Source organism: Sebastes umbrosus, chromosome 7 (assembly GCF_015220745.1).
Source record: "Sebastes umbrosus isolate fSebUmb1 chromosome 7, fSebUmb1.pri, whole genome shotgun sequence".
In the NCBI taxonomy this organism is placed as follows: Eukaryota; Metazoa; Chordata; class Actinopteri; order Perciformes; family Sebastidae; genus Sebastes; species Sebastes umbrosus.
Window position 1 is genome coordinate 3,163,307 of NC_051275.1, and position 103,639 is coordinate 3,266,945.

General features: G+C 40.4%; 2 protein-coding genes and 2 long non-coding RNA genes across 4 annotated transcripts; 2 read left to right on the top strand and 2 right to left on the bottom strand.

The window, feature by feature from the left end:
- Positions 1–35,449: 35,449 nt before the first annotated feature.
- Positions 35,450–53,063, bottom strand: LOC119491023. The gene is made up of 4 exons (XR_005207522.1): positions 53,054–53,063; positions 47,984–47,988; positions 47,038–47,043; positions 35,450–35,602 (listed from the first exon to the last, which is right to left on the bottom strand). It is a non-coding gene; the product is annotated as an uncharacterized LOC119491023 (long non-coding RNA).
- Positions 53,064–62,318: 9,255 nt separating this feature from the next.
- On the top strand, positions 62,319–64,925 carry ttc36 (tetratricopeptide repeat domain 36). Its single transcript, XM_037774594.1, has 3 exons — positions 62,319–62,480; positions 62,713–62,901; positions 64,588–64,925. The coding sequence occupies exons 1-3, from the start codon at positions 62,375–62,377 to the stop codon at positions 64,854–64,856; spliced, it is 564 nt and encodes a 187-aa protein (XP_037630522.1). The 5' UTR covers positions 62,319–62,374; the 3' UTR covers positions 64,857–64,925.
- Positions 64,926–65,888: 963 nt separating this feature from the next.
- Positions 65,889–72,495, bottom strand: LOC119491033 (F-box only protein 40). The gene is made up of 4 exons (XM_037774601.1): positions 72,461–72,495; positions 71,435–71,483; positions 69,445–71,301; positions 65,889–66,483 (listed from the first exon to the last, which is right to left on the bottom strand). Exons 2-4 carry the CDS (start codon positions 71,435–71,437, stop codon positions 66,298–66,300), a joined length of 2,046 nt encoding a protein of 681 aa, XP_037630529.1. The 5' UTR covers positions 71,438–71,483; positions 72,461–72,495; the 3' UTR covers positions 65,889–66,297.
- Positions 72,496–77,021: 4,526 nt separating this feature from the next.
- On the top strand, positions 77,022–80,358 carry LOC119491772. Its single transcript, XR_005207654.1, has 2 exons — positions 77,022–77,245; positions 79,983–80,358. It is a non-coding gene; the product is annotated as an uncharacterized LOC119491772 (long non-coding RNA).
- Positions 80,359–103,639: the final 23,281 nt, after the last annotated feature.

Sequence of the window (103,639 nt, forward strand, 5' to 3'; positions counted from 1 at the left end):
TTAACATACATCCACTGACTTGGTTTAGTATTGTCTCTGATGAATGACACTCTGTTTGCTACAAATGTTTTGTACCTGACATTTTCATTGGTAATGTACCTTAACACAGTAGTACTATCAGACCAAAGCACTGATTCTTCCAGCGGCATTTGCAGCTCCTTTCTCATGAGCCGGTCCATTTTTACAGCAACTGCAGCTGCTGTTAATTCCAGCCTCGGAATCGTTGTTTGTTTCAGCGGTGACACTCTCGACTTGCTGATGATGAATGAACAGTGAGTTTCTCCTTTTCCATTTGTTATGCGAAGGTAGGTAACAACTCCGTAGCCTTTTTCACTCGCATCAGCGAAGTGATGCAACTGTGCTGATGTGATTTTTCCAAATCCAGTTGGTTTCAGGCATCTATCCACAGTGAAACCATGAAGCTTTGTGAGGTCAGAAAGCCACCTTTGTGACCTTTGAGCCAATTCAGCAGGGATATCCTCATCCCAGGAGACTTTCCTGCCACATAGCTCCTGCAAGATCATTTTTGCTGGAAGGATGACTGGTGACAGAAATCCTAATGGATCATATATAGCACTCACAAATGAGAGGATACCACGTCTTGTCTGTGGCGTATGTTTTGCATTTATCCTGATCTTGAATACATCTGACTCTGTGCACCAGTTTACTCCTAAGACTCTTTCATCAGGTAACACATCATGACTGAGATCCAAATCCTTAACCTCCTTTGCCCTTTCTGTTTCAGGTATAGTGGCAAGGACGGCTCTGCTATTGCTCATCCACTTTGTTAAATGGAATCCTCCACTCTCACACAGTGCTGTTAAGTCCTTGACCATAGCACACGCTTGGGTTTCATCTGATACTGACTGTAGACAATCATCTACATAAAAATTGTTCAGAACTGCTTTAACTGCAGCAGGTGTCATTTTGTCTTTAGCATCTTCAGCTGTCCTCCTCAGTGCAAAGTTGGCACAGCTGGGGGAGGAAGTCGCCCCAAACAAGTGCACAACCATCTTGTATTCTTGCAGAGGTTCGTTCAAGTCTCCATTCGGCCACCATAGGAAACGCAGAAGGTCACTGTCCTCTGGTGGTACTCTCACTTGGTGATACATAGCCTCTATGTCTGACATTAAGGCAATGTGGTCATGTCTGAATCGTGTCAACACTCCAACAACTGAGTTTGTTAAATCTGGACCTTGCAAAAGTTCTCCATTTAATGACTTTCCTTGATATGTTACTGCACAGTCAAAAACTACACGGAGCTTCCCTTTTTGGGGGTGGTACACCCCATGATGAGGTATGTACCAAACTCTCTCATCTTCAGACACAGTCTCTTCATTTGGTACTGGAACTGCGTAACCTTTAATCAACAGGTCAGACATGAAGCTTTGATATTCTCTGTGAAACTCCTTGTTTTTGGTAAGTTTCCTTTTCAGGTTTTCTGTTCTCTGCACAACTACACTGCGGTTGTTAGGCATTTTGACAGCCTTGTTTCTTAAAGGAAGACGTATACTGTAGTGTCCATCAACCACTTTAACTGTTTCATTAACAGAGTCCATAAACTGAATGTCTTCTTGTGACATTTCCTGTTTTTCTTCACTTGCCTTTTCTGGAAAATCGTGGTTGAATTGTTGCATCAGCATGTCTTCTACCCTTGCAATAGAGATGTGATTTACAGAAACACTTAGTCCACTTTCAGGTGGCGTAGTACAATCATCTCTCCTGAGAGGACCGTTGATGACCCATCCTAGGATTGTGCAAACTGCATATGGACCGTCATCCTCACTGTGAATGACCTCCCATGGCTCCATAGCCTTGTAAGCATCACATCCTATCAACAGTCCAATGTCTGCATCTATGTGTGGCAGCTCGATTCTCTGAAGGTGAGGCCACTGTTCCAAATCTTCCTTCATTGGAATGTTGTCTTTGGACACTGGAATGTCTTTGTGGGTGTAAATGTCAGGTAAGTCAACATAAATGTTCTCTTTCAAACCACACACCTCTAATCCTGAAAGATGGTAGCTTGACTCTAACTTTTCCTGACCCATAGTGCGAAGCAGAATTTGAGTTTTCTTGCCTTCAGTCTCAAGCTGTCTCATCAGCCTCTCAGAGCAGAATGTGGCTTGGCTTCCATTATCCATGAATGCATAGGTCTCAATTATCTTGTTGCTTTTCTTTAACTTGACACACACTGGCACAATTGACAGAACACGACTGTCCTTTCCGGCCCCGGTGGCTCCACAAGTTCCACCTGAAATGTGTGTTGATTCATTAGTCGTAGTACTTTCAGTGGTGCTTTTCTGTCTGCTCTCAAATGCTTCCTTATCTTCCCTTGTGAAATGAAGCATGCTTGGTGTCTCTTAGAGCAGTGCTCACCTGTAGCTCTTTTCTTACAGTCTTTACTCAAATGTCCTGGTGTCAAACATGCAAAGCATAGACCCTTTACTTTAAGAAACTGTAGTCTTTCCTTGTAAGGCTGGTTTCTGATTTTGTGGCATTCTGCCAAGGCATGTTGTTTTTCACAGTATACACATGGCTTCTGGAAGGCATTACTGGTGTAACATGAGAAATCTTTACTGTTTTCAGATGAACTTTCATTTGATGCTGGTGCTACACTTGTGGCAAATGCAGTCCCCTTTGGCCTAGGTGCTTGATTCATTCTTACATTTGCATAAGGTTTTCCCTTGTCTTCAGCACTCTTTATGTCCCCAAACACAGGATCTGCAGCTATTTTAGCTTGCCTGTTTATGAATCTGATCAAATCTGGAAACTTTGCTCTTTTTCCACTTTTCTCTTGAATGTCGAAGGCAGAAACTCTCCACATTTCTCTCATTTTGTATGGTAGCTTAGAGACAATGACTCTGATGTTAGTAGGATTCTCCATGTCTTGAAGCTGGTCAATGTCTTTCATTGCATTGTTACAACCCGTGAGGAACAGGGAGTAACTATGAAGAGCCTTAGCGTCATCTGGTTTAATTTGCGGCCAGTTGAGGGCCCTGTTTATGTATGCAGATGCAATTTTCAGTTCGTTACCATAGTGATATGTCAGCAATTTCCTTGCCTCAATGTAGCCTTGATGAGGACTCATGTGCTGACAACTTCTGACCAAGTCTCTGGGTTCACCTCTAGTAAACTGTTCAAGGTAATATAACCTGTCACCATCACTATCAGCTTTGTCATGAATAGTATGGTCAAAAGCCCTTAAGAATGATCTAAACTCAAGTGGATCACCACTGAAAACTGGAACATCTCTTTGGGGCAGATGTGACAGTCTCTGTTGTTTGACTAACATCTCAGTGATGTAATTTTGTTTCAACATCACTTCACATAGGTTGATTGCATTTCCATTGTAATCATTTTGCTGTATGTCATCTTCTTGTTTCACTTGATAGTCATTTGCCTTTGACTGCTCGTTATGTTCATAACGTATTTCTGGCTCTTGGCTGCTTAGCTGCTGATTGACCACGAAGCTTGCGTCACGGTGAACAATTACATCACCGTTACAGCTCTCATACTCACAATTTTCCAATGCCTTTATTTTGGCTGTAGAGGCAGCAATAGCTGTGTCGATGTCAAGCTGTTCCCTTTTTGCCTTTAACTTGCATTCTTCATGTTCCCTTTTTGGCTTTAACTTGCATTCTTCGATGTCTAATGCTTGTCTCTGTTTCAGGGATGCTGCACGTGCAAGTAAAGCGGCACGTTCTGCTTCTTCCTTGTGTCGTACAGATGATATGGAGGAGACTCTGGATGATCTTGATGAGCTGCTGGTAACTGTGCTTCGTGCAACATATGAACCAGATTTCTTTTTTGCTGGTGTATCAGTTACAGATACACTATCATCTGGATTCACATCCTCTTGATGTTGCTCCCTCGTTGTAGAAATCCATTTTTCAATTTCATTCATGAAATCACTGACTTGTTCTTCTTTTGGCTTGTACCAAAACCTTTGGTCAGCATCCTTTTCTTCTTCAGGTAACAGCAACAGTACATCCTCATTTGCATCAATAAACTCCTTTAGTAGTTTTGAGCATTCATACAAATGTTCATCAACAATTTCTGGACTCTCATTATCTTTCATTAGTCCATTAATCTTATTTGTTTTTGATGTTAACTGTGACAGTTTAGATCTTGCATTTATATGCCTGGTCAGTCGATCTTCCAAACCTCTTTCGGTGTATCTTGGTGCCCTCTTGTGGCCAGACCTGCCGCTGCAGCTCTGGGCTCTCGACGTCGAATTCTGCCTGTCGTCGTCCGCCATCTTAGCTGTTTACACAACTTCTAGCTCAACAAGTGTTCATGAGAAATGGTCTATGACACAAAGCACAGCAGGCTTTCTTCACAAATGTCATCTTCTTAAGACCAAAACGTCCTTGCTGTCTCATTTTCTTTAGAAGTTGAGTATCATATGTTTATTCATTTTCGGGACATTTCTGCAGCATATCTTTGTCCATGCTGTCTTCAGATAGTTTCCTTATGTCTTCTTATAACTTTGGGCACTTATCTGAAACCGTAGTTTTATTCCGTTCTGTTCAGTTCTTTTGTCGTCATGGCGACGCAGCAGTAGGCCTGCTCCTCGTGAGCCAAGTTGTTTTACTTAATGTAGTGGCTATCTTTAGTCTTCATACTTCTATCTTCGTCTTAACTTACTTTCTGTCATTAACCACACTTCAAGGACGACATCACAATGTTTTACGCGTTGAGTCGGCCCGGTAGCAACGCCAACGGCAACGGTAAAACAACCGTGTTGCTCCGCCGGTAACTCATTTATTTACAACTGAACCTTTTCACAATAAAAGTCATTTCACAATAAAAGTTCACTTCCTGTCCCTAAGTCACGTGTGTACGGAAGCCTCACAGGACTAAACTCAAATTCACAGTGGTAAACATACAGGAAGGAATCACCATATATAGTCATAATATTCTCTCACATTTAACTGAAATATATTTCTCACTGAATTTCAGCAAATAATATTATCAAAACAATAAACATAAACTTGGCACTAGTAAATGGCGCTTACAATACATTAGTGAAAACATAGTTATGAATATTATATTCCATTTCTGCTGATAGATCCCCTGAAATGTTACACACTGGCCCTTTAAAATGTGTCTTTCAAATAGACAAGCAGATGAACAGTAACTGCTCTTTGTGTTGGAGTGAAGATCATATGCAAAACCGTTCTGGCGTTTCTTCACACAATTCTTATGAGGGATGATGGCGGAGGGGACATTCTTTACTGTGATTATGGGTATGACAGTGATGCTGCGAGGTATGATGTACTCATTCTGACTGCATCAGCAACACTACAGGACGTCCACATAGATATGTTTTTTCATGCAAAGCAATGCATGGTTACTTGCTGAAAAGTTTTTTTCCAATGCTCCTTCAGAAAAATGAAGTGAGACAAACAGAAAACCTACAGAAAGGCAGCTAACTAAGCGCTTAGCATTTTACCCTGGCAATGATCTCACAAACTAGAGCAGTAATAGCTCAACTGGTGGTACTCCCCGCTGCAGAGGGCTATTACCTTCTTTATTTGAAATAGGACATTTTCATGTTTTGCAGGGAAAAAAATGAATGAGGGACTGTGTGTTAAGTATTCTACAGAGGCAGGTGATTTCCCTCTGTAAAATGCATTTAGAATGCACACCACCCCCCATTCAAACAGATTGTAGATGATGTCTGCAGCCAGGCGTAGCCGCAAGAGCCGTCCCTTCATGCTTAAACGGGCAGTCAGGATGCACGATCCTCCGTGTGATGTCGGGGAAGTAACCCCGTAACAGGTACAGTGTGCCCAAAACTGCATTGATGATGCTCGCGCATATTTGATGTTGAATATTTGATGGGAAATGTGGGGGCAGGACGGCGAGGATGAAAAGCCACGTCTATGCCTGGAACCCAGGATTTGATCAGCATATTAATGCGGAATAGTGATTATACTTTGTCGGCAATACCTCAAGGCCGGACATTTAATGAAAAAAAGAGGCTGACCTTCCAGGCGAGCAGAATCAAGTTTTACCCCAAAAAATGGAAAGTTCACTATCAGCATTCAATCTTAAAATAAAGTCTCGTTCATTTACATAATTAGAATTTGGATCTCCAAAGGAGTCTGTCCACGCACTCCACTGTTTGGTAATATGTGCTGCAGGACATCGCAAACCTCCACAGAGGACAAGTGAGGGAGTATTTTAAAAGGGAGATGAGGCACCATGCTGCAAAGACTTCGGTACACGTGAGTTCAAACTGAAGGAGACACCTTTCTGTCGAGCTGATTTAATAGAGCTGCTGTGGAGAATTCACTGTCTGCCTCTTGTAACTGCTGTATAATTTACAAATTCTTATCTACCCATGTAGCACACGCTGATCTGGGATAATGGCATTGTTTGGCGAGGAAGCCAAGAGAGCAGACTGTCGGAAGATAATGTACATCCTTCACACATGCCCCATGTGGGCTGTGTTTAGCTTCTTTTTTTTTTTTTTTATCCGAAAAGAAGGAAACCGCATTCATTATTCGTATTCACTGATTGCTGACAGCTATATCCCTGAACTGTAGTTCAGATTATTCATTCATAAACTTGCACCAATCATTATCTGGATATGAAAAGGGAAAGAATAAATATGTGGAAAACATGTTCTCTTCTTCACCCCTGAGGGTACTGTGCAGCAGAGTAAATTGTGTATCAAACCATAAGCAAGGTTGGAATAGTGATTGTGTGTGTGTGTGTGTGTGTGTGTAACCTTAAAATAATATGTAAATGTGTTTACACAGGCACAAGAAGTATGGTAAACTGTGGTGAAATGAGAACAGCAGGGTGATCTAAGAGCTCTGTGCATGCTGTATTTTGATGTCAATTTATGTCATTTAGAGGAGGACGCACCTTTCCAAAGATATAAATGAAATTAATTAATTCCTAAGTGACAGCCATATGGTTGTTAAAATAACAACCGACTACACAATTCATCATCCCATTAAAAGTGAGAGGAATTCAGGGATGATGTTATGCTATAAAACAAAGTTTAAAAAAAAAATTATCCTGATTTATTTTATGAAACTTTATGAATCTGTCCAGTATACAACTAGGTCAGCATCTTTTTCTTTTCTTTTTTCCTTTCCATTGAATATAACATTTTACCATCATTAACAATATACTCAGGGGTGAAAGTAAGCCGGTACGGGCTCCTGATTTGACCGTTACCAGGCCGTTAAATAGGCATTATCAGTCACTATAAGCACCATAGATGTGGGTCATTAGGGGCCTACTTCACCTACTAGATTGTAAAAGTGAAAGTGAAATTTAAAAGCAACACATTCTAACATGTTGTAAAACTGAATGAAACGTCACATTTTGAACACAAACAACAGCTTCTTTCGGTTTAGGCAACAAAAATACAACTTCTTTAGGTTTAGGCAAAAAACAACAACAAACAGTTAAGTTTAGTGAAAAACATTGTGTTTTGGGTTAAAATAACTACGAACACAAAGACAATACAAATTGTTGGTTTCACACGGGATACGAACTTCGGTCTCCTGGGAGAAAGTCCTGTTTAGTGTCCCATCAATCGTAGTACCAGCAAGAACTTCAATCTACTTTCATCCCTGAATATACTAAAAATCATTGTTGAGAAATTACTGAACCAGATGAATTACAAATGTGTTGAAAGAAATATTTTGAAGATGTGCAAAACATGCAGACTATTATCGACTGTTTTGGGTGATTGTGTCTGAAACGCAGACGATGTTACTGGTCTACTGAACAGATCTGATAATAGCTGTATGCGATCGTATGGTGTGGTGTTGTGATGAGATGGAGACAGAGTTGTACCACAGAAATTACAACAATACGTCACTTTCTAAAAATGAATTATGTCTCTTTTCTAATATTCACAGCCAAGAACTGAAAATATCACATTGACAGCAGGGTGGGTATTGGTGCAATATAAAAGGAATTTTCTAAACTGGGTAGAACATTTTCAATTCCATTCTGTCACTGTTATCACCAGTTTGTCATATTTGTGTATCATGTTCCTTGTGACAAGTTTTGCTAAATGTATTTTTTTTACATTTCCCTCTTATTTCTTCAAAGAGGCGCACGGTGAGAGCAAGGAGCACCAACTCTGACTCTCAGGTATTGACATTAGATGTGGGCCTTTTTTTCATTTAGAGTTAGAAGGCTCCTCTCCCTGTAGTGCAGCCAACAGACTAAAAAACCTCAAAGCAAATTTTGAGGATTGTTTTGCTTTTTTCGGTTTGCTGTTAGAAATGACAGCTTCAGGAAAGCCTTTAGTTCTGGACTGTGTTGGGCAGAATCTTGGCTGTCACAGTTGTTATTTGTCCGGCCCCCTTCCCCTTCAGCTGTGTTACCTTTTTAAATGTCCAGACAGCAGCAAAATGCTAGCGAGTTTTTGATGGAGAACTGCAAGGAAGAATTTGGTCGACTATGTCACAGTCTGGCAATGTGTCCAGATGCCCTCAGACTGTTTTCTGTGTTGTGGGTTTTCTGTGTTGTGTTTTCCTCCTGTGTTCTTGTACTGGCTGCACATCTACACACCTCCTCTGAATCATCCTCATTAGTTCTCCCAAACCAATCAGCTCCTTTCCTGTTCCCAGTGTTTTTCCCCTGCCAATTAGCTTCCTGCCCGTTCCCCTGCCTAATCACCTCATGCCCCTCACCTGAGCTTCTCCACCCATCTCTCCACTCTGCAATTCATCCTCTCGTCAGATCAGCTTTTACATCAGTTTTGATTTTCAGTTCAGTCTTCGTTGGAGCCTTGATTTTGTTGTGAGATGTTCAGTTCTGCCTTGCCTGAACCAGATATTGAATCAAAATTATTTCCACGAATTCCTGTTGCATGTAATCTCCTGCATTTGGGACCACTCTCCATGACAGACCACTCTTGAAGGGTTGTGTCTTGAAGGGGAACCCGCAAACTGCAAAATCTGATCTGAGATCTGCAAAAACTTGCAAAAAACTCTAACGACACTCGCTGCCTGATGATCTAACCTTAACTATTCGAGGTCAAAGCCTAACCTTAACTATTTGAGATCAATGCCTTAAAGTGGCAGTAGGCAGTATATTTTTGGCATCATTGGGCAAAAATTCCATAATAACCTTTGAGCATATTGTAATTCAAGTGTTCTGAGAGATAACTAGACTTCTGCACCTCCTCAGGCTTTAAAAAATCTAGCCCGTGACAGGAGACTTTGACCAATAGCAGGTCATTTCAGGGAGAGAGCATTCCTATTGGCTGTGCTCCGGAACTTAGCGTTCCTTCAAGCCATCTCAACCTGATCTCGACATGGCTGCAGGGTCACAAACTTTTTCATGTTACAGCTAAACCGTGCACTACAAGATGATTCTGAAAGCATTTGAGGAGAGAAATAGACATTACAGTAACAGAATATTGATTCATATTTGATCAGCGCGGACTAGTTTCATCGTTTGGTCGGAGTTTGCGAGTGGTTGACAGCCGGCTCTCATAGAGAGCAGATGGACAATAGACCTCAGATCAGCTCTGATTGCTTGTTTTCCTCCGGTCTGTGAAATCTTGCAGATGCCGTTAGGAGCACCGGAGGACACAGAGGAACATGATATTTTTTAGGTTACCTGTTTCATGTACTACTGTCAGGTTATAGTGACCGTTTTATAAAAACAACTTTTTTAAATCATATTTGCTCCAATCTCGCCTACTTCAGCTTTAACTATTTGAGATCAATGTCAACTGCTCACAACAAAGTCTGTGGATTATCTTGAGTAACCAGGTCATGATTTCTGTTTTTCAAATGTATTTTTTATGACACTTTGAGCACCACAATCAAAGTGCCATCTAGTTCTATTATATTCGAGAGAAGGCAGACATATCTACGGTCGATATCTCCAACACTCGGCCACTCACACCAAAACAATGTAGACTGATGAATAGCACTACAGGTAAGTGGAAAAATATGTAATTTGGATTTGGGGGAGAACTGTCCCTTTAACTCAGGCATGCAAGCTCTTGCTACGCTATTTTACAACATTTTCCTCTGACAATGCTGTGGAAGGACATGGCGTCTTTGCCCTGATAACTGAACATCATCAGTTTTTTGGCATTATCCAATCACAAAAGTTGCAGATGATTCCTCTGCACCAGTACAGTGAAACACAGTTTGGCAGCAGAGTAGGCTTAGGCAGATTCTTGTTTTCCCTCTTGATAGTTTCATGTTTTAGTAAATGGTAGATTACAACCACGGACTGTGCCAGGAACGGGGAGGTATTCTAAACTGCGAAACAGGTACAAAGCATCACTCAACAATCATTCCAAGTGTCACATCTAAAGGACTGCATTTCTACACCAAATTTACAGCAAACAAGATTTTCGAAATCTGAAAAGGTGCAGACAGTGCTCGCATTTGAGCAGAAACACGGGACGCGAAGAAAACACAAGGGCTTTGCTTCTGGGCTGAGAAGATGAATCTGTTTTATCCAGCAAAGCAAACCCTGGCTGTATACTAAGCGAGACAGGATGTGCCCAGATATGTTGTGTGTTAGGGTTCCACTATTCATCACTTCAAACACATCCTCAGCTCGCTGCCAATACAGTGCCTCATCCCCGATGCGGCTCAACGGTGTGACTGCCACCGGTGCTCTCAGCCCCGGAGCCACAGCCAGTGATTTACTATCTAGCTGTATTTTGTATCACTTGGGTGCACACCGCTAGCCACCACACTGTTGTCCTGTCACAAGCTGCCTCGCCATATTTGTAATTCTGTGTAAAGCGGTATACCTGTGAGGTGGTATCTCCGAAGCATTTATCAGAGGACACTCTAATCTGGTTCTGTCTCAACTCTGCCTCCACAACAATGAGAAAGATGAGTGTGATGAGGCAGAACAAACAGAAAATATATTCTGCGTGCCGCTGATCAGATAACGTGTTGCAATTACTCGCCAGGGAAGTTTTGCTCTGTGATTTAAGCTATTGTTGGTTCTTTTACAACCTCAAGAGAGGCAGTCGTGGGTGTAAATGTGACATTATTTTTTAACTTAAAGTGCAGCACAGAATGGTCAGAACCGCATTGAATGTGCCGCTGACAAGATGACAACTACAATCATCCCTTTTAACTTGTCTGAATATCTAATGGGTTTTGAGTATTCCAACGTAAAGATGTTGAGATGTGAGTGTCTACTTACATATGTATAACATGCAATCATATAGTGGCAGAAGCTTTTTCTCATGTCCTACTCATATCTTTGTTGCATTCCCTCGCAATATGTTTTGTTTTACCTTCCAATATTTTGCGTTCCCTCACAATATGTTTTGCGTTCCCTAACAATATGTTTCACATTACCTCGCAGTATGTTTTTGCTTTCCCTCACAATATGTTTTGTGTTACCTTCCAATGTTTTGCGTTCCCTCACAATATGTTTTGCGTTCCCTAACAATATGTTTTGCGTTACCTCGCAGTATGTTTTTGCATTCCCTCACAATATGTTTTGCATTCCCTCGCAATATGTTTTTGCGTTTCCTTCCTTTTTTTATTGAAAGTAAAACATATTGCGAGGGAACGCAGAAGTAGTCCTCAAAATAAAATCTTGTCGTATTTCTTAAGGGGCTCCGTAGTTTTGCTTTATGTCATGTCTCCCTGTTTTTTATACAGCCTGGAAAAACACAAATGACGGAGGTTCTGCAACCTGCGCCTGCAGGCCAAGTGGTGTTTGCAGAGTGCGTTCTCCACGTACAGCCCTTTCATTCTTTCCTCAAGGGGCCAATTTAGACTTTGACATACAATAACAGTGCACCAGCTGACTTTTCAAGCTCTGAATGGCAACAGGAAACACATTTTTTTGAATGAATTTAACTTGAATATCCAAAAATCCTGTCAGTAAACTGCACACAGCATGCTCATGTTTACCAAGCTGGTTGGTGTGTGATCACTTTATAACGAAAGATGCCAAACGGATACGATGGAGAAGAGATGGCATTACAGAGTTTGGAATAATTGCTTCAGGCAACCGTTTGGGATTTCACTTTTTAGTTGTTGTTGTTTTTTTTTCCTGTGTGGAGAGGAGTTCATATCACACACCAAAACTACACATGGGGAAATCTGAAGGGTCTGAATTAAGAGAGATGGCACTTTTTTTCTCCGTTGTAGCTCTATTTTGTGATTTAGGCTTCTACAGCAGGCGTAAATACAAAGTAGATCTACTGGAGAGTGCAGCTTCATGTGCTGCTTCAGTCAGTTTTTATGTGCTGCCATGGACTGACTCAACCTTCAATGTTTACAGTCCCATTAGAGACACATACAAGGTTTATTTGTACATATGTAAATCTGACCTTGACATAAATCCATTCACGTGTCTTCATTTATCTACAAGGTAACTCCCTTTGCAACGTCTAACATATCATATTAGCCTAGGTTATGAACTGTTGAGGCATAAAAACATCAAGGTAATGAATTTAATTGTGTAAGTGGTTTCTGAATATGCCTAATTGAAATGGATATTCAATTTCCAATCCCTGCACAACGAGGCTAACACAATTTGTGTGCCTTTGTTTTGAATCATTAAAAAAAGAGTTGGTAGTGCCGACGTGTAAGATCTGGCTAGGATTTAAATTTAAAACATTAAAAAAATTAAACAAACAGAATGTGAAAAGGTTACAGAGTTGACGTTATGTCAAAGACCTCTATGTGTTGTGTTGCAGAGATGTCTACTGAAATTAGCCAATGTGTCCTCATACAAGAGTTTGTATGCTATCTTATGAAGAGTTGTTCCTCATTTTTCGTGCCTTTTAAAACGAATGTCCAGAAACACATGTCGTTTTCTGCTTGTGATATGCATACTGTCTTTTCAAAATAACCCACCCATCCACCCCAACCTCCTCCCCACGTGGCGTTTGTTGCTCTTTATGCTTCCTGGTTTACAATTACATGGATTACATACAAATTCATTTTGTTGTATATATATACGAATTACAGTGCATTACTTTTAGAACAGCCAGGATTAGCATGCTAACTGACTAGCCCTGGGCCGTTCTGTCTTATAATACCAGTTGTTCCTCGAGAGAGGATGGGGAGTCATCGTAGCGTCCAGTCTGACCTCAGCCCAACATGAGAGGATGAAGAAGTAGAGCTGCCCTGAGGGCCATTTGTTTATTAGATTAAATTGAAAGTGGCAGAAACAAGAAAACCACTTGCACCCTCGCCTCGTCCTCCCTGCCACCAGGAGGCTGCTTCGCTCGGAGTAGAGCGTGTGGCAGTTTTGGGAGATATACCCCCAGTTAGCATTAGCAGTTAGCTTGAATTTAGCCAGTGCAAACCCCAGCACCGGGGGGTCTGAACCCGGGGTACCACCACCCCGACTCCTCTCTGAATCAGCAAACTTTCTATTGCTGCCGTGAGACCCAGCACTGCACCAGCCCGCTGGGACTCCCGGCGCTGGGGGGTTTGTGCCGGCTGAATTTGGGTTGCTGCGGCCGCTGACTGGGTGTCCGTCTCCTGGAGCTGCCGAGTGCCGACCGATTATGGTCGTGTCTAGAAGGTAACCCACTAATTGCAATATCTGATCTGAGGACGAGACGAAGGTGCGGGTCATTTTCTCGTTTCTGCCACTTTGGATTTAGTCCAATAAACAAACTATGAAAGCGTACATGGACCGTACGGTTAGTGGCACAAACACACAACTAAACCATAGGCCGACGCCACACGTAAAGATTATAAGATAGAAGTGTTATTTTCACCGGCTCTGCAGAGTTTCAGCAGTTAGTGCTGTTAGGTAGCAGCTGGCTTTTCTTTTTATAAATGATGACTGTAAATTTAGATTGTATGGAGGGTGAAATGCTGCTCCCTATTTGTTTGGAGCCTGTGCCTGCATCTTACACATTGCACCTTTAATGTAAATATCTATATAATAATAATACCTCCGGTATTCCAAAAGAGCAGGATAAACAACAAAAAACCAAAGACTGAAAGTTTTGCACCAATAAAGGATAAATAGAATCCGTATCCTCCAGTACTTTTCCTCATTCCACAGTAGCTTTGCATTTGGTAAAAAACTGCTGGCAAGAATAAGCAGATTTTGATAATTCATATTCCTGAAGTAAAAACATTATTCCTGATTTCTCGCAGGCCAAAATGCAGAGCAGCATAAATCATGTCACATTAATGTACTGTAGATTTGATTATGCTGTTTTCCAATTAATGTGCCACAGGCATTCACACTGCAAATTCAATTCTTTGTGTGCTGTTGTCTTAACCAAGACTGAAATGGAGGTGCACTGTGTTCAGAGGTAATACAGTACGTCAGCAGAAACACCTAAAAAGGAGAAACGTCTATGTTTCCACGTGTTTCATTTTTCTAACAAGTTGGAGGGATTAAAAATGAGGCGAGCACAGGAAGAACACATCAGCAGAAAACCGACTCAACCGAGCTCTAACTGGTTTAAAGAGATCTGTATTGAAAGTGTTGGGTTAACCATGTTTCTATACATTTTAGCAAGGTGGCTCAGTGGTTACTAAGACTTTGTGAAATATGTTTTTTAGGGCTGTGAAAGTTAACGCGATAATAACCCATTAACGCAAATTTGTTATAACGCCACTGATTTCTTTAACTCATTAACGCAGTTATGCTCAGCTTTAAAGCTAGAGTAAAGATAAGATACTGGCATCATATGAAACTAGAAAACCGAAGGAATCCATACCAGCTTGTTGTGAAGGAGGCTAAATAACACTCCAAAGTTATGCTAAATTGGGGCGAGGAAAAACTGGCATGGCCATTTTCAAAGGGGTCCCTTGACCTCTGACCTCCAGATATGTGAATGTAAATGGGTTCTGTGGGTACCCACGAGTCTCCTCTTTACAGACATGCCCACTTTATGATAATCACATGCAGTTTGGGGGCAAGTCATAGTCAAGTCAGCACACTGACACACTGACAGCTGTTGTTGCCTGTTGGGCTGCAGTTTGCCATGTTATGATCTGAGCATATTTTCTAAGCTAAACGTAGTACCTGTGAGGGTTTCTGGACAATATTTGTCATTGTTTTTAGGGTTGTTCCGAATAAAATTTTTTGGGCTACAAAGTTTTGGTGAGAAATATTCAAAGGTATTGGAAAACTTTGCTTTGCGGCGGAGCAGGCGGACATGTTTTTCTTTCTGTCTGTCTCCATCTCCCCTGTTTCAGTGCCCGGGACAGTGCCACTGCTGCACTACTGTACCCATGTAAAGGGTTAAAAATGTATATACAGGAATTTAAAAAGAAATGGCATAAAAGAAAATATGTTAAAATGTCATTAGGACTATTTAATACAATTCATTATGGGACTATGGTACAGTTCATTGCAAAGATAATAAGTTAAATGTGCTTAAAAACAAATACCCCTTCATATATATTTTTTTTTATTGTGTCTTAAATACTGATTTGATGCCAATTTCATTGTACTCCACTTGTTACATTGTAGTGCAATACTCAAACAGGTCACTAGGTGGCACACAGCGCTGGGAGGAACCTTAAAACCCTTCAGAGACAAGCGCTGCAGAATAAAACCCTCAAGCCCAATACACACCAGGATTGCAGGAGCGCGTGGCGGCTGCGTTACCTGTTGTTTTTTTATTTCAGTGTCCGTGTGAACAAGTTAGAGCAGCCACACCGCCCGCGTGAGACACGCGCCTCACGCACGTCACATACGCGTCTCAGCTGCGTCTCTTCCAGAGAATAGAGGTCTCGCCTATTTTTGATGCGTGCCGCACGCGTTTCACAGCAATAACAGACAGTGAAGGTGATCTATTGACTGTATAATAACATCATACCAGCTACATTACTACAGTTTCGATGTCTATCTGTAGAATATGTTACCGAGATGAAAAAAAAGTAAAGACTTAAGACACTTCCTGCCTTCATTTTAAAATAACAGCCCTTAAGCGTTTTTTCTGTGGACAGAATTCCTTCATTTTTTTAACTAGAGGCTTTTATTCTGAAATATGAGCAGTCAGTGCTGTGGAACATGCAGTGACTTAGAGAGCTCCATGAATTGATAAAGTATGGGGTTTAAATCAACACTTCCTGCTTTCATTTCAAATAAAAGCCCTCAAGCGTTTTTTCTGTGGACAGAATTCCTTCATTTGTTAATACGAGGCTTTTATTCTGAAATATGTGCCGGACAGTGTTCTAGAACACAGAGTGACTTGGAGAACTCCATGATTGAATATAGTACGGAGTTTTAATTGTCAATTATTACTATTATTTACAAATTACCACACGTTTCTTTACCTTTCTCTGTTTAAAATAAATATAAATGATATTTATAATGAAATGAAACGGCCATCAAAAGGCAAACTCTATGTAGAAAGAAAGGGCTGACATGCAGCAGAAACGCAGCTGGTGTGAACACCCGGCGCTTGAATCACACAGCCACCAAGACAGGCAGCCGCCACGCCACGGGGGGTTAATAGTCCTCAAAATCACATGTCTGTACCCCAGTATAAGGGATCAGAGTGTTGTGAATCCTTGGAGATAATGTGTGATGTGTAGAGTTGAATGGGTTGTCAGTAAAGAGTTGAAATAGAGATGTTTAGCTATTCACGGTCATGCTATGCTAGCAGGCCTGTTGCTAATGAGTAAAGTAGCGAACACAGTACATTAGAAATGCTATGAGACACGGTTAATCGATCTGAAGATACACAAAGTGCAGTAATGCATCTATTTCACATCCTGTTAAACTGGTTTCCTGTATATGTGTGTTTGTTACTGACTTTAAAGTAGACGTAGATACAGTCGGCCTAATTTGTGAATATTTGACAATGGAGTAAAAGTAGGAGTAGAATGAGAGGTAAATGTAATAGTTACTGACTGTTAAGTTGTATATTATTGTTTTATGTGCAGTAACAGTAACCACATGAGAACAAATTAGCTTTTTTGTTTTTCTCCTGGTCAATATGTAATTCAAGAACAAGGACACTCATGAACATAGTGTTTATTCCACAGTGCTTCAGTTTTCCGTTTGTTTAGATGCAATGGTTATTTATGTATTTTCTGAAGATATTGTAATATCTGTTATACTTGAAGATACTGTAACTTACCTGATATTACAGAGAGTATTTTGTCGATTACCTCAGGAAGTCATTTGTTGAAGTATGTCCTGTGTTGAGGAAGCAGAATAAATCCTGCAGTGGCTGAACGCAAGCTAAAATGTTCTGCCTCTTTGTTTCTAGATACTGAGTTTGCTACTGGCCCAGGTAGCCCTATAGGCCTGAGGCCAGGGACATACACACACACACCTCTACACACAACAAACAGCGATATCCGTCTGAGAATAACTAACAATAATTAATGTTGAATATGAATAATGAAAAATGTTGTGCGATTATTCCTTATTTCATGGGCTATTTTGGGATTTATACATTATTATTACATATATATTACATATATATATGTATATATATTACATATATATACATATATATATATACATATGTATATACATATGTATATATATACATATATATATATGTATATATGTGACAAAATATCGGGCCACGATATATCGCAATATAAAAATGTGACAATATAAAAACGTGACGATATGCATCGTTGAGACAAAAAACTGAATCGCGATATCAGATCATAATAGATACTACGTACATACGGGCTCTGGGCAGCTGCAGCCTCTTCCTGCTGCTCTGCAAAGCCTATGGAAGGAGGCTGAGTACGCGTCATATCTTTGGGGTACAACACATGTGCAGTAAAATCTGGTTTGCCCTTGCCGAAATTGAACAAATCGCAACGCACGGCCACAGCTTCAGTTACATTGCGCATTTGTCACACCCACGGAGCCATGTCCGCCTGTGACCAAACCTCCTTTCATAGGCCTTGTCGGAGCTCCAAACACATCAACACACACAGCGCAGTCAGTGAACAGCTGATCAGAGCGGCCGCGGTGGAGACGAGTTGACGCTGCGCTCGTTGCTGTTAGTAAGTGCAATAAAACTTTGCAAGTGATACGTTATAACACCTGTTCAACAAGAATAAACACAATGACACGGTTAAACATGGAGGAAAGCAACATTTCAATCTGCTCTGTCCGCAACTGTGATTGTTAGATGAAATGATTCTTCTTCCTGCTTTGTGATTTCAACTCAAGTGAGTCATTCAGGAGCTTTCAAGAGTTAATGGTTTCACTATAGTTTAAAACACAAGAAATATCATACAACTCAATATTCAGTTAGTGTGTGTGTATGGGGGTCCTTGAAGTGAAGATGTTTGATAAGCCGTAATTAATTATTTATCAGAAAACCTATGGGGCTTACTGGCATGAACTCTCTCTTTTTATAATACCTGGTTGAACAACTGTAAATGTTCTTTGTATCTGAAGAGAATGCAAATCTTACAGAGATATACTGTAAGACTGAAAAAGCTACAAACTCTATGACAAAGAACTGAAGTGCTGGGGTGTAAAACACCCTTGAATCCTCACACAGAGGACTAGATAGTGATAGTGGTAAGAACTCTAATAATAGCAGTCTTTATGTGGTGGAAAATAGACATCTTAGAGTGTATGCAGAGAGGATAACAGTTTGTCCCTGCGGTGAGTAGAGACCTCACAATACAAAGCATTTTTAAAGTTTTTATAATAACTATTCTTTCAGACGCTTCCATCCTCTCCTCACTACCAAACTGCATGGTGTGACATTGAAATAACGTTTCATCCCAGTGAAAGAATCATAAAGAAATTTCATGATGACAGGTTCTGGTATCACGGGTCAGTGCTATTCAGACCACGAGTGGCTTCCTGTGGATAAGCAATGCACAATGGATGTAATGGAAAACATTCATCCTTGAAAAACTGTATGAGAGAGACGCGGCCTGCTGTGCAGCACATCAGGCAGAAGTTCCCCAAAAAACACGTCCAAATGTCCTACAGCCGGCGTCATCGCTTCTCATTAACAAGGCTCTCCATACGCAAAGCTTTCTTTTCACCGTCATTTTCTAATAATTAAATCTACCTGAAATGTACATCAAAAACATACAGTTTAAAAGCTCTGCATTGCTGAGATTCAAATAATTTGTGCTGAAGTGGAAAACTTCAACAAAGGCAACAGAATGAGAAGGCAGACACAAATTATTCCTCCACTGAATAACCACACATTTTGATTTAATTCAGTAAATTCAACTGAATGCTAACATCTGAGCAAAACTGCTTGTAAAAGTTTTACATGAGCAACTTCACTGGTTCATATTGTCAATTCAAATGTTAAAGGGACTGTATGTAAGTTTTTGCACGTATTAACGTTTTTGAATCATCAGGTTGTAACCTAACCTAAAAAAATTAGACCTTCCGCAACTTTCTGGGTTTCCTCTATCAGCCTGTAGACTTCTTTTAATGTGTAGAACCTTCGGTTAGAAATGGAGTTAGCTAACGCCAACAACCGACCAGCCCCCACCACAACTTCAAACTCCAACACAAACTCCACGGAAGCACAAAAAAAACGTTAAAGGTCCCATATCCTGCTCATTTTCAGGTTCATACTTGTATTTTGTGTTTCTACTAGAACATGTTTACATGCTGTAATGTTCAAAAAACCCTTCATTTTCCTCATACTGTCGGCCTGAATATGCCTGTATTTACCCTCTGTCTGAAACGCTCCGTTTTAGTGCATTTCGACGGAATTGCAACAGGATTGCGTTGCTAGGCAACAGTTTGGGTCCATGTTTACTTCCTGTCAGCTGATGACATTCACATACACTGCAACCAGTAATAAACTGGGACACATTTAGAATGTTTATGTTACTATATGTTACTGCCAAAAGATCCCCCTAAATGCTACACCCTGTTCCTTTAAACTTCTTCCTCTATACAACCCGAAGACAGCAGGGAGCTGACAGGAGATGCAAATTGGCAGGAGGTGTCTTGACTGCAGCTTGTTATTTGAAACAACCGTCCATCACACACAGGTTGTGCTCACACTTAAATGCTATTTACAGATGTGTTAACATGACTTTATTTCACACAGTAGTTTTCCAGAGGAAGCTTGCTTAAATGGTAAATGGACTTGCATTTATATAGCGCTTTTCTAGTCTTCCGACCACTCAAAGCGCTTTACACAACATGTCAGCATTCACCCATTCACACACACATTCATACACTGATGGCAGAGGCTGCTAAGGTGCCAACTTTGCCCATCAGGATCTAATCTAAATACTCATTCACACACCGATGGCTATGCCTTCGGGAGCAATTTGGGGTTAAGTGTCTTGCTCAAGGACACATCGACATGTGAGCCGGAGCAGCCGGGGATCGAACCACCAACCTTCCGATTGGTGGACAACCTGCTCCAACCTCTGAGCCACAGCCGCCCACGACACGCTTAAACAACATAATGGCCCCGCTTCACCAAAGAAAAACAGATTTGGTCATTTCACTGGAATTGCAAACATGGTTTCCAATACTTAAATGCAATAAAGCTTTATAAAAAAAAATGTTTGGATGTTAAGCTTGTTTAGCAGAGCGATGAAAGCCCGCTGTCCTCAGTGAGCTCACAGTAAAAAGGAGTTCACAGGAAGGATGGAGAAGGCACACAGAGAAGTTGTTTTCCCTGTTGTTACCTTTGAAATGCTCCTGGGTCAACTGCTGCTCAGCAGAGAAGCACGGAAAATGTTCAAGGATTCAAGGCGTCATCTGGCATGTTTCAAGCTTTTAGAATGAGTGTGAGCCGCTCCTCTTCATATCCTCCTGAAGCTTATATAATTTTCAAAATGCTGGTGAGCACTTCTTGCTGCTTGCATGGTTACAAAGGGATATTATTAAGATGAACACCTCTATCCTAAAAATCTATTTACTGTATGCTGATGTGAAAGAATCCCTAAAGTGAAATAAATGTCTTCCCCATCCCTCATAACAGTACAGTGGCATTATTAATGAACAAAGCGTCCGGTCCCTCCGTTTGTCCACTTCAGGTAAAATCAGAGCAGGTTCCACCAAAGAGATGAGATTTTTTATTTAACACCTCTAAGTTAAATTTGCCTGGATCCTAACCTTTACCTTAAGCGGATCTGGTATCGGCCAAACAACACAGAACCACATTAAATACAGTTTTCTATTCTGCTCTGTTAATTTACATGGGTAGGCCAACATGCAGTAAGCCAACATGTGGTAAAATAACATGTGGTAAAATAACATGTGCTAATACTTCGCCACTTCCTGCATGAATTTCAGCCTATCTGTATGCTAGTAAATACAGATTCACACAAACTATCATAAGTGTTAAACACGTCGTGCACTTGTGACCAAATACCTGAGCAATTTTTGCCAAATCTAATGCTCAGACTGCATATATAAAGTGGACGTAGTCACCGTGACGTCACCCGTTGGTTTGCCACTTTGAAGACTCGAGTTCAGCATTTTGGCCGTCGCCATCTTGTTTTTTTGGAGTCAGAATGGAACGCTGAATGAAAAGACATTTTCCGGCAACCAAAAAGGTTATAATTAACTTTCATGAACACAGACAACTTCCAGAAAAGCATCCCCTGCTTTATGGTCTATTTGACTCTAAATGGGACCATCATTTACTAAATGAACATCATGCTGTATTGAAGAAGACTTGAAACTAGAGATTGAGACCATAAACTCATGTTTACAATGTTTACTGAGGTAATAAATCAAGTGAGAAGTAGGCTCATTTCCTCATAGACTTCTATACAATCAGACTTCTTTTTGCAACCAGAGGAGTCGCCCCCTGCTGGATATTAGAAAGAATACAAGTTTAAGGCACTTCAGCTTTGGCTTCACTTTTCAGAACCGGACACTGATCTAATTCTATTTCACCTACAGATGTTCCTACAGCAACACGATAAATTCAAATGGCCACAACTCATTCATCATGAGTTTCACTTGGACCTTACGATGTTGCACAATTCATCCTTATACAAAAACCAGTAGTGTATATTTGCATGGCAGCAATCCGACAATCAGCATCACTATTTGTATTTGATGCAGATTAAACTAGAAGTTGGCCAAGTCAGCGTTGGAATTTACATCCATGTCTGTCCAAAATGTCATCACTTCATCATTTTATCCTGTTAGATATTTGTGTGAAATTGTCATAATTATTAGATCAATTCTTGAGCTATAGCCAAAAATGTGTTTTGTGAGGTCGCAGAGACCTTGACTTTTGACCTTTGAAAACCAAAATCTAATCCTTGAGTCCAAGTGGATATTTGTGCCAAATTTGAGAAGATTCCTTCCAGGCGTTCCTGAGATATTGTGTTTACGAGAATGACGGACAATCCAAAATCATAATGCCTCCGGCCACGGCTGTTGCCGGTGTGGACGCATAAATATTCTAAACACTTTCTACTATTATTATTATATATATTATTATAGTATTAAAATAAGCAATCTGGAAGTCTGTGTAGCCTTGGCAGAGCTACGACCTCGCTGAGTGAGTGCTTTCCAGTTATTCTCTCTTTAAGTTCTTTTGCTCTTCAACAAAACACTGCAGGCTGCTGCTGGTGGCTTAATGGTCACTCCATGCTGAAGTTCCTCTGAAAGACATACTGCATGTACAGTACATTGTTTCTTCTCTTTCCCTCCTTCTTCCCCCTTTTGGTTTACCGAGCGTGGGCAGCACCCACTCCAGCTCTTCCTGCGAGCTTACAGCACTGCTTATAATTGCCCGACTATACAGGCAAAGTGCGAGCGCTCTGAATACCTCTGAGGGATGCACACGTCAGTGTGTTCTCTCTCTTTTAGCAGCCTTCACCGTCTTCTCTGATATCACTGACATTTCAGGAGCCACGCAAAATAGTGACCTAATTACAGACTGATTTCATGCACTCTTCACTGATTAGACGTGATGATAATGCGGCATTAGCGACACAGGTTTTCTGAGAACAAACTAAGAATATTGTTTAACTTGCTGGGAAAAGTACCCCATCTTTTAATCTGTTAGATCATGTATATGTCAGTGTGACATCTCAAACTGTACGACAGCATTTACATTAAAAACGTGTGTTGTTCAGAGGAATGTTGGATGACTGATGTGTAATTATTTTCAGCTTTATTTCCTCGTGATTATACCAAAATATGATGGCTTTATGTCGAATTTAAGGTCTCTGTATTATACTATATAAGGACACAATACTAGACACACTTTTGACCCATATAGGAATATTGCAGATTGTTCATTCAGTTGCAGCTCCAGCAAGCAAAAGTGACTCATCTGCTGATATCAAATGTGAGCAACAACCTAACAGCACCATTAGAGCTGATCCGATACCGATATCGGAAATGTGACCAATACTCGGCGAGTAACCGCTCCAAAATAACAGCCTTCACTTTGCTGTTGCCCTGGATGTATCATGGGTAATATGATTTGAGCATATTTTTTTTATGCTAAATGCAGTACCTGTGAGGGTTTCTGGACAATATCTGTCATTGTTTTGTGTTGTTAATTGATTTCCAATAATAAATATATACATACATTTGCATAAAGCAGCATATTTGTCCACTCCCATGCTGATAAGAGTATTAAATACTTGACAAATCTCCCTTTTAGATACATTTTGAACAGATAAAAATGTACAATTCATTTGCGATTTATCGTGATGACCTATGGACAATCATGTGATTAATTGCGCTTAAATATTTTAATCGATTAACAGCTCTAATAACAATTTTTTTTTTATCACGCTGGTATCGGATCGGTACTCTGTACCTGCCGATACCGTAAGTCCAGGTATCGAAATCGGTATCAGGAAGGAAAAAATGGTATCGGAACATCTCTAGGCACCATATCAACATAACAGCACAATTTGACATGTTTTCATCTATTAATTGCTAAAAGGTAGTTATTAGGGGGTTATTTCACCATCACACAGAACACAGCCTGTTTTTTTTAAATGGTATTTTTAGGGCATGTTTGCAAGTGTAAGAACTGGATTGGAGGTGATGCCTTTGTGTACAGCAGCATGTTGGATGTTGTGCTGGCAGAGCTCTTGTATGTGCTATTCTATTTGTTGAGAGGATTGACCCCCAAAGATGAGAGGACGTACATGTAAACACTCATTACCAGTACAAAGAGGCAGCGACGATGAGCTTCTGTTTCTTCCCCGTCTATGGCCCACTGAGCACAAGGCAATTTCTTTTCTTCTTTTTACTCCTCTCAGGTGTACCTGGATGTTTTATTGCCTCACGCTGATATTGCTCAAGGACAAAAAAAAAAAAAGAGTGCTACATAAGAAAAAAGAGATCTTGTAGAGACACTCAGGAAACACTGAAGTGTAACATGCTCATTACCCTCTTCATCCATTTGCTTATGTCGAATATACAAGTAACAAGATGATTTAAGACCAAAAAGAGACAAACACTGAGGGGAAAGAGATTAAGTTAGACTTATACATTTTTCGGAGAACACAGTGGAAATCAGTGTGAGTGGTCAAACACACAAAGAGGTCAGAACTTGACAGATTCCCTGTGGGAGAGGAGAGTGCTTTTGCAATCGCTTTCTCTTTTTAATCAGAGAAATGGGGAGCAACACCAGATTAGCGAAAGCAGCAGTCAGCGACACACACCTGAAGCGCCGCGTCACAAAATTCAATTAGCACAATACGCAAAGTCATGCAAAGTTACCGTTATTTAACTTTTAGATTAAAGTATTTATGCAGCTCTAGCAACTGTATATTTCCCGCCATACTTCTTCGTTCTTCGACACTCAAGTTTTGCCGTGCCGACACAATCCTAACAATGGGAGATGACAGCGCCGAGAATGAAATAGATGAAAATTAGCAAAACATCTTAAGCGTGCACTTTCATCATAGAAACAGAGCTTTAATCTCAGCAAAGAGGATGTTTATGCTCGCTGTGCCTCCAACCACTTTTCATCTTATTAGCTCAGACGGACATTTTTGAAAGCGAGATCTGAAAAGGGGGCTCTCAGGGAGAGACGACAAAACACTGCACATCAAAAGAAGGGGAACAACAACTTATTTGACGAATCACGCAGGTAACAGCTTGCAGCTGAGTTTCTGAGAGGAAAAGTGGTTCTAATACAAAGCGTACACACTTTCAGATTGGAGTCATGATTATTGGAGGAGTACATTTTTGTCTGTGAGCCGCAGTGACTGGAGCACTGTAGCTGGTAGACGTCGTCTGTTTGAGGGGACATTCGTCTTTGTGACAGATGACAGCAGAGTCTCCGGAACTTTTTTTCTGATTTGTGTAATATTTTGATGAATTTCCGGCACAGCGTTTGAAATAAATGAGCCGAGGGGGGAGACATTTCTGGCCAAAGTCGCAGGTGACAGTCTCTTGCATCAGAGGGAAATGTGCACCAAGTGCTGCATGTATTCTTTTTTGAACAGAAAGTGATGATATGTATGTATCATTCTGATAATAAATCTAGATCCTTTTCATTTGTTCTTGTCAGCCACTACACCATCTTTCACGCCAGCAACTGCATATCCCCGAACTTGATCTTTCCTCCACATTTGTCATTCTTTTTAATAAGAATCCCACATCCACATTGTCTCTTTGATGTGCCTCACAGTATGTGGGGCTCGCAGGATGTGGGGATTGAAAGGGAAAGTTAACATTCACAGACGAGGACACACTATTGTTCAAATTTGCAAATTCATCACAAGAGTGCTCTGATAAGCCTTACGGAAAAAAAAAAAATGCATACAACTGAGACACATACAGGACCAATAATGGCTTCTTGGATTGAAAACTATAAAGGGGGGAAAAAAAATGTATTTCAAATAACCTTTATCTTTCACTGTCAAAACTGAGACACAGTTAATCCTTTGAAGTGTAAAATTTCCCTTAGAGTGTAAACAACTCTCTCCCATCCATGACGTTTACCTCTCCTCTTTGTGCTCGCAATTTTCTACATGAATAAAGAAGCAGCTCCTTTCTCCCACTGGCTAGACCCTGACTGAAGTGCAATCTGTTATAATATCAACTCAAGCCCCCATTGGCAAGCATCATTAGCCTCCGCTCTTTCTTGCATATTTAGTGCCGGCACCATCCATGTGGCAATAGACGGCATTACAATTGATTCTGCACAGTGAGATGATTAGTGCTCCGAGTGTGATACTGTTCTTTACGGTGAATTTTCACTCTTATCTGACCATTAAAAATACCCAAAATTCAATTATCAGTAAAAGGATCTTCTCTACTTATTAATGTGGACTGATGCAAATCCCCCCTAACTACTGATCTTCTCATCGCAAGGTTTTATCTTGTGCTTGTTTTTAACAAGAAAGATTCCTTTTACGTGATCTTGCAGGGTTTAAACGAAGGAACTGTGTGTAAAAAATGAAACGCCTCTTCCTCCCTACAGTCAGCTTACAGTACCCCGACGCTGCTGCGAGCTGTGCACCTGGCACTACACTATAGGTAGGGAGGCTGGCTTAAGATTTCACACACATCCCTGTCATGAAAGATTGAGCATGTGGGAGTCATTGAAATGTATTCATGCTCACAATGTAGAGGAAGCACGGGGCCACAGTAATGGTTGTCAGGGGCTGGTATGCCTCAGTGAACTGAAGACGACATTTTCTGTCTCACTGGCTGCAGGGATGTTTGAGTTATATAACCCTGCAGGAGGCCACAGATGAGAATGTCACATGTGAGCCCTAATAAAATGCTACATTTAGTATGTGTGCCATGAAGAGACTCACATAGTCCAAGGGATTCAATAAAAAGCTGTGTTTTTGTGTAGCTTCTTTTAAGAGATTGATAGTTTAATACACTAACATTTTACACCGCGTGCCTCAGCATCATATCAATTCAGTTTTGTGAAACTGAATTGATTTGATGCTGGCCATGCATAAAAAATAGGGCTGTCAATCCATTGAAATATCTAAATGCGATTAATCGCACATTTTTCATCTGTTCAAAATGTACCTTAAAGGGAGATTTGTCAAGCATTTAATCCTCTTATCAACATGGGAGTGGGCAAATATGCTGCTTTATGCAAATGTATGTATATATTTATTATTGGAAAATCAATTAACAACACAAAACAATGACAGATATTATCCAGAAACCCTCACAGGTACTGCATTTAGCATATGCTCAAATCACAACATGGCAAACTAACAGCTGTCAGTGTGTCAGTGTGCTGACTTGACTATGACTTGCCCCAAACTGCATGTGATTATCATAAAGTGGGCATGTCTGTAAAGGGGAGACTCGTGGGTATCCATAGAACCCATTTTCATTCACATATCTTGAGGTCAGAGGTCAAGGGACCCCTTTGAAAATGGCCATGCGAGTTTTACGCCACAATTTAGCATAAGTTTGGAGCATTATTTTGCCTCCTTAGTGACAAGCAAGTGTGATAAGGTACCAATGGATTTATTAGGTTTTCTATTTTCACATGATACCAGTATCTTCACTCTAGCTTTAAAACTGAGCCCACTACAACCTAAAAATCGCAAGTTGCGTTAATGTATTAAAGAAATTAGCGCTGTTAAACACACTTACATTTTACTCCACGTGCCTCAGCTCGCCTCTCTTTGTAAAACTAAAGAGAGGCAGACGTGCATAATTACCGCCTCGCAGTTGTGTGCCTCCGCCAACCAGTCAAGTAGCAGTTTACATCCACGTCTGTCCACAATGTCATCACTTCATCATTTTATCCTATTAGACATTTGTGTTGTCATAATTAGCATATGAATTATTATGGCCAAAAACATGTTTTTTGAAGACACAGTGACCTTGACTTTTGACTACCAAATTCTAATCAGTTCATCCCTGAGTCCAAGTGCCAGATGTAATACAATTCCCTCAAGGCGTTCCTAAGATATCACGTTCACAAGAATGGGATGGATGTGAGGTCACAGTGACCTTTGACCTCCAAAATCGAATCAGTTCATCCTTGAGTCCACGTGGACATTTGTGCCAAATTTGAAAAAATCCTCTCCAGGCGTTCCTGAGATATGACGTTCAGAAGAATGGTACGGATGGATGGAAGGACGGACAATCCGACAATATAATGCCTCCGAGCCACAGCTGTCGCCTCCGAGGAGGCATACAAACATCTGGAAATGTGCTGGAAGCTGGGGTATGTTTCGACCTTGAGTGGTATATTTGAGACTATAAGAGCTCATCTGAAGTCTGTTTACTTCCCGGACCAGCCCCATCCACCATGTTTGGTTGTGAGTGTTAAAGGGGACTCAGATAACAACACATCTTATCTTCTGCAGGATTCTACAATGTCGCTGGCGCTCGGGTTAGGGTGTCCTTTTCAGAGATGCAAATGTGTGTAAAAATGAGATGAACGCATTTCTGTGCGCTCCAATTACATTAATGAGGTAGAAAAAGGCAAACAATGTCAATGGAAAGTTTGTTGTGGAGCGCTGGATAAAAGAAACGGTCCGCAATCTCACCAAGGGAGGATGGTACAGTCGATATGGAAGGATGGAAGGGTTGCAAAGACTTTTCTTTTTTTAATTCCCATGAGGATAATTCCCATCATTTTACAGTGTGCAGGGCACAAATTCAGTGTGTCTGGTATTTGATGAAACAATGCATAGAGGTAACCTGACCTTGATCCATCCAATATTGGTCCCCAAAACTACAGAAATCAAGGGTCTAAGAATAGTATGTTGAACAGAAGGTAGACGCTCAAAGACAATTTTGTGAATTTCAAATTACCAGTCGATTAATCGATTAGTCGACTGAGTCTTACCAACTTACACACATTTGTTGATTTTCTGATTTCTATTAATAGATTAAATCCAAATATAACTCAGTAGATAAATTATAACGACCATAAACACTGGTTGCAGCTCAGACAGAGTTTGCAAGCTGCATTCAAGCAATGTCGGCAGAATAAGAATTTTTATTCTGACTGTTCACGCAATTTTCAATGATGGTTTCCCCAAACCAGTCGCCAGAAAAAAATTTGGCTTTGTACATTTCTGCAAACCACGGGAAACGTTGAATGTCGAAGTCTCTGAACCAAAAGTACATTTCATAAATACGTTTCATATCAGCCTCATATCACGCTTGCAGAAATTTACAATGTCACGTTGTTAATGCTGTGAAACGATTGGTTAGGCAACAAATGTCTTGGTTAAGGCTAGAAAAAAAGATCATGGTTTGTGTTGAAATAACAATGTAACGTAACAATGTAACGTAACAATGTAACGTAACAACGTAACGTAACAAGAGTGATACAAGGCTGATATGAAACGTATTGATGAAATGTACTTTTGGTTCAGAGACTTCGACATTCAACGTTTCCCGTGGTTTGCAGAAAGGTACAACGCCAACGTTTTTTCTGGCGACTGGTTTGAGGAAACCATCTTTGAAAATTGCGTGACCAGTCAGAATAAAAAATCTCATTCTGCCAGCATGCAAACTCTGTCCGAGCTGCATCCAGTGTCTGTGGTCGTTATAATTTGTGTACTGAGTTATATTTGGATTTAATCTATTAATAGTTCAGTTTATAACGTAACAACGCAACGTAACAATGTAACGTAAAAACCTAACATAACAATGTAACGTAACAATGTAACGTAACAATGTAACATAACAACGTAACGCAACAACGTAACGCAACCACGTAACGCAACAACGTAACGCAACAACGTAATGCAACAACGTAGTGCAACAACGTAACGCAACAATGTAACGCAACAAAGTAACCCAACAAAGTAACATAACGCAACGTAGCAACGTAACGTAACAAGGTAATGTAAAAACGTAACATAAAAACGTAACGTAGCAACGTAACATAGCAACGTAACATAGCAACGTAACAATGTAACTTAACGTAACATGACAACGTTACATAACAACGTAACATAACAACGTAACTTAACAACGTAACATCACAACGTTACATGACAATGTAACATAACAACGTAACTTAACAACATATCGTAACAACGCATCTTAACAACGTATCGTAAAAACGTAACTAACGTAAATAAACAGCAACCGGCCTTAGCTGACTTTCTTACGTAATGTTAACGTAACAAGCGTAACAATGTTACTTAAACATTTAGTCAATGTTTATTTTTGGTTTCACTCGGGACACGAACAGCGGTCTCCTGGGTGAAAGTCCTCTGTTTGTTTGACCCCTCCCATCTGCCCTTAGTGGACTTTCTCGCTTGTTATACTCATTATTATACCACCTAACTTTCATACCACCTAACTTTAAATAATTGGCTGCTCGATATACTACATCACTTATCACGTTGGTTAATATACAGTATATACATATATACTGTGTGTGTGTGTGTGTGTGCAGCTCCTTTTACATTTGTATAAGAGTATTATTTAATTGTAACTGTCAGTGGTGGCTTTGCAGCCATTTTGCCTGCAGGTTGTTGACATTTCTATTGTTCTTTTCATCAACTGGGAGATACTGTTGCTTGTAATTATAATTTGCACAATATGACGTGAACGTCGCATGAGGTCGTGATCAGACAGCCCACAGCTGTGACTGTCATCATTTACAGCAAGTGCAAGAAGTTTATGCAAGAAACAAGGAACATTTACATTATTGTCATGGCTTTACAACCATTCAAGCAGTGGTAGGTGGGAGTTGTAACAAAGGAGGCTACTGTCATTGAAAAGGACACGGACAAGTTATGGATCGCTGTGCTTGCTCTTATGAGGGAGCCTGTTTGAGTTTGATTGTCTCATCTAAAACCTGAATACGGAGCTGTGTCCCGAACAAGAGCTGCATAATTGTAAGGCAAGGTGCGCCTGCTGAAACCAGAACACTGAAAACAACTGATAAAAGTTCAGGAGCATTCAATAATGTGTCCTGTGTGACTTTGATTGGTTCTTCCTAGGTCACAGCAAAAAACATTCAGAGCTCTTAATCTAAAGTGTTTCTACTTGGACGTCTTTGACAAATAAAAGTATGGGAACCCCTGAAATACCAGTTTTAGATATTTCAAAGATCTATGTTCTACTCAGCCTTCAACAGTGTGTGTTATCTGAGCTGAGCTAAAGCCTGTAAGTGATATGAATGTCATTTATCAGAGTAAAGGTTTTGTGCAGCCCTGTAATTACTCTTTTGCCATTTTGTGGTATTCTCTAAAACTTTTAGAGGGTAAAGTCCAAATGACATAAAAAACACTTTTGTGAACTCAAAAAGTAGTTAAACCGTGACACATTTCATAATTTTTTCACTCTGTGCTCTTATCTCTTTGGATTCCAACCGATAAAGCGAAGCAGAGTTTAAAGTCCTGACAATCAACTTAAATATTTTGCTGTTTCTATCCACACAGGTTCAACAGTTTAAGATCTGCTTCGCTTTATTTACGCAGTGCTGTCATCTCAACATGTCACACGAAAAGTTTATTTCAAATAAAGTCTCTGCCGCCAGTAGGAGGGGAAATCAAGACGATTTCCAAATCTTCCTGTTATTCACTTTGCCTGCAACAGTCCAGAGATTAATTGCAATCATGAGGAGCTCTCTCCCAAAGCAGGAGAACAGAGAACTGCTGTGTGACTCAAACCTGTGATGCCATCAGGCTTAGAAAACGCAGAGATGCTCATTAGAGACTGAAATGGCAGAATGTTTTTAAAGAGCCTGCAAGAATACTGAGGGTAGTCTCTGAGAATAAGGGAATATTTATTTGATACAATAAAACAGTGAAACTTGCAGTGTCATTTTAGACACTGCAAAATCACAGCACACAACAAAGCACCCCCAAACTGTATTATGAGATCATGGGCATAATGATAAAAAAAAAAATAGTATAACACAAAGCTAAGATACACTTTATTTTTTCTTTGTTGTCATCTTTTTTTGTAGAGTCTCCGGCAGTAAGAATAATTTACTCTTCAAGCCTCAAGTGACAAATAATGGAAAAATGAAATAGTGGAAAAAAAATAAGTGCCAGTACTCCCCTTATTCACATGTTGCCCTGTGTATCGGCCGGTATCAGCAATCTCTTGCTCTTATTTATTTATCTATTGATTATTTCTTTAAGCATGTTATACTACGTCAATCTTAATCAGTTGTGGTTTTAGATGGATGGATGGATGGATGGATGGATGGACTTTATTGAACCCGGAATGGGAAAATATTGTGTTCCAGCAGCAGGTTAACCAGGCAACGCACCAGAACAGTAAATAAAATGTACATATCAACACTAGAGAAATACATCCACACAATGTAAGAATATTGGAATACACTATAAATATACCCGACTACTACTACAACTAGCATAAACAAATCTTAAATCTAAACATAGAATAACTTAGAATAGAATAATTGATTATAAAAACTTGTGTTTGGTGGATTATTTCTCTGTTGTTACAATGCTAATTGGCATTGCATTTTACATCATTGGAAAGCCTGTTTATTTACCTTCACATGATGTCCAGCTTGTAAGGATCATGCATTTGTGGGATGAGCAGCACAGTTGATTATGTGGGTAGCGCCCACGTAAAATTTGCCAAAATTCTCTGCCAATGCTAAACAGTGTATTCTCCTGTTGGTATGACTCTTGTTTTGAGCTCCAGGTGCTGATGTGCACGGGGCCTGCTGGGTGCTGCGCCCTACTAAAGTGATCATTTGGCGTCTGCTCTAGGCATCGGCATGCCACGTTTGTCTAATCTGGATAAGGCCCGTGCAATAAGGCAAGTTGAAGCTGGTGTTCCGCAAAACCGAATTGCATCCTGGTTGAGGAATGGAACGCCATCCCACAGCAACGTGTGACCAGGTTGGTGACCAGCATGAGGAGGAGGTGCCAGGCTGTTGTGGCTGCGTATGGTTCTTCGGTGTATTAAATGAATAAAGTGCAAAATTGTCAATATGTCTTGTTTGTTCCTTGTTACTGATAGAGAGTTAATCATCCAATCCACCAAACAACTCAAAACAAGAGTCAATACCAACAGGAGAATACACTGTTTACCATTGGAAGACAATTTTGGCAAATTTCACTTGGGTGTTACCCACATAATCAGCTGTGAAGGTAAATAAACAAGCTTTCCAACGATGTAAAATACAATGCCAATTAGCATTGTAACAACATAGAAATAATCCACCAAAGACAAATTTCCAAACTTTTTCCCCCAAATTGTATTATTATACTTGGGCTATGCATCTTCCATACTAGGCCTATAATACTCTAATAATATTCACACTGGAACATTCTAGGGTTAAGGTGGTGTGTTTACCGATAGTGTAAATAGTTAAAGTGCTTTCCTGTGTTATTCGTAGCCTGTAGTATCTCTCTATAATATATTATAGGATGCCTATAGCCTCGAATCAACAGCAGCCAACCAGACAGGCAGGTATGCATGCAGAGCTGAGGTGTGTGAGCTGTTCATTCAGGTTTTAGGAGCAGTGTCCCAGTCAGGATGATCCTACATATTATACAGAGATACATTCTGAATTTATAAAGTGAATACAAGATCGATACTAGGAGATATTGGGTTCAGGGGTCCTCACCAAGAATATTTGAAGGTTTATGTTTAAGGTTCAGGGTTTAACTATAAAATTTCACATCATTTTGGACCATTGTTATAACTTAACTCCAAAAAAGCTGAAAGACAAAATGTAATATAGTTGAATAATTACTTTATTATTTACACATACCACAGCCTTCATCTGAACATTTAATTCCACCGGAAATGTTTGCCTTAAAAGAGCAGATTCAGAAAACTTTTAAATTAATAAATTATATTTTTTCACAATTTAAAAAACGTTATGATGAACGGTTCACTTATTATTTAAAAAAAAGGACGTGAACAAATAAATTACAGCATTGGCTCGTCCAGATGCTCCCCACATGGTTTTTATATTCATACGGCTTATGAAGAGCGGCACAAAAACACTGGCACTGCGCCGTATGATTATGAATCTCTCAGAAAACCTGATATGGAGAGGGCAGAAACGAGTACCGGCAGCTTGTGAGAAGTGCCGGTATGCCAGAAAAAAGTCACGGTACGCCAAGGAGTAAAATGAAGAAGTGCCGGTACTGCGTACAGGTGAGTACCGGCCCACCTTGAGCACCGAGTAGTTTGCCTTTTGTTCACCTCCAAAGTTGAAAATCAATTTGTCTGCAAGCTTTCAAGCACTGATGAATGAATCAACATTGATTAGCCTTGAATTTATATTCGGAAATCATCCAAAGGGGATAAAATTCAAAGCAGGAAACCAGATGAATCTTAGTGACGAGACTACAATGTTTATTCGTTCACAAGTCACTTTGCTTTTATACGTTTTGTTTTTTCTACCTTTCCTATTTATTTCCACTTGTATCGAGGCATTACAGGCTAACATTTCTGCTGGGGTTGTTGAAGTACAAATTTTATTACACCACTCTATGTTATTTTGGTGCAAAGACCCAATATTGTAGAAGGCACAACTACACCATGATCCGAATCAATGCAATAACTGCTGCTGCTGAGGTCGCACTGATCCCACTCATATTGTCATTGTTCCAAATGCAGCGCAGAGAACAAATAAAAAGGCCAGCCTGCTCTGGGAGTCTAAAAGGGCAACAGCTGAAACAAAAACTATATCTGAGAGCAGAGCTGAAGTGAAGCCATTCCCAGGCGAGAAGGCCACAATATGAAATCCATTAGCTTTCATACTAACTGCTGGACATGTTCTTGACATGAAATGACCGAGTAACTAAGTTCTGCAGAACAGAATGGACGACTTTACGGCTTTAAACTAAAGCATTGCATTATAAAGTCACTGAATCAGTTCATTTCAGCTGTTATTAAGGTTCTTGTTTTAAAATCCTAAAGTCCTATAACATTACGACGAGGGCTATCAATCGATTAAAATATTTAATCGCAATTAATCACATGATTGTGCATGGTTTATCACGATTAATCGCAAATGAATTGCACATTTTATTTTTATTCGAAATGTACCTTAAAGGGAGATTTGTCAAGTATTTAATACTCTTATCAACATGGGAGTGGACAAATATGCTGCTTAATGCAAATGTATGTATATATTTATTATTGGAAATCAATTAACAACACAAAACAATGACAAATATTGTCCAGAAACCCTCACAGGTACTGCATTTAGCATAAAAACAATATGTCTGTAAAGGGGAGACTCGTGGATACCCATAGAACCCATTCTATTCACATATCTTGAGGTCAGAGGTCAAGGGACCCCTTTGAAAATGACCATGACAGTTTTTCCTCGCCAAAATTTAGCGCAAGTTTGGAGCGTTATTTGAACTCCTTCGTGATAAGATAGTATGACGTGGTTGGTACCAATGGATACCTTAGGTTTTCTAATTTCATATGCTACAACTTAAGAACTACAAAGAAAGAAATTAGTGGTGTTAAAAAAAATGTGCGTTAGTGCGTTATTATTGCATTAACTTTGACAGCCCTAGTAAAAACCTCAACTTATTGTGATTTTGCATTTACAGCTTTCCTTATCTGTATCGCTTTTGCTTGATATCAATAATTAAAGGGGACCCACAAACTGTGAAATAAGAAAACTCAGTCAGTTTTTTGTGGGCTGTCTAGATCAGAAAACATGTGATTCAACAAGCCATTCAGATGTGGCTCCCCTTCCTATGTCTCATGCAGGCTCATTATAATATACCACCCACAGCTTGAAAACTACCCTTTGCAAAGGTGCAGCTTAATTTTCTCGGAAGCCAATCAGAGCAGACTCGGCTTTTTGGGGAGGAAGTCTTAAAACGGAGTGTTTCAGACAGAGGGTGAATACAGGTATATTCAGACAGACAGTATGAGAAACATAATGTTTATTTAACATTAAAGCATGTCAACATGTTCTAGTAGAAACCCAAAATACATCCTGAAAATGAGCATAATATCTCCTCTTTAAAAAGTCATGAAATTAAAGATTAATATAATTACGTTGAAACTGAAAGATGTAAAGTGAATGAATGTGAATTAATGAAAGAACGCCGCCATGTAAATTTTAATTTAGGAGAGTCTGCATCTGACATTTTTCATATCCCTGCCAGTGATGCCATAATTACAGAGATGTTGTCATTAGAGCACATTCACAGACAATTAAAGTGGAAGAGTGGAAATAAATTAGCCCTCATCATTTCTATTGCGTCACGCAGAGAGAGTAACAGGGAAATCACAGGGAAAGGTGAAGCAATATTCAAATGGAGCGAGCCTATACTGTTTACTGTACATTCCAGGCCTCTTAAACAAACTTGTTTGCTAAACTTTCCAACTGATGACTCCACCAAAGTGTCTAAAGAGAAGAACTATTGATTTGTGTTCACCATCCAAACGCATTTAAATCTTTAATTAGCTCGGTGGCATGTGGCCAGATGTAAATTAGACATCTGACTTGTGACTGTGTCAGGATGTTGATGAAAGGTTCCAGCATTGGCTTCTGGCGGAAACAGCATTGTCTATGGTGGGAATAAATGTGATTACTGAAATTGAATTGTAGGTACTGTGTTTGTGTTTGTGTGTGTGTGTGTGTGTGTAAGAGAGAGAGAGAGACAAAGAGAGAGAGAGAGAGAGAGAGAGAGAGAGAGAGAGAGAGAGAGAAAAGAGAGACTAAAATGCAATCGAATGCACTAATGCAAATCTAATGCCACTAAAAGCTAATTCATTGCTTATCTTGACGGTACTTCTTTTTTTTTTAAAATCTTAACTACAGAAAATACATTTCATCCAGTGTGGGGTTTAACATTGTCTCAACTAAATAATGCATAAAAAAATAACCTGTATGAGAGCCGTTTAACATTTATTAACTAAACTTGACTATACGGAATTAACATTAGAGATATCTACAACGGCATTTTAGTAGTCGTTTCGGTCCCGTTATTGATAGCGATACCTGCGCTTTGGGTATCGGTCGATACCGAGTACCGATCCGATACCAGTGTGTAATTAATGAGCTGTATGCCTCACTGTGTGGAAGTGACTGGGATCATTCTTTACGCCTGGAAGACACAGGGAACGTCAGGAGCGTATGGCGGCTGCGTGGCGTGGCGTCTGCGTTTCGTGGCGGCTGCGTGGCGTATTGGCTGCGTAATTCACGCGTCGGGTGTTCACACCAGCTGCGTTTCAGCTGCTTGTCAGCTGTGTGTCTGCTTCATTTCTGCTGCTCCAGCTGCTGCTGTCAGCCCTTTCTTTCTACATAGAGTTTGCCTTTTAATGGTCATTTCATTATAAATAGGTTAAGAAATGTGTGGTAATTTGTAAATAATAGTAATAATCGACAATTAAAACTTCGTACTATATTCATTCATGGAGCTCTCCAAGTCACTGCATGTTCTAGAACACTGTCCGGCACATATTTCAGAATAAAAGCCTTGTGTTAACAAATGAATGAATTCTGTCCACAGAAAAAACGCTTGAGGGCCTGACGTTCCTGGTGTGTCCCAGGCTTAAGGCAACATCAGGCTTGACTTAAAAATTGCTTTCCTTTGTAAAACAAAATCTAACAAATAAATACATATACACAAATTTAGTGAATTGTAATTTATAATTAAAATGATAAATTGTACACTAGTAACTTTAAAATGTACAATTCAGGTGTAAACCTTTTTAATGCAGCAACACATTGGTCAAAACATAAACAGGAATCAAAATTCCAGTATATAATGTATAAAGTATATAAACTTAGAATTGAATTTAATAGATCGGCCCCGTTGTCGTCGATATCCGATCCAGCTATTTGAGTCAGTATCGGCCCGATAGCCAATCCACTATTGGTATCGATGCATCCCTAGTAATTACATTAATAGTCAGAATTGTTATTCAAGATATCTACAGCCTCATTCTGACTAGTCAAAACAACAGTTGGAGATTTCAGTTTTGATTATCCCAAATAACAGTTGCAGGTATCTCAAACATCCTTATAACTAATCTGAATTGTTTGCATGATGTTGCTGATGCAAGGCTTCCCATTGGATATCGGCCCACAAAGCATCTGAACAGTATTAGCAGAAGCTTTGGCTGTTGTAAGGATAGTTAAAAAATGTCATGAAATAGAAGCTTATCCTCAAGTAATTTTGTGGCGAAAGAGAGCTTTGTTCACGAGAGAGTTGTGGTATAAATATGCAGCGTATTGTAGATTTATTCTCGCCCGACACGCTTGATAAAACCATACGGTTGCAATGCAGTCGATAGTATGTTCGAATAGGTTCCGCCTCCCACTCCCATTACAGATATCTGCAACGTCATTTTGCCTGGTCAAAACTTGTCAAAACTTGAGGCAGAATGAAAGTTAAAGATATCTCCAAATGAGATATCTCTAATCCAAATTCATTTCAAGATATCTATAACTTGATAATAGATATCTACAATTAAATGATGACTCTTCCTAACTCCAGTAAAAATTTAATTTAACATATCTAAAAAAGGACAATGTAGATATCTTGGATAGAGGGAAATTAAAGATAAAGATGGAATTCTGACTAGTCACAATTAAATTGTAGATATCTGAAACTGGAATTACAACTAGTCATAATTCAGCTGCAGATATCCGTAGTTCACACTGCGGACATTTGCAACTGAATTGTATATCTGTAATGAGAAACCCGATACACATGAATGGCAAAAGTAGTTTGAATCTTACTAGTCAAAATGTAATTACAGATATCTTGAATTGGAGTTTTGACTGGTCAAAATGACGTTGCAGATATGTGTAATAACTATCCAGTCTAGGTAATAGATGTTAAAATGGCTTTCCATAAACAGCTGCTGACCCATGACTGGCTCACTAACATGTTACTTCTGATTGGCTGAGCCGACTCAAAGGCTCTTGACTCGCAAATCCAACATGCCACCCATGTGCCAGGAACAATTCACAGTAGAATAGCTGCAAAACACAGAAGTAAGGAGTAAAAAAATAGCTTCAGGCTATGATGTTAGAACAAACAACAAGAGGTTGCATCTATTTGTAATCCAAAATGTGCACAGTGTGTGGGCGTTTATGTGACATGTATTTAATAAGCAATTCATTCTTAATTTGTGTATTGTCCTCATACAGTAATTAGCCGAAACAGTGTTTTAACACTACAGGATCATACCTGATTTCCACCCTGCATGGAGACAACGCCTGACAAGACACAACTGGCAAATAAATGTTACTTTCTGTGACACACTATTAAAGCACTTTACAAGTGTTGTTTTGACATGGAAACAACCAAGCCACTCAGCCCATTTAATCAAAGCCCCCAAACCCTCAGAAGCCTAATAAATGTCCCTGCCAACTTTCATAAATGGGGGGATCAATTATAATTGATTTCACAGTCTGATACATTTATTAATGTGACATCCATTTATTCACATGCTTACCTGTTAACATCAGCCCCTGCTCACAGACAATGAGCTTAGGATCTCATACTTTATTCAAAGTATCACTTTTTTGTTACACTGAAATAATTGCTACACCGCCACGTTGGATTCACTAAATAGAGAGCAACACTTCATTTCTCACGCCGGTCAGCCGATGAGACGTCTCTATAATTCGTTAACTATACGATATGTGCTATTGAGTGTGCAACAGGCAGATGAGAAATGGAATTTCCCTTAAGAGCTGAATAAATTAGTGCCAGGGTGTTACCTCCTGTCACATTACGTGACATCCCCCCCTGCAGATGAAACCTGCCACTCAGCAGAGCAGGAGAGCATCAGAGATGATCTCATCTCACCAACAACGTCGCCAACATGCTGGGACCAGACATGAGTGTAAAGCCTCGGACACACCAGGAACGTCAGGAGCGCGTGGCGGCTGCGTGGCGTGATTGCTGTGTGGTTCATGCGTCGGGCGTTCACACCAGCTGCGTGTCTGCTGCATTTCTGCTGCTGCTGCTGTCAGCCCTTTCTTTCTACATAGAATAAGCCTTTTAATGGCTGTTTCATTCCATTATAAATAGCATTTATATTTATTTTGGACAAAGAAAGGTTAGGAAACGTGTGGTAATTTGTAAATAATAGTAATAATCCACAATTAAAAACTCGTACTATATTCATTCATGGAGCTCTCCAAGTCACTGCATGTTCTAGAACACTGTCCAGCACATATTTCAGAATAAAAGCCTTGTGTTAACAAATGAAGGAATTCTGTCCACAGAAAAAACGCTTGAGGGCTTTTATTTTGAAATGAAAGCAGGAATTGTTGATTTAAAAATAAGTCTTTACTTTTTTTTCATCTCCGTAACATATTCTACAGATAGACATTGAAACTGTAGTAATCTTGCTGGTATGATGTTAATATACAGTCAATAGATCACCTTCACTGTCCGTGACATATTCTACAGATGTCTAGACATCGAAACTGTAGTAATGTTGCTGATATGATGTTATACAGTCAATAGATCACTTTCACTGTCTGCTGTTGCTGTGAGACAATTATTAAGTTGCTTGCCAAGTTGAGTGACAGGTGGGTGCTGTACCAGGTGGCTAGCTGCTAGCTGTCTGCTCTGCTGCGTCACCCGGGCCTTAGCTCCACCGACGATCCACCTCTTTATCAGCAGCGTAACATATTGTGATTGGCCCCTAGAGCAAATTCTTTTCTTTGGTACTTGCCCCAAACACAAGCACAAGCCTGTGCACACATACACACATACACACATACACACATACACACATACACACACAACTACTCCAGACAATTGCAAAGCAGACAATTGCTATGCCACCATGGAGAGGCTCATCACGCAACTCCCATCCTGCAAACCAGCCTTAGATCAGCACCACGGACGGCAGCCGGAGCAGCAAATTTATCAACTCTAGTTTAACAGCCCGCCCTGGAGTCAGCAGCCAAATGTTATCACAGACACAGATTTCAGAAGGTGTGCATGTTCCAACATATTAGACGTAATAATCACAATGCTATAGATTGAAATCCCTGATCCCACTCCATAATAAGAAGCGTCTTTTGCTCCGCAAAGTCTTTAACAACACTGCTTAAGAACCGTGTCCCCTTTTATTGGAATGTCCTGGCGTGAGTGACACAGCGCGACGTGGCACGCTGTTTTGAGCTGAACTTTTGTCAGACACCCAGTTGTTTCTATTCAGTTTCAGTTCTGTTGCTCGCCTTAAAATCGCCTCAATGGACCAGGAGCGGCTGATTGGTGAAGTTGAAATGAGGAGTTGTCTATACGATACCTCCTCATTTCACTACAAAAACCTTAACAAGGTGTCAGCTGGCTGGAGGGAGATCACCAGGGAGCTGAAAGTTTCCTTCTGCTGTTGGTTATATTGTATGTCATTTCCAGTAAATATCACAATATTAAACGTTTGTTTTCGGTTTAAAAAGAACAAACGAAGGAAGATAAGTGAATCTCAAACGCAGATAGGTAGCGTACGTGGTTTGTGTACATGACATAACAGAAGTGCATATAACGGATTAAGTGTGGACACTGCACAGGAAGGTGATTTTTGGGCCCCTGACAGCAGTGCGTCGCACTGGTTGCACCGTCAAAATTTACACCATTAATTTTTATCCATTCTTTGATTAGCCATGAGTTAGGCTGTGCCGTCACTGCCAAGATGGCGATGGCCGGAGCTACCCACTTTGAGCTTCACAACCGCACTTTAGAAACCTATGGGAGACGTCACAGAGACTATGGCGGCATACCACCCAATTAAAGGGCTTCAAACACACATACTGTAGGGTTAAATCTGAATTAATTACTACCGGCCAATAACGATTTTAAAGATGTTTTAAATGTTTGTCTAGATCAGGGATCAGCAACCTGCAGCTCCGGAGCCACATGTGGCTCTTTAGCCCCTCTCCAGTGGCTCCCTGTGGATTTTTAAAAATGGAAATGAATAATTGTTTTTTGGTTACATTTTAATTTTTATTTATCATTGTTGTAGGTCATTGTTGTAGACGGTATGAGTATTAGGGCCACATTGAGGAAAAAAAAATAAATCGGAGATTTCAAGAATAAAGTCATAATATTACGAGAATAAAGTCGTAATATTATGAAAATAAAATCATAAGTTTACGAGAAAAAAAGTAATATTATTATGATTATAAAGTCATAAGTTTACAAGAAAAAAAGTCATAATAATATGAGAATAAAGATATGACTTTATTCTCGTAATATTACGACTTTTTTTCTCTTAAAGTAATGACTTTATTCTGGAAATCTCACATTTCTTTTCCACCAATGTGGCCCCAATATTCCATCGTACATTTGCACTTGGGCTCTCACTGCATTAGACTTATATACTATATACTTAGACTATAAACTGTGTTACCTTCATCACAATGCTCAAATGTTTAGCGGCTCCAGACACATCTTTTTTTTTTTTTTTGCCTATGGCTAATGGCTCTTTTGATAGTAAAGGTTGCTGACCCCTGGTCTACATTATGTGGCTTCTTACAGCTGCACCATGGCCCATGCTATTTTCCCCCTCAGATGGTGAGACAAATGTGGATGTTAGCCCCAAATCAACCAGCCGGCATGAAGTAGCCTACTGGATAAAATAACATAAAGTTATGCCCCAGCAACATATTTCCAAGGATAAATGGTGTCCTACAGCCTCTGGTCACCCTACATGACAAACTGTACGGTGATATGACTCAGCTCAGCTGTCAGTCGGATACAATCTGACATCAAATCATCGGTGGTGACACAGAACTTTCTTCATGCTTCCCCTGGAACAGAAGGGACTAAATTGGACTACAGTGAAATAATTTCATTGCTGACATGCACATCAAATTTTTCATTCCTTGTTTTATTGTTCTATTGTGCTTACAGCTTTTATGCTGCCGTTCTATGACCCTGTAGGAGTGGATGTGCTTCTGTAGGTGTGTGACTGTGTGGGATTATTTCTCTGTGCCCAACCACAATGTAATTTCTGGCTACGCTGCTGGTGAGTGGTGCTGGTTGAATTCAAGCACTTTTCCCCCAACAAGACTGTGAGAGTAAGACGATGAATTTCCAAGGTTGGAAATTGAGTTTGAATCAGTTCTGCTGCACATGCATTGACTTCCATTATAAATAAAAAGAACCAAAATGACAAGAAGTTAATGAAGAAAAATTTAACATTTTGTTGTCAGATTTATTTCTGAGACTCTCCAGTAGAAATAACCATCTGCTCCCATATTTTCTCACCTTCTATAAACTTTGATATACAACATATAACTGCTTGATACATAAACAGTGTTCCCACGAAGCAAATTCAAATCAGCGACTACGACTACGCTCCTACAGATAAGCACGCACTGTCAAAGATGGAAAACTGGGTTTTCTCATTATCAAAGAGTGAAGTAGAGCACGAGCTGATGCCTCACTGATTTTCAGCTCAGTTTTTTTCTTTTTTTCTGTAGCTTGACAGTAGACCTTTCTCTGCTCTGCACGTGGCAAGTTGTATTTTCTCTTTCTCCACATCCCCAAATGGAGTACACAAGACAACTGTGAAAGAGATGGTTATTTCTCCCAGAGATTCTCTGACCTTTGAAGAGTAGACTTCTGACTGGAAGGACCATGGTTTGAGTTCAGAAGCAGATTGCAAAGTGTAATTGTCTCCCATTTCTCCATAAAGTGCTGCCTGGGTGCTGAAGAGAAAGACAATGGGCGTCAAACTGCACTAGTGGAGCTTCTTACTGGCAGCTCACAGGTTTGAATGTGCGCACCTACATGGCAGTGTTCGATCTTGAAATGTTTTGTTTTCTGACCATCAATCCAAAACCAAAAAATATTCAGTAATAAATAGATTAAAGCAGCAAATCTTCATATCTGAGAAAACCTGCAGTTCTTTTGGCATTCCTGCTTGATAAATGACATTAACAGTCAACTAATCAACTAATCTTTGCAGCTCCGTGTGCATCTAATTATAACAGAGTCAAATCATCCATGATAATAAATGTGATTCAATAAAATAAACAACCCCTCACACCTGTTCCAACATGACTCATACAAGCATTTTACTGATGAGCTGATCTGGCCAATCAGTAAAAACCAAGACACACCAAATTACTTGGTGAATGTTGGGAAAAGATTGTGGTCTTAAAAAGGCCAAAAAGCTGTTTGCCTCACTGTGTGGAAGTGACTGGGATCATTCTTCTATATCAGGTTTGACTCAAACATTGCTTTTCTCACTTTGTAAAACAAAATGAAGCAAATAAATACATAGATATAAATTAACTGAATCGTTATTTATTATTAAAATAATAAATTGTACACCAGTAACAGAGTAAAAAAATCTTAAAAATGAACAGGAAGTGTAAAGCCTTTTAATGCAGCAACAAATTGGTTAAAACTTCAACAGGAATCAAAATTCCAGTATATAATGTATATAGTATATGAATATAGATAAAAAACTCAAATCCGAAAAGATTGACAGATTAATAGCTCTTTCTCGATTTGTAGGTGGTGGTGCATGGCTGTACTTAGATGGTGGAGTGATTTGTCTGGTTAATTCCAATATCAAACGAGACTCCGGCATGCTAACTAGTTGCGCGGCCCCGTGCGGTCGTCGTCCAACTTCTTAGAGGGACAAGTGGTGTCCAGTGGCGTTCAGCCACACGAGATTGAGCAATAACAGGTCTGTGATGCCCTTAGATGTCCGGGGCTGCACGCGCGCCACACTGAGTAGATCAGCATTTGTCTACCCTTCGCCGAGAATTGTGGGTAACCCACTGAACCCCACTTGTGATAGGAATTAGGGATTGCAATTATTTGGGGCAGAGGTACAGCAGGTCGTCCACCAATCGGAAGGTCGGCGGTTCGATTCCCGGCTCCTCTGGTCATATGTCGAAGTGTCCTTAACCCCAAATTGCTCCCGAAGGCTGTGCCATCGGTGTGTGAATGAGTATTTAGATAAAATACAGATGGGCAGGTTGGCAATTTGCATGGCAGCCTCTGCCATCAGTGTTTGAATTGGTGAATGCTGATATGTAGTGTAAAGCTCTTTGAGTGGTCGGAAGACTAGAAAAGCGCTAAATGCAAGTCCATTTACCATTTACCATTTGAATAGATCGGCCCCACTGTCACCGATACCTGATCCAGTTATTTGACTCAGTAGCGGCCTGATATCTACCAAACACACAGTTGGGATTAGGGAAAGATTGTCATGGAAAAGAAACCACTACTGAGTGTTGGTAGGAGACAGGGCATCCAATCACCCACCACAACCACCTCTCTTCCTCTCTTAAGGGCAATCCACACCACCAGCATCGAGGAGTGTGTGACGCACATTGGGGGTCGAGATCAACAGACTAGGGTGTCATATCACGGTACAGATTGTAAAGAGCCCTGAGGCAAATTTGTGGTTTGTGATACTGGGCTATATAAATAAAATCGACTCGACTTGAATCAACCAATTCCATTTTTCTGCCCAGTGAAGCATGGTCTCGATAGGAAGCCACTGAAAATCACACAAATCTCCTACTTTCTGAAAATATCATGGTGTTCATCTTTCAGTGTCTTTCTTGTATACTTCTCTTTGAGCCTATTTGGTTCTGAGGCCAGTAACAAGTTCAGAATGGAGGTCAGAGTCGATGTGGATTGAATGCTTCAGTAGCACTTACATGACTATGATGTCTCGCCTTTAGTGGGAATTTTAGATAACACCTTTCAGATTGGTGTAAGAACGTCACTTTGCTTCCTGCTTTGCTACTGAGCTCAAACATATTGTACATTGGTTAAACCTGCTTAATCAAACAACCAAAGCTGTTGCCTCTCAATCCAAAGGTATTAAGTTCATATTGGACGATTCCACACTTCACATTTATGACCAATGCCAAAGTTTAGTGCCAAAGCAGGAGGTAGAGTAATCTCAATGTAACAAAGTGGAAAGGAAGGGAGTGCAGGTGGGCGTGGTATACAGTATGCGTGGTATACAGTATGTATACATGTAGCGTGTCTGACTTTCTTGCAAGAGACTGGAGTTTGTTTCCTGTCACAGACAAGCAATTACTGTATGCATTTCTTATTAAACACATTAACTGCCTGTCTGCTAGTCTTGAAACTAGCGATTGACACCATGAACTCATGTTTACAATGTTTACTGAGGTAATAAATCAAGTGAGAAGTAGGCTCATTTTCTCATAGACTTCTAAACAAACAGACTTCTTTTTGCAACCACAGGAATCGCCCCCTGGTGGCTGTTAGAAAGAATGCAAGTTAAAGGCACTTCTGCATTGGCTTCACTTTTCAGAACTGGAGGTTGCCGTCTGCATTGAACAATCCATCTAGGGTTTTTGCAGAATTGTCCAATATCAATGCTTTTTATGTGCTGATTAAGTTGCGTTTCTAGATAGGACAATCTCCAAAAGATGAGTCATTTTGGGACGTATTAAGTAATAGTTAATAATTAAGTAAACAGGACAGGTGATTTGCTGAAAACGGACTACATTACTGGCTCTCTGTTGTGATATGTATAGATTACTGCCGACCTAACAGCTAAACTCCAGCAGAGTCTGAGTTCATGAAATCAGTGGGCGTCATCTCGTCGGTCTGGCCTGTGTGCCATTTACGAACCTCTCACTCCTGTAAGGTTAATGGTGTGGGACGCTGCACCGCTCTGATTAATTAGAGCTGGACCGAGGTCAGCGCCTCCAACCTTTAGCTGGAACCATAGCTCATAACAAACAACTGTATTTACATGGGAGCCGTGAGTGGGCGGACAGCTCCAGAAAGACCCGACTGAGCCGCATGAAAACACTGCTGCCTCCAGATATAAATGTGATGAGTCACCAAAGAAAGAGACCAGTAAATTTATCATACATGTTTTCTCCTTGTTGTTTCTATTAATACCTTGTTGACCTACATTAATGTAAAACTGCCTTGGAGCTTTCAATTTTCACAACAAAATGAAGACCTTGCTCTGAGTGATGAGCCCTTGAAATAGTTGATTGCTAAACGAAAACAAAATAATAAACTTTGGCCAGACGGCGATGAAATTAGGTCTTCATGTTGTCATATTGCTGAAGGCTGAGGAGAAGCATCATGTTTTATGCAGCCTCCATATCATGAACCTCGCAGGCTGAATCCCCTTGAAGTGACCAGCAACAGGCCTGGAAAGCTCTGTCTTTGGGCTCCATCCATTGGTCAATATGCATAACTGCAACAACAAATATGCTCGATGGGGTTTTGTATGGAATCTGTGAACAGCAGTGAATATCATCTGTTTCATGGCTGCTACTTTTCCCTGTATTTTGTTTAGCTTTTTGACATTTTCATAGATAACCAAGGAGAGTGAACAATATATCTTAGTAATGAGAAGTTTCTTCAAAACAAATTTCAGACTCTTTTACAGCCACACTTAGTCCTTCAGACTATCCAGCCTGACATATTAACCAACCATTTTTGCACCCGGCGGAGTGGCTGACAAAGAAGCAATCTACAAACCATACAATATTGTGGCCGATTAGATCGCACACATCACTCCGAGGGACTTTTCATTTTCCAAATGAGTTATCCCGCCTGCACAAATGATGTAGCCGCATGACATCAAGTGTTAAATAAGCTTTGGACCGAGGCTATCCATTCTACTTTGTGGCTGCATTGTACTGTCTGCTCCACCATAAAAATCTTATTTTCCATCCAATGCAGGTAAACGATCTCCAGGGATATTCATGTGCTCATTTAACTTTCTAATAGCGGACTTTAAAGACATGCAGATGGATTCTCACAAAGACCAGATAGGCTTTTTCATGTGCATCCTGGCATGAGAACAGTTGACTCTAAAAAATGCATGAGAAATGTGATGGCAGGTGGATGCGTACTTTCCAGGAAAGAAATGCAAGTGGGACAGCATTTTATATTTCTTTTCTTTTACTACTGGTGAAGGCATGATGTAACATGTTGTGGATAATAATTGATGTTAAATTGTTTGAATATTTATCTAATAATTTGATGCCGATCTGTCACGCAAAAAAGAGACACAATTATGAGCATCTGCACTGTTGCTGAATCCATGCAAACACTCGTGGACTGACAGAATACTCAATTGTACTATAGCTGTTTGAACTGACACTGTTTATTTCAGCGTGCCTCGAGTTCTGCACCAGCAAATGTTACCCTTTCTACCAAAGATACCCTGAATACTATCCAAAACGTCAGCTAGTCCTTGGAGCACAGTGGGAGACTCTTACTCATGCTTATAAACCCAGACAGAGCTGTCAGACGAGCAGAGGAATAACACTGATTGAATAGCTGCATGTGTGTGTGCACTGTCAATGTGGCGGGAACGGGATAATACCTGCATTATGCAGGCATTCATAAATTCAATAGCAAAATTGAATTTGCCTCATAAATAGGACACCGCTGGAGCATTAACTTTATAGTGCTCAATACATAAAGCATAAAATACAACACATAATCCACCATAAAAATATATTGAGAATAGTACAGCAGAAAAAAATTAAGATAAAGCATCCTTGTTGCCAAATTTAGAGACTGAAAGTGAATGTGTGCATTATTTGTTCATCTATCTTAGTTTCCTATTTCTTCATGGACAAATTGTAATGAGATTCCTCTTTGAGATGCTGCCTCTAACTATGATATACTGTATAATCCCCTGCAGGATGCACAAGCAGGTGCATCATCTGGGATCGATGTTAACAATTTATACAGGGTAAGTGTTGCCAAAGTCTCAACACACTCCTCTGAGTTGCTCAGGAAAGCTAAAGCGCTCTGCAGGGCAGTGACTTTTGGAGAAAAAAAAATAATAGTGGTATATCTCTAGTCCCCAGTGGATGAATTTAGAGAGTTTTCTTCAGTTGGCTTTGAGCTACTTTGGCTTAATCAGGAATAGTTTGGCCGTGAATGCCGTGCCTCAGCAGTTCAGTCCCCCTTTTCATGCAGCAGGAGCTGCAGCAGACTCTAATGCATGCAGGTGCTGCATTATTGCACCAAAAGGGAAGTAGTCAAAAGCTCCCCCCATCTGTAGGATTGTACACAATAGTGTTGGCAGTAAGCTATGTGGTCAGATCATGAAGCGGCTCTGTGACTCAGCCATGGTGTTTTTTATGAGAAACAGTTGTTGGTTTGGCATTGTTTGCCTGGAAATGAAAACAAATCCTTCTCTAACATTTGCAAGACTTCGATTTATGTTGAGATGTGCAAAATTCAATACTAGAAACTTTTTTTCTCACAATCTCCTGCACTTTAAGTTAATTGGAGACTTTAAATTGCCCATACAGTATATGATAATGTGAGTGGGGATTTGTGTTTCTACCAGTGGGCAAACTCTGGGTCTGAAAAGTGAAGCCAATTGGGAAGTGCCTTAAACTTGCTAACGGCCAGCAGGGGGCGACTCCTCTGGTTGCAAAAAGAAGTCAGATTGTATAGAAGTCTATGAGAAAATTATTTGATTTATTACCACAGTAAACATGGGAAACTACTAGGGCATATATATATAGGGTATATACTATATATATATATATATATATATATACGTATATATATATATATATATATATATATATAAGCATAAAGCAGCATATTTGCCCACTCCCATGTTGATAAGAGTACTAAATACTTGACACTCACTTTAAGGTACATTTTGAACAGTTAAAAAATGTGCGATTAATCACGATTAAATATTTTAATCAATTGGAAACATGAGTTTATGGTCTCAATTGCTAGTTTCAAGTCTTCTTCAATACAGCATGATGTTCATTTAGTAAATTATGGTCCCATTTAGAGTCAAATAGACCATAAAGCAGGGGATGCTTTAGGGCGTGACATGTCCCTACCACGGTGTTGTCCTGTCTGGAAGTTGTCCGCATTTTTGTCTTACAACTTTAGTCCTTTCACAGTGCGTTTTCAGTACATAAAAGTTAATAGTAACATATGTGTCACCTAAAAATCTCCAGTTGGACTTAGTTCCACCCTCTTGTGTCTCTTTCGGTTGCAAAAAAACAAGATGGTGACGGCCAAAATGCCAAACTCAAGGCTCCAAAACAGCAGTTCACAAACTAATGGGTGACGTCACGGTGACTACGTCCACTTCTAGTCTATGGTCTCTATAAAGTATGTGAACCAAACAGCTGAGGGTTTATCCTAACAGTGCATGCTGGGATTTTAAACATTTTTAAACATATTCACACATATCACTGAGGAATTTGACTTATTGATAATGTAGAGTGTCATCTATAAATACTAATGAGAGAGACTCAGAAAACATTATTTTATATCAGTAATATTTAGTATTACCAATGTAATCTTAAAACAGACATATTTTTTATTAACATGGTCTGTGTTTGTCAGTCAATCACAGTAGTTTGGCAGTGAGCGGCTTCCACTCGTGTTTTGAATTTTGGTGGCCAGGAGGCCCTTTTACATTCAGATTATAGATTGCACCTTTAATGTGGTAACACTGGATTGATTGTAAGTAACAACACAGCTGCAGTGTTACAAGACCATCCTCCTCTTTCACTGCACATACAAAGACACACAAATGCACACACTATCCCTCTGAACCCACAATCAAATCTCACTCAACATCTGCACAACATTCCCAGCAGGCCTGGAATGTACATCAGCCCGGGGAAATCTATAGGATTGGTTCACCTCACTAGTTTTACTTTTGTACGTGTGTTGTTTTTTATCAGCAGGTGAGAGGTGGCACAACACCTCAGAAAGCAGCCCGCTCCACTTAAAATCCCTCTGTTTCTACCCAAGTAAACCATAAATCATCCATGGGTCGTTATGACAGTTCCGGCTACGCTCCACCACATTACTTTGGGAAAACATTACAGTTACATGTCCACATATCCCAAATCCCAAAATTGCTATTCGGTCTTATTTGTTTCTCCTCTGTGCCTCGGTTGATGCAATCATGGTTTTAATCATGGTTGGCTGCTTGGAAGAGTGGCTGAGTGACTGAGGGTGCGTAAGTGTGCATGCTGAGGCCAATTCAGATTTTTGTTGTCAGATTCTGAGGGGCAAAGCTGCTCTTAAGACACAACTCATTTTGGTTTTATTGTTGTTTTATGTCTTGGTCTACACACTGTTATAATGTCATTCAATTTCAGTGTGTAGAACAAAATGTTCTAGGACCACTTTTTAGGCAGATACTGAACTGCTCTTGAATTTGTGTTTTTAAATTAGAATCAAACATGTGCCTTGTATAAGAACTTGCACTCTATATATTTGCCCTCTTTCTGACTTTTCACTGCAACAACTTCCTTCAAGATAAATAAAAAGTTTTATCTTGAAATGCAAGTTTGCAACATGTCATGCAGTTCAGACTGAGGAGGGCAGCATAGTTCAAAAACCAAAAGTATTGACACATATTGTAAATCATTTTGGCACAAACCTGGCTACTTAAAGTGGCAGTAGGCAGAATACTTTTGGCATCATTGGGCAACAAATCCATAATAACTTTTCAGCATTTTGTATCTCAAGTGTTCTGAGAGATAACTAGACTTCTGCACCTCCTCATGGCTCTGTTTTCAGGCTCTAGAACATCTAGCCCGTGATGGGAGACTTTGGCCAATCACAGGTCATTTCAGAGAGAGAGCGTTCCTATTGGCTGTTCATTCAATGGAGGCAGCTGTCAATCACTCCCAAACTCCGATCAAACGGTCAAATTAGGCAGGGCTGATCAAATATGAATTAATATTCTGTTACTGTAATGTCTTTTTCGCCTCAAATGTTTTTAGAAACATCTTGTAGTGTTCTGATCTCAACATGGCTGCCTGGTCACACAAACTTTCTCATTTTACAGCTAAACAGTACACTACGAGATGTTTCTGAAAACATTTTATTGCCAAAAATAGGCATTACAGTAACAGAATATTGATTCATATTTGATCAGCGCTGCCTAGTTTGACCATTTGATCGGGGTTCACCAGTGATTGACAGCTGCTCAGAGACGGCAAGGCTCCAGCTCGGCTCTGATTGGTTGTTTTCCTCCGGTCTGTGAAATCTTGCAGATGCCATTAGGAGCACCAGAGAACACAGAGGCATATGATCATACTATACTATGTTTTTTTTCGACATACTATACTATGACTTTTTTTCGACATACTATACTTTACTATGACTTTTTAATTTTTTTCTGACATACTATACCATAACTTTTTAAAGAAGGATTCGACATACTATACTATGAGTTTTTTTCGACATACTATACTATACTATGACTTTTTAAAATTTTTCTGACATACTATACTATGACTTTTTTACGACATACTATACTATGACTTATTTTTTTTCAGATTACCTGTCTCATGCACTACCGTCAGGATATAGTGAGCGTTTTATTAAAATAAAACTTTTTAATCATATTTGCAACAGGTATACCCACTGCTGCTTTAAATCAGGTATCTAAGTGTTAAAATCAACATTGAAACTCACTATTATTAGGCACTACTAATGTTTTTTTGGGGGGGGGTTTTGACCAATTTGCAGCAAACATCTGTCTGTATCAGTGCATCTCACCACTTTCAACAACTGTAAATCAGATAATATGACGGTGAGCCCATGAATTTGACACTGGCCTATTAAAAACCATAAATACAACTCTTTACTATTTCATAACTCTTTTTCACAAAATCCCCAAAAGATATTTGCGAGGGTGCTCTAATCTCAGTGTCACACTGACCGTATAGAGCCACAGTGGGCTACTGCACGCCATTCAGCAACAAAATACAAATCAATTTTTCTGCATGAAGAAAACTGCTGCTAGAAAACCAATCACACCAGGAATCTGTCATGTTATTGTAAATACATTTAAATAACATTCCATTATTTTACTCCTGAATTAAAACTACAGTCATGTGCAGTGCCTGAACCCTACAACAATGCACTGCACTGAGATTTATGATGCTGGATCCCACCACATGTAACAATGTCTCCCCCAGTAGGAGACATCAGTGGCTCCTGACAGCCTTGCTGCATTCAGCCTGGCTCAACCATAAACTACACAATGCATCTCTACATTCCCTCACAGGGGGTGCCGTAAAACTTGTTTACTAATTAAAAAAATGTCATAAAATACACAGTATAAAGTGCAAACTGTAGCCTACAGGTTTTGGGGCAAAACTGGGGGGATGTGGACATTACCTATTATAGCACAAAATAAACAGTTTCCCCTTGATATCCATTGCTTTCAGTAAAAATGTGACTAACGTTGCGGCCTGGATTTGAGTAACCAACCATTATACATGAAGCCATCAGGATGAACAGCCCTGCATGTCTACGGCAACAAGAGACAGGAAGTAGTGTGTAGCTATTGTGCCGCAGCAACAGAGGGTGTTGCTAAAGATTTCCCATAAAAAGGAGCACATTGTTTATTTGCTTAACCTCTGGTACCTCTGCGGCTATTCCCCGGCTCTCCACAGAGCGGATTACTTTGTTTTAATCCAGCTCAGGGTGCCCCCGCGCAGCACGCGTTAGTCCTTCGTCATCATAACAGGCCAGGTATCGACACGCGTGCCCCCCCTGTTTACCTCCACAGGGCAGAGGGATTAGGAGCACAAGCTTTGATGTCAGATTCACAGACAGAAGTGGAGCAAAGCTAAAGCCTCTCAGGGTTATTATGATATCCAAGTCCATTTCTTTAGCAGACGTTATGGAGCAACGGGAGAGCCGGGATACAGGAGAAGAAAAGGAATATATGGAGGACCATCTGCCGAAGACTTTCTTTTATCATTCTAATTGTATTCATTTCGTAATTTGATTTATTTAGATTTTTGTTGCTCATTTGTACTGTCGAGATTCTCTTTGGTGTGTTCATAAAAGTCCATCAGGAGATTTCAGCCCCTAAAGAAATGTTCACTGTCTGCTAAACAGCTAATGAGTAATAATGTTGTCTCATGCACTATTAGCACTTCAGTAAATGTTGTTCCATTATTTATACTCCACTGTTGCAGTCAGATTTAATCTATCTATTGTCTTTGTAATTGCTTAGAGGAAATACAAAGGATGTGTTCATTGCTATATGTTGGTTTTACAGCAGTAGAGGGTCAGTGTTTTTTTATTATCTGTTAATTTCCCTCTTGGCCTACAGCAAAAGCAGCTCCATTCTCCCAGCTCTTGGTTTAGGAGTCTGTAAACACTGCCGATGTGTTTCCCTATTGACATAATCACATTGAGTGGTGCTGATGCAGTGACATTTGCAGTAATAGGAGACTGATAATCCTCACACAATTGCTTCTCCACTTTTTGCACTATAGGGGAGGCCACGGGGGACACGCTGTGCTTCTGCAGAAAATCTGCTGCTTACCGAGTGACCGTGAACACGATAGCCTAGCCCTCACTCTTTAACTCTTATTACCCTGTGGAAAATGGGAGTCTTGCAGGATCAAACTGTCTGTGCTGACTTGGTGAATGGGGAGCCGGAGAACCCAGCAGAAATAAAATCAGCAAGAGCTCTCTCGAGTGGTAAAAAAAAAGAAAACCTCTCTCTGCCCAGCAATCCAGAAGTTCTTTTTTTAATCCCCCTTGGATTTTTATCATCTAGGCAAATAACTATACTGTCTAGGGTTTTTAATTGGCTTTTTAAAACCTTGCAGTAATTTGTCCTGATCAGATTTTTCTTCTCACGGCTAAATTAAGTCTCGGTCTTGCCGCAGAATATAGAATTGCAGCAGTACAGCAGTAGAAGTTTAAATTAGATACTTAGAATTAGAAAGCAGCAGCATTAGTCAAGCAGGTGTCATTAAGGCTTATAATATTTTTGGAAGATGAGTCTCTAAAGTGTCAAATTCACATATCCTGCAGTACCCATTTTCAGTCCCAACTGGTCAAACACTGACGCTTGGTCAGTGCCCCATCAGTGCCTGATACCAACGCACCGAGGCACCCTTTATTGTCTGTATGAGACGGAGCGGGCCGGAGTGGATACTGGACGGGTCTAACAAACACGGACTTTCACCCAGGAGACCGCTGTTTGTGTCCTGTGTGAAACCAAGTCAACGTTGATTTATTTTACCGTAGCTCTATTACGTAGCTTACGTACTCTTCTCACTAATGCTGCGTATGTAGCGGTGCACAGAATGATGTCCAACAGGCTCAGTCTGGTGCTACACATTTATTTAAGATGTTCTGCAAAATGTAAAATAATGCTTTAGGTTGACAATCGCTACACAGTGTATTCTGTTTCTATCTTGTACACAGAGATTCTCATTATCTCACTTATGACTGATTATGCCACACGTATACAACAAGCATACTTATTTTAGTAATAAGACTGTACGTTTCCTGTGAACGCTGAAGTTTATTTTGAAAGACGCTATACATAAAAACAAACAAAGCATTCGTTACCATGCCCAAAAGCTGCAGTGTAGCTTTCTGCATGTCATATAAACTTAAAAATCTGGCCCTAAGGTTTTATATTTTACCCAACAGAGAGACAGAATCTGATATAGGAGACAGCCAGGATTGTACCATCTGCCTGTACAGCAACCCAGGTCCGATGAGGCTTTTTCTGTCACCCTCCAGGATGACTTCACATCACAACCAAACAGATGTGTCTGACCCAGACATTTAGTGATGGAGTACACCCCCTACTAAGCCACTGGTGAAGAGGTTGTGAGCTTCCAAGGACCTGTAGTTCTTGAAGTTGCACTGTGTGTAAATCCCTGCGTGATATTGCATATATCAAAACATACATGTAGGCTAAAGGCATTGAGTAACATTAGTACTGCTACTGTCTTGAAACTGCATGGAGTTCACTCAGGTATTCAGGTCGATTACATCATAACATTATATGGCTGTAGGGTATTGATATTATAAAGGTAAGTTTAATTCATCATATATTGAGTAAATGTAATAGTGTCACTTAACCAGGGGATTCAACCAGACAGTAGAAATTATCTGGGAATGACACTTAAAGGGACTGTTTGTAACTTCTTGCACGTATAAATCATTGCGGGTCGGTGTCCCATGCGTGCTCGCGTGTGGCTACGCTGTTCAAACGAGACTCCAACACAAACTACACGGAAGTACCAAAACCTCTTGGTTGTATCTAGTGAAGCCCGTCTGTTAAACAGTGTTGCCTGCGGTCGGAGAACGTGGGGGAGACCGTAGCTTTGGTCTCCAGGACCGGAGTCTCTGCTGTACTCTGCTCCTCTGCTCCTCTGCCTGCCTTCACTCACACACCGCGATCGTTCTCGCTATTTCACTCTCACGTGCATGCGCGCACACTACAGAAGTAACTGCTGCAGCTCCTCCAGACCAACAGAGGTTTCCCGTGTCTTGTGAAGTGACGGGGCTCCGCAGAGAGAAACGTTATCGTCTCCGACCAAAACTCCGGTGTCTCCCCTGTTCCCTCCGGCCGCGGTCGAGGGGCTGAGGCAGGAAAAGCCAACACTAGGATCAGCATTGATTCATGGAGAGACCTCCGTCTGGTCAGCTAACATTACTGCCAAGCAGCTGAAATATAGAGTGATATTGTGCTTTTAGCTGACGTGTGTCGCCTCACTGTTTTGAGCGATGCTCGTTCATGTCTATGTAGAGCGAGCACAAGCGCGAGCAACAGGACGCTGACTTTCGTCAACTTAACAGCCACAGATATTTCTGATTCTTACAAACAGTCCCTTTAAGGCCATTTAGTTGAGTCATTTGTCCAGTCTTTTATAAGATATGGACAATAATCTATTCCGATTCTGTCTAATTTTTGTATGTAACATTCTTTGTCGAGTAAGGACAAGGACTCTATATAAGACATGGCACTTTTGTACGTAAATTTCTGATATTAAAAAAACAAGCTTTCCGAGCATATCCGGGAGGGTGGAAAGGATTGTTTTCTCTCACGGCGACTCCGTCCTATAAACCACGCCCCTAACTATGACACGACACTTACTGTATGTATAATCATGTTATAATTTGTTGCAACTCTTTCTCTCGAGAACTTGATGAACCTGAATGGTCATTTCCTTACCTCTCCATTATGAAGTCTGGCATTGCCATCTCTATCTGTTTTATGTGGGGGAAGGAATGATTTTCCCCAATCAATGTCCGCTGTCTGACAGACAATGAAGCTGTACTACCCAGCATATAGTTATCTTATGTTGAGCCAATTTGCAGTTGGTTGATAATGTAATTTATGCAAAATCAATTTGCTGCATTGAGACATTTCCAGCTACTGTATGTCTCTGTATGTATGACAGCTTTTGCGAAAGGAAAGATCTGTCCTTTCAGACAGAATGCTGTCTCACCTAAACTATAATTATAGAAAATGAACATTGCACTCCACATAAAAAAAAGCCTTTCCCTTGCCTCGAGCCATAATGTGAATCAATATTCTACTAAAAACTATGCATTGTCAACATATGCCGTCATCTATTTCTTACCCACTCCATCATTTGACACTGTTAGCATTTATAAGGCAACTGACGATAGAAGAGTGTGAGACTGCAAATTCACATTTCCAACAAAGGAAAAAGTACTGACTCACAATGGAGGCTAGGTCATTTTACAGAAAAAACACACCGCCTTACAGTACATTCATGAGTGAGTCACATCTCTACTGTCGGCATTACAAAGAATGTAGGCGCAATGAATAATGCACTTTATCTGTTACTGTAGCGAATCCCCTACAGGCCTGGAACTTAAAAAACTTGCATTTCCTGAATTTCTACTATATTTGCACTATGCTATGTCTGACAAAAATACTAAATCTAGAACTTAAACAAAATGAGAACACACAAAAAATGACATCTGACAAGTACAAACTAATCAAAAATCAAATCTTTGACAACTGATGACCATTTCTCAACAAACTTTGTGTTTCTACTGCAACACTTCAGCATCAGATCTGCCTCATCCTTTTAAAGGTCCCAAACGCCCATACCTCCATGAGCTCTCTCTTGTTCCAGATCACTGCTGACAGTAATTGGAAACAACTGAGAAAGGCTTTGAGCTGGAACCATTTTCATCTCTGTGACTCACTTACACATTTGCTGGAGATACTTGCAGTTACTTTCTAAGCCAATGAGAACGATGACAAGCCTCAGTGTTTCCGTGTTCAGTCGTACTGTTTTGATCAATCTCACCTGTAGTCGTATCATTCACTTTGGCTGCTGTCGGTTTCCCCCTTTTTGCCGTTGTTATCTGCCATTTGTTACATGCAACAACACCTCTTTTAGAAACAGTTATTTTCTGCCTCCATAGCCATGTCCGTTGCTGTGGAGATCCCAATAGAGCTGATGTGCTTCATTTCATGTAACTTAATTTATCTTGTTGTCTGCACTGATTTTCTCCTGATTCCATCATGCTTTTCCTGTCATCTGTCTTTTTTAATTTTCAGAATATTTATTAAATTTTCGAGCCGGATTATGATGGTAAATCCTAATCTGTTTCTAAATACCATGCCTGATTTTAAACCAAAGTAGGCCTCGATTAACACAAGATAGTGGACTAAAGTGTGCCTTTACTCTTTACTCTTTACTCTTTTTTCTGTGCATTGTAATAAAACGCTATGGTTTGAACTAGGGATGCACCGATCCGACTTTTTCAGTCCCGATACCGATAGCAGTACCTGGGCTTTGGGTATCGGCTGATCCTGAGTACCGTTTTGATACTAGTGTTTAATAAATAAACTGTATGCCTCACTGTGTGGAAGTGACTGGATCATTCTTTTATGTGTAATGCCAGGCACACACTACATGACAATCAAAACGAATTTGGTCAATCATCAGCAAAGCCCCGATGTTTTGATGGTTCTAAAGATTATTAGATATTCCTGTGGTGTGAGGTATGTTAAGAGTGCTCTTTACATCCACCAATCGGCTCAGAAGTCCATCCTGGCCGCACCGGTTTCAAATATTAAATATGTTTATGATCGGATATCCTGTTATGTGCAGGGAACCCCGAGGACAGCCGATGACGCAGTCACGTGATAAAGAACGACAGCCAACTGAGAACCAAGCTGACTGAAGCGGAAGGACAACCACCGCCGTCATGGCGGCCGCGGCTAATGCATGATCTTATGCAAAACGCAAAGCATAAAGTCGTAGTAAGATGGAGCTCAGAAATGGAGGACCAACTTGTTGATTTGTGGCAACAACACAAGTGTTTATTTAACATGTCTCCATGACTTCATTTATTATTTATCTTTTATCTTTGTGAATTTTCAGTACTAAGTAGTGGAAAAACTAACATCGCCCCTCGTGTTGGTTATGATATGATATGGTGAGACCATAGGATTACGCAAAGGCCTAAAGGCAAAATGGCAGATGAACCTGTAGTGACAATCCTATCCTCTGCAGAGGAAGAATAATAAAAGTGTTAATAAAAGTGTAAATTGTAGTGAAACTGACTAAACCTTTTTAAGGCAACAATATCAAGGAACAATTGTTTATTTAAATTATAATAAATACAGTTATTTATGAAAATAAAAATCTTCATTTTTGTATTAAAACTATTGCAATGTCTGATGTGTGTTGCGGTTAACGGGGCTAGGGTTAGGGTCCTAAAATCCTAGTCCGAATTTCACCTAGGGCACCAAAAGGGCTAGAGCCGGCCCTGCCGACCACTACTACGGCATCTTGAACAGTGCTAATCTCCTCATAGCATCTAAATACAGACTGTCAAAGGCCAACCACACTACTGTAGACCATTCAGCTACACCACAACACAACAAAATGACAGAACCAGAAAACCACAAACATCCAATCACCAAACTGCATCATACTGCATAAAGTTCATGGAATATGTGTCTTAACTTAAAGGTCCCATATTGTAAAAAGTGAGATTTTCATGTCTTTTATATTATAAAGCAGGTTTAAGCTCTATATAAATACTGTGAAAGTATCAAAACGCTCAATCCACAGAGAAATACACACAGCTCGTATTCAGAAACCATGTGTTTGAAACAAGCCATCAGGATTTCTGTCCATTTGTGATGTCACAAATATATAATATTTAGACCATTTCACAGTTTTAAACGTAAACATTCTAAATGTGTCCCAGTTTATTTCCTGTTACAGTGTATGTGAATGACATCAGCTGACAGGAAGTAAACATGGACCCAGGCTGTTGCCTAGCAACGCAATTCTGTTGCCATTCTGTTGAAATGCGCTTAAAATGGAGCGTTTTTGATAGAGGGTTAATACAGGTATATTCAGACAAACAGTATGAGAAAAATAATGTGTTGTTTGAACATTAAAGCTTATAAACATGTTCTAGTAGAAACCCAAAATACAAGTATGAATCTGAAGATGAGCATGATATGTCCCCTTTAAGAAGAGCTTCTTCTGTATCAAGTCATCACAGTGCATCAGCCTCCAGGTCAGCAGTGACAACAGAAGCCAGGATTTGAGTCACGACAGTTCATCTGAATGTATCCTACAAGGGAATCCGGTTATAAAACTGTTATTCTGATGCCGACAATGTATCAAACCTGGTGTTGGGTGCGTACACCAGCTGTGCTCCGGGTACAGTCTGATTGTTCTGGAGGCAGCAATGCAACAGCTCAGTACTGAGACAGCATTGTTTTCCTCCAAGACCAGTGTCCCACATATCTGGCAGCCTTATTCTGAAAGGCTGCAATGAAGAGCTGCTTCTTTGCTCAGTAATGGTTCCACACATGTTCCACACTTTTTTTAGGATGCAAAGCAATATTGAAATCCTGCTGCTGATCATCAGGCTGAGACTGTAGCTTCCATCCACACTGTCTGTATAGCAGACTGCTGGGGCCCTGTTCCTTCCTGCATGGGGCTTCTTGTCCTGGCCTGAAGAGTTTCTCTAATGTGTATCTATCTGACCCAGTGTTAGGAGGATGTATTAGCCTAACTCTACCTGGTAGGTTTAAGGGAAAAAAATCAGGTTTAGGGGTTCAAATAAACCCTTTCTGGCAGAAAGTCTTGAAGGCAAACCTCTACCATGTGCAAGCTTGGGTAGGTGGAGAAACCAGTAAGAGTACACTACATTTTAAAACTTATCCAACCGAACAACCCAGCGTTAACGTTATTTCCACTTTGCTTTAGTTTTCTGTGTATTCTGGATCAACAAAGCAGGCACATATTTTGGTGGGTGGTGGACGGGTAAAACCTGAAGGAGGCAGCAGTGCAACACAAAGGATGCCCGCTGCCGTAAAACCCAGAAGAAGAAGAAGATATTTTGGCGGGTAGCGAGCCGCCGTGAAATGTTATAAATGTTAAGTTTTATATATATTTTAAATCTAGCGTAGGCTACTCACTCTTGCTGGTTTCTTAGAAGCAAAGAAACGAAGCTCCGGTGCTTTTTTTTTTACAAAACCGCTAAATGGAGCTGTGGTAGTGCTGCCGCCGTTTTGGACTGAAAACGTCAATGAGTCCATAGCCATTAATGTATAAAGAGACGTCTGTAAATCAGAGAATATTTTTTTTCGAGGTAAACTGACTTCCCAGTATGAACACTTAAATAGCTCCCATTTAAATCATTATGTCTTAAAAGTTGTAAAATTCACTAATAGCTGAGTGCAGAGTTATTTTCCTCTGCGTGCTTCACATAATAGCCTACTTTAATTGCAAACTACTCATGAATTATACATCCTCAAAATGTCAACTATATATTTGCAATTTCTGTTCTATTTTCCTAACGTCTGCCTCTGTCCATTTATAAATCATTTTGTGAGTCTGAGTTAAAGTAATTTCATACCTTAATTTCTGGCTTCATATTTCATCCACTTAAACCAGCATCTTTTATACTTTGTCTCTTCATTTCTAACTCTATTTAATCTGGGTAATTTCCTACATTAACGCCTTGTCTCATTACTCATCCACTTAGACCAACTCCTCTTATATTCTGTCTCTTCTACATTTTATATTTTAGTGTAAACTAAGTATTAGCTAATGTTGGAGTGAATTGTATGTAGCCCCCATCACTGAGTATATTTCTCTCAGTTTATGTTTAGTAGGAGAAAGAGAGCACACGTATGTGTTGATATGAGTAAAGCAGATTTGGGGAGGGCACATTCACCAGACCTGTTAAGGGGCCTGAGCCTTTTCTGTCACGAGTGAAGCGCTTCATTGGCATTACAGACAGGCTGTTTACTGGACAAACATTTAGAATACAGAGAAAATAGCCTCCAGAGATGTCGTGGTCCTCCCTTGGAGAGCAGGAAAAACCTCTTCACATGCTTCAACCACTTCTGCCGTTACCCTTCCTCCCGTCGGTAACTGGTTTTCAGATGCAGATGCATAAAGTAAATGTTTACCTTTGTCTGTCTAAACTGAAACATGTTCTTGAGGTTTTCTGTCCATATTTAGGTAAATGGGTAGGTATCTACTACTGTACAGGGAAATCTCCAGGTTCGGACATTATGCTAAAAATGTTTGAATCACTTTTCACTGAGCAGAAATCATCAGATCCTTTTCCCATTCTAACAGCATCTCTGCAGCGTGCAGGCCCGGCCAGCATTTTTGACTTAACCGACTACAGATGTGCTCGGTGCAGGCAGATCTCAAAGTCCACCTCTGCTTCCACCCCCTTCTTTGATTGGCTGGTGGAAATGGCTGAAGTTAGGGAGGACAAATTCTCCACCCAGCTGTAATTTAGGTGTCACGCTTTCTGTCTTTGCTCTCTTTACAGACAACAGTAAGATGGCCTCGGCACATGACAGAGCTGTACTCCAGGCTATATTCAACCCCACCACCCCCTTCGGAGACATCCCTGGCCTGAACCAAGAGGAGGAATTAATTGATGACGGTGAGCATGAGCTTCTGACTTGATGTGTCTCTACATATCATGTCACGGCTTTTTATGTTTATCATTTCGTAGCATATTGAATTTATTTGAACGCATTCCATTCCTCGACTGAAAAAAAACATGATATTTTAATCCAAGTTGAGTTCTGGGTGACATTTCTGTGTTTCCCTTGCCACGGTACCTGTCAATTGAGTTTGAGTGCTTTTTCAACCTGTTTATCTCCCCCTGCCAGACAGTGGCTTTGACACAGAGTTGCTGAAGCAAGTGAAAGAGTTGGAGATGCGGGGCGTCTCGGAAGCAGAGGCTGGGGATTTGCAAGCCGCACTTCAACTGTTCAGCCAGGCAATCCAGATCCTGCCTCAGCGAGCCTCAGCCTATAACAACCGGGCGCAGGCCCTGCGGCTGCAGGGGAACACAGCAGGTACATGTCACACACTCAATAATAATAACCCCTTTCCCGTAGACACCGCAGTGTGCCGACGTATCAGACGGTTGAGTCTGAGGCCAGCATGACATCATATCACAGCTATGTCTATCTGATGTGCTTTGTCAACAATGTCACTGAGGGCTCTGAGTCGGTTCCTCTTACGTGCTGTCTGTCACAAGGCTGGCAGGGTTGTATACGATGAATGTACAGAATTACAGTGATGTGGGTATTTTGCTCAAATCATGTCTGAAGAATTTCTTTGTGTGCTTCAATGAAGTGAACAAAGGTCCGCTGTAGGTTCAATGTATTATAAACCACAACAATGTCATTACAAAATTGACAAATGGGTTATAGCCACTGTTAATGTTATAAATAGGGCTGTCAAAGTTAATAACGCGTCTACGCAAATTTGTTTTAACGCCACTAATTTCTTTGATGCATTAATGCAACTTGCAATTTTTAGGTTACAGAGTTGTAAAGCTAGAGTGAAGATACTGGATCATATGAAACTAGTAAACCTAAGGAATCCATTGGTAGTTAGGCTAAATTCAGGAAAAACTGGCATGGCCATTTTCAAAGGGGTCCCTTGACCTCTGACCTCAAGATATGTGAATGTAAATGGGTTCTATGGGTACCCACAAGTCTCCCCTTTACAGACATGCCCACTTTATGATAATCACATGCAGTTTGGGGCAAGTCATAGTCAAGTCAGCACACTGACACACTGACAGCTGTTGTTGCCTGTTGGGCTGCAGTTTGCCATGTTATGATTTAAGCATATTGTTTTATGCTAAATGCAGTACCTGTGAGGGTTTCTGGATAATATCTGTCATTGTTTTGTGTTGATAATTGATTTCCAATAATAAATATATACATACCCACTCCCATGTTGATAAGAGTATTAAATACTTGACAAATCTCCCTTTAAGGTACATTTTGAACACATAAGTGTGCGATTAATTTGTGATGAACTGTTTTAATCGATTGGCAGCCCTAGTTATAACCCATATCATTTTTATTTTTTGGGATTATTTAACATCTTTGGCGCATGTTTTGAGTATTGCTGTACTGTTTTTTACACTCACTCCCAGAAGATCACTTTGTCAATCACACCATGCACTCGATACGGTCACATCTTTTACTTGCATCTGTTTCTAAAATTGGAGTTTCTATCTATAAGTGGTGCTTTTCAATTTGTCTGTAACCTGGTGCCAGCTGTTCTTCATGCCGACTAACAAGATCTTATGAATATTCCCAACAAAACACCTACACGTCTATTTAAAATAATGTGCAGAACATGTGAAATGAACTGAGCATAGGCTGAATATTACAGAGATCGCACTGTAGTTCTGTATTCATCTAAAAAATGTCATTGTTTACCACTTTGTCGTACGTGTATAAAGATTACTAATGAGTTTTAGACTGCAGTATTTTTGGGGTTAGTGACAAATATCAAACTAGTTATAGTCATTTTAGTATGATAATATTAGAATTACTGTAAATACAGGTTTTATTTGACTGCATACTCTACAAGATGTGGTAATTCAAAGCAAATTCAGCTGCATTACTCAGAGTGAATATTGCAGTAGACTGACTGAGTAGCCTGTAAGACATTCCAAATTGAAAATCAACTTTCAAGACGTGTGTGCCTCACAGTGCTCTCCTCTCCTCTTCTCTCAGGAGCCCTGGGGGACCTGGACCAAGCCATCTCTCTGAGCGGCGGCACTGGACGGACCGCCTGCCAGGCGCTGGTGCAAAGAGGCCTTTTGCGTAAATTAACATGCCAGGGTGACGGAGCCAGAGCAGATTTCGAGAAAGCAGCTGCACTTGGAAGTGAATTTGCTCGACAGCAGGCTGTGGTTCTTAATCCGTACGCAGCCCTGTGCAACAAAATGCTGTCGGAGGTGATCAACAAACTACGGAACCCTGAGGTGTCTGAGAGGCTGTAGTTGTGTCACTTGTACACCTTTTTCTGTTATGAAGTCTGGGGTTAATAAATGAAATATTTTTGCTTTTAATGTCCTTTTTTTATTGCACTGATTATGATGAAAAAATTAAAATAAACTGCAAGTCAGATTTATCATACAGTATATATTGTCAGTGACACACATAGAGATTCCTCTGTTTCCTTAAAGATACAAACAAAGTTGTTAGTGTTCTCATCACCAACCATGCGCTGCTGTGCTTAACCCGATATGACATATAGGAATTGTTATATCCTGCATTCAAATACCAAACTTGATTTATGGTATGTGATGTGTCACCACTTCACACAGACGAGGCACTTCAGCTTCTCTCCAGTAGATGTCAGTCTCGTCATGTTGAAAATGGTCGACAGCAGCAACATCTACTGCCCTCAATTCTTTGAAATAATGCTGTACACCACAATGAATGAAATAAGAAAACAACACCAGTCAGCTCAGTATGCCAAACTGAGGCAAATGATCTGATATTACAGAATATGATGACCCCTATTTAAAGCTGGAGTAGGCAGATTGAAGCAAATATGATTAAAAAAAAAAGGTATTTTTATAAAACGGTCACTATATCCTGTATCCAGTAGTACATGAGACAGGTAATCTGGTAATCCGGTGCTCCTAATGACATCTGCAAGATTTCACAGACCGGAGAAAAACAACCAATCAGAGCCGAGCTGGAGCCTTGCCGTCTCTGAGCAGCTGTCAATCACTCGCAAACTCAGATCAAACGGTCAAACTAGTCAGCGCTGATCAAATATGAATTAATATGCTGTTACTGTAATGCTTATTTCTCACATAAAATGTTTTCAGAATCATCTTTTAGTGTACTGTTTAGCTGTAAAATGAAAAGGTTGGTGACCTGGCAGCCATGTTGAGATCAGTTGAGGAAATACCATGTTTTAAAGCCTGAAAACAGAGCCATGCGGAGGTGCAGAAATCTAGTTTTCTCTCAGAACACTTGAATTACAATATGATGAAAGGTTATTATGGAATTTTTGCCCAATGATGCCAAAACTATTCTGCCTACTGCAGCTTTAAACACCATATAACTGAGCTGCATTTGTGAATTTAGTGTCCAAGAGGGATTATTTGAATTTCAATCAAACCTTAAAAACACTCCAGAAATAGATCCATCTTTAAGCATTTTACCTACATATAGGCACAAATGATTTGAGGAAAGGTTACAAGAAAATAAAATAAATAAAATCAAAATCTTCAGAAATTATGCCAAAGTGAATTCCTTAGATGTACGGTGTATGTCTGCAGGGCTTTAGCACACAGCAGCTCTGAACTCCCTTTTTGTTTCTATATAGTAGCCGTATATGCGGAGGATACACATCACGTCTGAGTGATTCTAAACACGGCATTGCTCGTGTTGCCGTCCGCCCACTGAGCTCTGGGACTATGAGCATTATCTTTTATGCTTTACTTCTCCGTGTTTGTCTCTGACCTCTCCCAGGCAGGCTAAAGCCACCGGCTCAGTGCTCAGCTCCTCTCTCTGGTAGAAGGAGCAGGTTTTCAGGTGATCCGACATGGAAGGAGTGTTGCTGAAGCTCCATCTGTCCACCGAGGAAAACAGAGAGCTGAACTCCCAAACCTGTTAAAACACAGAAACAGAGCTGAAGTAGGTGTAGGAGGAGGCTGCTGTCACTGCATCTATCGACTGCACTGCACCAATGACCACGAGGATACATTCATTTCACAGAATCTAGATCACAGAGTGTTTTTTATCAGGTGCCAGGGCATGATATTTCTGTATCCATCCATTACAAATGTATTCAGATGATGCCCTTCATTGGGGAGCGAATACCCAGCTGTCGCCTACACAGTCTTATCAGCATCTTGTTTCCATGAATGATCACATCTGACTTGTTATGGCGGCACTGTGTTTACTGGCAGCGAGGCCTCGGGCCATTCCACATCACTGATATCATCATTGGCACGCTCTTTGTCCCATGATCATTGCAGTATATAGAGACAGTCGATGTAAAAATACACACATTTATATGACTGTATATTTATCCTTTATTACCTCCAGCAGACGGGTGTTTTTCACCACATATGTAGTTTGTATGTTTGTCAGCAGGAGATCTGAAAAACGACTTAACAGATAATTTTAAAAGAATCGATGGGAAGTTACAAAGTCCAAACAGCAGAAGAAAAACTGAGTAGTTTAGTGTAACTGTGTGGTATCTACTAGCTTACACTTAAACTGATATTGATTTTTTTAGGTGAGCCTTTTTTTTTTAGTTGGCTAAAATACATTTTGTGGCCGGCCCCGTCCACAGCAGCACATTGCTTTGCTCCTGTAAAGTAACTCCTGTCTGATCTCCAAACTGGGGGGTGTGCCGAGTCACCGACTGTCATCTACTGTAGGTAATACACCGACTATGGATAAGTACCTCGTACAACTCCCACTTCTAAATACCCAAACTATCCCCTTAAAGGAATTCTGCCCTCTGATGGCACTTCATTTATAGATGGTGCTACAGCAACATGATGAATTTAAATGGCCATCGCTCAATGGTCATCTGAATGACTTTAAATGTCATCCTTATATAGTACACAGCACTTGTAATTCAGGATTTAGATAATCTCCCAAATTCAAGGCAGTTTGTGGCGTCCTCAAGGCTCAGACCACGAGGCGTCCCTGTGGCATAGCATTCTAAGCCATGGGGTCAAAGGTCTAGTTAAATGGTCTACTGTAAACAACATCACTGGTTTGAATGCCCCCCTCACTCCTATTTTTCCTGAATCTCTATACTATCAACTATCAAATAAAGGAAACAATAAAGTATGGAAGCTACCACCCCGTTAGCATTGGTTGTTTATAACTGTGGTTTTCAACCTTTTTGAGTCGCAACCCCACAGAATAAGCAGGTTGGTGTTCACAACCCCTCAGTTTAGTTTAGTTTGAATGGCTAGTACTTAGGCGTTGTTCATTGTGCTCCAGGCACTGTGGATTTTTAATGCGTTCCGTTCATTTTTCCTCCTCCTGACCTGCCGGAAATCTCCCGTCAGAAACTCATGTGCATGCACACTTTGACTCTCACAACACACTCAATGAAATATATTCTGAGGCTAATAATATCACTGATACAGGCCATGTAATGTGAAAACCATTCCCCCAGTCTAAAATATGTTATTTTTAGGGCTGTCAATCGATTCAAATATTTAAACGTGATTAATCGCACATGTTTTATCTGTTCAAAATGTACCTTAAGGGAGATTTGTCAAGTATTTAATACTTGTATCAACATTGGAGTGGGAAATATGCTGCTTTATGCAAATGTATGTATATATTTATTATTGAAAATAAATTAACAACACAAAACAATGACAGATATTGTCCAGAAACCCTCACAGGTACTGCATTTAGCGTAACAAATTTCCTCAAATCATAACATGTCAAACTGCAGCCCAACAGGCAACAACAGCTGTCAGTGTGTCAGTGTGCTGACTTGACTATGACTTGCCCCTAACTGCATGTGATTATCATAAAGTGGGCATCTCTGTAAAAGGGAGACTCGTGGGTACCCATAGAACCCATTTTCATTCACGTATCTGGAGGTCAGATTTCAAGGAACCCCTTTGAAAATGGCCATGCCAGTTTTTTCTTCGCCAAGATTTAGCGCAAGTTTGGAGCGTTATTTAACCTCCTTCACGACAAGCTAGTATGAGCTGGTTGGTGCCAATAGATTCCTTAGGTTTTTTAGTTTCATATGATGCTTGTAAACTGAGCCTGCTACAACCTAAGAATCGCAAGTTGCTTTTATGTGTTGTGTAATTTGCGTTAACATGTTATTATCGCGTTAACTTTGACAGCTGTAGTTATTTTATTTTTTTTCTCCACAACCATCTGGCGACCCCAGAAATGATCTTGGGTGTCCTGACCCCCCAGGTTGAGAACTACTGCTCTACTAGTTGTATTATGTACAGTATACTGTATAATGCAGTATAAGTGCTTCCTATGGAGCAGCCATTGATTTTGTTTTGTGAATTTTAGACTGTAAAACTAAATCAGCTCATTACAAAACTAAATGATAGTTTAGCTCAACTGTCATGTTACTAAACTATTGCTTGGACACCAGAAAAGAAACTGTCCTTTTCCCAAACGCGCCCTCATGGTGCCTGAACCCCACATGCAGCTGGTTTATGATAAGGACTGATAGACTCTTTATATACAGTCTATGATAAGAACACAGGAAAACGCAGTGAATCTCCAGTGTCTGCTTCAGTGGGAACCCATTAACTGTTGCCAACGCGGCTGTGATTCAGTTTGTAATATTGTTAGAGAGGACTATGGAGAGTCTGGAGAGTGTTTACAATGCAGCAGCTGTCATGCTGTATGAATGACTGAAATTTTCCGCTGACAGTAAACAGAATGAAGTTCAGAAGTTTGGCCTTGTGTTTACTTCCTCTTCACTGCACTACGAGGTTGAGATTAAAATAATATATGAGATGTAATTGTAGCACTCATTCAGTAAAACAAATAAGTATAATAATCCTCTACAGTTCAGAAAGACTGATAGAGAAGTAGAATCTTATGGATACTTGCTTTCTTTCGGCATTTCCAGGAGCTTCCCCCGTGGGAATAGGTCTTTTTCTTCCACTTGAGGGAGACCATCCCTCTCTCCTGCAGCAATGTGGCACACACTTCTCTCATCAGATGGGAGACTTGGGACAGCTGAGATAATGTAAAGCTGTCAAGGTAACCAGCAACGTGCTGAAGGATCTCCAGGGGCAGGCTGCTCAGGGGATCCAGATTATGAGCACCATTTCTCTGAGGGCTGAAGGTTTTCCCGCCTTCACAGAGGAATGAAGGGACTTCTGGCTGGAGGACAAGGGCGCTGACATCTTGACAGAATCTGATCGTAGCCCGATGACCCGCAGGGCCAAATCTCGTCTGGGTGAAAGCGCAGCCGAGGTATGCTAAGGGGCAGCGTTGCTGGAACCAGCCGCTCAGAGAGGCCTGTATTTCAGAGTGCACATTCCTGAAGTGAGAGCGGTATTCGTCACGCCGAAAGAAGTGGCCACACATGAAGCTGAAGGCTGAGCTACTTTTGTTGTGTCTCCTGGTGACGGATTCTGCTTCGACTTGTACGTGAAGACCGCAGGGTTTGCCCGCAATGACGTCGGCAAGCGATGCATCCGTTTTGAACGGAGCAGAAGCAAAGTCGTATGTTTGTGTTCCGATATCGACGTAAAGACCATCTCTCCCCGCGCTCTCTGAGATTAAATGTCCTTTCAGCTCCATTTCCAGGGAGTGCAAGAGCGTGGCGCCGACCTCGTCACACTTTGGAAGATCCTCGACCGACACGCCCAGATCTGCGGTGTCAACGCTAGCGCTGATCTTGACCTTTTGATCCTTCAGATAGTCGCGCTTCGCTCGGTAGCTTGTGGGAACATGAAACGATCGGACGGTTTTAACCTCGATGGGCTCCAGGTTCCCGTAAACAAAATCCTTCTCTCTCGGGGTGCAAGCAGCGAGTTGGCCAAAGTCAATCAACATTGCCCCGTTGTGCGCCAGATACATGTTATATTCAGCGATGTTGACTTCTCGGCTTAACCTCTGAAGGACCCCGTCTTGCCATGGCGCGAGTCCAGTTGCACCATCCGTGCTTGGAGCGGCAGCAGCACTCTCTTGGCTCAGGTGTGAGTCTCTCGCCTCCCCCTGACAGTTTGATGATTCTTGCTCATCCTTTCCCTCCTTCTTATTCAGGTTTTTGACAGTTTGCTTGCATGCCTGCATCTCCTTGTTGAATATTTTCTCCCAGGAGCTGTAGTTCTGAATACCATACACGTCCCTGCTCTTTGCCAAAGCATCCCTCTCCTCTTGGCTCAGTTCTTTTTCCTCCACCGCTGTGCAGCCTTTTTCTGCAAATTCACCGCAATCTGAAGAACAGGTTGCTTCATCCGCAGGACTGTTGACCCATGCGGAAACATCCTGGAGGGCAGGATCCCCCTCCATCAACTCAGGAAAAATGTTCTTCATTTTGATGGATCGAAACAGCAGCTCTTGGTCCCTGAGAGCCATAGCAACATCGAGGCTTAAGTCAGTTTGAGGGCTTTCTGAGACATGTTTGTAGAAGGTCAGATCAGTTTCTGAAACAGGCCAGCGGTTCCACTCCTGCGAGCAGCAGACCACGCTGGCCGGACATACCTCCAGGTGTTTGGCCAGCCTGTGGCGCAGCATGGTGAAAGGACAGCCGTAGTCGACGTTGAGGCAGGGGACCGTCTCGTTGGGACAGAGGAGCTGGTGCTCCTCCTGCTTGCACATGTGGAAGGTGGCGCCGCAGTGTTTATGACACTTGATGACCAGGCACGAGACGGAGATCTGCACCGGGACTTGACAACAGACGTTGTAACACTTGTCACAGTGCTCATGATGGCCCACAGGCATCTTCCTCCTCACCTTAAGAGAGAAAGAACACAACATAGATTTCTAGCTTCATACTGTGGCTTTAATTAGAAGCTATTTTCAAGTAATGTGAGAATCATATTTTATTATGAATCTTAAATGCTGATAACAAACAGTGAACACTTACCATTGTGGCTTATGGACACATTGATCGTCTGAGTTCCACGCCAGAAACACTGTTAGACAACATGATCAGATTTTTCAAGTTTGCATTTTTATACACAGGAAAGATATTAGGATTAGGGCTGTCAAAGTTAAGATAATAAGGTGTTAACGCAAATTTGTTTAAACGCCACCAAATTTCTTTAATGCGTTAATGCAACTTGCTGGCATCATATGAAACTAGAAAACATAAGGAATCCATTGGTACCAATCAAGTACTACCTTATCATGAAGGAGGTAAATAACGCTCCAAACTTGTGCTAAAATTTGGCAAGGAAAAACTGTCATGGCCATTTTCAAAGGGGTCCCTTGACCTCTGACTTCCAGATCAGTGAATGTAAATGGGTTCTATGGGTACCCACGAGTCTCCCCTTTACAGACATGCCCACTTTATGAAAATCACATGCAGTTTGGGGCAAGTCATAGTCAAGTCAGCACACTGACACACTGACAGCTGTTGTTGCCTTTTGTGCTGCAGGTTGCAATGTTATGATTTGAGCATATTTTTTATGCTAAATGCATTACCTGTGAGGGTTTCTGGACAATCTGTCATTGTTTTGTGTTGTTAATTTATTTTCAATAATAAAGATATACATCTGTTTGCATAAAGTAAACATATTTGTCCACTCCCATGTTGATAAGAGTATTAAATACTTGACAAATCTCCCTTTAAGGTACATTTTGAACAGATAAAAATGTCAGATTAATTTAATATTGACAGCCATAATCATAATTTAACAAGTCTGACTTATTTTGAATATAAAATTAGAGGACATGGTAACGTGTGTTCTGACATACAAACTTGAAATGATTCATTTAATATGGGTTAATTTAATTTCAAACATTAATTTCAAAATATACAGTAAATTAAATACATTATCATTAATATACAAAAAGGAGTTGCATGTTCAGCTCAACAAAATACTTTCTAAAAACATACATTTTAGAAAATAAAAAAGTGAACTGGAACAATAGCAGTAAAATGTCTCACCCTCTTCTCCTCTCCTCCCGTCACCTTGTGTCTGCTGGCACCCCTGAGTAACCTCTGCACTGTGTCTGGACATTATAAATAGACACAACGGCGGGGCAGACAGGCCAGTGGGACGGGGAACCATTGTCCCACAGCCATTAAGAGGCAAGGTCAAGTTACAGCCTCCACCCCTGCTGCACTGTGACAGGGTGGTGATCATAGCAGGTAATCCACACTCTCAACGGTTTAACTACCGCATGTTCAAAAACATCAACATCGTGTGTACGCACACTCTGCTGTCAACCTTTTATATTCCATTACCAGTTAATAATTGCATGTGTTTACACTTCCTCCAAAGATTATAACAACATTTCAAAATAATAGTTGATTAAACAGCACTTTTTAAAGATATTTTAAAACTAATTTACAGATGCGTTTCTCTGATTATCACATTTATTTTTGCAGTGTATGACATGAATAATTATAGGTCTTTAATTAATCAAAAAATATGAACAGTATAATGTTATACTATAGGCCTATTTTTCCTGATCCATGTCCTCCACTAGATGTCAGTCACACACTTCCAAAAACTCAAGCAACATTTCCCCAGCAGCTGTTTCAACTGTCGGATACAATTCATAACATGGATTGGTTAAATTCTTTGGGGTTACAATATGAGATAAAAAAATTATTTTTCATGATGTTTTGAAAATGATGGTTTAATACATGTTCGTTTAAATTCACATCAAGCCTGTGCAGCTGCTTATGTCCCAGTCTGAATTGAAAATTGATGCAGTTTGAGGACCCTTGTGTACCTTTTTGAGGGCTGGACTGGAAATGTATGTGTGATGCATTCCTAACACCCTTCATTTATGGAAGAGGCCCAAATAGCTGCCTCTTTTAATCAGATCGCCATCCAGTGGTGTCATAACATGCACCTCCGGTGCTCAACAACAGCAGCACTTTGATTGTACACATGCGGCGGCTCATTATTTGCACACCTGTCATTCTGTGTTACTTGTCATTCATGCCATCTCGTTCATTCACTGGCAGAAATGCTGTGTTGTGCAACGTAATGGGGCATTGATCCAGTCTAACCACCTTCATCTAATTACACTCATTTACATTAAGGCTGGCTGAACCATCCCGTCCCGTTCACTCCCCCACATCGCCCTGCAAACACCTACTGACACCCATTTTCCAACCTGTGTAAAAATGTGCTGGATCCACAATCTGCATCTGGAAGTCTTCATGCAACTTTTTTTTTTTTGTCACCTGGCACAGATTACAGCTTATCAGAGGCAGCTGCTTCGCTCTCTATAGGCTCTGCAATCAGCATACATTTCAGAGAGAGAGAGAGAGAGAGAGACTGTGGTGTAGAAAAAAAATACTATCTATTTCAGTGTCTTGTTGCTATCCAACAGCAGCACAGCTGAGACTGGAGAGGTCTATTGTTGAGGTTAGATTAGTCAAGTGCAGTTGTAAAAGTGCTTTAAAGCAGGTGTAGAAATAATGGATTAGTTGCTGCTAAATTTACAAAAGCTATTTTCAATAAGCTCTGGTTTGATTCAAAGTTGAAACTGTATTAATGCACGTCGTTGTTCTTGAACTTCAGCAAAGATGGCGGAGCGTTTACGATAAGCAAATGTCGGCTTTTTGAACTGATTCACTCCCATTGTTGTTGTTGGTGGTTACCAGACTACAATGTCACAGACTGATCAGGTACTGTAATTTGAAGGTTACATTATTGGTATTGTAGTGTAGTGTTTCAGCCACACAAGTGTGCCAGTTTTAAAGGCATAGCTCGGCATTTTGGGAGCTACGCTTGTACTTTCTGGGAGAGAGTTAGATGAGAAAATTGATACCTATCTCGTATTTGTCAGTTAAATATAAGGCTACACGTAGACTGTATAAGAAGTGGACATAGTCACCGTGACATCACCCATTTTCCCGTTTGTGGACTGCTGTTTTGAAACCTCGAGTTCCACATTTTGGCCATCGCCATCTTGTTTTTTGGCCGTCGCCATCTTGTTTTTCGCAACCAGAAGTGACACGAGAGGGTGGAGCTAAGTAGCTACAACCAAATGCTGAATAAGACATTTTTGGGTCACCAAAATGTTCCAATTGACTTGACTCATGAACTGAAAACACATTGTGAAAAGATTAAAGTTCAAAACACGTACAACTCCCAGATCAGACAACGCCATGGTAGTGACCTGTCAATCACAAGGTAGCCACATGCTGTATTGAAGAAGACTTGAAACTAGCGATTGTGACCATAAACTCATGTTTACAATGTTTACTGAGGTAATAAATCAAGTGAGAAGTAGGCTCATTTTCTCATAGACTTCTATACAATCAGACTTCTTTTAGCAACCAGAGGAGTCGCCCCCTGCTGGCTATTAGAGAGAATGCAGGTTTAAGGCACTTCAGCATTGGCTTCACTTCTCAGACCCGGAGATTACCCACTGGGCTACACCCAGGAGCTGGTTAGCTTAGCTTAGCTTAGCTTAGCTTAATTTAGCTTAGTTTAACTTAGCGTATAGACTGAAAAAGGGGGAAAAGTTAGCTTGGCTCTGTCCAAAGGAAATCACTTATCAACCCCTCTAAAGATAAGTTACATATCATCTTGTTCTTGTTTGTTTAATGTGAGTGTAGAACAATAATTCAGAGTTTATGGAGGTTATGTGTGTATCATTTTTGATCTGGTGCTGTACCCAGTTACTAAATAGTCCTGCACATAAACCCCCGGTAGAACGGTAAACACATTTTTACACTGGTTTTTGTACAGATAAACAAACAACCTTTCGAGGTGTTGATAGGTTTACTTTGTTACCTTTGGATAGATAGCTGTTTCCCCCTTTTTTCCACTCTTAAGCTAGCCGGCTTCCAAAATCAATCCTAAAATTGAGTCCTTTTTACTAACAGATCACAAAGTAACAAGATGTTTAACAGAATATAGAAATCTCATTTAATAAAATTCATTTGAACACTCGGCTCGAGCTCTTATGCAACCTGGCAGCTCAAAAGGGGATAATTACAACTTGTCCATTTTCTGTAGTGTGGATTTTGAGCAATTCTGAGGCTACGGGTTAATGATTCATGCAAGCTCCATGTCATTTAACTCTAATTTAATGTTCTGAGATGTGACTGGACAACTTTAGATGGCAGAGAAAAAAAGAGTCAAACTTGATTAATATTCAAGCCATTCAAAAGCTGTCAGCACACAGCAGGACTAATAAAAGCATCACTGGTTTCAAGTTTCGGATTGAGTTTTTGCCTGCTTCTACCAGCACACCAAGCACAGTGCATCCTCTGCAGAGAGCTTCCTATAAATCTCACCCACTTCTCAAGGTTTTCCCTTCTTATTGCCATTCCTATTAAAGATTGCCCCCATTTTGGGATTCCATCTAGTTTATTATACCTGGCAAAACACATTAATAAGACCCAACCATTGGGACGACATAGAGAAATATGTGCTACTGCTGAATTTCCAAAGACCCGTGAAACTGTGTTGGTACTGTGTTTATTGCAGAGCTCGGCCCAGTGGAGGCCTATAAATAAGCTGCAGATTGCTATGGAAATGCATAATGAAAATGAAAATGTAACCAACTCAAAGTGGGGCTCAAACACTGTATGAGTTTGAACTTTTAGGCTGAGGAACCAAACACTGCATTTGTAGAACTGATTAAATGTTTTAGCTCATATGAATTCAATTAAAACCTAATAGACTGTTAATCTTGTGACCCTAGGATAATGTTCTTTAAGAGATAAGTCTAGACGATCACTTGAGGATCATTTCAAGATCTTAACATTATTGATTAGTGTGTTGTTGATATGTGTGTACCACTGTATACTGTAGGTATGCATTTGTATATTATTCATCATTTGAGAGCTGCAACGATTAGTCGTTTAATCCATTAGTCTATTGACTGAAAATGAAAAGTATATTAATCATTTCTCCACCCTTACAACATGTATGTATGTCGACTGTACTGTATAAGCACTGTATATGGTCATGTGTACAGTATGCACGATGTCTGTGTTTGTAATGCTATAAAGTATAGTGTGACTGTGTTGTTGTTTTTTTTATTTTAAAAATGCCAAATTCAATATCACCGTCGCCATGTTGAGAGCCGTTGAGAGGCAATGGAAATACTCCCAATCTCGCATTTAACACCTTTAAAGGAACAGTGTGTCGGATCTGGGGGTATCAAGCGGTGAGGTTGCAGATCACGGCTACATCCACACTAACACCTCATTGGCTTCCTAATTGTGTAACTTGTTGTAGGTTTTCTTTGTTGCTAAAGATAGACTTCAGTGGTCGGGCTGAACCGCCATCTTTTCTCCCGTTTCTGCTGTATCCTAGGCAGCCAGATTTAGGAACTCATTGTGTTTGCTTGTTTATTTAGTTCAGGGTTAGTCAGATACATTATTTAGTTTGTTGTTTTGGCCTTTGTTCACCCTGAGTTATATTGTTTAATTTTATTGTTTGTTAACTTGTTTTTTAGTAATAAATCTTTTTTACTAAACTTAAAATTTAGTCCTGCGACTGTAGTTTGGGGACTGGGGAGGGAACGTTCTTTATACTTTTATTTTGCTCTCCTACCTCCCCTAGACGGGGGCGTAACAGGCCCGTCATCACCCTACTGTACCCATAACAAGGCCTACTGGTGGAAGACTCTTGCATCAGGGCATCACATCAGATTGAACTCTTCGTCCCCGCTCAGCTTTGAAAGGGACTATGAAGTCATTTCCGTGTTCAACACCAAGAAGCCCCGTCGTCTCCTGCTGGAATCATTAAAAGTAAGATAATTTACAATTATGGACTAATGGCCTATTTCATTATTATTGTTATGTATTTATGCTGATGTTGCCAACAGCTGTGTGTGTGTGAATATTGTATGTTAATGTAGGTGATCTATCCATACGCTTGATTAAACTGTGTGTGTGAATATGTGGCCGCTATGCTATGCTATGCTATGCTATGCTATGCTATGCTATGCTTTGTTGTTTCTGTTTGATGGATCAGAATTGGCTTGATTGTCCAGGTATGAGTAGACCTACACACATCAGGCTACCAGGAGTCTGACTCTGGTTATTTTGCTTTCATTGTACGACGGAAATAGAAATGCAGCTAAAAACAAGGTGAACAAATCTGAACAAGAGTGAAGAGAGAAGATAAATATACATGTCAGGTACCTGTAACATTACCTCTGATGATGATGATGATAAAGGCGTGTAGGATTAAACTGTGGTGCATGGCCTATTTTGGTTAACATCTGCCTTTCAGGATCTTATAAGTAGATGTTTGGTCTTGGACGGGACAGGCCCACCTGATTTTCTCTGTGCCCACCCACACTGTGATTTCTGCCTACGCCACTGGTGCCAAGCATGTAGGATTGCTACAGTGGCCGACAAGAAAACGTGAATGGCCTTCTCTAGAGCCATTTGTTGTCAGAGTAGAGTGCTTAGAGTGGGTGTGTATGTGGGAAGTGAGTAGTGAAGCAAGAGAGAGAGAGAGAGAACGTTATTGACTCTGCACAAGCAGGAAAAGTTAACATTGTTTGGTTTGTCCGTTCTGGGCTACTGTAGAAACATGGTGGTGCAACACGGTGGACTTTTGGAGAGGACCCGCTCCATATGTAGATATAAACAGCTCATTCTAAGGAAAAGAAAACGCAACAATTCTTATTTTCAGGTGATTATACATTAAAGAAAACATACTTATTAATATCATATTCCATTTCTGCCAATAGATCTCCCGAAATGTTACTCACTGGTCCTTTAATATGGAGTGGAGAGACTAAAGCCTTTGGGTAAAAGAGATCAAAAAGCACAAATAGATAAGCACATTTGAAAAAAAGCATGTGTGTACTTATATCATGTGAATTTATCAGATTTGGAATGTTATTTAACATGTGATAAAAACACTTTTTTCCGTTTTTTAGGGGCTTGTTCTCCGTCTCGGAACCTGGCCGGGACTGTATTATTACATGTGTTAATGATTTTTTAACTGAGTTTAAAAAAAAAAAAGAAGGTCTGTTCAACTCATTAAAACTATAGACCATCTCCATCATAAAGTCTGTTTAACCTGACACTGCAAATTATCTCACAGCTGTAGGTTACATTTAATAGTATATATGCCTTTGGGTGGGTATTATCCTACGAGCCTCTTCTGGACGACATATGCAGCATATGGTCAGCCAAAACAGGAGTGAAAATGTAGATAACAACTTCACATGTAATTTTCACCCTCTCATTATACAGCCACCCCTCCTTCCGTCCATTTAATCAAGCAGGTGTCTAACACGCATTCCTTTAAGTCCCTCTGCAGTTCAACTCTCGGCCTCTTGTCGGACCTGACGGAGTCAAAATGAGACGGCTCGCTAACCCTGACCAATGAACATGCAAATGTTTATGGGCATATCAATTTAGCTTCCAGCCCTTTCTGCACCCACTATTCTGCTTTTAATTACAAAGACTAATTAAAAGTACCTTGTAATGAAGTCTGTGTAGGTTCCCCCCCAGGGCAGCGCACTTTGTGTCATTTTGCATCATTAATGGAGAATACGCTGAAGAATGACAAAATCTCAAAGAATTGTAAATGAGACATTTCACTCCACGTGTTTTCATAATGTCGGCTGCTAAGAGAAGGCGGACACAGTGTCGGGGGAAGTTTGCAGCACCGAGCCATTTCATGCTCAATATACAGCCATAATAAATGATAGATCATATAAAATTCATGAAAGTAGTAAAAAAAGCTTGTTGTAGACAAGTTAAATAATAAAGTGCGCTGAAGCCATTTATCAGCTCTGTCCTTTCTTGTTTTATATGTGTAATGTGCACATTCACGTTCATATTCACATGGTCTCAGGTGTAATTCTACACAGACATGTGAAAAATATCGAATATTAAACTGAATCCTTGCAAAACCACCACGTGCACGCTCCATGTTTGGCCTCTCTGCTTGTGTGATGTCCAGTGTGACTCGCCTGGTTGTATGTGAGTGTGTGTGCAAGTGTGTTTTCATGTGTGTGTTACATTTGTTATCTGTAAGCTTGGCATCTGTCTGGGTTTGACAGTTCTCTGCCATACAAATGTCAGGAGAGCACAAAGCTGCACTGGCACTCGGGTAGAAATGCGGAGTAAAACTTGTGTTGGTTTTGGTTTTTATATTTCCCCCACATTGGTTATACGAGTACTGCATGTCCTGTACCACAGCATTACACAGCAATGGAACAAGTCTTTCTTATTGTGTGGCTGGCTGAAAGCTACAGTATCTACCAGCTATGCTTATAACCTGCAGCGAATGACAGATCATAATATTTAAAGTCATGTATGTAATTTAACATTTTGGGTAGAGTAAAACCGAGACACAGCTATGTTACAGTTAGAATATGCAAGCTGACAGAAGCACATATCTTCTTCTATTTCCATATAACCTGGTTATTGAGACTGTGTGGTCATTGTGCTCTTGTTGTTGTCATTATGTTTCTGTCCAGCTGACGAATATAAGTCTAGTATTCTTTCTCCCTTTCAGCTTTCATTTGGTCTCCAACCAATGGCGTAAATATCGATGATGCGACTGGTGCAACTGCACGGGGGCCCAGAAGCTGTCAGGGCCCATGGAGGGAGGCAATGTTTTGCCACTTTACTATTGTAGGTGGAACCTCTCGCACATTGACCGTTTCACGCAGTCCTCTTCAGCAGTGTTGTTAATGACCCGTATGATGAAACACTGTTTTTATTGTGCTTTTAACAGTTGAAACTTGTAAAACACAACTCTATATACACACATACACATACATACACACTTACTTTATCACAAAGAATGAAACTGAGTTAAATAAAAAACTAAATAAAATAAATAATAATCTAAAAAGGGGGGATGGATGCCTATTACCCTCGTCAGCAAACTAATTGGTGGATCTGTGTATATGTGTCTGAGTTTTGTTTCTATAATCAAGTCTGACTAAAGATTAAGTGGGAATCTCGTAATGAAGATGGTGATATTCATATTTGTTAATGTTTCAGTTTCTTGGTCTGGTTAAAATAATTTATAGAAGGCGACCATATTTTGTAGAACTTACCCTCCTGTCTTTTTGCTGAGAATTATTTTTCTCTAAATCTAAATGCGTCATCACTTCTCTCATCCAGTTTGCTTGAGTAGGGGCTGCTGCTTGCTTCCAGTTAAGTAGTATTAATCTGCATACCAGCAGTCTATCAAATGTTATCTGGACTAGTTTTCACCTTAGGATCTATAACACCAAAAACAACCATTAGAGGGTCTAAATCAACATTTCGATTCAATAATTCAATATTTCAAAGTTTGAAAAAATATTTCTCCAATTGTTCAACAAACTAGGACAGTTCCAGAAACACGTGTGTCAGTGATGCTGGCTCATGCCCACAAAGTTCGCATGAGGTATCAATATTTGGGAATATTTGTGAAGCTTTTGTTTAGACCAGTGCAGCCTATCTAGCACCTTAAATTGTATGAGGTCGGGTCTGGCACAACAGACAAACACTGGATCCGGCCAAGTGTCTCCCGTGGGTTGAACTTTGAATGGGTGAGTACTGGTTTCTCTTTGTTATTATGGAGTGGGATCAGGGATTTAAATCTATAGCACTGTAATTGTTACCTCTCATATATTGGTTGGAAAATGCGCAACTACTGTAATCTGTGTCTGATAACATTGTCCGCTGAGTCCAGGGCAGGCTGTTAAATTAGTGTTGATAAATTTGGCTGCTGTCCGTGGCGCTGATCTAAGGCTGGTCTGCAGTATGGGAGTTGCATGGTGAGCCTCTCCATGATGGCATAGCAATTGTCTGCTTTACAATTGTCTGGAGTGGTTGTGTGTATCCATGTGTGTGTGTGTGCTTGTGTTTGGGGCAAGGCCCCAAGAAAAATATTTGCACCAGGGCCAATCACAATTGCGTTTCGCTGCTGTCTCCAACTCCTGAGAAAAATATCTTTTGCTGCTACTTTACTTGTCACTATCTTTGCCTGGTTCATCAGAGCATGTTTGCTGTAAACAAGTGCCCACAGGGGGTTGATGAAAGCGGTGAGACTGAACCACAATACCAAAACAATGAGCTAAAATACTCCACAGAGCTGCAAAATGTGGTAATAGGGGACCCTTCGCTAAGCCCCTCCCTAGAACGGCCACTGTCCAATCCTACGTTAACAACCATATCTAGAAACAGGCCTTTGCTCCAAGACGCTAATACCGTTAGATAGCTTAACACGTTAGCAAAGCAAAGATGGTTGAATATTAATTATCATTAATTTGTGAGATCCAGTGTATGGATCAAGTCTATATGCAAGCAATATCCTGGTGCAGTTTTAACAATTGGAAAAGCAGGATCATTTAATTTCATATTAGATAATGAAAGCTATAGGGAGTCATAACAAAAAGTTAACTTATCTTAAAAAAACAATATGTTGACTTAGCCTGCCATGCAGGAAAATGATTGTTCCTGTATATGTTTGTCCTTCATGTGAGTTGTCAAGACGTGTCTGATGCTTGCATTTGGACCACCGGTGAGCTTTTCCCTTGATTTTAAATGGCCTCTTCATTCACAATAATGCACCGACAAATTAGCCTATATTGTGAATGTAGCTCTCAAATACATACTGCAGTCCTTTCTGTAGACTTCTCTCTTCTATTTCAGAATGTTTATTCCAGAAACCTGCCATCATTTCCTTTGCAATATCTCTCACTGACATACTGTAATTGAAAACATCATATTGACAGTGAATTCTCTCTAGGTTCATCACTATGTGCAACTCTTCCATGTTGGCATGATTCATTGTTCATGTAATATATGAATGTTTATTAATGGGGAATAAAATGTTTTTCCAAGCCTATAAATTCGTGCATCAGAGTAGTTGTAGCTGGGATTGTTCAAAAAGCTTTCCAATAGACTTTTAGGTTTACAGAGATGTCCTAGTTCAAAGCTCTGTTTGGTGAAGGCGTTGGGTTCGGCACTATTTGTGCCTCACATCCCATTATGACCACGGGTGCATCATTACTGAGTTCAAATTGACGGCACAAAAAATAATGTCTGAATATTGTATGAGACGGCCAGACAGAAGAAAAGAGACACAAAAATATGCTGCGGGTGACGATGTTAGGAACGTTGGTGCTGTTGCTGATGAACAATTTGTAGCAACACTGTACAGCTGCTATAGAAGCAATGCTTATTTACCTATTTATTATTCATACTTATTTATCATATTTAGTGGTTTTAGTGATCAGTGGAGCCTTGAGCATTTTTATCATGTTTTGTTATTGTTTGTGTACACTATGTATACCTTGTCTTTTTTACTGCAAACCAAATGCACCTATGGGTACAAATAAAGTAACCTGAACCTGAACCTGAACCTGTATGTAAAAATATATACAACAAATCATTTTTCACTTATTTTCTCTCAGTTTCTGCTGCTTGTCTGTGATGCATAATTTTATCTGGGATCCACACACACAAAAAAAAACACAGCAGAATGTCATGCAACAGACATTGATAAAGATAATTTCTTCTCATGTGGTGCAGCTAAAATAGTCTCTGTGTGTTTCTGCTGTTGTGAGGCTGAGTGATAAGGAGCAGACACTGATAAGAGACACCTCAGTGGAACCACGGGATGTCACTCCCATCGCTAACCTTGTACTTTCCCAACAAGTTAGTAATGCAGCTTAGAGGTGTATGTGTGTGTGTGTGTGTTCGCTTATACATGTTTTGATGTTATCGAACTGGGAGCACAAATGATATGTTTGCAGCATCTGTGCGCCTGCTGTACTCTATATGCAGTGGTTATGCATATGCATATATTGTAAGGTTTTTTGTCATTTCGTCTCCAACCCCAACTCCACGGCATAACACATTACAAAAAAGAAGATGATAACAGCACAAACTATGCATTGGAAATTACCATAAAGTAGGTACATCTCTGTGAAAGAGCCTCAACAACAAAAAACAACATTATGAGCTGCACAAAGGTTTGTTACGGAATTGTGTTATATTGTATTTTTACGCAACCTTTGCTGCCTTTACAGCCCAAACACAAAGAACTAATGCAAAAAGAAGAACACCGGGACAGATAGATGGATTGAAAAGGACTTCCTTAAACTCCTTTAATGGATGACTAATGATATTGATTCAATCTAATTACAAATACAAGACTAATAGCTCCACTGGTGCTCCACTAAATTAGAAAAAGTGATGGACAGCAACAGCTTGGTGTGTTAGCAGCAGCAAACGAGCTCTTTATCAACGTCTGTATTAACATGTACAGCTACAGCATCAGCATCTCGACCAAAAGCAGGGCCCATTTGGTGCCCAAGTGCGAAATTTGAATTTGGAGGTTTTATTTCTTTAAGTATTAACGCAACTTGCGTTTTTTTTTAGGTTGTAGCGGACTCAGTTTTAAAGCTAGAGTGAAGATACTGGTATCATGAAACTAAAAAACCAAAGGAATCCACTGGTACCAACATGTCATACTAGCTTGTTGCGAAGGAGGCTAAATAACGCTCCAAACTCGCGTTAAATTTTGTGGAGGAAAAACTGACATGGCTTTTTTCAAAGGGGTCCCTTGACCTCTGACCTCAAGATACGTGGAATGAAAATGGGTTCTATGGGTACCCACGAGTCTCCCCTTTGCAGGACATGCCCACTTTATGATAATCACATGCAGTTTTGGGGGCAAGTCATAGTCAAGTCAGCACACTGACACACTGACAGCTGTTGTTGCCTGTTTGGGCTGCAGTTTGCCATGTTATGATTTCAGCATGTTTTCTTATGCTAAATGCAGTACCTGTGAGGGTTTCTGGACAATATCTGTCATTTGTTTTATGTTGTTAATTGATTTCCAATAATATATATATACATATATTTGCATAAAGCAGCATATTTGCCCACTCCCATGTTGATAAGAGTATTAAATACTTGACAAATCTCCCTTTAAGGTACATTTTGAAGCGATAATAAATGTGCGATTAATCGCACATTCAATATTTTAATCAGTTGACAGCTCTAATTATAATATAAATAAACAATTGGTCCCTGATATTGTTGGCTTAAAAGTGTTACCTCAAAGAAGAAAATGAAGAAGAGTGCCCACCCGAATTTTTTTTCTTTCTTTTTTTAGAGGGTGACCAGCGCCCCCCAGAAGGTGGCGCCCTAGCCGACCGCCTATGCCTTAAGTCGGCCCTGACCCCAAAGAACTCCTCTGAGACGGTGAGTTTTGTGCTTTTTTAATCAATGAAATCTTGACCTATAATAAAAGTGCAGTGTGTATCACGGGGAGCTCAGCAGATTCGGCACAGGAACCGAAAAGACCTTTGGCCGACAGACAATCACTCCTTTTCAACTCCAAAAGTCCACAGTCAGGATATTCTCGACTGAGCCACACGGATCAGAAATGTATGAAATTCCCCGCTGTGTTGTTCTCCAATTACTGCCACCGATGTTTACCCCTGAATTGGCCCAGACTCTCACAGCATGGCCTCTCGGTCTCGGTCTCACACAGCCGTTGCCTGCAGCTCCCTCCAAACGGGGGCGTGACTCAGCTACACAACTCCGGGGGAACTGCCACTCTCATGCTCCATTAGCCCTCGCGTCCCCAGTGGATGAAGAAAAATGTATTCACTACCAGGATGCTGCTGCCACAGACATCTAAATAGCAACCATTCGTCCTTTCTGTGCTGCGTCTTTGGATGACCTCGTGACTGGAAGCGCGCTCAAATCAGGCGCGGAGGAAGTGAGTTTATAATCACAGCGTGTGGAGATCAGGAGGTCGACAGTGATTGCTTTGCCCTGAAATTGCGCTGTAAGATGAGGCGCGGGGGTTATCATGCAAACATAAGTGGCTAAAAAGGTGCACCAATTCTAGCTGATTATACAACAAAGCAGCGCAGTGACTTTCAGACAGGGTTTTCAAGGGTTTGGCAGCATTTGGTATCTGGGACTATGGAGATGTAGAGCGGGTGGATTTGCCATGTCTGAATCCAGAGGGAAATCATGGAGTTGTCTCTGTCAGACAGCCAACCCTGTTGCTCTAAATGGGATGAATCACAGAGCAAACGCTCAGGTCACTGCTGCAGTATTGATTACCAATGGAAGATGTCTGATTCTCTTTCTCAAGTCTCACTCGTCCACCACCACACACAACCGAACTGCACTTTGCTTATAGTTTGAACTCATTTGCAGTCGGACTGCGGGGTTGAAAATGTTTATGCACAAGCTTTTAAAACGTAACACTCAACAGCACGTAAAGGCTATACTGTACACTGCGATAGCTTCAAAACCCATTTCCAATTTGCAGCAGAAGTGCTTTGCAATGGGCGTTTGTCGAACATACAGTATCATTCATTGGGCGGACATTAAATTTGAAAGCTTGGTGGGGTGTTTATTGAAGTCCTGACCCCGTCCTCCACTCATTAAATTGATTCATGGATTCAATAAGTGGGGCACAGGCGGCAGGTGTGCGTGTCGGTGTGCGCACAAGGCTCACAGGCATCCATCACACTGATCAGGTGTCTTCAGCTGCTTCTCCATGCGGTGCTCTCGCAAGACCCCTGCAGATGTTGCTGCCGTACAGCCCAGCCTGACCGAAGGCTGGACTGTATGCAAGCACATATATACATGCACACACACATTTACAGAGGCTTGCAGATATACACAAAATGCAAAAAACACACAGGCATCCTCTCAAGCCCAGAGCTTCCTTTTCATTCTACTAACCGTGTGTCATTCAGGCCAAATGCCAAATGAGGTTAAGCTGTCTTCTGGAAGGAGATAATTCATGTTCCACTGGACAGTAAGAGCCTGATCCGAAGCCTCTCAACTAAAGAGAAATACTGCGATTCAGAACATTTTCATTCTTCGCTTTACTGACGCCAGTGAGTTTTTGATGTTTGGTGAAGCTATCAAAGGTTAGCTCACATCTCGTATCCAATATGGGGGAACGACAAACAGCCTGCGGTTGAACGTCATCTGATGTAATTGCAACATCCGTGGCCAGCTCGTCTGGATTTTGTACAAATGAAATATTTGATCTTAATGACAGAGAAAAGTTGAGACTCTTCATTTTGATATTACTACAAGATGTGATGCTAGAAAACAATATCAGGATTTTCATAGTGAAATTGAATGATAATAACACGGATTTCCTGCCTATTTGCAGAAATAGATGGGGAAAAACATCTAATCTGAGCCGCCAGATGGTTTGTTACACAGAACCATTGAGAAGCCGTCATTGGAAACTGTTTGGAAAAGAGCAGGCACTTTCAAGAAAATATTGGCAGGTGATTGGATGAACCATCTGTCAATCAAACTCTTGCCGAAGCCAGTCGGGAGAAGAGCGAAAACATGTTTTCCATTGAGAAAAGCCTTTAGTGCCGTTCTTTGCTCTTCTTTGAATGAAGAAATACTCCATTTCTCTCCATGCCACGCTATGGCTGCATCTAACCACTTCAGGAGCTGCTATTGTTGTTGTTTAGAACGAACAGTCGCTTCTCCGTGTCGTCTCGAGCCCGTAACACACCAGGAACGTCATGAGCGCGTGGCGGCTGCATTACCTGTTGTTTTTTATTTCGGCGTCCATGTTAACAGGTCAGAGCAACCACACCGCGTCTCTTCTAGAGAATAGAGGTCTCGCCTATTTTTGACGCGTGCCGCGCGCGTCTCACAGCAACAACAGACAGTGAAAGTGATCTATTGACGGTATATTAACATCATATCAGCTACATTACTACAGTTTCAATGTCTAGACATCTGTAGAATATGTCATAGACAATGAAGGTGATCTATTGACTGTATATTGACATCATACCAGCAAGATTACTACAGTTTAGATGTGTATCTGCAGAATATGTTACGGACATGAAAAAAGTAAAGACTTTTTTTAAAAAATCAACACTTCCTGCTTTCATTTCAAAATAAAAGCCCTCAAGCATTTTTTCTGTGGACGGAATTCCTTCATTTGTTAAAACAAGGCTTTTATTCTGAAATATGTGCCGGACAGTGTTGTAGAACATGCAGTTAGTTGGAGAGCTCCATGAATGAATATAGTACGGGGTTTTAATTGTGGATTATTACTATTATTTACAAAGTACCACACGTTTATTAACCTTCCTCTGTCAAAAATAAATATAAATAATATTTATAATGAAAAGAAATGGCCATTAAAAGGCAAACTCTATGTAGAAAGGAAGGGCTGACAGCAGCAGCTGCAGCAGCAGAAATGAAGCAGACAAGCAGCTGACACGCAGCTGGTGTGAGCACCTGACGAGTGAATCATGAGCCACCACACCACGCAGCCACCACGCGCTCCTGACATTCCCTGTGTGTTCTGGCCATGACACACCTAAGCCACTCCCATAGCTGAAATAGCTCCTAACAGGACACCGATTGTTCCACGCTCTGGCTTGCAAGACACAAACGCACTACTTGAAGCCTTACAAGATGGATTTTCATGTGCTATGCGACCTTGTGACATCGCTAGTACAACTGTACTCTTAACTACCTTTATATAACATGCTGCTTGGTCCAGTGTTCATTAGAGAGGACATGGCCTGAGATCTCACACTGAAAACATTCAGTGATGAGGACTTTAAATGACCTCCAACATTTCCCCATGCTAATGACTAATAAAAACATTCCATGAAAACTTGCTGGTCTTTGGCTCATTAGCTTTTCAAATTTAAACCTTTTTTGCTTGTGTTTACCTGAGGTTCTGACTCATACTCTAGAAAATCAATCAAATCCCAAAGTTGATACTTATTATACTTACTAATTATATAACATATTTATGTTATATAATGGTAACATTAGGCATACTTAGTGTTGGTAAACAAGACAAGCCTTATTAACAGGCTGGCATACAAATTATATTCCAGCCCTTGCAGAAAAGGATTGTTTGAATAGACACTATTTTCAGTGTCACTAATATATTTTAATGTCACAGACTCTGTGCAGCTCGGTCGCACTAAATTGTGTATGAATGACACGGTAAACACAAGTCATTTTGGGTGCAATAAGAACGGCGTTCTTGCTTTTGGCGTGTCATTTGTACACCATGTAGTCTTACTGATTGCAATCCACGTGAATATGCTTCACTCAGAGCCAGTGATGTAGAATAAAACGTGAGAAAAACGGATTATGGCATGTGGGGAGAGGTGGATGGGTACAACAAACACAGGACTTTCAACCAGAGGCCTGTACTACGAAGCAGGATTTGGCGTTAGCGAGGTAACTTCAGGGTTAATCCTTCAGGGTTTTCCATCCTAAGAAGGTGGATCACTTCTTACCGGGGTAGATCTCCATGGTAACTGATGCTGAACAGCTAACCTGCTCTCAAGCAGGTTATGTTCCAGATAAGAGATCAACTCGTATGAAAGCACCTCCTACCGACCAATCACAGCTCAGTGCGTGGATCGTATGGTAATATTACACACATATGAAGAAGTTTAAATCATAATCCAGGCTAAAAACTGTTTAAACTGACAAATGCAGGAAGGACAGCTGGCTGTATGTTGTGGGTCTTTACTGCTTTGAATTATATTTTCATACTTATTTTTTAACTTCCTCTTGAGTCTGTTTCACACCGACGGAAACGGGGACGCAGCTGAAAGAAGGTTGAAATGGTCATACACGCCGCATAACTGGGCATGGTTAGGTATAATCCAGTTATCCGTTACACATTTAAAAGCTATTTATATCTAGACGAGTATATCTTACTTTTGAGTGTTCCGTTAAATTAATAAGTCTGTTAATTTACGCATTCACACATCGGGAGTTTTTTCTTTCGCCAGCTGCTCTTCCTACATTTGGCAGCTTCAACCGTGTTACTTTTAGCCTGGATTATGTGTTTAATTTCCTGTATTTGTATAATATAGTTTACTCTTTGTAAAATGTGCTGCTCTGCCTGTCTGTCTGCAATTCTGTAGACTTGTCCATGTCTGTGATTGGTCAGATGCTGCAAACACCGCCCCGTTCATGTGAACACGCTCACAGCCAGACTGAGAAACCCTGGGTTGATTTACCGAGTTGATAACCATCATCGTAGGACCGTTTAGCGTGATCTTGTTTGTTAGGGTTAGTGAAGCCAGATAACGAGAAGATAACCTGGGTATGTTGAACTCACTCCGTAGTACAGGCCTCTGGAAACCTGTGTTTGAGACTGGTGTTCGCGTCCCTAAGTGTTGCCGAGTTATTTTGAAGCTTTTATGGCTTGTTTTTGAAGCATTAGTGAGGTGTTTTCCGTACTTATGTTACATTGTTTCCGTACGTATTTTACTTTTTTTACGTACTTATTTTAAGCCCAGCGATGTTATTTTTCCTAAACCTAACTAAATGGATTTGTTGCATAAACCTAACTAAATGGATTTGTCGCATAAACCTAACTGCGGACAAAGTTTTGTTGTGTGGCATAAAAATGACAAGCAAAAGAGGCATACAAATGACACGCAAAAGGCTAAAATGCGTTCTCATGACACGCGGAATGTCTTTGTATGGTCGTGCTATTTATATGCCTTCCCATGAGACTGGGTTGCTCTGTGATATCTGACAGAACCATCTCAGTCGCCCAAAACTAAACGATTATCATCTCACTCAGCATCTTTCCGTTCAGACAGACTGTGAACAAAAGTGTCTCTAATAAATGCAGATGGAAGGTCAACTTGGAGACATTAGATGCAACTACTATGTCAATTATTGTTATTAATGTTTATCAACTATTTTGTACTTAGTGCCTTTTTTTTATTAAATTGGAGCGAGATAGAAAAATACTGCTGAGTAGTATCTGAGTAATCTACCTTCTCATCAATTCTCTTAAAAATAAGTCAAGGATGCCAGCCAAAGCCACTAATCACAGTGGCAGCTTTTATTACCAAACAGCTAATTCAATTCAACACCGCAGATGTCCCTGATGGCTGCAGATTAGCTTTGGTCGTGCTGTGTTTGCTGTTTCTCTTATTGGACATGCTAGCTAGGTAGCCGGCGAGCTTTACTGCTGGTGTTTACAGTTCAGCTTGTGGGATTGTCCCAAGAACAGCTATCGTGTCACCTCAGCTTCAGACCTCAAACATAAGGAATAAAGATTTCTCTTTTCATCTCCGGCGTCCTGAGTACAAAGACAGACCGAGTCAGTTTAAGGTCCTCAGAAGAAGAAAAGTTTATTATAGCAGCAGCAGGAACAATCACATCAAAAGAGAAAAGAGGATTTTAAGATGGAAAACTCTCTCCTTAACCTCTAAAGGATGAGGAAAACGCATGCAGGTTTGTGAGTCTCGTCTACTGTATGTTGGGCTGCTGCTGTCACTGCAGGTCACAGTCAGCTCTTTTGCCACAGGCTCTCCTACACGCTGCTTAGGAAGGGCTGCAGACAGGAAAACCCACTGGTGTCCTCATCAGTGATCCCAAACGCCTACAGAGAACCCAAGCTTTAGGCATGAAACACCCAATTAAAGGGAAGTGCACTTTCCCTGGTGTCCTTTGAGTATTACGTCTCTCTCCCTCTCCGACTCTTTGCTTGTACATGCTGGTGCTCCACGACTAAACGTTGGCATAGAGTTCTGCTTAGAGCTGTGTGCACTCTTTTTTTTTAGTCCTAGTTAGAGGTAAGGAGCTACGTCATGCTCCTCACTGTCTCCCACATGCACCTTCAAAACGGGACTGTCTGCACGTCCAAACATCAACGAAGTCAATGGAGCAAGTTTTTGATATTTCTGCAGTAATGTCATTGACCGGGTAACGTGAATGTTATTATATTATTTACTGAATTGATGAAGATGGCATTCAAATTGTCAGTTGGATAGAATTGACTCTATAACATTTCGTAAAATCAGCGGAGGATTGAGAGGCATTTTCTGCAACAGTAAATATTAGGGGCTGTCAATCGATTCAAATATTTAATCACGATTAATCACACATTTTTATCTGTTAAAAAATGTACCTTAAAGGGAGATTTGTCAAGTATTTAATACTCTTATCAACATGGGAGTGGGCAAATATGCTGCTTCATACAAATGTATGTATATATGTATTATTGGAAATCAATTAACAACACAAAACAAATTACAAATATTGTCCAGAAACCCTCACAGGTACTGCATCTAGCATAGAAAATATGCTCAAATCATAACATGGCAAACTGCATGTGTGTTTAACATTTCAGGGGATCTATTACCAGCGATGGAATATAATATTCATTACTATATAATCATTATTATCATAATCAGAACGGAGTCTGCCCATGTTGCTCCTCCGTTGTTTTTCTACAGTAGCCCAGAACGGACACCCCCCCCCCCCCCAAAACCAAACATTGGCTCTAGAGAGAGACTTTTTACCTGGAAGGCCACCGTAGTAGTCACGTGAGCCGCAGAGTGCGAAACCGTTGGTACCGCCAGCCGTCCGTTTGACCTTTCGTTTGCTCCTAAAGTAGTGTTATTATGGTAAGGATGGCCTCTGAGCGCGGCCACATCGGTTTTGCACTCGGCGGCTCACGTTACCGCAGTCTTGGAAAGGGAGGAGTGAGCAGACGTTTACTCAGTTGCAATCTGCAACCACACCACTAGACGCCGCCAAATCCTACACACTTTGAGCAGAATACTCCAATTTTCCAACTGATTTCCATGTCTATATTTTATACAGCACTGTATATGTGTTTTTAATTTCTTGTGCATTCAGCTGGGAAATATGTAAAAATGCCAAACTGGATACACATATCACTTGATTTCTAAGTGCGGTGTTGATTGACACAATTGTTCCACAAAGGAAAAGGAAACAGAAGGCTCTACTCTCTAAGGAAAAGTAAAAAATATCTGATGGTGGAACAACAAAAAATAAAATAATAATTCCGTGGAAATACATGTTTCTCTCACTCTGTGTGACATCCTTTTATTTCAATTTGGAGATGGTGCTTTGAACTCCTGATTGACATCAGCGCAAGACAATGATGGAGGAGATTCTCAAAGTAGAACATGCGTGTGATTTATGTGTGCAGTTTGAATTTGAAAGTCTATGAGTCACTGCAGGGAGAATGTCTGTGAAGGAGCAGTCTGGGAAGGAAACATGGCATTGGGAGAAACTATAACACTTCAACCTAAGGGTACATGACTCAAGGTACATGACTAACTTCTCTAAACATGTATCAAAGTCCTTGAAATGCTCCATTGTGCTGTCCAGAAACAGGCTGAGGCACATGCAGAGAAAGCAGCAGAAAATGAAGAACTGGCAGCTGTGATTAAGCTCATATCTGCTCATGCAGGCTGCTGTGGTCACCCTGCCACAAAGAGGTGATGGCATTACTCCACATGACATCTTCTGGTTTATGACTGACAACCTCACACAGCTGAAACACTTCTATCTCAAGCTAATAATGGGAACTACACTCCCAGCTTGGAGACACTCCACACCGAAGGTAAAATAGATAAAAGCTCTGCTGTGTGTTACTGTGTTTGTTCCCAGCTCCCACCACTGAGGCAGTGTGGTCAAAATCTGCCAGGCATGTACAGTATGTACCTGCTGGATTCTCTGTGGTGGATGGAAAAAAATGACAGTCCTCATTGTTGGAGGCTATATTGTTGGAACATGGAAACCGCTCTGGAAATCACTTTCTTGGGCGCAAAATCTTTATATCTAAATGAAAGCATCCCCATAAAAATGTATTGATTTGTATCTGTTCATGCCATGCTGAGAGTCATCTGACTTTCGGAAGAAGAAGAATTAGATATTAAAGGTGCTAAATTTGATATGCAGAGTATTATTATAGCAGCAAACAACTATTTGCTGTGTAAAGATATAGAGGAGTAATGTCAATGTTTCTCCTTGCTTTGTTGACATAGGCGGGCCGGCCGTGCATGCTTTTGGTGCATGTTCGTGCATGTGAGCGTGCCCCACTGGCTAGCTCATGGCTGCCCCTCTGCACTGCTTTCATACAGCACTTACAGCTGATAACACAGCCCAGTCGCACAGCAGTTTGTGAAATAGTGACGAAATTGAATGTATTGATTCGTGTACATAGACATGAAGCACAAAATCAAAACGTATGTAATCCACGTAATTGCGAACCGGGAAGTATAAAGAGGGGTGAATGCCACGTGGGCGGGGGGCTGGGGCAGATGGGTGGGTCAAAAAAACACAGGACTTTCACCCAGGAGACTGCTGTTTTCATCCCGTGTGAAACCACAAGTCAAAGTTGATATGTCACGTAACTTCCGTACTTAAGTAACGGCACTTCCGGAACCCAAACCGTGATCTTTTCCTAAAGCTAACTAAGCAGTTTTTTGCCTAAGCCTAACCAAATCAATCTATTCCTAAACCTAACTAAGTAGTTTTATTTTGAAAAGACTGGAGTGGAAATTGACACGTGCGTCACGGACATTCATACAGAAAAAATTGTAAAAAAAAAAGGGAAATTTATGTCTATGTACTCGAATGAAATAGATTAAATTTCATGACTATTTCACGAACTGCCCTGAGACTGTGTTGGATAACGCCACCCGACCAACGACGTCGTTGTGGAAGCATAGCGCCCACCCTCTGGTCCCCCCCAGGTTAACATTGTTATCTCAGGCAGCACTTTCACCATTGTTTGCAGTGTTAGCGCTGTTAGCACCATTAGGTCACCATGTTGAAAGCCGTTGAAAGGCAGATGGAAATGCTACCAATCCCGTATTTAGCACCTTTAAACAAAATGTGACCCAATCCCAATGTCCCCCCTAAAATCTTAAGCCCTGACCCATCAGGGATTTAAGTGACATCACCTGGTAAATGTTTGAGTGTGAGAGGTTGCAAGGGCTTGAAATGGTGTAAATATGCAACGTATTCTCATACAACGATTTGTATGATATCTTACAAAAAAGTTATTCCTCCTTTTTCATTCTTTTTCCCACGAATGTCCAGCAACATGTGTAATTTTCCGCTCGTGACATGCATAGATTCTTTTCAAAATAAACTTCTGTCTTCACAGGAAATAACTTCCTTAGCTTTAGGCAAGAAAGCTACTTAAGTAGGTTTAGGAAAAGCAACTTGGTCAGGATTAGGCAACAAGGTTTAGGCAAGAAAACTAATTAGTTTGGTTTAGGAAAAGATTGACTCGGTAAGGATTAGGCAACAAAACCACTTACCTCGGTTTAAGCAAGAAAACCATTTAGTTAGGTTTAGGAAAAGATCGTGGTTTGGCTTAAAATAAGTTCCTTAAGCACGTAACTTACGTGACAAATAAATCAACGTTGATTACACAAATTACAGTGCATTGCTTTTCGCAGGTATAGCTACGAACAGTGTATGAGACCAGCATAAAATAAGACAACAACATATCACGTTTCCTTGACTACGCCAATTGTTGGTTTTTATATTACTTTTTTACTGCCTGATTTGAACACCTTCCAGGCCCTTGCCTTACCAGAGGAGAGGTAGCCTTATTAGCAAATAATCAGTTTTACTAATTTTTGTCAACAAAAACTCATCATCATTGATGAATAAACCCGGTGTGTAATAAAGCTTATTCTAGCATTTCTTTTGATTCCATGTGTTTTTAATGTACCATCTTAAATCCTTAATGTTAATGTTTCTGTGTAAATTTAATATGCCAGGCTGAATACCCATGTGCAGTCCTCTTTGTTTAAGTTTTTTTGTGATGCCTCCGGGCTGCCCCTGTTAACCCTGTGTTTAACATCACAATGCTATGAATTGTGGGTAATTACCTCAGGCAAAGTCTGCAGAAATAGAGACTTATGGAAAGTGTTCATAATGGGCTCAAAATGTCTGCGAGAAAGCGCTCATGCACTTGACAGTGGGACAGTCCTAAACCCCTTAAGGGAACGTGCCTTAAAGGGGACATATCGTGCTCATTTTCAGGTTCATGCTTGTATTTTGGGTTTCTACTAGAACATGATTACATGCTTTAATGTTCAAAAAACACATTATTTTCCTCGTGCTTTCCGTCTGAATATACCTGTATTCATGCTCTGTCTGAAACGCTCCGTTTTAGCGCATTTCAACGGAATGACAACAAAATTGCTAGGAAACAGCTTGGGTCCATGTTTACTTCCTGTCAGGTGATGTCATTCACATACACTGCAACAGAAAATAAACTGGGACACATTTAGTATGTTTACATTTAAAACTGTAAAATGGTCTAAATATTGTAGATTTGTGACATCACAAATGGACAGAAATCCTGACGGTTTGTTTCAAAAGCACAATTTCTGAATACGAGCTGTGTGTATTTCTCCATGGATTGAGTGTTTCGATATTTTCACAGTATTTATAAAGCACTTAAACCTGCTTTATAATATAAAATACATACAAATCTCACTTTTTACAATATGGGACCTTTTAAAGTCTGTGAGTCCATGAGTGTGGACATCGAGAACAGGCCCGTCTCTTTGCTGTGTCTCAGTGGAGCTGTTGCTCTAAATTCTGCTCATCTAATAGGAGACTGCCTTTGAACACCTTTGGGCAGCAGGTGAAAACATTCAAGTGACAGTTAGGAAAGAAATCTGACCTTAGCATGACCCTTTGTGAAGCACTAACTCTACAATATCTAATCACAGTCTCACGGCAGTTCGTGAAATAGTCACAAAATTTAAGTTTTGTAGTTTCATTTGTGTACATAAACACGAATTTCCCTCATTTTCGTGACGTGTAGCACGACTTTCAAAAACATATTTTGTGTGTGTTTTCCTACGAATGTCTAGCAACATGTGACCCATGTGTCAATTTCCGCTCCAGTCTTTTCAAAATAAAACTACTTAGCTAGGCTTGGGAAAAGATCAACTTGTTTATGCTTAGGCAACAAACTACTTAGCCTTATTATGACACACTGTCCCTAGTTTTTCACAAACAGAAAATAATATTTTTACCTCTGAGTGAACAGTTAGAGTGTATGAATATTGCTAATTTGGTGGCTGTCAGGGGGAAAGCCTAATGATCTGGGCCATCTTATTATTATCTGAACTGATGTACATTTTCATTAACTGCAGCATGCTGAGCAATTTCTAAAAAATAGTTTTTAATACTTTGGTGTTTTTTTTGTGTCTGAATGTTTAGCTGGATAAAAACTACTGTTTGATTGTAGAAAGCTAGAAAGCAGCCCACACACGTTAACATTAATGAATCTGCTAAAACTGAAAAAGTTTGATGTTAATTTAACTTTTGCGATTAACAAACCTTTTTCATCCATATATCACATTAATGCCATGTTTTATTCAGCAGAGTTCCTGAGGACGAATCGATGAGAATATACATTTTGGATTCTTAAGTTTATCTATATTCATGTACTGCTGCATATACTACGTTATTCACATTAATTATCTCACAGCCAGAATAGAGAGATGTAAGAACGTTACATTGGCTTGGTATAAATTAATTAAAAGAAAAATAATTAGGTGAAAAAAATCAGATAGAAATTAATTTCCAAATGAGTGTGATGAATATGGAATCTGACAGGTTGTTTCAAAATAAGGATATGATATGGATGTTCTTCTTTTTTTTAAGTTTGGGGGGAAAGTAGCAGGTGATTATTCAAAAATCCATATCTTTAAAAATGAAAAACTTTATGTGCATAAATATTTAAACAAAGATGGTCAATGTAGAAAGTAGATTTTTTTTTACTGAGGGGCAACTGAAAGCCAAGCCCAGATACACAGTTTGGCTGCTTTAGTGTTTAAATTCAGAATGATTGCATGATTAAAAAATAATCTTTTTACTAAAGAATGACTGAAATCTTTCCAATCAGGTTAGTTTGAGAGCCGGAGAGCCTCGAGTCAGAAGGTTTGAAACCAGAGGAGCTGCTGTTGCTAACTACATTACATGTCTGCCTGTGAGGAATTTGTCTCTAAATGTACTCATTAAATGTCATTTTCACAAAATTACTGTCATTTGCAAAAGGCCATCACTGTTATCTTTGGCCCATCATTTGGTATTCGATAAGAAAATCACGGAAACTGAACAGGACCTTTTTAAAATCAGTGTGTACAAAGGTTGCCCTCTGACTTAAATGCCTCATTCTTCATTCCAGTAACTCTAACATAAATGTCTGGGTGACCATTATGGTTATTGATGGCCTTGATGGGGGTCATTATACATGCTGTGGGCAGCATATGCTCTTGAAAGTCCTGCGGGGTTTGAAGAACTCTTAAGGACGCGTGTCTAGACCTCAGTATTGACACCAAACCAATTATTACTAATTATTATTATTTTCACAGCAACTACAAGCATGTGCAATCATATGTGTATTTAAAGCCAATACGTCTAAATGCTGCTTTGCTCATTATGATGGTGTGAAATTTACTCAACTGAGCTGTGCATGAGGAGGCTGCAGTATATCAAAAAAATTACGGTTATAGTTGACTGAAAGTGAATCAAAAAAATGTATCATATACAGTCCATAATAAAACAAAACCATTTTATACAGTGCAGAAAAATTTATGTTTTTCAAAGTGGAATGAAACATGTGTCTTTGTTTCATGTCAGGCATTAACAGGTGCTTCACTGTAACATCCCAGCCCAGTCGCACAGCAGTTCGTGAAATAGTCACAAAATGTAATGTATTGATTCATGTACGAATTTGACATCTTTTCTTAATGGTCAGTACACAATCAATATGTATGTAATCCACGTAATTGTGACCGGGGAAGTATAGAGAGTGGTGAACGCAGTGTAGGGAAAGAGTACAGGACTTTCAGCCCAAGAGACTGGTGTTCATGTCCCGAGTGAAACCAGAAGTCAAAGTTGATTTATTTGTCATGTGACTTCCGTACTTACATTAAAGCACTTCTGGTGTTATTTTAACCCAAAAAGGGATCTTTTACTAAACCCAACTTATTAGTTTTGTTGCCTAAGCCTAACCAAGTCGATCTATTCCTAAACCTTACTAAGTAGTTTTGTTGCCTAATCCTAACCAAGTCTGGATGCATGAAGCTGGGGGGTGGGAGGAGAACAATATCAAGCGATGATGGTTGGGGTAGCCTAGTAGTACCGGCAAAAACTTCAATCTACTTTCACCCCTGGCCTCAGCTGTGCTCTGTGTTTAGTGCTAATTAGCAAATGTTGACATGCTGAAACACATTGAACTAAGTTGGTGAACATGGGAAACATTACCTGCTACATTAGCATTTTCAGTCATCGTTCTGACCTTAGCGTTTCACTCAATGTACGACTCATGGCCTAATTTCAACCAAATTGTATTTAAATCTGTTAAGAAAGTTATAGTATTACACAATAAAAAACAAACAAACAACAAAAACAAAGGTAGGTGAAATGCCTTGGCACTTCCTTACGAGGAGATAAATCAGTATCGGCCATAAGAAATGCCCTCTACACTCATATTTTGCTGAAACATGGAAGCAGTAATATGTCATGAAGCCTGTCAGTCATTACTGGATAATATGTCTGTGTCTACTTTCACGGTTGCTGATTTTCAAACACTTGTTCCATTGGGGGGGGAAAAAGACATTGCAATTTCAAGCTACATTTATTGCAAGTGACTTAAGAAAGCTGTGATGTTGTTATGAGTGATTGCTGTTTAAGCAGGGATTTGCTGACGTGCCCCTAGCATCTGTTCCACTCCTCTCTCTGTGCAATATCTCCACTTTTGATTGAGATGTCAGAGGTAAGCAATCCACTGCAGACTAATGGATGGAGCTGGAGTGAGGATTCGGAGGGGTATTTCAATCTGAGGTCCATTTGGGGGAAAGGAAAAGGCACGCGTGGTCCAAAAGTTTTGGGGTAATGTGCTTTCCCCATTACAGTGTGAGCCACATGCAGCTGTTGTTTTAGTATACATTTATTCATAGGCCTGCCTCCTCACAGAAACATAGGCTTTATGAAAAAAACATTTTGGGGTGGATTTAATTCACTTTTTCGTTAGAGCAGCAACTTGACTTCCTTTGTTTTTCTTTCCATTTAAATTGTAACATACAATGCTGATCCTTTTCAGAATACAAAAAGGAAATTAATTCATTTTTAATTCACCAAAAATGCACAAGAACATGTCTTGAGGACACTGACTACATCAATGCATATGATACAAGGCCATAAGGAATTGCACTGAATATTTTACATTTTTAGACATTCATTTTAGCACGGTTGCCGCTTTAGCACCTCAGACGTTAACATTTGAGGTTCATTTATTCATCCATAAACTCGTGTAAATTACAGCGCTCACATCCCCTCCTCCAACATGTTTAAAAAAAGAAAATGTCACACATATAAACACAAAGGTCATGCCAACCGCATATACAGTATAGTCCTCATTATGCAGAAGGTGAGAAAATACAGAGGATAACACTCACCCTCCACAGAACTTGGACGGCTGAGTCCAGCACAGTCGGATACTTAACACAGTTGAGAATATTTCAGAGTGACATTAACCAGCCGTTTCTCTGACACAGGTGCCAGATGTAGCCCTTTAAAGGTTACTTTATTTGTAGCTCTTTATGACAAAAGGTGGGCTAACACACACCTGGACATTGACTCTTTGCTGTGGATCTTAGGGTGGCATCATCAGTTTTTTGGTCAATGACCATTAGTGTCCATTAAAACAGCAGACCTTTCTGCAACTCACTTAGGATAATAATATGTAACAAATCCATGCAGTTCAACACATCCACCAGCACAACCCTTTAATGTTCTGCTTGACTGTTTGGTTGAGTTTGTCTGCCGCCGTCTTGATTATTTGCAACCAGAAGTGATTGGAGAGGGTGGAGCTAAGAACAACCAAACACTTCATAAGAAATTTTTAGGCAGCCAAAAAGGCTATAATGAACTTTCATGAAGTGAAAACACACTGTGAAAAGGTTAAAGTTCTAAGATGAAAACACGGACAATTTTACTAAATGAACATCATGCTGTATTGAAGAAGACTTGAAACTAGCGATTGAGACCATAAACTCATGTTTACAATGTTTACTGAGGTAATAAATCAAGTGAGAAGTAGGCTCATTATCCCATAGACTTCTATACAAACTGACTTCTTTTTGGAACCAGTTGAGTCGCCCCCCTGCTGGCTATTAGAAAGAATGCAAGTTTAAGGCACTTCCTCATTGGCTTCACTTCTCAGATAGTAAGCTAGTAATGTATATAAAATTGACTGTTTACTACTAAATAAAAAAAGAAACTTCTGATCATTCATTTAATGTCATTCCATTACATATATGCTGAAATAATGTATGGTTAAATTGTAATTTAGTGGTAAAAGTAGTGAGTTAAAGTTAACATTTTTATTAAATAAAAGAAACAACTTATGAATATTAACTTTTTCTATTATCATATATGTAATGTTCTTCCACTATATATTTGATAAATAAATTATATCAGTAGGATTTTTCACCATTTCTGAGATGTTTTCAAAGTAGCCTACTGTAAATATGGTAAATATCTAGAATAAATACATGGAAATAATACCAGTACTGGTAATACTAATTTCATTGTAACAAATTGACATATGTTGGTATATTAACCTTTTACTGGCATAATAACAGTACATGGTTTGTGTTTTACTTTTACCAAGCAGCGACATCTCAACCGTTTGGTAAAGGCCTATATTACTTTAAAAAGGTCTGTGTAAAAAAAATCATTGATTGTTTTGCCCCAAGGACATAAAAATGCAAAGAGAAACATGTTCCATTGCTTCTTTTTTTTAGTGAGGACATTAAAGGAGAAGTGCTAAATTGCAGAATAGTCACTGCTACAGCAGTTCTGGAAATGACGTGTTGAAGAGACCCTGTGGACTGACCACTAGTATCGCTTTGGAGCAATGCTTTTTTACAAGGATGCAAGTGTTTGCACACGCATGCAGGAAAAGACAATGGTTTCAGACTATTCCGCTAATCTGTAGGTGGCGGTAATGAGCTGAGAAATGCAGCAATGCACCAGCGAAGGTCGGGAAGAAGAAGCCAGTAAACATGGATGTAAACAATGCAGGTTTCAATTATGTTTTTAATCGGCTTTGCAAAATGTTTTATGAGGAAGGAAATGAGGCATCATTGTGGTCTATGATGAGGTGTGGGAGGCACCGTAGGAACTAAATTGGTTGACTTTAAGCAAGTAAGGACTTTGCAGGATTCCATGCATTCTGGCACTGCACTCAGGTGAGACTCCATCGGGCCCTGAGGCTTGCCCCGGAAAAGTCTACATGCATTCACGTCTACAAGGAAGCTAGGCCTCCTGTCCTATCCAAGAAAAGAGAAGACAACGTGTCAAAACTAACACCCACACAGACCTCCTGCTCGATCTCTGCTGCTCAGCCAGTCTTTCAACTCCTCAGCTGCCTCAAGTGTCCAGCTTCAGATGCTGATGTGGAAAGGTGAGAGAGCCTTAAGGTTAGTTTACATGAACCATTGCATCAACTCCACGGACCACTGCATGCTCTCTAATGGTAGAATACCAGTGGTTTATCACTAGATAAGAGAGTATAGAGAACATATACTGTACTGTAGTGTACAATATAGTATCAATGTTAAACATTATACATGTTTTAACATTATACCCGCATAGCATTAGCATCATGACCGAAAGAACTAGATCTCGGGTACAAGCGGCCGAAATGGGTTTTCTCAGGAGGGTGGCTGGCGTCTCCCTTAGAGTTAGGGTGAGAAGCTCAGTCATCCGTGAGGGACTCGGAGTAGAGCCGCTACTCCTTTGCGTTGAAAGGAGCCAGCTGAGGTGGTTCGGGCATCTGGTAAGGATGTCCCCCCCTGGGCGCCTCCCTAGGGAGGTGTTCCAGGCACAACAAGCTGGGAGGAGGCCACGGGGAAGACCCAGGACTAGGTGGAGAGATTATATCTCCACACTGGCCTGGGAACGCCTCGGGATCCCCCAGTCAGAGCTGGTTAATGTGGCCCGGGAAAGGGAAGTTTGGGGTCCCCTGCTGGAGCTGTTGCCCCCGCGACCCAACCCCCGATAAGCGGTTGAAGATGAGTGAGTGAGCATCAGCCTTTTAGCATTGTCATTGTGAGTATATTGCCATGCTGAAGCTAGCATTTAGCTCAAAGCACCGCTGTGTCGTATAGTACAGCCGACCGGACAGTTTGGCCCCAGTCATTAGTTTTAGATGCATCATGTCATGAGCTGAAGTGCTGGACAGGTGGGAATTTTGACCTGTTTGTCATGCTCAATAAGTCAGAAGAATACCCAACTTCATTAGGACTAATCCTCTGTGGACCATGAGTGTCTACAGGCTACTAAATTTTATGGCCACCCCTCCAGTAGTTTTCAGGTACTTCCTCACTCGCACATAAAAAATGCTAGAAAAGCTAAAAAGTAAAATGTTGATACGGTAGATGAAGTCGTGGACCTGTCAAAGGATAGAGTAAAGGAAGTGTTTTTCTATTTGACACACCATCTCACAGTGCTTTTGAAAAGTAACACAAACTTCAGTAATAGAAGTGGACCTTTCTCATGTAGACATTTTGACCTGCCAAACACAGGTACACCTGATGTCATTAATGGCTGCATATCACTTGGGTGTGCCAATGTCAGAACATGCTGGCTTACTGGGACCACTAAATAGAAGGGAGCCTTAAAGCTGCAGTAGGCAGAACATTTTTGGCATCATTGGGCAAAAAATCCATAATAGCCTTTCAGTATATTGTAATTCAAGTGTTCTGAGAGAAAACTAGACTTCTGCATCTCCTCATGGCTCTGTTTTCAGGCTTTAAAAAATCTAGCCCGTTACGGGAGACTTTGGCCAATCACAGGTCATTTCAGAGAGAGAGAGCGTTCCTATTGGCCGTTCATTCAACGGAAGAAGCTGTCAATCACTCGCAAACTCCGGTCAATCAGTCAAACTATTGAGAGCTGACCAATTATGAATCAATATTCTGTTACTGTAATGCCTATTTCTCACGTAAAATGTGTTCAGAAAAATCTTGTAGTGTAATGTTTAGCTGTAAAATTAGAAAGTTTAATACGGCTGGTGGGCGGTGCTTGGTATTTTCCTCAACTGATCTCAACATGGCTGCCGGGTCACAATCTTTCTCATTTTACAGCTAAACAGTACACTACAAGATGATTCTGAAAACATTTTACACAAGAAATAGGCATTACAGTAACAGAATATTGATTCATATTTGATCAGCGGTGCCTAGTTTGACCGTTTGATCGGAGTTTGTGAGCGATTGATAGCTGCTCACAGACGGCAAGGCTCCAGCTCGGCCCTGATTGGTTGTTGTCCTCCGGTCTGTGAAA

Excerpts from the sequence above, each read along its gene's own strand:
- LOC119491033 (XM_037774601.1), bottom strand. Across the intron at positions 66,484-69,444 it reads CCTGGAAATGCCGAAAGAAA|GTTTGGGAGTTCAGCTCTCT; the intron begins GCAAGTATCCAT and ends GTGTTTTAACAG.
- ttc36 (XM_037774594.1), top strand. The coding sequence starts at position 62,375 with ATGGCCTCGGCACATGACAGAGCTGTACTCCAGGCTATATTCAACCCC. Across the intron at positions 62,481-62,712 it reads GGAGGAATTAATTGATGACG|ACAGTGGCTTTGACACAGAG; the intron begins GTGAGCATGAGC and ends TCCCCCTGCCAG. Across the intron at positions 62,902-64,587 it reads GCTGCAGGGGAACACAGCAG|GAGCCCTGGGGGACCTGGAC; the intron begins GTACATGTCACA and ends CTCTTCTCTCAG.